Below are 143855 nucleotides of genomic sequence, written 5' to 3'. Positions count from 1 at the left end.
AAAACCCGCCTGGTACTGCCCCACGAACTCTCTTGCAATTGTTGTTAGTCGGCGGCATAAAATTTGGGAGAATACCTTGAAGGCGGTGTTCAGCAATGTGATGGCGCGGAAATTGCTACAATCCAGCTTATCGCCCTTTTTGTAGATGGGACACACGACATCTTCCATCCACTCCTGCGGCAGAACCTCATCCTCCCAAACCTTGGTAATCACCCAGTGCAGCGCTCTAGCCAGTGCCTCACCACAAACAAAACAGCTCTCCTGGTAGTTGGTCAACTCCAGGGGTTTTGTTGTTTTACAACCGGTCGATCTCCTCCTGGATTTCCTGGAGATTCGGAGCCGGAAGTCGCATGTGCTGCGCGCGTGCTCCTAGGTTCATTACCATACCGCCTCCGTTGTATGTCATATCGTCATTCAGGTGCTCTTCGTAGTGCTGCCGCCACCTTTGGATCACCTCACGCTCGTTTGTAATAAGGTGTAGAGTTTCGATGTAGAGTTTCGATAATGATGTTCGTGAAGTGATGATTTTCAGGTATTATCATTGGATGTTTCTGATCTCTCGGCAGATCAGAGTAATGAATCCGTCCGCCGACCCTCAACAATCGCTCTTCTTCGTCGAAAATCGGATTAAGATTCGTCAACTTTCCCTTGACACGTTCACCACGTTGAATTCTGCTTATCTCGTTTCGATACACAATTCTTTGCACAACGCGCACCATGCAATAAACAGAATCGCGGTAGTCGAGCAAACCAATACTTCCGGATCTTTTCTTCTTATCTGATTTATTCGCTCGACAATTGAAGATAAATCGACACACATATGCAAATATTCTTTGCAGCTTCCTGAAGCTGCTACACGCCAAAATTTCTTCGTATGGGTTATTTGTTTCATCTTTAACCACAGCTACTCCAGCAACAACACTGTTTTCAACACACTGTTCCTCATAATCTCCGAGCTCTCTGGACAGCGCATCGTACGGAACACGAAGGAAATCGGGTCCATTCCACAATAACTCACTGCACATTAGTTCATTCGGTTGCACTCCACGCGAAATTAGATCGGCGGGATTTTCCTTCGTGCTTACATACTTCTACTCGGAGTCTGGGTTCAAATTCTGTATCTCAGTGATACGATTTTTTACAAATATTGACTGCCACTAAGCAATAAAACTGCCACAAAGCAACCTCACTTCTCCAACGCCGTCAGCAGTTATGCTCTTCAGATACACACAACAGCCATACGCTTTAGTTGATGCGTCCGAAAATCCATGTAGTTCGAACGTTATTGGATTATCCACTGTCACAAGCCTTGGTATCTTCATATTGTTTACACTACATAATTCCGTTCTCAGTTTACTCCAAACCACAAACTCTTCGTCCGGAATCGGATCATCCCAATCCACATTTTTCCGCCAAAGCTGTTGTAGCACTATCTTGGCTAGCACTACGATTGGTCCCAAAACGCCAAGGGGATCGAACAATCTTGCAATCTCTTTGTCGGAATACCCATGTCCGTCATCGGTTTGGCACGAAACAAAAAGTGATCGGTAAAAGGGTCCCACAAAAGTCCTAGCGTCTTTATAACTCCGTTAACTTCATTGTCTTTGAAGCTGAGATGTTTATCACGATCCTCAATTGGCACTCCTTCCAGTAACTGCGGATTATTAGCGCACCACTTATGTAGCTTAAATCCTCCCTTGTTTCTGCAAATCTTCTCGCAATTCCTTCGCTTTTTCCAGTGTGTCAGCGCCAGAAAGTGCGTCGTCAACGTAGAATGCCTTCGTAAGTACCGCGCTTGCTTCAGGAAATCTTTCACCTTCATCTTCGGCCAACTGAAGAAGACAGCGAGTTGCTAGAAATCCTGCCGGGCCAATACCGTACGTCACCGTTAATAGTTCCAAATCCATTATTGGCTGCGCTCTGTCTCCTCTCCACAAACATCTCTGGTACTTCGTGTCGTTTTCATTTACCATTACTTGTCTATACATACGCTGAACATCCGCAGTAAAAACGTAATTATACAAACGCCAATTCAAAATTATATCAAATAGTGGTTTCTGTACTGTTGGAGCATCCATTAAGATATCATTCAATGACACATCGTTGGTTGTTTTTGCGGACGCGTCAAAAACCACCCGCAACTTAGTCGTTGAACTATCGGGTTTTAGTACGCAATGGTGTGGCAAGTAATATCCTTCTCCCAGCTTAGCTTCATCAGCATCCAAAACTCTTGCATGGCCCAAATCTACTCTGTACTCTGTACTCATTCACAAAATCCGAGTACATTTTCTTTACTTCAGGGCACTTCTCCAGTCTTTTCTCTAGAGCCTTGAATCTCTTCTCCGCTTGGTCTCTCGAATTCCCTAGTCTATTTGCATCTTCCTTGAATGGAAGCTGCACGATATATCTACCGTCCTTTCCTCTGGTATACGAAGCCCGGAAATGTCTTTCGCAAGCATCATTCAAGGGTTCGGTCATTTTGTCGTCAATCATCCAAAAACGTTCCAGTAACAAACTCAGATGATCATCCCTCCTATCGTTAACTTCCGCCTGGCAAATCTTGACGCTGGATACACCTCGATCAGCATTAAAAGATCCAGCCACCAGCCATCCCAGCAAACTTTCCTGCAGCAATGGAAGTTCGTCGGACATCATAATTTTCCCTGCTTGCATCAGCTCATAGAAAACATCTGCTCCAATAAGCATGTCCACGCGACTGGAGCGGAAGAACCCTGGATCTGCCAACTGAAGCTCATCTGGTATCGGCCAATTTGAAGTGTCCAACTGCATTCCTGGTAGTGCTCCTGTCACGCGTGGTACTATCAATAAGTCCAAGGAGATCACACAGTCCGAAGCTCTAGACCTTACGGTAGCATTGACTCTGAATTTCACTGTACTTCGAGTTCCGTTCACACCAACTACTGGTATGTCTACGCTTTCCTCGCGTAAACGCAGTAAATCGCTTATTCTTTGGGATACAAAATTCGCCATTGCTCCAGAGTTCAGTAATGCACGACATCTTTGTAGCACACCGCTACTATCGAAGACATCAACGATCGCTGTCGCCAATTACACCTGCTTCTGTACTGCATTCTGCAACACTGGAACCGCACACGTTGCTACAATTCTCGGTGATTCCTTCGTCGCTGCCGTACCAACAGCAGCCTGCTTCGCCGATGTATCACCTATTGCCGTCTCCACCTTCTCTGGTTTTTCGTCGATATGCATTAGGGGATGGTGTCTCTTCCGACATTCACACAACGTGCTGGTATCCATCTTGCAGTTGGCTGTTCGGTGTCCTCTCTTCAAGCATCCAAAACAAAGACCACACTGCTTTGTTTTCGCATAGCGACTGCTTACGCTCATCTTCTTGAAAGCCTCACATGCTTCCACTAGGTGATCGTTGTCACAAACCGGGCACTTGCTTTGGGGATCGTTCAACAATGATGTCACAGGTTTTAGGGGGGGAGGGGGTCTAAAATTTTGTGACAGTACATATACTACATATACAAAAAAGTGTGACAGAGGGGGGGGGGGTGATCTAGAAATCTCAAAAACTAGTGGACGTCATATTTGAATCGCCCCTTGCTGTACTGAAGCTACATGCGCCTTGACCGGAGCAGCAGCAGGAACACCACTCCTACACGGACAGATAAATCAACCCAAACTTTGAGTTCAATATACGCACTATTGAGAACATCGCTGAAAAAATTTACCCAAATTTGGGTAGTTTTCCCTTTCTTTCCCATGATTGCTATCAAAACTAGAGCAAGATGCAAACACCTCACCGAGGTTGCTCAGCCCAATAACCCAAATTTGAGTAAATTCAATATTCTCTATTTTGGGTGGATCAAGGTCCGCTTTGGATAAATTAAACTCAGCTTTGGGTAAATTGTTTACATGGGATCAAAGGCAAACTACCTAGTGCCAGAAAAGTCATTTTACTCAAATTTGGGTTATTGGGCCAAACCACGGTTTTGAGTGCAAACAACCCACTTTTGGGTAGTTTCGGTTTTCAGTGTAGCAGAACTGACATTTCCTCCTCTTGGCTTCCCCGACATAATAGAATCCTCACATCTTTCCAACATATAACAATAATTTCTCAGAAAATCCACTGTATCCGCGTATACCGGAAGGTCACCATGATCTACTGTGGCTTCCCATGCCTTTCTGGTATCAGGATCTAATTTCGATATCAGCAAGTTGACAACAATAGCTTCAGACAACTTATCCTTCATTTTCAAATCATGAAACGCCAGAGACTCGATACGTTTCTCCAGAACATCTAACAAGGATCGAAGTTCCCCATGTGTCCCTTTAGACATCTGCTTCAAGCTCAATAGTTGTGTGACATGCCCCTGAACAACCATCCGAAGATTTTCAAATCTCTTCGTCAAAATTCTCCATGCCCCATCATAATTATTATCTTGCAGTGTCTGTTGGTCGATAGCTCCTGCTGCTTTCCCAACTAGGGCCTTGTCCAAGTAGTGCAATTTAGTAGCTGGAGAATCCCCTACGCATTTATCAACGATATCTATGAACCTATCCTTGAATTTGTACCAATTTTCATACCGACCATCGAAGGTCGGCAGCGGAGTCTGCTGCATCAAAAGTGACGGTACTACTTGGAATGCAGCTCTAGAACTACCAAGCTGGTTGCTTGAACTTCCATAAACTTCCTATCGATTAAGTGTTGATCAGCAGTTGGCTGTTGTTCCTTTTCAAGCTGATCAATCATTTCTGCCAGCGAAATCCGTACAAACTCATACAATTCTTCAAAGTTTATCAATTTGTCCTCAAACTCCGTTCCCTTTGTAGCATCCGCAATGTAGATTCGGTTCAGGATCGAATTATATTCCGTATATGCATTTGTTAGTCTCCACATATAATTTAAGAGCGTATATAGTGAACTTACCAGCATCCTGGTTCGCAGCCTGTATGGCGCGTCTGATTCGTTCCACCTTACCTTGTGTTAACGAGAGACATCTGTCCAAGGAAGCTACTGTTTCCGCCATCTTCGTTTGATTACGACGGGCTTCTTGTTCTTCCTTTTGTTCACGAATATTACCAAAGGGTGTTCCTCTGCTGGTAAATGCTCCTGGTGTGTGGAAAACGGACGACGACAATGGAGAGGCAATGGAAGTTGAAAATAAAATCCGCTTCTGCTTCCCGGATCTCAACTGCATATCACTTCACTTCACTCAAAGAGTTTCACTTTTTTTCAATTTTGGACGAATTGTCACGAAGTGACATCACTATTCACGAAGTACTAGTTCATTTTCAAAATGGAGCCGCAAAAAACGCATCAACTAATCCATTTTCATTTATCATGCTTCCGACTTGGCTTCAAATCACTTCCACAAAATGGCGTCGCAAAGCATCCCAAAAAAATGCGATTCTTCTTCCACAAAATGGCGTCGCAAAGCATCCCAAAAAAATGCGATTCTTTTCAAAATGGCGTCGAAATCTTCACCGCAGATTTTCACTTTCACTTATTTTTTCTTCCAGCGGCAAATTTCTCGTCGAACTGTTGTCATCACTTTATTTCGGCGGTGCAATGCCAATTTCTTTGCCGCGAACCGCGAATCGAATTTCGACACACTTTATGCGCAACAAATCAATCATCAAATGACCCCAATCGCACCGGTTTCGCAACTACTCCCGGTCACACAAAATGGCTGCCACTTTTCAAACGCTTGATGATTCAATTTTCGTTTTCGCCTCCGTGGCTGGATTTTATTCTCCTTGCTTCTTCCAGAGCAAGGAATCACAAATTCACTTCACCAACACGCGAGCGCGATCAATAACCTTATCCACTGATTCCGCGTGATACATCCGGCTCGATATGGACCATGTTTCTTCGGAACTCAGCAGTGGAATCAAAAACTCGGTGGACTATAATTTCTATCACGTCTGTATTTCGCAAAAAACCGTTTACAAGTGAATTTTCTCTACAACACAGATTCTAATAAGCGTTCCAGTGTAAAAAATATGCACACTCAAACAAAATGAGATACACACTGAGAAAATAATTTAAGCAAATTAACGGTATCTTTAACAGGGGTACCTCTCGAGAAAAAGGTTGAGAACCGCTGCTATAGTTGAAGAATCGGCCTTTTATCCTCAGCTTGCACATCCTTGCGTTAATTGGCTGCCACTCAATCACGCGTTGGCGCATCTTTTCCAGCACTATGAAGCCGGTTCCCAGCACGTTGGTGGTGCCACAGCTTTGGTAGAAGGTAGCCGCTCGATGCCCGCTTTGTCACACTTTCTGTTCTGTCCAGCAGATTTACTGCAGCGCTACGACGTCGAAGTTTCGGAGATGTAATTCATCGTAGATTATCCTGTCGCAACCTGCGAAGCCTAGCGACTTGCAGTTCCATGTTCCAAGCTTCCGGAGTGGAAATTACTATGTCTGAAACTTCCACTTCCTTCGGTGGAGTTTGATCCCACGAAACCAGTACGCTAGACAGGTGCTTTCCCTACTAAGATACGAAGGACCTACGTCCTCCACAGCTCAGAAGGCTACTGATGAGATCAAATTTCCAACACCAGGCACATAGCCGAACTCTCGCAATATATTTTTAAAACCAACTCTTTCACACGCATTGTTTTTGTGCAATCCCAATCGATTAGGATGAGTATTTATTTATGTCCGGCATCCACACACAGCTTCATCAGCAATTGCGACCAGTTTGGTCGTCAGATCCCATTCCGACCACATAAACGAGGAAATTATTTACTATGTCTGAAACTCGATTTGTGCAATTGCACAAGCACAACATGTGAATTATTTGAAGCTAGATGGAACCATTAACGATGAAAAACTATGTTACTTTTTCAGTTCTTGTAGAATTAAATACAGATCGTTATGTTGAATGTAGTATCCGCCTCTAGCTACACCACTGGCTGTCTGGTACAGCAGTGGCAATCGAAGAAATAAAAGATCAGTTTTATTACTGACTGCACACCCGAGCAGACGCGCGTTTACCTATCACTCTAATATCATTAGTCTCGATAGTAATTAGTTTGAATATCGTTAAAGAACCCAATCTCCCACGAGTATATTACAGTGGCGACGAGGTGGAGACTTTGTTTTCGCGTCCCGAGAAGTGCTAATTAGTGCAAGTAGTCCGGTTCCCAGTGAAATTTTGGTGTTTTTCACTGCTGTTTGGACGAACCTGCGAGCGAGCCATTCATCCGTTCGGCGATTGATTGTTTATTGCCTACGGAAGAGCAACAGTTTGCGCTGCGCGGTAGCAGTACCTACACTGCAGGAGTTGGTTTGTTTTGCTGTTTCACACAGGTTTGCTGCAAAGTGTCGAATAGTGGAAATAAACAGAGAAAATCGTGTTTTACTTTGCATGCGTTAAAGTGTTGAAATCAGTTTATGAGCCATTTTCTTGTGCCTAGCAAGCAAAGAAATTGTGTTTCATTTTGTTTCCGTACAGTGATCCGGCTTTGTGCACATAAATAATAGCTAATTAGAACTTGTTTCGTCACAGCCGAAGAGTTTGTCACGTACGAGAGTTTGTTTCAACAACAGTGTAGTGCAACGCACAGTGTATATCAGTTTGTTTGCAACTTGTTTCGCAACGCTGATACTGTTGTATTGGTTTATGCTCATGTTTAATAGCAACTACAGTTTATGCTTGTGTTGAGCAACAACATCGTTTTGGTTTGTTTGTTTGGTTTCACGTTTGGTTTGTTTCGTTGATAAAGTTTGTCGTTGAATACGATTGATCCGAAACGGTTGAAGTTTGTTTGGTTTGACACAGAAAGCAGTTTATGTTTTGCACTGTGGAGCAAATCGTTTAAAAAGTTGAACAAAAAGGTTTACAAAATAGTTTTGAAAATTTTGTTATAAATTTGTCAACTGTTGGTTTCGATCAAGTTTATTGGATTATTACACTGAAAAAAGTTTTTAGTTTGGTTTTGTGTGAAAATTTAATAAATCGTTTTTCGCAGTTTTCGTCGTTTTCATCGCTGTCAGTATGCCGTTAGTGAATCACGTTGAGCCGTACATACCCGGTACGATTCCGTTTAGCCAGTATCTGGAGCAGATGGACTGGATTTTCATCGACAACAAAATGATAGATGCGAAAGAGCAGAAGCCATCGCTTCTGGTGGCATGCGGAAAGAACGTTTATAGCGAGTTGAAGCTTCTGTTTCCTGAAAAGGATTTGAAATTGGTGTCGTTTAAGGAGATTACCGATGCGTTGAAGAAGCGATACGACAAAACTGAAAGCGACATGATCCAGCGTTACAAGTTTTATCAACGAGTGCAAGGTTCTTCTGAAAGTGCGGAGGATTTCATTCTCGCGGTAAAGCTACAAGCTGAGATGTGTGAGTTTGGCGAATTTAAGGACATCGCAATCCACGACAAGCTTGCTTGTAGCATTCGCGACCCGGATGTTCAACAACGTTTGTTTGATGAGGAAGGTCTGACGCTAGCCAAGGCGGAGAAGATCATCATCAACAGGGAGCTAGCTGGAGTGAATCGAAAGCTGGTTTCTCGAGAGTCCGGTCGTGTGAGTGTGTTGAGCAGGCTTGGTAAGCGAGAAGAGAGTGTTGTCTCACTTAGTAGATCCCGTGGTAGAAGTCGTTGCTCAAATAAGTGTTTTAGGAGCCGTAGTCGTTCTGGTTCGTTTGATCGTGGACATCGTTCTTCATCCCGATCGCAGAAGTTTCACTGCAGTTACTGTGGCAGAGATGGTCACACACGTCGCTTCTGCTATGACTTGAAGGATAAGGTGAAGAAATCTGTGAAGTTTGTGGATGCTCCAGCAGCAAAGCCGAAGTTGACAGAGTACCAGAAGAGTTTGCGTCGTCGGCTTAACAGATCTATCTCGGATGATGAGGAGATGGATTGTATGTTGATCTCTTCCATCGGAAAAATCAACGAATCGTGTTTCCGTTTGGTTGAAGAAGTACGAGTAGATATGGAGATAGATTGTGGAGCTGCAGTTTCCGTCGTCAGTAGAGAGACGTACGAGGGGGAATTCGCCGATATTCCATTGCAGAAGTGTACGAAGAAGTTGGCAGTGATTAATGTAAATCGTTTGGTTGTTGAAGGACAGATTCCGGTAACGGTTGAGCTGAATGGACGACGTAAGGTCGTTAAACTGGTTGTTTTCAGTCTTCAAGGTGCAGCCCCGCGCAAATGTTTATCCGTGCTGCCGTACTCGAATGAACATTCGCTTCGGGCTCGAACGTGCACTCGTAAAAATGAGCATGAACCCGAGCGTAGGCTGGATGCTCATGTTTTGCACCGCGCTCACAGCGGCGCTCGAACATTGATGTTTTCAGCGCGGCTGTGAGCGCCGCTTTGAGCACGGTACAAAACATCGGTTACAATCAACAGACATTGCTTGGTTGGCTTGGCTTAGCATTTTGGTGTTGAAACTCTAGTTTTAACCCTTTCCCGCTCACGACTTTTTTCAAAGATTTCAATAGGAAGAAATTATCTTAAAAAAATCATTTGAGAAAAATGCTAGAACAAAAGTTATTTGACATAGCCAAAATTAGTGGAAAACGAAAAAAAAAGTTTTTGATTGTAAATCAATAATTAATTGATTGTTTTCAATAGTTTCACTATTTGTACTCAATTATATTTGCAGTCTAATGGAACCATAAAGATGTGACAAATATTCCTTTTTGTTGTTGAAACAATTCGATTAAGGTTAGAAGGTGCAAAACTCGATGGTGCTCCACAGACACCATGGGCGAGAGAGGGTTAATATAATTGAATTTCAATCGTTCGATGCTACTTTGTTCGTAATGTTAAAAAGGAACTTATTTATCATCTTATTATGCCCGTAGATATTTGAAATATCCTCAATGACAGAGTATAAGGACATTCTACGAAAAACATAAGCATAAGAAAAGTCCAACCCCGTACTTTTAACCATTTGTAATTGAATAGCCTTCAGACTTGTTGAGAAGAGTTTCAAAAATTCTTTCGGTTGCTTTCCTGTGCAATTTTTTTTTTGACTTTGAAAAAGGTGGGAACTTTAAGTTTTATGTAATTTCCTTTAAAAGTCGCACTACATACTTGCACTGACTTATCTTTACACAAGTGAAAAATTGTGTTATGAATGTGTATACTTGGGTTGCTTTTAAGCGGATTGCATAAATCACTTGATTTTTTTGGTGAATTTCGACATTTACGCCGTTTTTCTACGCGATTGTTTTCACAAAGTTGTTCTACACGGATGTACGTGGAACGTATTCCCCTAGCAAAGACCGACCTCATTAGATTCAAGCGAGTAGGAACGCGGTTATATTTTAAAATGCCGCTTACGATATTGGAGGACGGTTTTGTAATCCGTAATTTTTTTTATCTTCAGTCATTATCAAGGTACATCATCGGAAAACATGTTCAAATAATCAAATATGGATCGTATATTTTGTGTATGCAGGGTACCCGAATTTTATAGAATTTTACGTAATGTGACTTAGTTGTCCGGCACTGAGGGATTTCTCTCTACTTGAGATGGAAATGTGTGTTATATTTTGGCAATTTGACAATGCAATAATCAACAATCAGGAGTATTCATTATATAAGCCTCCATGTGAAATCGGAATTATTGAACAACTAATGCATAAATTTTAACTCACGTGCTTTACTATGTATCTACCTACCAAAGAAAAAAAAAACAATTCTATATGTTCAACACAATTTGTTGAGGGTTTGTGGAAAACAAAGTAAGTTGACACACAGTCTACAATATCGAAACATTTTTTTTTCTTCAATTGGTCTACATTTCAACTGCAACTTAACCTGTTTTCAACTAAGGGTTCCCCACAGACAAACAGACATAACACATTGAACATTTACCCATCAAATTCATCGTCGTTCAAACACTAACGACATCTGTTGATTTCAGTTAGTTGGGCAAATCACGAACCAGGTGGCGGTAGTGAGCAAACGTCAAACTCGAGCAAAAACGATGCGCGCGCCACAAGTGATCGATTGGCCAACTAATGATTATTTGAATTGACCAGTAAATCAGGGAACGATGGAAATTTGACGAGTGTTATGTCTGTTTGTCTGTGGGTTCCCTATTAGCATTTAAAGCAACCGTTATAATTGAGGCTTTTCTATGCCTGCCATTGTATACATGTGTTTTGTGTATCTTATGTAGCAAACACAATGAATATACTGGCAATCAATAAACTAATCCGTTTATTGTACACTTTTTATGCTTTTGTTTTTTAGGAAGATTTTATATTTCATTTTCCCCAATGCAATAATGCAGAAACAATAATGTTATGTACCATTTTTGCTTACAAACTAAATTTTCATTTTAAAGTTAGTTTGCTTCACGTTTTGGATTATTTTCAACTATAAAACATAACACGCTTGCTTTTCACATACTAAAGGGTCACGCAGAATGGGTACTTTTGCGAACGTTTTGATTCTTTTCCCGTTTGGACGCACGCAAATGCAAATGCTGAAACCATAACTTGTTTTCATCTACGAGCTCCGATTCTTATTTTTTGCTATGCCGCTCAACTATGGCGAATACGAAAGGTTCTCCCAAACACACGCGACGAGACAATAACGACGCGATTCTATCGCTTGGCGACTGCGATTCTGTCGCCATTGGTATGGAAGCCTACATGGAACATTTCCTGCAGCGACCCAGCGATAGAATCGCGGCGACTAATTGTCGCCGTCGCGGCGATGAAATCGCTTAGGTCTGGGGGAGCCTTAATAGTAAAGCATCGCGCCCGGCCCAAAACTTATTCTCACAGCCTCAGTTCTCAGTCTAAGCACACAGTCTGAGCACACAGCATGCTGGATGAGCACACAGCCTGAACACACAGCCCAAGTTTTGAACTTGAACTCGAGCCTGAGCTGAGCCGCACCGCGTTCATTTTTCGCACTCATGTTCGATGCTGATGGTGAACACGAGCTTGAAGGAGAACGCGCGCTCGGGATGAACATGAACTTGCAAAAACTGCACTCAAGCTCAGCGCCGCTCATGTTTTCGTGAAGACTGGTTGTTTTACGCTGTGGAAGCTCGTTTACACCGTTGTTAGGACGAGATTGGCTGGATATCTTTTTTCCTGAATGGAGGAAAACGTTTGGCAGTGGTGCAAACCTGAACCAGCTGTCTTTGCCGACTTCAGAGGAACGTGTCGTGGAAGATATTAAAAGTAAGTTTGCCAATGTGTTTTGTAAGTCTATGTTTACTCCCATCAAAGGTTTTGAGGCAGATCTAGTGTTGAAAAAAGGAGCAGCGCCGATTTTTAAGCGTGCCTATGACGTTCCATTACGTTTAAAAGACAAAGTAGTCGAACATTTAGAGAGTTTACAGAAAGATGGCGTCATAACACCGATCGATGCAAGTGAGTGGGCATCACCGGTGATTGTTGTAGTGAAGAAGGATGGCGGAATCAGGATGGTGATCGACTGTAAGGTTTCGATAAACAAGGTGATCATTCCAAACACCTATCCGCTGCCGTTGGCACAAGATATGTTTGCTTCACTAGCTGGTGCTAAAGTGTTTTGTTCCTTGGATCTGACCGGAGCGTATACACAGTTGTTGTTGTCGGAAAAATCTAGAAAGATTATGGTGATTAATACAATCAAAGGTTTGTTTTTGTATAATCGTTTACCACAAGGTGCTTCTTCAAGTGCTGCTATATTTCAGCGAGTCATGGATCAAGTTTTGAAAGGCATTGACGGAGTTTATTGCTACTTAGACGATGTTTTGCTAGCTGGTGAGCATTTTGAAGACTGTTTAAGAAAGCTTAATTTGGTTTTAGAGAGACTTTCTAAATTCAACATTAAAGTCAACTTGCAAAAATGCAAATGGTTTGTGACTAGTTTGCCATTTCTGGGTCACGTGTTGACTGATAAAGGTTTGTTGCCGTGTCCAGAAAAGTTGGAGACAATTCGTAGAGCCAAGGTTCCGAATAATGTCACCGAGTTGAAGGCGTTTTTGGGTTTGATAAATTAGTACGGTAAGTTTATACCCAATTTATCCTCACGTTTAAGCTGCTTATATTGTTTACTTAAAAAATACGTTAAGTGTGTCTGGACTGATGAGTGTTGTCGTGTGTTTGAAGAAAGTACGAAAATAAGTACTCGTTGTTGTCTTCAAAACTTTTGGAGTTTTTCTATCCACAAAACCTTGTCGTTGTTGTGACAGATGCTGGCAGTTATGGGAAATCAAAGGAGAAGAGAGGCATATCAGTTTCGCCTCATTCAGTATGACTAACTCGCAAAAATCCTACCCAATATTGCACTTGGAAGCGTTGGCCGTTGTGAGTACCATAAAGAAGTTCCACAAGTTTTTGTTTGGAAAGAAATTCACTGTGTATACCGACCACAAACCGTTGATAGGCATATTTAGTAAAGAAGGCAAGAATTCGTTGTTCGTGACGCGTCTGCAATGATATGTAATGGAACTGAACATTAGGGTGGCTCAAATTAGTATGGGAAAAACTTTTTTCAATTTTTTTGATGGGCCGCCCTCTTATTCGGTTCTATTTGATGCCCTGATGCTCTGGACAAAATTTCAGCCAAATCGGTCAACGTTTGGGTGGTGCTAAACTCGTTGGAAGTTTATATGCAAATATGTATGCAGAAACATCCCAAAACAGTGAATTGCAGTTGGACGGCACAACATACGATGAAGAACTATGATACTCATTCAGATCTTGAAGAATTTTATACAGAATGTTATGCAGAAAACCGCGAGAAGATAAGAGTTTGCTCGGCTAAGTTATTAGCATTTGTCTGATGTGGGGTTTGAGCAAATTTCGTTTCTTTTACCTTTGAAAAGAAATAAATTCACCCGTACAACACTCCAGTAAAATGCTAATATCTTTGCCTAAAAACTCTAATCTTCTCTCGGTTTTCAGCATAACATTCTGTATTTAATTCTACAAGAACTGAATGAGTATCATGCTTCTTGATTGTAAATTGTGCCGTCCAACTGCAAATCACTGTTTTTGGATGTTTCTGCATACATTTTTTCATATAAACTTCCAACGAGTTTAGCACCGCCCAAACGTTGACCGATTTGGCTGAAATTTTGTCCAGAGCATCAGGACATCAAATATAACCAATTAGGAGGGCGGCCCATCAAAAAATTTGAAAAGGTGTTTTTTGAGCCACCCTACTGAACATATACGACTTTGACATTGTTTATGGACCGTCATCAAAAATGGGCAATGCAGATTTTTGCTCAAAGTTTCCTTTGCCTGATGAAGTGCCAGTTTCGTTGCAACGGGAGTTTATCAAGAGTTTGAACGTTTACGATGAGTTTCCTTTGGACCATGTTTTGATTGCATCTGAGACAGAGCCAGATGAGTTTATTCAAAGAATCGTTTCCTACATGAAGCATGGTTGGCCAAAGAAGTTGGAACGTAGTTTGTTGGATGTTTATGCTCATCATCAAGATCTTGAACTGGTCGATGGTTGTTTATTGTACCAGGATCGTGTGTTTATTCCTGCTAGTTTACAAAAGCAGATGTTGAAGTTGTTGCACAGGAATCATTCAGGAATCACCAAGATAAAGCAAATGGCAAGGAGGACAGTTTACTGGTATGGCATGAACAGTGACATCGAGAGTTTCGTCAAGTCATGCAGTGTGTGTTGCCAGATGAATGCAGTTACGAAGCCAGTTTCAAATTCTAGTTGGATACCTACTACAAAACCGTTTACACGAATTCATGCAGACTTCTTCTACTTCGACAAGAAGGTTTTCCTGGTCATTGTGGACAGTTTTTCAAAATGGATTGAAGTTGAATACATGAAGTTTGGAACAGATGCTAGGAAAGTCAAGACCAAGTTTTTGAACGTTTTCGCAAGGTTTGGGTTACCTGACGTAGTTGTTACGGATGGCAAACCACCGTTTAGCTCGAAAGAGTTGGTTGATTTCTTCGAGAAACATGGAGTCAAGGTGATGAAGAGTCCACCGTATAATCCATCGAGCAACGGTCAAGCGGAACGTATGGTCAGAGTTGTGAAGGAAGGTTTGAAGAAATTTCTGTTAGATCCGGATTTGGCTGGTTTAAGTACTGAGGATATGGTGTCGTATTTCTTGTTTGGCTACCGGAATACTTGTTTGGAGGATGGATATACGTTTCCTTCCGAAAGGTTGTTTAGTTTTAAGCCGAAGACGCTGTTGGATTTACTCCATCCAAAAAATAGTTTTAAGCATCATTCGACGAAACCAAAGGAAGTGGATAAATGTATTGTAAATAGTCCTAGTCCCAAGAAACATGACTGGATTGACAAGTTGCGTCCTGGAGATATTGTTTCCTATAAGAATTTCAGACCTACGGATATTCGTAGATGGTTAGAAGCCAAATTTCTCAGACGTATCTCCTCACGTGTTTTTCAGGTTTCCGTTGGAGGGAGAGTTTACTCCGCTCATCGAAATCAGCTGAAGCTGGTGGGCACCCCAAAGCGCCGAGGTTTGTTCTTGGGGAGGAGCGAGAGGGTCCAGCGAAGAAAGCGTGCTAGAGAGGACGATGACGAAGACGTTAGGTTAAGCGACGACGAAGACGACTTTTATGGTTTTCCTTCGGATTCTTTCATCTACGGTGACGGGGATGGTCGTAACGGGGTCACGGGTCGTGGTCCTGAGGCGAGGTTTGGTGTTTCGCGCCGTCGAAGTGAGTCGTCAGTGGACGATGATCAGCGAGAGTCGTCGAGTTTGCCGCCTGAGCAGGTTAATCCGCAGGCTGGCCCATCGAAGCGAGTGAAGAACCGATCGTCACCATCGAAGAACCGTGTGGAAAGTGTCCGACGTTCGGAGCGACTAAAGCGTCTCAAGAAAGATGTCGAATTTAAATATTATTGAACTATTGTGTGTTTAAAAAAAGTTTAACTGCCACAGAGGCGGTCAAAAGTGGACTAGTTTATCGGTAGTCATGTTTTGCCGATTTCAGAGTTTGTTTAGCGGCAGTTATGTTTTGCCGCTTGTTGAAATGTTTACGGCAGTCGAGTTTTGCCGATTGTTTTATGTTTAAGCAGTAGGGAAGTTTTGCTGCAATCGATTGTAAATATGTTCAAACTAAAAGGGGGAGAACTGTAGTATCCGCTGTCTGGTACAGCAGTGGCAATCGAAGAAATAAAAGATCAGTTTTATTACTGACTGCACACCCGAGCAGACGCGCGTTTACCTATCACTCTAATATCACTAGTCTCGATAGTAATTAGTTTGAATATCGTTAAAGAACCCAATCTCTCACGAGTATATTACAGTTGAAAACCACGAGAAGATTAGAGTTTACCTGGCAAAGATATTAGCAATCATACGGCTATTATTTAATTATAGAGAGCGATCAAGATCTTGAGCCCGCAGGTGAGCAGCAATCAAAGTATGGAGACGGACACAACAGTTTCCATCCCGGTAGATCCTTGTTACTGAACCGGGAGCCGACACCACCGACACATTCTCTGCTTTCTATGCATAGTGTATCCATACGATTGATGGACATAGAAAAGCTTTCAAATAGGAAAGAACATGAATAACTATGAAAATACTAATAGAACACTAGCACATAAGCTCTAGTATGTAGTAATGTAGGAAGCAGTTGAAGAAGAAGAACAAGATTATCAAATGTTATTCTACATGATCCATAAATCTCTTTAAGTAGTATCTCATTTCCTGTTCCAAACGTTACTAGACCGTAATTCAATCAAATTACTTATTGTTTACATGGTTAGTATCTACAAATTTTACCTAGGTTTGTACAAGATTTTCTCTCTATATTACAACGAATGTAAATACGCTTAAGCATATGAAAAACTTGATGTTTGATCAATTAAAACGAGCGACCACTAATTATTGTCTATCTATGCAAAGCTCAGCTATCCGGTTTAAACTGGATTGAATTCAGAATATTAAAACAATCATCGACATGTACACTCAATTTAATTGATGATCGCAGAAACGAGATCGAGAATAGCTATTTGTGAATCAGTTTGCGATTGAACTGGTCGCGTGTAAGTTTCAACGTAGTTGCTCAGAGATTAGGAATACATTTCGTAAGTAACTAAGTTTTTTTTAAACTAACATCCAGATGAATCGCTGTTAGATGGTCGGGTTCGTTTACGAATATTTGGAATAAAGAACGATAACATCCCGCAAGTGAGCAACAGCACACTAGGGATCGCAAAAGTGAGTTCACATTGGCTCTCCAACAGGAAGCCAAACATATTCGACCCGATTACTCCTCCGAGACGTCCGAACATTGATGACATGCAAACTGCCATGGCTCTGAAATTTAAATATTCATCTCAATTATCGACATTTTATGGCAAAAGCAAGTGATCCTTACCTGACATTCGTGGGGAACAAGTCCACAGTTATCGCGCTAACAATACTACCCGAGAACCCACACATCACCAGTATCATGTAGCACCAGACCGACACCATGGGGATGTCGATGAATGTGATTATTAAACCCGCTATTCCACATCCACCGAAGACAAATACCAGAATCGACAATCTTCCAACAACGGTAATAATCACGCCAATGACAGCGAAGCCCAAGGCGTAGATGACTTCCAAGATGAATGACATTTCATAGGTGACAACGTCTAGAATTTGTTGGCACTCTCCATCCGCGGTGGTATCAGTATCTGTTGCATTTCCCCGAGCATACACTACTTCGCAAATACTGAATCGATCGGCACCGGCTTCTTGAACCTTGAAAACTTGGTTCAGTATACTTGGAAAGAACATGTAAGTCCCATGCGAAGTCAAATATGTTCCGAATTGCAGAAAACATACTATGGCAGTTTTCTTGAGAAACGATCCCATGAATAAAGGAGCGGTCTGTTTCCAGACCAACTGTACTAAACCAGCGATTCCTTTGGAACTATGCAGTTCAACTCGGCGTGCTTTGAATTGTTCATCGTCTTTTTCCCCATGGATCGACTCAATCGGCAGTGGTTCAACTTTTCTCCAACAATTGAAACGGTGAATCCACTGAATGGTGCCAATCGCTTTGTTCACATCGCCCTGCATGAGTACAAATTTTGGACTCTCCGGAAACCACAGCAAGATAATGGCGCATATCAAGCCGGGAACGCTACAGACTACCAAGAACAATCGCCACGGACGATAGACGACACCCAGAAACGATATCGGCAACTCCCATGTTTGATTGATTACGGCGAAGGCTATTCCTGGCAGCAATATGCAACCCAATCCGAACACGAACGATGCTCCCATGATAGCCCGGGATCCATTCTGATGGTTGTGAAACTCTCCAAGATAGGCATAGATCGTCGCTGACGAACCAGAAATACTACAATCAGGAAATATTGCTGTTATTGGAACAATTCTTTGGTGAACGTAATATCTCAGAACTCACAAGAACCCAGCAAGAAACCGACATATCGTCATCATCCAGAAGTTGGTCATCAAACTAGAAACGCCAGTGATCGCAAACGTCACGAATAACGTTGGAATGATCACCTTTCGGCGCCCTTGAGTGTCCGCAAGAAAGCCCCACAAATGCGAACTGACGATTACCCCCAGAAATCCTACTGCACTGAGCACACCTTTGTCACGGGTTGAAAGCTGCAGATCACATCCAGCCACAGCGATCACATAGCTTATGCCGATCGTTTCCAGCAGGAAAGCCGTTAATATCGTTCCGGAGATGGCCATCAGAACGATATTGCAAGCGCCAAATTCTAAAATTGGATATTGATCGATACATGTGGCGGTTTCGGTCACAAAGCACATAACGCTGACATTTTTTATCAACTCAATGATTTAGAATATGTGCGTTAAAACGCGTTTTCGTGCGTAATGTGCTTTGTGAAGCAATATATTTTGCTCTTTACTTACTGGCCATGGTGAGAGCATCGTCGAAGTTCACGCATCTTTCCGTTACTTTGGAGCTATGAGTATCGTCTTTGGCCATGATCGTTCCACAATAGTGAAGGCCTCTCAACTATCCAATTGCAGAAGCTGCAACACTTGCGCAATGTCGCATTGCCCTGATTATCCTAAAAATCATATAATCTACTGTTGTGACGCTGTATCAGCCGTCGCCGTTTAGTGCTTACAAGCTTATACATTGAGAAATTTACAACAACTGACAATCTTTGAAAATGGAGAAGCTTTATATGTTGACTCTCGTGTCTTATCTTCTCGTTGGGAGAAGGTAAATGGATTTTTTTAAAACAAGGTTGGATATAAGATGCATTCGCTATGGAAGGATGATGGAGGGAGAGTCCGTAAATATTTGGTAGATCCCGGCTAGACTAATGTTGCTTCCATTCACGAACAGTTGACAACAAGTCTAAACGAAATAATAAAGTTATTTCGCCCAATTGCGTCAGTCTTGAGTTAGATTAATAACAGCAGTTAATTATTGCGATTATAGCGTGTAAGTGAGGTAAGTTGGGACCTATTCTAGCCGTGCGGTAAGATGTGCAAGACCATGCTGAAGGTACGCTTCCCAGTCCAGTCTAGAATATTTTCGGGTTGGAAATATTCTCAACTTCCCTGGGCATAAAGTATCATCGTGTTCGCCTCATGAAATAGGAATGCAAAAATGTTAAGGGAAGATCCCCCTCCCCCTATGTTACACTTTTTGTATGAAGCATCTAAAACTTTTGTATGGATCGTCACACTTTCGACAAAACCTTCCCGCCCTATGCATTACGTAATTTTTGGATGATCCCTAACTGTGCTTACAAATCTCGCAGGTAATAAATGTAGAATTGCAGAATGAATACTAAGCGGCGAGGCGGCAATGTCCCAATGGGTGATGTAATTCCAATGAGAAGAAGAAGAAGAATGCGTGTAAGTCGGTTGACTCAAATCATTTTTGGATTTAAAACGCAGTACAGTTCACCCAAGCGGCGATTTTACTTTTCTCGTGTATTATAGAGCTGATGGCAATCAATACAATTGTGGAGATATGGACTTGTTTCAAAAAAACATCTGGCAAACATGCGCGTCAATATGGAAAAGGTTGCTGTCTGGGTGGTTTCCTTCCAGGTCAGCTTACAATTTATGATTATGATTTTCTGCTTTTAGAAAAAAAAATTAAACAGCTATTTATGACTGGAAGGACAATCTCATATGAAATATAGGAAATAGATGTGACTCAATGTTTTACGCAATGCCGTGCGGTAAGATGCGCGGCTACAAAGCAAGACCATGCTGAAGGTGGCTAGGTTCGATTCCCGATGCCGGTCAGGCAATTTTCGATTTGGAAGTTGTCTCAACTTCCCTGGGCATAAAAAAATCATCGTGTTATCCTCATGATATACGAATGCAAATATGGTGGGTGTCGACTCAAATTTGAGAATAAAATTCCTTGACTTTCCCTGATTTTCCAGACTATTTCTCGTAAAATTCCAGCTATGAAGAATTTGTTTTTCAATTCCTAGAAGCATATGAAAATCTTTGCATGTATGAGTCTCTTTTAGAAACAGAACGATAAGGATTTGTAGAACATCGTAGGTCATTCTGGTCGTTCACATAGATTCAAGTAAATGCACAGAACTCCTGAAAGGTTATCATAATTCAGCATTACTCGCATTACTTTTCAAAATTTGCTCCATTTAATGTTAAAATTTTAAAAAATTCTGGTGGCTTCATCCGCCATCGGTAATTCTCACAGACTCACTGGAATCACAATAGACCTCCAAAACGGACTTCTTCAAATCGTTGAAGTTTTCATTATCTTTCTGGGAATTTGTGAGAAATCTTGTTTTCTTGACACGACTTTTGAACTACTCTTTCTAAACAATCAAGGGAGCTTCTAGAAATCCTTCTATTTCCGTTAAAAAATCTTACGGATTAGCTATTTTCGTGGACATCGAGAAACCTTCATTGACTCTCAAGTATACTTGCGGAAAAAGAATTCTTATTCAAGATTGCAAGCTTCCAGATAATCTAGAATTCAATCCCTACGAGCTTACATAAACCCATTCAGCACTACCAGTAAGCCCAGGAAAATATTTTAACCCCTGCAATACTTTTAATATTTTGGTGTGAATACACTTAGGTCGTTTGTTTTTTTTGTCAATTTTGGCCTTCGGTTCAAATGAAACCATGGCCACATGGAAAAATATACCAAAAAATTAGGTCGTGTTTGTGAAGAAGTGACATAAACTAGTCTTAAACGCTAAGGGGAGCTAGACCTACTCCATTTATTTTATAGATTTCTAGTTGTTTGCCAAAAGTAAATCAATCGTCTAGAAATTCCACCATTGTTTTATTCATAGAAAATTCAACTACTGTCAACTCGATGTCAGACAATTACAACAAGCAATGCAAAGGAATTCGTGGAAACATGTTTGAAGATTCCTTGGCATATTTTAGTCCCTCCCCAAATACATTTCAATTCTTGTTTAACCGATTCAATACGGATGGGTCATATATGACCCAAGATGAAAATCAGCTGTCAGCAAAAATGTTCAAAATTAACTGCTCCAATCAGGAAAAATATTGCACAGGTTAGGTTACGGGCCATACGATGATGTAGAGCATCCAAACTATCCTTGAGTTGTAATTTTGAATTTTGAATAGGAATCAACACCATACTTTACCATATTCTTGTTGAATAATTGAAATTGAAACGCTTAATGATAAAATCCTGCGCCTGCCCAGTGGTATAACAGATCTTTTACAATATCTACGATACTCCAAACCATCCTTGAATTCAGATCTTAATATTCATATCGATCAACAAGAAGATCTACGATGTCCTCACTATTTTTATGAGTTGGAATAGCTCCACAGTACCTCGTAACACCATTACAAATACATTACAGACATCACTCGACATCTATCTACGACTCTTCAAACTGTCCTTGGGTATAGATCTTAATATTCAAATCGATCAACATGAAGATCTTCGATGTCTCAACTATTTTTATGATTTGAAATAGCTCCACAGGACTTCGTTACACCATTACAGACAAACTACAGAATTTGTTCGACATCTACGACACTCCAAACCTTCCTTGAGTACAAATCTTAATATTCAAATCGATCAACATGAAGTTCTTCAATGTCCCCACTAGTTTTATGAGTTGGAATAGCTCCAAGGTACCTCGTAACACCATTAGAGACAAATCACATAATTCGATCAATATCTACGACACTGCAAACTGTTCTTGGGTACAGATTTTAATATACTCAATCCAGTTGGAACCCGAAATTGGGTGCTAGCGAAGTTGGATTTTTCTCACAATCCATACGTTAAACCTAACTTCGGAAGTGGTGCGCTGAATAGCGCTTCGCGATATGAAAACAGCGCACCACTTCCGAAGTTAGGTTCAACGTACGGATTATGAGGAAAATCCAACTTCGCTATCCCCCAATTCCGGTTTTCAACTGGATTGAGAATATTTAAATCGATCCACATGAAGATCTTCGATGTCTCAACTATTTTTATGAGTTGGAATAGCTCCACGGGACTTTGTTACACAATTACAATCAAACTACAGAATTCGTTCGACATCTACGACACTCCAAACTATCCTTGAGTACAGATCTTAATCGATCTTCGATGTCCTCACTAGTTTTATGAGTTGGAATAGCTCCAAGGTACCTCGTAACACCATTACAGACACACCACAGAATTCTATCAATATCTACGACACTTCAAACTGTCTTTGAGTACAAATCCTAATATTCAAAACGATCAACATGAAGATCTTCGATGTCCCCACTAGTTTTATGAGTTGGAATAGCTCCAAACTGTCCTTCCTTGAGTACAGATCCTAATATTCAAAACGATATTCCAAACTATCAACAAGATCTTCGATGTCTCAACTATTTTTATGAGTTGGAATTACTCCACGGGACTTCGTTGCACCATTATAGACACATTACAGAATTCGTTGAACTTCTACGACACCCCAAATTGTCTTTGAGCTCAAATCCTACTATTTTTATGAGTTGGAATAGCTCCAAGGTACCTCGTAATACAATTACAGATATACTACATACTTCGCTCGAGATATATGACTTTCCAAACTATCATTGAGTACAGATCTCAATATTCAAATCAATCAACATGAAGATCTTCGTTGCCCCTACTAGTTTTACGAGTTGGAATAGCTCCACGGGACTTCTTTACATTATTACAGACAAACTACAGAATTCGTTCGACATCTACGACACTCCAAACTATCCTATAGTACAGATCTTAATATTCAAATCGACCAATATGAAGATCTTTGATGTCCTCACTAGTTTTATGAGTTGGAATAGCTCCACGGGACTTCATTACACCATTACAGACACACCACAGAATTCGTTAAATATCTACGACACTCCAAACTGTTCTTGAGTACAGATCTTAATATTCAAATCGATGAACACGAAGATCTTCGATGTCTCAACTATTTTTATGAGTTGGAATAGCTCCAAGATACCTCGTAACACCATTTTAGACACATAACAGAATTCGTTGAATTTCTACGACATTCCATACTGTCTTTGAGCTCAGATCCTAATACAGGCATACCTCGATAGTACGTACACCTCCGTAATTTTAGTGTACGTACTATCGAAGCAAAAAAATACCGAACAAAAAAAAAATTTTTGCCTTTCTATTTATTTGGGAGTGGTGTAATATTTATAAAACCGCTCGGAAGCCAAAATTTCGATAGAAGGCTCTGTATTCTAAGCAAATTTATATTTGATATAGTACACAACGGAGCTGCATGACTCAGATTTTTCTTGAAATGGTGCCTACATGTAGTATTGCGCAAGATGATCATCCTTGTAAATGTGAGGCTATTGTTTTTATGAAATATTGTATGTTAATGCGTCAAAACATCCATAAATTACGTGATATTCGTGACGTTTCAAAGATATGTTACACATCCTGCATAATTATGCATGTTACTACAAAAAGTGACGATTGGGGGTGGATCACAATTATAAATAGGTGGATTCTACCTATAAATTTTATGTAAATGTAAAGCTTTAAGGTTGTCCTGAACTGTCAATGTCGTTGCGATTCTATTGGCTCCATTGACGCTTCCTTACCAAAGCGATTTTAATTTTCTCATCTGTAGAATCGTTTATGCCTTTCTCGTACAATAATATGTAACGAAAAGGCTAGAAACTGCAAAAACGATTTTTTTATAGGAGGCCTGGAGGGCCGACTTTTATATACTTGATCGGTATCAGCTTGATGAATTGAGGTACCACTGGTGTCTGTCGATAAAGTATTTAAATCTAAATCTTTGAATGTTGATCTACTCACAAACTGCAACTAGCGTGGATCTCTGGCCAAAAAGTGCGACGTGGGATATTTTTTGGCAACATGGCAACTATTCAACACATTATCGGCCAAACATAAAGATATTTTTTCTAAAAATGTGGGTTTGTTCTTCAGGAAACTAAGGAATTACTCCAAGAACACCTTCTGAAATTCTATTAGAATTTTTTTCGTATTTTAATTTGAAATTATTTCAAAACTTTATTTGAAATTTGTTTTGACATTCATAAATATTTTCCTCTGAAAATTCCTTAGGAAATTCATTAAAAAAATTCTTCTAAGATTTTTTTTTTCGAGAAAATCTCCAGGAAATCCATAGGTAAATCCATCAAGATTTTTTGAAACTCAAACTCAAACCGAGAAAACCATCGTGATTTTTTTTCAAAAATTACTTTAGGAAATTCTTCAGGAAATCCTTTCGGATACCCCTATTCTTCCTGAAAAAAAGCTTTCCGGAGCAGTTCTTGAAGGAATTTTCTGCGGAATAATTTGAGAAAATTCTGTGGGAATTCCGACGAATTCCCGGATAATTCTTGAAGAACTTTTCGGGGGAACTTTAAAAGAGATTTCTGAAGGAGTTCTTCAAGTAATTTCCGGGGAAATTATTGGCGGATTTTTTGGGGATTACATGGAGGAATTTCTGGAATAAAAAGTGAGAGAGTTTCTCGAAGAATTTTCGGGGTTATTGTTTTATGATAATGCTGCGAATTTGGATGATTTTTTTATAGAAATTTTAAGCAAAGTACCGTAGATATTTTGAGAATGGCTGCAGGATTTTCCGGGAGAATGCTTTAAATATTTTCCAGAGGAATTTTTTGGGGAACTTTTGTAGGTAATTCCGAAAGAGTTTAGACCAGTGGTGGAAATCTGTGAACCTTGTTCATAAAACAGAAGTAGGCCATGCAACATACTCCCGAACACTTATTCTAGACCAACATTTGAAAAGGGCGTAACAGCCAAAATTTATTCCTTCTGATTCTTCGTCTACATATATAGCTATATATGTAGACGAAGAATCAGCAGGAATAAATTTTGGCTGTTACGCCCTTTTCAAATGTTGGTCTAGTATTTTGCGTTTTCTTGCCTACCTACGCAGAGAAAACAGAAAAGCGAACAACGAAAAATGTTCGTGGAGCTTTGCGAGTCATTCGGGCTAATTTGCAAAATGTCATAAACCAACCTCGGAACATGATTCTCACGGATGTTCGAGCAAGAACACATTTCTTCATTGTTTTTGTGTTTATGTTAAGTGAAATTTATCCATTTTAAGTAACCTCAAATACTCGCGATCGTGATTTTTTCTCGTGAAAAAAATACTGGCCGGCTTTTTGTATTTGCTCTGCACGTACACGCGAACAAATCAAGCGCTAGAAAAAATGCAGACAGTAGGTTCGCGCGAGTATGGCATGTCTGGTAAATTACACTATTTTTTTACTTCAATTCTTAATTTAATTTTTGTAGCCAGATGAATTTGCAGACGAATTTTGCATGGAAATTCCTAAGTGAATTGCTGAAGAAATTACCGAGAAAATAATGGAATTTAGAGGGTATATTTGGAAGGATTAACGGAGAAATATTTGGCTATAATTTAAGATGGATGTTCGGAGGAATTTCGTAAAAATTCGCGGAGAAATTCCTAGAGGAACTTCCGGAGGAATTTCTGAAGGAACTTCCAGAGGAATTCCTGGAGGAACTTTCAGAGAAATATCTGGAAAAACTCCCGTAGGAATTCCCGGAGAAACTTTCGGAGGAATTCCTAGAGGAACATCCAGATAAATTCCGGAAAACTTGTAATACACGAAATTGATTCACGCTGACTCACGCCGCCGCAAATCACCACCACGCCACTGTCACTAGGTGAAAATGGTCTATCACGCCTCATTGCCGATAAAATTTCAATCGGCGCGCAGGTGTAGATTGAATATTGAGTTAAATCATGTATGGAATTTTTGACCAAACTACCAAGGTATCCCAGGAAGAACCATTGGGAGAAACTACTGTTCCAGGATAAACTTCTTCGGAAATCCCAGTAAGACGTCTCAGAGGAAATTTTCGACCAAAAATTTTCATATGACGTGTTTGTACAATTCCATTTAATTCCACCACTTAATTGTACCTTGACAGATACGTATTTCGACCTCAACCGTAAGGTGGTCTTCAGTGTCTCGTACTTGACTCGAGTCAAGTACGAGACACTGAAGACGACCTTACTGTTGAGGTCGAAATACGTATCTGTCAATGTACAATTAAGTGGTGGAATTAAATGGGATTGTACAAACTCGTCTTATAACAAATGAAGACATTCCACTAAAAAGCTCAGAATAATTTTCTTAACAAAAATTTTCCTCATTTTAGTAACACTGCTAATTTGTTTCTCAAAAAAAAATTGTGGAACTAAACTTAATTTAACAGTAAAATATCTTGTTGAAAATTCAATTTTATGAATCACCATTCCCATGATGGAATTAATTTACTCCTCGGGGAAATATTTTCTGGTCTATCAGATGAACTAATGCTTGGGGAAGGGTTCTAGAACTGGAACTAATTTCCTTGATAGATTAAATATTTCATGAACATAATTGTTCAATTAAGTGGATAGCTAATCTGCTTGCTAAGAAAATCATACCCATAAAATTTCAATTATTGCTGACACTCTTATGCCGATGACATACTCACGCGAGTGCGTGTGCGAACGCGTCCAAGACAAAAGAATTCCTCTTGCTGATGTTCTGCTTAATGAGGGCTTGGACACGCTCCGCATCGTTCAGTTGTTTCAGATGTTCCTTCAATTGTTCAAAATGATAATATAATGTGTGTTAAGTAAGACTGGCAATTATTTATGACACGCTACTTTTTTCAAAGTTTTGCTACTAAATTCGTTATAACCTCACGATGGTGTTTAAATCAGTTGTGAAATTATTACGTAACATATGAAGGACCCCGTATGTGCCAGTGCCATGATCAAAGCATATTCAAATTTTTACTAAAATCGCACAAAAAATTGAACGAAAAAAAAATATATTTTTTTTGTACGTACTATCGAGGTAAAATGTACGTACAATCGAGGGTACGTACTATCGAGGGTACGCACTATCGAGGGTACGTACTATCGAGGTATGCCTGTATTCAAATGGATCACCATCACACACAAGCTCGGGAACCTTTTGAATTACTCTGTTGATCTTTTACACCTCCAAGATCTGAACTCAAGAATGGTTTGGAGCACCTTAGATATTCTGGGAATGTTGAATTTCTTATATACTGATGTAATAATGTCCCATGGGGCTTCACCAACTAACACACAAGCTCGGAAACCTATGAATCACTCTGTTGGTCCTATAGACCTCCAATATCTGAACTCAAGAATTATTTGGAGTACCGCAGGAACTTTGGGAATGTTGTGATTTGTATATACTGGTGTAATGATGTCCCATGGGGTTGCTCCAACTAACACACAAGCTCAGGGCCGTATGAATCCCTCTATTGGTGTTGTAGACCTTCAATATCTAAACTCAAGAATGGTTTGGAGTACCATAGCTATTCTGGGAATGTTGTTTTTTTTAAATACTGACGTACTGATGTTTCATGGGATTTCTACAACTAACACACAAGCTCAGTAACCTATCAAGCACTCTGTTGGTCTTGAAGATCTTCAAGATCTGAACTCAAGAATTGTTTGGAGTATCGTTGATATTCTGGGAATGATGTATTTTGTATATACTGGTGTAATGATGTCCCATGAGGCTTCTCCAACTAACACACAAGCTCGGGAACCTATGAATTACTCTGTTGATCTTGTAGACCTCCAAGATCTGAACTCAAGATTAGTTTGGAGTAACGTTGCTGTTCTGGTAACACTGCGATTTGATAAAAATAGTTCGATTATGTCTCAACTACCATTTCCAACTTCATATTAGGATTGAGGCCCCGTAAAACGCTTTGTTATTTATGTAGATGATCAAGATCTGAACTCAAGAAAAGTTTGGAAGCCCTAAAAAATCTCAAAAAAAAAAATTATTACCCCCCATATTTCAACTTTTTTATGGTTTGCATCCGTTTTTAAAGCAATATCTCCAAAATTTATGTTGAAATACGACGAAAAAAAAATCCGTATTTAATCGGTTAAGTAAAGTGAGTAAATACCGCACAAGTTACCAAGTTTTTGGAGTGGAGCTTTTGAAAAAATCTACTGAACATCCATTTAGGTGCTTCAGGATAAAAACTATCGAGAGAGCTTCAGGGAAAATTTTGAAGTAATTTGGGATATTTTCTGAAGGAAATAATTATCTTCAGAAGATATCCTAAAACATTTTCACTGATGTAATTTCTGGACAAAGTTTCCAAACATCAACCAGAATATTTCCTGATAAAATTGTATTATGAACATCAAAAGCAGCGAATGTAAAACTGATACATTGATAAGTGAGAACAACATTGTTCTCCTCTTGCGTCCAAGTATGGTTATGGACTGGGAGCTGCGGATAGAGTCAAAACGAGTGCCAAAAAATCTCCAAGGCAAGCTGTCAAAAAGTATCCATCGCATCGAGAGAGGTTTTGTGCATTTTGAGCGCAGCCGAGAGAGTACACGTATAAATCAACTCATACTAAATATAGCTCATTTTGAACAAATTTCAATTTTCTGGCGTCGTTTTAAATATATCGACGGATTCAAAAAAAGTGGAGGGTATGAATTAATTTAATATTCGACACGTTAATTTATGCGATGCAGTAAATTGACGAAATCTTTGTAATTAATTCTATAAAGATAAACACAATGATAATTCAATGTGAGAAAACCGTAACGTGTACATTGAACATCGAGAGGAAATTTACGAGTTTCAAGCAAAATATCTTGAAAATTGGATTCGATCGAGTCCGCAGCTCCCAGGTTATGGAATATCGAGTAATTTTTAATTGAGATCATTGCCACCTAGGTACATGAGGTAAACTATATGATGCTTTTATCCACTCCACTCTCGTTTGGAGACGATGTTATGGAGTGCCGTCATAGGTACACAATATTCACCATAGATAACATACGACGTTTTCTTAAAACACGCTTTCAAATATCTAGTTGTTGGTTGTAGGTTGTTGATAGCTTGTTAAACTATAGACCGTTTCTGAACTATGGCTCATTTCAGCCATTTGATACAGTTTCGACTGCTTTTATTAAGACTGACTCTCGCGATTGATGATTAAGTATTTAAACGAACTTTTAGAACTTCTTTTGTTAGGTACATGACTTTAACGCTACTGATAATGAAACTACAGCAAATTCAAAACGACTCTGACACAAAACCACTCAAACTAAATAATCTAAAATATTAAAAGGGACTTTTTATTTAAAAAAAACTATTTGGCGTAGGCCTTAACATTGACCATTTGAGCAACGTGGCAAAACCAACTCGATTACCATGGGGAACATGAAATGGGTTGATTTTCAGTCTAGAAACTTCTAACGGTAACACTAAAAAATAAGCTTCATAGCTTGAATGAAAAGAAAATCACTATAAATTTTCTAGATTGGGTTTTACTATTTGTTTCCCTGACCTCAATCAAAATTCCCTGACTTTTCAGGTAGTCGACACCCTGGGTAACTTGGCTTTTAAACCTCGCAGTTAACAAATGTGGAAGTGCTTAATGAAGGCTGTGAGGCGGCAATTTCCCAGTGGGGGATGTAATGCCAATAAGAAGAAGAAGAAGAATGGGGTTGCATTTATTATGCTACATCTCCCCTTTAAAAAAATCCCAAATTTCACATTTAAGAACTATCAGTAGCCTTTACCGACTGTTGATTCGCCGGAAAGAACTGTGTTTTAGATATTCAGCAGGCGCGATACACACGTGACAATTTGGAGTTAAAACACTTTCATTGTAATAAAAAATTTGATACTGTTTGAAAACGATGATTATCAATTTTTCGAAATAATTTTTGGGGTTTTACGGAATTTTCAGATTATTGAAATTATTTTTCAGCCAGATCTCGTCGTTAATGCGATAAGACATACATGATAGGCGTCTGTATCGAAAATTATATTGATCTAACGGTTATACGTTCTTTGCTAGGCAATTTACCAAAAAAAAAACACGTTCCAAAAATAACCCATTTTGTGCAAATATTTTTTTTTGTCAAAAATCAAAGAGTTCATGTTTTCTTAATTTCAAGCAAAAAATTCGGATCTAATACATCACGTGCAAGAGTAGGATGTAATCTATAAGAGGCATCGACATTTTCCTGGAATATCGAACGCAATTTCAATTGCCAACTTTTTCATAGTGTATTTAGAATTATCGGAACGGTCTATACATACAGTTTCCAACCCGAAACCATCCTAGACCGGACCGGACTCGTCATCTCCGGATTAGCCATCCTACACCTTCGCTCGCAAAGCTACTGGAGATACCCAATAAGCTTCTGTGCTCAATAAATCTTACATGTTCCCATTCCCTCCTTAGCCGTGAGGTAAGACGCGCGGCTACAAAGCAAGACCATGCTGAGAGTGGCTGGGTTCGATTCCCGGTGCCGGTCTAGGCAATTTTCGGATTGGCAATTGTCTCGACTTCCCTGGGCATAAAAATATCATCGTGCTAGCCTCAGGATATACGAATGCGAAAATGGTAACATGGCTTAGAAACCTCGCAGTTAATAACTGTGGAAGTGCTTAATGAACACTATGCTGCGATGCGGTTCTGTCCCAGTGTGAGGATGTAATGCCAATAAGAAGAAGAAGAAAAAAAATCTTCTCCGTTCAACAAATCTTTTATGACCTAGCTTCAAAACTTAGGCTTCAGCTGATTTCGGTCATGCAGTCATTGATGAAGCTTAACAAACCCAATATTGCATACAAATCAGAAAAGCGATTAATAATCTTTTCTGTTCATCAAATCTTCAAATCAAATCAAGTTCTAACTCAAAAACCAGGCTTACCAATCTTGCATCCATATAAGAAAAAACCCAGATTAATCCACCTACCGGCGAAGAGACCTTTCTCGTGCATTATGAAGTGTATTAAAAAAAAATAGTAGAACGTCAAAAAATCACTTTAGGGGTATAGTACACATGTTTTCTATCATTTTGCATGTTTTTGCATTAATTAGTACGCATTGCCACCGTTCCTGAAAAAAAATTGGTTTTGAAATCTTTTTCCAAGGGGAAAACAATGATTTTTCAATAATTCCAAAATTCAGAGTCCGGACGGGCCAATTTCCAATAGCAAACAATGGGACCGCATTCTCTGTCGAATGCAACTTGTTGCGAGTAAATCGGGTAATTCTATGTTTAAAAAAGTATGTCTACAAAATGAATACACATACACACACATGTATACACACATACAGACATCACCTCGATTCGTCGAACTGTGAGTCGATCGGTATATAACACTATGGGTCACCGGGCCTTCTATCAAAAGTTGTGTTTGGAGTAATCCTATAGCCTTTCAGTACAACTTTGTTGTACAAGAAAGGCAAAAAGATTAATAATCTTCTCCGCTCACCAAATTTTACATGTCTCAACTTCTTAAAAACAGGCTACGGCTGATTTCGGTCATGGAATTATTGATACCGCTTACCAGGCTCTACAGACCCAATTTTACATCCAGATCAGAGAAGCGATCGATCGCTCATAAAATCTTACATGTCCTAACTCCAAAACCCAGGCTTCATAACGCCATCCAAATCCAAATCAGAAAAGCGATTAATAATCTTCTCTGCTCAACAAATCTTACATGTTCCAACTCCAAAACTAGGCTCCACAACGCCAATCTTGCATCCATATCAGAAAAAGATGATCAATAATCTTTTCCGATCATCAAATCTTACATGTCCTTTCTCCGAAACCTACACGCAGATAAATGTTTTTTAAACTCAATGATGTTATGTATAAAAACAACAAAAATAATTATTGTTCCCCGGCTAATAATTTTATTTGTTGAATTCAACAAAAAATCAGATTTGATTAGACGAAAAATATTGTTGTTTCTACAATGTTCCAAAACAGCACTCAAAATAAAAATTGTTGAATTTACAATATATTTTTTTGTTTGTGCAAAAAATATTTTTAATCCAAAAAGAAAAATGTTTGCTTTCAACAATATTTTTCTTAAATTCAACAAAAATAAATATTGTAATCAAAAATTTATTTTGAATGTTATATAAAATGTCTTGTGATTATCAATTATTTTATTTTTGGGTAGGCTTCGTGTGGAAAATAAAACCACAATAATTATATTTGTAATTTTTTCAAATATTTACTCCACAAACTAGTTTATAATATACTGTACTAATGATTACTGGATTGCAGTAGAAACAACAATGAAATTTTTTGAATTAACTGTATTTCAGTTTTGATTTTAAAAATAAAATATTTGGGTTTAAAAAATATTTCAAAAATTTTATTTTTTAGTTCAAAAAGGTAGATTTTTTCTGAGGCTACGGCTGATTCCGGCCATGCAGTCATTGATAGAGCCTACCAGGCTCCACAGACGCTATATTGCATCAAGATCAGAAAAGCGATCAATAATCTTCTCGATCAATAAAAGCTCTGGTCCCCACAGGTTCCTATCTCACGCTTCCACGGGTCGTCCGATGACAAAAGACCACCAGCTTAGGGATGTGTACTTAACTGGTAGTGCAGCCTGGGCACTGTTGTCCTTCTCTCATCAGTCAGAGTGAGAAGGTACGCCTCGAGCGTTTGTTCACCAGGAGGTGCGGCTCAAACAGCGTCTGCCTGATACCCAGCAGCTGATTAACGAAATGCTGTATCGCGTTAGCTATACCTAAGGTGGCAGCCCCACCAGCGCGATGTAGGTAACGCGATCCCGGTAAGGTAGCTAATTGAAGCCTTTCAAATACCACGAAAAATGTAGATAGAAGAGAACGTTATTTTTGGCAACCGACCCGGCAACGAAATAACGAAGGTTCCCGACTAGAAGAGCATAACAAAAATTGAACACAATTTTAACATATTGTGATATTTATAACTTATTTTGATACAATTTTGTTCTCGGTAGCCACTATCTTTCAAATGTTGTAACAGGATTATATCATAATATGATTTGAAAAATGCTTAACGCTGAATTGCCCAACAGTAGGCAATTAAATGAATGTAGCAAAGTCTCCCAGCTATTTCATATTCTTGTTCAGACAAAAAAAAAACTATGATTGTTGATCACAATCTGGAGACCTATCACGACCTGTAAAATTTCCAACTGCACAGAAACAATATATTTTGTATCTGATTCTGTTATAAATTTCTAACAAAATATGTTATTTTTATGATAAAATTGTAACAAAATTTGATAGTTTTTTGTTTCCAGTAGTGTAGTCTTTGATAGAAATTTAGATATTTTAACAACATCCTGCACCATGTTTCTAACAAATTTTGTTTTAAAAATTTAGTATACCATAATAACATAGGATGATATAATTTTGATATGACCTTCTAGTCGTGTTGGAGTGAACGTGGCCGCTATTTAAGAAGTCCGATGGCCTAGATACGGAGAACGTGCATTCACGTGCAACACTGCATTCAAGTATAACATATATCACAGCAGCGGTGGAAAAGCAGAGCATGGAGTTGGAGATGAAGCGAGCGATGCGGTGGAAAACCATTAGCGAACGAATCTGTGTGTTGAGGTTACGGGGCAAATTCTTCAATTACAGCCTAATCAACGTTTACGCACCGACAAACGATAAATCCGACGACGTGAAGGACACGTTTTATGAATGTCTTGATAAAGCCCATGGAGAGTGCCCAAAGCATGACGTGAAAATTATTATCGGAGACGCTAACGCTCAGGTCGATAGAGAGGACATTCTCCGTCCGGGTAGGGAGAGACTTCACTCCGCTACCAATGACAACGGCCTACGGCTAGTAAATTTCGCTGCTGCCAGAGGGATGGCCAGCAGTAGCACCTACTTTGCACGAAAGAGCATTCGAAAGTAGGGACGTTCCGATACTTCCGATATATCGGAATATCAATATTTTTGTTTCGATATCCGATATTTTTGTATCGATAGTTTGCTTTCAATATATCGGTCATATCGATATTTTTGCTTTCGATATCGATATATTGAATCAGTAAGTAACAAAATAACACGAAAATAAAAATTTCATTGTATTTTGTGAAAGAAAACACTGATCTGATCTGAAATGCCGTATTTTAAATGGTTAAGATGATTAAGTTACCATTTTTGCATTCGTAGACCGGCACCGGGAACCCTCAGCATGGTCTTGCTTTATAGCGGCGCATCTTACCGCAGGAAGTTATTCCAGCCGGTAATTTACAGGAATCCAAAAATCACATTGGATCAATTTTCCCCAAACCTCAATTTCGTAAAGAACAATTCATATTTAGGCATATTTAGGTGCCCTTACACACTTCTAGTATATGTCAGACTACTAGCAATATAAACGAAAATTTGCCAGATGTGGTGCGTTTTCTCTTAGTATACAATCACGCAATAAAGGGCTAGAACACAGCGTTTGTTATCCGCACGATAATCTACAAACAAGCCAACCGGCGTTGTCCTGATAAGACATCGCGAACGAGAGCAAAACTCTTTGTGTTGAGCAAACCATCATAAGATCCGACGACGCTTCGAGATAAATTACGGTGTGTGTACTTTCAAAGTTTATGGCAAACATATGCCGATAAATGGCCATTGTAGAGTAGAATCACGTTTTTAGTGCACCACAGCTTTGCTAAATGGTATTTTTCCATCGACAGATGTTTTGGAGACATTCCGAGGACTCACTTCGTGCCACACCTGGCTAGGAATAACTTAGCGCACAGTGATGGAGGTCGTTGAAAGCAATGGAACGGGTGGTAAGTTCGTGGGATGATGTAATCTCTGATATTTTCAATAAGAATTTCTGTGAAATTCCAGTTACCAAATCCAAAGCGGTTCCAATGGACGATGCTCTGGCGATGGCAAGTAAGGAAAAATGATTAGGATACTTCACGGAATTAGGAAAATGTTCATTTCAGAGTTCGGAGTGTGCAATGTAGTCCTAGTTTTGATTTCGGGAACCATCCTGGCTTCGTTTTTGCTGGAAATCCTCGGTGTTAGCTACATCATTCCGGTCATAGACCAAGACTTAGATGTTACCACCAAGGAGAAGGGAGTGCTAAGTGCGGTGGGGTTCGCCGGGACAATTGTTAGCTCGCATCTTTGGGGATTTCTAGCGGACACGCACGGTCGGCGGAAGATCATCGTTCCAGCGCTGTTCATCACATTCGTCATCAGCATGATATCGAGCTTTACAGCCAATTTCTGGGTCATCGTATTTCTCCGTTTCATGGTCGGAGTGTTGTAAGTATGCGTGACTAGATAATATCGTAGATCACTAAGTTTCGGTTTGCTAGCGTTTCAGGACCATCTTCTGCTACTTATGCCTACTTGGGCGAATTCCACAACCGCAAAAATGCATCCCGGGCAATCATGGGAGCTTCTGTAGTATTTGGAACAGGCGGAATCTTACTACCGGGTCTTGCCTATATCGTGATAAATCAGGGTTGGGAGCTTGCCATCCCTTTTCTAGGTATTATCTATAGGCCGTGGCGGCTCTATCTTATTGTGTGCAGTCTACCGGGGCTGATTTGTGCCTTGATACTGCTCAGATTCCCGGAAAGTCCCAAGTTCTCGTTTTGTCAAGGTGACACACAAAAAGCGATCGATGCCATTCAATGGGTTCATCGTTCAAATGCATGCTGCCGAAAAATACCTCCACTCCAAATTGAATCCATCCAGGAAAGCGAGGAGGATAAATTGGAACGTGAGAAAAGGTCATTGTTGAGAAATACTAAGGGCTGTCCAGCCCTCATGAAGTTGGTGTGGAGTCAGACAGCACCGCTGTTTATGAAACCTCATCTACAGAAAACGGTGATCGTTTGTATACTCCAGTTTGGAACATACCTGGCTGCACATGGGATGTTCATGTTTTTCCCGGAAATCGTCAACCAGTTGGTGATCGTGAAGGAAACCGGAATTGGCACAGCAACGATGTGTCAGATACTGGAACAGTACGGGAACTTTAGTACCACTAAGGAGGCAGGCGAAGGCAGCCAGATGATGGAACCGGCTGCATTTCAACTATCATTCATTCTGGAGTTCATCTATGCCATAGGTTTTGCGGTGATCGGGGTGATCATCAACGCCGTTGGGAGATTGCCGCTATTGGTGTTTATTTTCATGACTTGTGGTATTGCGGGTTTGCTGCTGTTCGTCGTTAACTTACCAGTAGCTGTCATCTGGTTGTACATCGTCTTCTTGTGCAGCGGCTACACGGCGGTAATGGTAAATACGATCATTGTGGATCTTTATCCAACAAATTTGAGGCAAGTTGTGGAAAGGTATGCAATGGCGGAAACAATAAAACAGATACATATTATCTTTTGCAGAGCAATGGCCGTATGCATAGCACTGATGATTGGTCGCATGGGAAGCGTCGTTGGATCTAATATGTTGGGGATCTTATTGGAAAAACACTGCGAGTTAACGTTTGGTATAGCATCTGTACTCTTGATCATCTGCGGAGTTTTGTCGTTCTTCATTCCGAACATCAGACAACGGGTGCAGTCTAAGGCAACGGCGTGAAAGCGATGATTCACAACCAGAGTCGTATTTTTGTAATGCGAAAATAGCCTTACAAATTGTTTGAAATTGAAAGGCATTCTCAGTAGCACAATTTAATCCGATCGGTTATAGCAACGAGGAAGTGACTTGATTTAGTCAAAAATAAGTCACATAAACACGTCTGTGACAAGTTATTGCATGGGTTGCAACATGACTATTATAAATCTCTGATATAAAGAACTTGTTACAAAATAAAAAAAAGGAATAGTTATTTTGCGAAAATGATCATGATTAATTAATATTGAGCGTCTTAGGGAAAATGCTACAAAGTTAAAAGACTTCACTATTCCATTTACTTCCATTTTATTCACTTTGTATCAACAAAAACGTATTTCGTTTTCTACTTAAAAACTTCAACACTGAAGATGTTTTCTACTTCAGTCGACAACACTGTACCTGTTGATTTTTTTTAAATCTTGTGTTTATTTGGAAGGATCATTCGCCATTTGGCATTGCATTTTTTTTGTACAAATCATTTTACAATTTCTGCGAATCTTCTTATAACTAGAGTTAGTTTGCGTACCAACGTACACGCGGCTGACTCGAGGTTAGGGATTACAAATACATAATAGGAAACGGAAGATAAACTAAACGTAGAGGGTGGTATCAAAGATACGACAGCAGACTGAACGTAGATAAATTAGATAATTCTTTAGGAAATTCATTCAAAAAATCTTCCAGGCATTCTAGCAGGAATTCTTAAGGAATTAATTTTAAAACTCATCCGGAAACTCCTTCAGATATTATTCCAGAAATTACTTCGAAAATTCATTTACACCATGGCTGCCCAACGTACGGCCCGCGAGACGGATGCGGCCCTTGGCTCCATTTGTTGTGGCCCGTGGTGTATAAAAAATAAACTTCATAATCTGCCCGAAAGATTTATTATCTGGCTTGAGAAGCTCCTTTTTATTACCTACCTGGTACCTGGCTGACTACAGCGTCGATACACCTATGCCTGGCGTATTGTAGAGCTCCATAATCGTCGGTCTTGGGCGATGTTCCTCCAGTTTTCCCGAACGTTCAGTGTCCCCATGTCCGGTTCCACCGCGTGCAGTCAGCGTGTTCGTGGCCTTCCACGAAGTCGCCGGCCCCTATCTGGTTCGCTGTATAATACTGTTTTCGTTATTCTTTCTTCCGACACTCGCACTATGTGACCAGCCCACTGAAGTCTGCCATATTTTATAAGATTCACAATATTTTCTTCTTTGTATATTTGATACAGTTCATGATTTATGCGTCTGCGCCACACACCATTTTCTAGTTTTCCTCCGAGTATTGTACGCAGCACTTTTCGCTCGAAAACCCCAAAAGCTCTCCGGTCCGCCTTTTTTTAACGCCCATGCTTCATGTCTATAAAGGGCCACTGGCCAAGATGGCGCTACCATGCCGCCGACTGAGAGGCTTATGACCACCACCTACGACGCAAATTTGAACGAAACGCACCCACAACTCTTCCTGACTTCACCAAAACCGTTCTCGATACCGCCGTTGCCTGCATACCACAAATTAGCACTCGGCCAGGACGAAAGGCACTCCGTTGGTGGTCGGACGACACGCGCCTTGTGGTTAAGGCGAGAAGAAAGGCCCTTCGAGTGCTACGGAGACTATTCGCTGGTCTTCCTAACAAGGCAACTACCCTCCAAGACTATAAAGAAAAACACTACGAATGCAGGTCAGTAATTCTTGAACCAAAGAGAAACAGTGGGAGGATTTTCTCGACTCGGTCAACCCCGGCCAATCTGCGGCCGCCGAGCTATGGGGAAAAATTAACGCACTTAGCGGTAAACGAAGATCTTCCCACATCCATGTCGAAACACCGGATCGCACCATCGCCGATTCCCCTGAATTGTCCTATGCTCTCGAGGAATATTCTGCTGGTTTAGTTTTCCTCAACGAAAACCAGCTCATTTTCAGCGGACTATCGCCAGCAGATCTTCGTCTCTCTCCAACTTTCGAGTCCCCCAGGATTCACAAAATGCTGCTTTTAATTCTCCGTTTTCCGCTCCTGAGCTGTCGTTCGCCCTCTCAAGGAGTAACGGAAAATCATCAGGTCCCGATGGGATTGGTTATCCCATGATCAAAAACCTCCCTCCCTGCGCCAAAATCCGGTTGCTGGAGTTGATCAACCAAACATGGTCTGATCAAACCTTTCCGGACGAGTGGCGGAAAAGCCTCGTTGTACCCATCCCCAAGAATAACATTTCCTCCCGAGATGTCACAAATTACCGGCCTATCTCACTAACATCTTGTCACTAACATATCATCAAATTAGAGACAAACTGGTAGGTTCGGCTACCACGAACACGCATTCCGCCCGGGTTATGGCACGGGAACATATTTTGCATACCTGGGAGATGTGCTGCAGAACGCCTACAACGACGTCAAGCACGTAGATCTAGTTTCTTTGGATATCTCCAAGGCCTTCAACAGGACTTGGACTCCCTACGTCTTCCAGCAGTTTTCCAGCATCCTCCTTGCTTTTGTTGGGCATGCGAGGACACGTCTGCAAGTGGAGACATCAGCTGTCCGGGCCGAGTCTTAAGTTGGGTTGGTCACTCATCCCTTGCAAAAAAAAATGTGAAAGTTCTCGAAGTCTCCATTGACCGGAGCCTTTCATTCCTCCCGCACTTCCACGAGTCAAAGTAAGTTGTCGGACCAGAGTCAACCTGGTTCGGACCTTGTATAAGCCTCATCGAACCTAGAACAGGAGGTTCCGGTTTAAAGATCGTGCGCTGGCGGCCATCTGCCACAAAGCCGCCTCTTTTGGAGAATATAGGATCCCTCTCCTCACTGAAGGGGACCGGATTCTGCACACGATTACCGGCGTAGGTCTCCCCCCAGTGGCGCGAGTCCACTGGCATGGAGCGAGAAGCTGGCACTCCTCAACAGCCACTATAAACAGCTCCATAGCTTGCAACTTCCGCAGGGGTGACAATTCCATGGCTCTTAGAAGGTCGGTGGCCGAGCTCCTTAACAGAGATTTCCCCAACCACGAACACAGGTTTAGGAATGGGTTACGGTCTTCAAGAGCGTTATAAAACTTAAATTGTAATTTGGTTGGGACCGGTTTCGCTGTGTCAGACAGCCTTCCAGATATGTGCAGCACCTTTTTCGACCGAAGCAGCCGCTGCATTTATCGCAGCCACCTATCCATCCAGGAAACCAATCCTCGTCCTGTCTGACTCTGCCAGCGTCATTTCCGCACTTCATAGCGACGGATCCAAAACATCTTAGCAAGCATGCTCCCGGTCACGACCTTTGCCTGGATTCCGGGGCACTGCGAAGTGCCTGGAAACATCACGGCAGATCTCCTTGCTGGAGTCGAATATCAGGGCCAGCGGTTTAGGACATGGGAGCCGTAAAACTTGGATAAAAAAGCCATACAAGAAAACTAGGAAAGTTCCTGGTTTGCTACAACATCTGGATACCTTTGAAAAATTAAAGGGACCACATATCCAACCTGAAAGAACAGCAAATCATCTCCCGGCTCCGAACCGCACACACGCGGCTCACGCATAACTTCGATGGGACCCCTTTTCAAACAACCTGCGACGTCTGTGATGTTCGCAACACCGCTGTCTGATATCCAGCGTTCTGATCTTATTTATTTCATTTTCCTGCGTTCTGCATACTTTAAATTACGGTCGGATACATCTGAACATTTTCGGAATTTAATTTCCGTTCTGAATTTGGATGACCAGAGGGAATAAGAGGCTTGACCCCGACCATTGGGGTAAGTCTTCCGCCTCAAGCCATTTCAATTTTCGTAGAGCAGCGCACTCATCGTCACTTAGACTTATTTTATTACTACCAAGGATTATCTGAATAATTTAGTAGTTGGATGATTTGAACTTTATCGTTTGTTATGTTACGCCATAGTTTTCTTTTCGTCGAACATTTTTAGTCATTAACCATTTCTATTCATATTTTAAAGTGTTGAGCGTTAGTATTAAGGCTCTGTCTCATTTGGAGAATTAAGCTTAAAAGTGACAGTTCGCAAATTAGCAAATAACCCAGTCATAAGAATGGCTGGTGCTACCCAGCAATTCCAATAAGACATCTATGGAAAATGATTCGATATCTGTCAAAAGTAATCTTGCTCTGCCAGCAGGGTTATTCGATAATTATTGAAATGTCACTTTTAAGTTTAATTTCAGTTTAATTATCCAAATGAGACAGACCCTAAGTTTCAAAATGTTCATATATTAAGTTTATTTGTATTAAAATTTGTCAATGGAAGTTTCCACGATTGGACCTGAGGGTGGCAATCCTCCTTCCCCTGCCAAGTGCCCCAAGTTACACCCGATTCTTTTTTTACACGGGTGGGTTTTAGTTGATTACGACCTTCAGCGTTGATGAAACTATGAGTTAACCCCATGAAAAAATTCACAAAAAATCAAAGAAAATTCAGGTGGTATTTAAAAAGCTGTGAAGAATCAGGTTAACCGAGAAATTAAAGAAACCGTGTAAAAAATTCACATAACCAAAGAAAAAAAACAGACATTTCAATGACTTGAACATTAAGCTCAACACGTTGAACTTTTATTATCCAACAATTTGGCACAATTGATTGTCGAAAACTGATTTATTTCTCTAATCCGGTAGAAAACAGTTCCGGCAAATCTGTTGAATATGCTAGTAAACTCGAAGCCTTTCGATAGTAGTTTTCAAGCCTATTCGCTAATGTTTGAGAACACTGTTCCTCAACACCGTTTACTGATGTAAATAATGCACCTGGAATACTTAAAATGGAGATAATTGACCTCAAATGCAAAAAGCTAAAATCTAAATTTAAGAAACACCCATCTCTTGTAAGATGGATGTGATGGATGTTTTTCATTAATTCTTCCGGAAATTCCATCAAATACACTGAGCGAAATAAAAATAGTACCACCATGTTTTGCCTTTCTCGTACACCAAGGTGTAACGAAAAGACTATATATTCACTTCAAAGACGATTTTGTGATAGAAAGTCCGGAGACCCCTAGTGTTATATACCAATCGACTCAGCTCGACGAATTAAGCTGATGTCTGTGTGTGTGCGTGTGTGTATGTATGTGCGCAAAATAAAACTCACTCAACTTTTAGGCACTTCTTTTGATCCGTTGCATTCGACAGGTAATCCTATCTTATTGTTTCCTATTGAAAATTGGCCATATCGGACTATGGGATTAAAAGTTATGGCCAAAATACGATTTAGCATAGCATAGCATAGAATCTGTGATTGTACAAATCGTGGGTGACTATACAATGCTCAATCGAGCAACCTACTGAGTATTGTCGCAAATGCTTGGGATTACTACCTTTTCCTATACAGTAGCATTTGTATACTTGGCCACGTCCTTATAATCACGGAAACGAGGGAAGGAATGTATGTTTAACATCTACTAGTGAAGATGCAGGGAACCCATACTACCTTCATAGATGTCTCGGGAAGGACAATTTGTGTTAGTGGGTAAGATGAATGATAGGGAGCTCTATTCGACAATATAGAGCGTTTGTCAATAACAGTATATGCTGAAAAAATATTAAAATATATTCATCAATTTACTTACGAACCGTCCAAAGGAGGACAAAGTAACCTGGATTTTACAAATGTTTCGCATTATATACAAAACACGTTCAACCGCACACTTATTCACCGAACATTAAAATCAGAACCAAAAACTCGGATTTTACGAATGTTCTAAATCTTACCTGAAACACGTCCGATCACGCACCAATTGTTTAACACGCACTGAACTCAGTTATGGCCAAAATACGATTTATATACAAAAAACACCCTAAGAAATTCTCTCTCAATTTTTTTTAGTATATCTAAAATACGATTATTTATTTATTATCAGACTAAGGCCGGAGTGGCCTGTGCTGCAAATAAATGTCTTCTCCATTCAGCTCGGTCCATGGCTGTACTTCGCCAACCACGCAGTCTGCGGAGGGTCCGCAAATCGTCCTCCACCTGATCGATCCACCTTGCCCGCTGGGCACATCGCCTACTTATCGTCGGATCGCTGTCGAGAACCATTTTCACCGTATTACTATCCGACATTCTGGCTACGTGCCCGGCCCACCGCAGTCTTCCGATTTTCGCGGTATGAACGATGGATGGTTCTACCAACAGCTGATGCAACTCGTGGTTCATTCGCCTCCTCCACGTACCGTCCGCCATCTGCACCCCACCATAGATGGTACGCAACACTTTCCTTTCAAAAACTCCAGTGCGCGTTGGTCCTCCTCGTGTCCGTAGAGAACTACCGGTCTTATAAGCGTTTTGTAGATAGTCAGTTTGGTACGGCGGCGAATTCTATTCGATCGGAGTGTCTTACGGAGTCCAAAGTACGTACGATTTCCAGCCACTATGCGCCTCCGTATTTCTCTGCTGGTATCGTTATCGGCGGTCACCAGTGAGCCCAAGTACACGAATTCTTCAACCACCTCGATTTCGTCACCACTGATAGAAACTCGTGGTGGGTGGCTCACATTGATCTCTCTTGAGCCTCTTCCTATCATGTACTTCGTCTTCGACGTGTTGATGACTATTCCAATCCGTTTAGCTTCGCTTTTCAGTCTGATGTAGGCTTCCTCCATCCTCTCAAAGTTACGTGCCATGATATCAATGTCGTCGGCGAAACCAAATAACTGGACGGACTTCATGAAAATCGTACCACTCGTGTCAATCCCTGCCCTTCGTATTACTCCCTCCAAAGCGATGTTGAATAGCAGACACGAAAGACCATCACCTTGCCGAAAAACCTCTACGCGTTTCGAAGGGACTCGAGAATGCCCCTGAAACTCGAACTACGCACATCACCCGATCCATCGTCGCCTTGATCAACCGTATCAGTTTATTCGGAAATCCGTTTTCGTGCATTAGCTGCCATAGCTGGTCCCGATCGATTGTATCATATGCGGCTTTGAAGTCGATAAATAGATGATGTGTGGGCACGTTGTATTCGCGGCATTTCTGCAATACCTGACGTATGGCGAACACCTGGTCTGTGGTAGAGCGTTCACCCATAAATCCCGCCTGGTACTGCCCACGAACTCTCTTGCAATTGGTGCTAGTCGACGGCATAAAATTTGGGAGAGTACCTTGTAGGCGGCGTTCAGCAATGTGATTGCGCGGTAGTTGCTACAATCCAGCTTATCGCCCTTTTTGTAGATGGGACACACGACACCTTCCATCCACTCCTGCGGCAGAACCTCATCCTCCCAAACCTTGGTAATCACCCAGTGCAGCGCTCTAGCCAGTGCCTTACCACCGTGTTTAAATAGCTCTCCTGGTAGTTGGTCAACTCCAGGGGCTTTGTTGTTTTTCAGCCGGCCGATCTCCTCCTGGATTTCCTGGAGATTCGGAGCCGGAAGTCGCATGTCCTGCGCGCGTGCTCCTAGGTTCATTACCATACCGCCACCGTTTTCTGCCATATCGCCATTCAGGTGCTCTTCGTAGTGCTGCCGCCACCTTTGGATCACCTCACGCTCGTTTGTAAGAAGGTTTCCGTTTATGTCCTTACACATATCGGGCTGTGGCACGTGGCCCTTACGTGAACGGTTTAACTTCTCATAGAACTTTCGTGCGTTATTAGAGCGGTACAGTTCCTCCGTCTCTTCACGGTCTCGATCTTCCTGCTGGCGCTTTTTCCTCCGGAAAATCGAGTATTGTCTGTTCCGCGCCCGTTTGTATCGTGCCTCGTTCGCCCTCGTGCGGTGTTGCAGCAATCTCGCCCATGCTGCATTCTTCTACTCAACTAACTGCTCACATTCGCCGTCATACCAGTCGTTCCTCTGATCCGGAGCCACCGTGCCTAGTGCAGCGGTTGCGGTGCTTCCAATGGCGGATCGAATATCTCTCCAGCCATCTTCAAGAGATGCTGCGCCTAGCTGCTCTTCCGTTGGGAGTGCCACTTCCAGCTGCTGCGCGTAGTCTTGGGCTAGTCTACCGTCTTGTAGCCGCCCAATGTTTAGCCGCGGCGGACGACTCTGACGCGTGTTGATCACCGTCGAGAGTTTTGAGCGCAGACAGACAGCAACGAGGTAGTGGTCGGGTTCAATATTCGCACTGCGGTAAGTGCGGACGTTCGTGATGTCGGAGAAGAATTTACCGTCGATTAGAACGTGGTCGATTTGGTTTTCTGTTACTTGATTAGGTGATTTCCACGTGGCCTTGTGGATATTCTTGCGGGGGAAGAAAGTGCTACGGACTACCATTCCGCGGGAGGCTGCAAAGTTTATGCATCGTTGGCCGTTATCGTTCGATACGGTATGCAGACTATCCGGTCCGATGACCGGTCTATACATTTCCTCCCTTCTTACCTGAGCGTTCATGTCACCGATTACGATTTTGACGTCCCGCAGTGGGCATCCATCGTATGTCTGCTCCAGCTGCACATAGAACGCTTCTTTCTCGTCGTCGGATCTTCCTTCGTATAGGCAGTGCACGTTGATGATGCTATAGTTGAAGAATCGGCCTTTTATCCTCAGCTTGCACATCCTTGCGTTGATTGGCTGCCACCCAATCACGCGTTGGCGCATCTTTCCCAGCACTATGAAGCCGGTTCCCAGCTCGTTGGTGGTGCCACAGCTTTGGTAGAAGGTAGTTGCTCGATGCCCGCTTTTCCACACTTTCTGTCCTGTCCAGCAGATTTCGTGCAGCAACACGACATCGAAGTTGCGGGGATGTAATTCATCGTAGATTATCCTGTCGCAACCTGCGAACCTAGCGACTTGCAGTTCCATGTTCCAAGCTTCCAATCGTGATCCTTTATTCGTCGCCTACGTCGTTGCCGATTGTATCGAGTCGTATTATCTTCTATGTCGTTCGTAATAGTTGTTTTTAAAGGCAGCTTATTTGGCCTGGGCAAACCTCTTGTCTCGTCGGAGGGCCGTCGTGTCAGGGCTGTTTAGCGTCCCACCTAACACCAGGACTTGGGCTTTCTGTATCTAATGTACGAGAAAGGTACAAATACAGCAACAGTTCGCTAACTGGGCGCTTTTTAGGCTCGATGCCCACGTAGCGTCATTTCAACGCAGAGTGCACGTGGCGTCAAAAAGACGCAGGTGTGCACTGGGAAAAAGCGGTAACGCAGCGTCACCACGCCGATGCACACCAGCGTTATTTTAACGCTGCGTGCACGTGGCGTTGAAAAACCGCTACGTGGGCATCGGCCCTTAACTGGACTGCTTTTTAACTGGGCATTCGCTAACAGGGCCAAAGCTCAGTTAAAAAGCAGTTATCCGTCAAAAAACAAAAACAAACACTAGGCGGCGAGGGGAGTCTAAATGGTATATTATTATCGTTCCATGTAAAACATTGATCATAACATTGCATCGTAAATCCCCTTGACAGCCCAGTTAAAAAGCGGCGCTCGTTAATTGGACTGATGTTTTAGCCCAGTTAGCGAATGGATGCTGTACCTCGAGGTGGATCAATCAGGGTTTTTACTAATATTTTCTTAAATTAGAAACAGATTATGGTAATTTTAGTTCAGTATGTAAGTACATTCTGTTTCACAACTTAATGCGGACCATTCACATTTGAGCCGATAAATTCAGGAAAAAAGGGGCGAATTAAAAATAACATTACTTTGAAAAATATATATAATATTATAAATTTGACTGATTTTTATTTTGAGTTTCAGTCAGTTGATATCAACTAACATTGAAAGTGGAGTTGAATGCAAAAACTGCTCACTGATTCTACTCGAATATTCGTCGAAACTGTAGGAAAGATCCTTTGATTTCTGGACCACGCGGGAAAAGCTTCACAGTCCGGAAGCACATTATTATCGGCAAGCGTAAAGTGACATGTGCCGGGATGAGGTTGCAGTATTGACAGCTAAAGAAGCAACGGGAAATAAATTCCCAAGGCGAATACTAAGTAAAAATGGTGGCGTCATATTGTGTGTTTGGTGTTATAATGTTACTAGATGTAAGCTAAAAAAAATAAATGTTCGCATTCGCATGGTATAAGGCAAAATGAGATCTTTTGCTTTCTTGAAATACCGTGACCTGCCCTAATTCCGCGCATCGCCTAATACCGTGGTTTTCATCAAAAATCAAAACCTGGCTATCATGGACATCGTTTTATTTGGTGAAATGACATATTATGTTTGAACATTTCACCAAATAATGTGATATCCATGATAGCCAGGTTCTTATTTTTTATGAAAACCACGGTATTAGGCGATGCGCGGAATAAGGGCAGGTCACGGTATACGCATTTAGTGTGTTCGTGTTTTAAGAAATACAAACGCAAAAATTTCAGCAATATTCAGCTTCTAATTTTTTAGATTTTAATAGTCAATCGTACTTTGGGTATAATATTAACTTGTCAAAAAAAAAGAAAAAATAATGAAAAAATAAAAAAAATTAGATCAATGAACAATGATTTTCGGGTAAATAATTTTCAAATATGCTTAACCCTAAACAAAATTTACAAGACTTGCAGAGCACACCAAAAGCTTTCGTTTACAGATTGTTGCAATGATTTTCGGCCTCTGCAACTTGAAAATACATTACCCAAAAATACTAAATAGATTTGAAGCACCTTGAAATTTTATCCAAATTAACTGAAAATTTGACTGAAGGCTTATTTTAGGATAAGAATTGTGATTCTGGGCAGACCTAATTGGTGTCCATTGGTGTGCTTCGTCAACTTGCACGATTGTACCTACACTTGGACATGCATTTTGTTCAACGTAGTAAAATGGTTGGGGAATTGGTCGCACATTTAAAATATTTGTTCTGTTCAAACGTTGCTTTTTCGCTATCTTCGACCGTTTCAACGCTTGACTTCAGTTTTTTTCGTATATCTTAATACATATCTCGGATAACGCTGGAGAAGAGTTCAACGAACTTGTACGCTTATCAAAAGGTCCACACGGCATGGAAGTTCTTCAATGGACATTTTGATATTCGTGGAGACGGGAAAATTGTGCGAACGAATGATGAAAAACTTTGTCGAGAAAAAAATTGACACGAAAAACAAATCCTTATGTCACAATCTGGAAGTACCCACAATACAATACAATACAGTACTTACCATTCTACCATAAAATGTGATACATCACGACGGTTGTCATCGAATCTGCAAAAAAAAAAATGAAAGAATATACGCTTTATTTTAATTCTGTACTGAATTCATTGTTGCTTTATTTCTGTTACTTTTTTCTGTATTGATTCACCATCGCTCTGTGAAATGTTAACAATTTTTATACCGTAATTAGTCGGAAATCAAACTAATCAAACGTTATTTCAACACCGTAGCATGGGAAACGTGATTAAAGTTCTAGCTGCTTGAAGTTTGAGTGTGTTTTTATTAAACGGGTAAGAATTCGATAAAACGATGTCGTAAAAAAGTCTACCAATTCTACGTTCTTCCAATCGAGCACAAACTTGCGTTAAAGATTCCTATCAAAATTGTTTACAGTTTTAGCCTTTCCGTCGATTTTAAATGTCCATACCTACTAGCGGCACTTTAATAACAGCTGTCATATAATTACCTTTCACCACGTTTGCGATTAGTTTCAGAACAGCTCAAACTAAATAGTGTCAACATTTTTCTGTTTTTTTTTTGCGTTTAATATATTATTTGTAAGGTACACCGGATGCATGTGGAAGCATGAGTTTTTTCAATGTGAAATTCGACTTTTTAACGTTATTTATTAACTGCATACGAAGGAGTAGCATAGAATTGAAAGTTATTGGGCAAAAATGATGACAAGTTTTCAGTAATGTTCTTCAATCCTGCTGTACTACTTACCCCACATCCCCGGTATACCTTAGCAGCAGTTATCTATGAATACTTTGAATCAATTATAAAAACGATTACTTTCAGTTTAATAGGGGTTTTATTTTTCTCTATTCTATATATTAATAAATAACGATCGAGATAGGGAGGGACGTGAACGAACGGAAAACATTTGCGTTCGAGCAATAAATATAAATATTATAATATTTAAAGCAAAGAGAAGATTTCTGTCAGCCCATTTATAGGTCTGTCCTAATGATCTAGCCTACAATACTTTTTCAAATGAAGTAGTTTTTGGAGTGTGCTAGAATTTCCTTTAATCCATAATGTATTTTTGTTAAAGCTATCAACTAACTTAAATAATGTTATTTGTAACTTGCCAATTAGAATGTATAAAGATTTAAATAGAATACAACGAAACTTTAAAAAGTTTTAAAATCAAACATAAACAAGGCAAAAACAAGTTTTTATAAAGTTACTAAAGTAGGGTCAATAATTGTAAAAAAAATAAATGGACGCCATCATCTCTCACAATTGTTTTCGATAGTAGATTTTTTGATTAGATTACTCTGTGAGTGTCGTGTGAGTGTATAAGTCTATTTGTGTGGGTGTATTTTAAAGCTACCGCTAACCGGATTTCACTTGCCGCAGAAACAACCGGAAATACCAACCTTCTCCATGGCACCCCGCACCGGCTGGTACTGGTGGTGCTGTGAATGGAGCGAAGCCTGTGACCTCGGTTGCCGCTGATTCAGGTGATCCAGATTCGCATCTATGTGGTACAAGTCTTCCTCGCTACTGGTACTGGCCAGGAGCTACCACCAGTCTCATTTGAACTTGGTACGACCCGGTAGGGTGGGGCTGTCCGGAGGGGTGGCAGCGCTCGGGGGATAGTGGTGATGCGACATTGCGGGGGGAAGCCCCCCGGTTCCACCGGTGGGTACCGTTGTTACGGGCGACATCTTGGGCGGTTGCTTGGAAGAAGCGCTTGGTTTGAACGTGTGATGCAGTTTGCGGAGGGGCCGGGGCGAAGGCTGATCCAGCGAGGTGCCGCTCGAAGCCATTACCGTTTGTTGGGTCACTTCGCGGGCTGTCGCTACCATTTCCGGGTGGTGAATCCATGCTGTAGGAGAAAAAATAACCAAATGCGTTAGGCAAATGTCAATAAAGAAACTACCGCTACTATATTTTTCCGACCTCAACAAAACTTTCGCTATGATACCAACAGTTGAGATTTTGGTGAGATACAAAAGAAAATCGATACTTCTTTTATTCGGAAGTACTAAATTCTAGGGGCCCTCCTCCTTAGCCGTGGGGTAAAACGCGCGGCTACAAAGCAAGACCATGCTGAGGATGGCTGGGTTCGATTCCCGGTGCCGGTCTAGGCAATTTTCGGATTGGAAATTGTCTCGACTTCCCTGGGCATAAAAGTATCATCGTGCTAGCCTCATGATATACGAATGCAAAAATGGTAACCTGGCTTAGAAACCTCGCAGTTAATAACTGTGGAAGTGCTTAATGAACACTAAGCTGCGAGGCGGCTCTGTCCCAGTGTGGGGATGTAATGCCAATAAGAAGAAGAAGACTAAATTCTTTAACCAGACCTCAGTAAAATTTGCAAAGGTTCTAAAAAACATCGCCGAGAATTAAGCTATTAGATTCTTATTTAATTAATTAATAAATAATCAATTCAATAAGTGACACTTTAACATCCTGACGTCAAGGCTAGTGATTGAATGAAAAACGCTAGTTATAAGTCGAAGAACTGCATATGCAATAAAGAAGGGCAAATTACAGGAAGAGTGAATGAGAGCTATGCTATCAGGGCTTTCAACAAATGGCTGACGTTGAACCAAATGGACATCTACAACAGATATGAATTATGTCAAACGACCATTATGCTAAACGGCAATATGCCAAATGGTATAGTGCCGTATTTTCAAGTACGTACATCAAAAACGAGTTTACATTTATTTTATAGCAGCACTCCGGGATCAAAAGTAAAGCTTGTCACAGCCTGGGAAGAAACTGTAACACAATCTGAAAGCAATCCTTCGTTTTGAACTCATCTGTTTCAATACTTTGACAACAGTTTTTCAAAGCAAGACTGACGTAATAAAATCAAAACAATTCTAAATAAATGCTAACTATAACAACAATACCTCCCGAGTGAAGGTGATTACTTACTTTTCGAAGACGTTCGACTATGATCGATTAGTGCCGCCGCCAGCGGAGCATTCAGCGCGGCAGATCCACCTGTCGAACCGCCACTGCCAGTAACCGTGCCATTCGATGGTATCGGACTAAATATTCGCGCGGTAAAGTCTTCGAATGTGTTGTTTTCCTTGTGGCGCATGGCCACCGTATCCAGCGAACGGTTGCGCTCCTCATAACTGAAATAGAAACATCGACCACATAAGTATTCATGAACCGCATCGTGACAACCTCTTCAATACTTACTACTGCTGATACAGCGATAGGGAAGTCCTCTTGGCACGACTGGCGTTGATGGCCGATGCCCGGACCAAACTGGCTAAACAGGAACCACCGACCACAGCTTCATCGGAGAGCGGACCAAACCACGGAACATCCGGTTTCTTGTTCACCGTCACCCGAAATAGGCCACTCTTCAACGGATAAATTACGATCAATACGTCGCAGAATTCCGTCGGTAGGATGTCTCTTCGGTAGTCCCGATTATGTTCGCTCCACACAATGTGCACCTCGTCATTCCCCAGGTGTCGCGTTTTGTTCAGAATTGCTTCCGGAGTATCCATAGGCATCCGCGTCGATACGTGGAAAATCACTTCCAGGAATGGTGTCGCATAATACGGAGCCGTCTGACCACATCCCTGACGAGGCAGTCCTCCTAGGAAACCATTGTGCGACTCCAGTTCCACCTCCCAGCCCAGAGCGGACACAAACATCTCGTAAGTGCTACTACCGCAAGCGTTTCGCAAAATGCTGTTCTTGTCCTCCTGTCCATTGGCGACGTAGATCACGGCCATTTTGTGCGTTTCCCTACACTTTTGATTATCAAGATTGCGCAGTTCGCGGAGCAGCTTGTCTGTTCGTTGCAGCAGATGAGTTCGCTTTCGACGTTCCCATCCGGCAAGGCCTAGTTGGCTGAACAGGATTCGTCCGAACTGGAATGGTTTCGTATCAAGGCAGGAGTTACTGCTGATTGAAGCCGTCCGGTCGCTTCCGGACTGAGATGTGCTGAACCTATTTGCCGCCAGTGTTCCACTGGATCCGATTGCCGCCGGTGGAGCGTTGTCATCGATGAAAGATGTATACCCAACGGATCCTCCGAAGCAGTAAGCAGGAGATTCTCCAAGAAGCCCGATGGTGGCGTTCTGTCTGACGATGTACTCCGTTTCAAGAGCACGCTGGTTAAGAATGATGGAAATGGTTTGAGCTTCCAAGGGAGGTCCCAGAGGCGACGGTCCAGCAGTATTCAGAGGAGATCCGTTAGCATCCAAACACTCGGGGCTTGTATAACCGATGTACTGTAGAAGATCATCCAGTTGGTCAAGATCAGGTGCTAAATCCTTGGCAACGGGTAATTGATGAACAGGTCGGTGTCGAAGCGTATGCCGAAGTGGAGCCATCGGCAGCCCCACGGTGGATGTCATGGGATCAATTGAAGGAGCAACACCTGAGAACATTCGCATTGACCCAGTGCTACCCCGTAGTTGGAATGTAGAAATCTGCTTTTCAGCAGCTGGTGAATTGTCTTTTATGAGCCTGCTGGTGTCTTCCCCTGCAGGACTTGGTTCTTTGTACAATATTGAAGCATCCCAACAGGCTTTTCCATTCAAATCACGGAGCAACAGTCTGACCTGTCGGTTTGCGGTAATCAATCCGGCAGTTGCACCTCCGCCAGGCAATTTCAGAGCAGGCAACTCAATAAAGCTTGCCACCAACTCAGAGCTCAACATCAACAGCTGCAAGTTGGGCGATGCCAACACCTGGGACGCTCCCAAATCCATAGATTCTCGATTGCTCATGACGGAGTTCTCTCGCAGCAGCGTGGTTGTACTTCCACCGGCCAGATCATCCTGCTCGTCGACCAACGAGCTCAATCTTGTTGCTCCGATTCCCATAGGAAAATGTCCCAAATTGGTTATTAAATGCATTGCCACGGTTTTAGCACAGAGCCGAATTGCGGATTGGCAACTGGCAACGGACTCGGACGTTTGATAGGTTGGCTCATTCGAAGAGTTCTGTTCCCGTACGTCGTCCACTGTGATGGTCATATCAAAGTCTTCATCCGTTGTGAACAGTTTGATCCGTTCACCATTGTGTATACCCATTGCAATTTTGTACAGGACCTTGAACACTACCTGAATGAGTGGTTCGTCTGTTTCGGCTGCCTTCGGTCGCTGAAGGGTTTGCACGGAAAAAGACATACAGAATTCACCGAGCGTCAGCAGCAGAGATGTTAGTACGGTTTTGTCGGATTCCTTGGGATGAGGAACGTTCTGGATTTCGAGCGACAAGCAGATGGTGTCGATTATCAGCTGAGGAAGGCGCTCTATCCGTTCGATTCGGTGACCTTGTTCAGCGCAGAGTTTCAAAGTTTCGGATGCCAGTCGTGCGATTGTTCGGTGCTTAAACTGTAGGGCTTGGAGGATAACCTGAAAGGCTTCCCGAATGCGCGGGTTTACGGGAATGTCTTCCCGAGGTTGGTTGGAAGTGCCGGAATGATGTTGTGGGAACCGCTGTTTGAAGGTGCCCTCGGTGTTGGATGATTGAGAGTTTTGGTTGGACGGATTGGTAAGATTTTGAAGAATCCATTGACCGAGGGATGCAATGGCTATGGAGCGTGCTTTTGCAGTTGGTTCTCGACGGGCGCACCGCAGAACTATGTTCAGAACGTGCTCTTGAAGATCTGGACACTCCATGAGGTCGATATTGGGTTCAGAGGGTTGGAGAACCGGGCCGGGAAGAGAGGTTTTCGGAAAGCATAAAAGTGAACCAAGTAGACCTGCTACTTGTGCTCTTGGAGCATGAAGTCCTGTTTCAGAAGATGTGAGGACAATTGTAGAAGCGTGCACTAAGTCTAGAAGTAATAGCGTATGTCCGGGAAGAAGAAGACTAAGGAACCTGGGTCCGCCAAGATATCGCAGGGCAGTGTACGCCATGGCGCGATCCTCTCCGGAGAGCGCTTGATGGAGGGCATGATAGAACAAAGGAAACTGACAATTTCCCAAACACGCTCCGCTTTTAACGATTGTGCATAACAGCTGCATTGCATACAGTTTTCCTTGACTGTACTGTCCGTCCAAGGTTAAGGCCCCGTAGCACCACGGAGCTACTAATGCGATCGGTGGAACGAGATTCAATGGGACGGGGATTGGTTGGCCGTCAAGAGATATGCCTTGATTCATCCGAATTTTAATCAAGCTCTCGGTCATACTGACGAGATATTGAAAAACTTGCGCGTGAAGTTTTGGATTTAGTATCTTGTTAACGTCACCCAACGCCCCCAGCATTCTGCGCCACATTACTGCGGCTACATCTGGAAGCCAACCGCGAGCGGACCCTCCAGCTAGAATGGATCTTCTGTCGGCTGACACTGCACTATTTTCATCCTGTGTATCAATACTTGAACTGTCGGCCGTCAGTACGTCGATTTGCATTGGAGAATCCTTGATTGAACCACTTTCTATTCCACTGGAAGCAGTTGGCGATGGACTTCTAGAACCACATCGGTAACTGTCCGTGTCGTTTCCAACATTTCCTCGATTTTTTCCCGACGTAGGACGGATCGAATCCAGCGAAAGTGCTCTCCGTAGTGTTGGTACGCCCATCACCAGCGAGTCATCGCATTGGGAAAATCTGGAGATATCCAGGTTCTCATTACTTATGCTCAACATAGCGCCAGATGCGTTCGACAGCATCCGATTCAAAGAATGTTCAACATTCAAAGGAAGCGCAGCTACATGCTGTTGCGAATTCTGCGTCTGATGTTTGTTACGAATTCTCCGTCGGGCGCGAGACTTCCGGAAGGGAGCCAAACTGCCTTCGCTATAGCTTCGGTTCAGAGAAGGCGTTCCAGGAATCGATCTAACCGAGTGGCCTTGTCCATGAACCCGATTGTCATCCCCTGCTACCTCTTCGGTAGAGGTTTTCCCGTTGTTAATGCACTGCCCTATTATGTTATCCGGTTTATCGCTCGTCGTGGACGAATTTTGCGTCCAGCTAGAAGGAGTGCCACGTTTTCGTTTTCCTTTCTGCTCGGCAAGACGATCCAGTGGTAGGTCCGACAGATTTATGTTGTATACCTGACGGGCCAAGACCCGCGTGAGGGTTTGCATTGTTTTGTCCCATTCCACAATCAGTTCCTCACGGTGAGTAAGAGACGACAACACTTTGAGAAACTTGTCCCACAGGCCCGGATTGACGACGACGTTGGTGTGAGCGCGAATCCAGGTGACGATGAGGGTTTGGAAAATTGGTTGCGCGAGACGTCCTCCCAGGTTATTCTTTTTGGCGTTCGGTGGAGAATTCTGCAAAATCACAGAAGTTACCTGAAACGAAAGAATTTATGAGAAAGCGAAACTCGTACAACATAGGAAACTTTTACCTGTAGCAAAACGAGCAGAAGCTGCTCCCATGTCTTGGCCTCCATTCTAGTCTTCATAACCATTGTTCGGTAGATATTTAACACACGTTTGCAGATATCCGTCTGCTCGTCCAGTGGCGTTGCAAAACCATCGCTGTTGGTCTTCGATTGGAAGTGTATGTTCAAATGCGCAGTGTTAACCATGAACACATTGACCGCATTGGTCACGAAGACCTGCAGTACGTTCTGCAGACCGGCTCGAATGATGACATTTTCTTTGGATATTGCCCCCAGGTAAGAGTCGGTACGAAGTCGTTGGCTGTTTGGTCGCGTACCGGGCTGCTGGACATCGACAGAACTGCCAGACAATGATGCTTCGCTGGTGTCCGGTTCCAAGAGGAAAGCTGGTGGAGGAATCGTGCTCATCCAGTCCCTGTAAACCGATATCGCAATTCGCATTGCTTCGATTTGGCTCTTGGAAGTAAACGACATCAGGAAAGCCTGTCGGTATATTTCGTGAACAAAGTTGATTGTCTCCCTGCTGGAGTAAAGAACGTCGCGGACCAACTGCGTCTGAGTGTATCCCATGTGTCGCAGGTTGGACAACAGTGACGCACTTTCTCCAACGGATTCTTCGTCGATTTGGATGTTGTCCAATTTGGTGCTGATGTGCCGCTCGTGGGTATATTTAGCAATCCAGATCACTAGCACAACGATGCAGGAGCTCATCACTTCTTCGCGTTTAGAGATATTACGCATGGCCGGAAGGTCCAGTTTGGGTTCGTAGATAGATGTGGTGTAGTCGAAGTTGGGACAAAATACGGGAAGATAATGTTCTCGGAACTTCGTCAGCAGGAAGTTTAGGGTTCGGATGTGTTTCTGGGGGTTGTTGTCTCGCCATTTGAGACAACCACTGGACTGTACCATGCAATCCAACAGGATCTCTAAGCCATCCCTAGGATCTGGTGCTGCCGTTCGTTCGCTGGAGCTGGGCGGGATTAACGGTTGAATCTCCGGTGACTTGACGGGATGTGCACCGGTGTCGTGGAACACCGATCCACCAAGTTCGCCCTTCATGTTCGGATGATTCAGAATGTCCGTGGTTGCGATGTACTCCGAGTCGGAGGACAATGGTCCCGTTCTGCCTTTTTGGGGAACAGTTAACCCGGGGACCAGTTCGGTGAACATTCCATCAACGAAGGGCGGAGCATTGTCACCGAGCGCTTGATACCACAGAAGGAAATAGCGGACGCCTTCACGCCGCAATTTGACACTGTTGCCATAGTGGAGCAGTTTGGCTAGGATGCGACCTAACGAGTGGACCTGCCAACGCCGAGCGATCAACTCCGGTAGCAGGGTCAGGATTTTGCTCAGCAACCATAGAGAACCATCCAATTCCTCCCGGTGGGTTTTGTGCACTGAGTAGGAGAAGAAAATTTGCGTTTACGAGACGCCATAGAATTTTAAATTACTCCAAACAGACACTCATTTGACAGCCAGTTAGTATATTTTGAAGCAATTTCGAATCCAAAAAGGCATTTATGCAACTACATATTGATTAAACTCGTGACATGAGCATGCGTGATTCACAATGGGAGTGGTGTTCTGGTGAGTTCTTGTGCACAATCATGAAGGATGATGTATTCGCAAATGATAAAATTTTGAACAAAACGAGTATTAGCGTCACTCACGGCAGCACACTTACCGATGTGGAACGATAGTTCTGTGTGCGCGGTATGGTTTGACCGAAAGGTGTGAATTACATTTTGCGCGTTCGATCACCATCATTCATTCCGTTCCGTCACCAAAGTTAATACAGTTAAGCAGCCAGCAATGGGGTAGGAGTATAGAGAAAAGCAGGAGAAGACATATGTATTCTGTTTACCGACCGTCACCTTAAGCTGTGGAAAGTTGGGTATAAGGTTCTTTATATTGCGAAGTCGTCAGACATCAATCGTTCACTATTAGCGAGTGGGTTTAACATCGAGTGGGCGGTTCGATTATTTTCGTTTGAGCTTGACATTGAAAGCAGGCATATTTTTTTGGGGGGAAACAAAAGGAAGAAACAGCTTGCTTACCTCTCTGCCGTAGATTGGCTTCGGCTTGGACGAACGTGTCGTAAAGAATGTAGTAGACATGACTGTAGTTTGCTTCGAATAGATTCTTTGCCTCTTCGCTGTCGACGTGCTCTACAATGGAGAAAATTGAACAAGAAATATGCGTTAGATATTCAACTAATAAAAAAGAGGATTACGAGTTATTTAGGAAGCTATGATTTTACTAGTTTATAAAATAAAATAAAAAATCTCTGATGTTCCAAACCATTTCTCGTAAAATTTCAGGCATTGAAAAAATACAATTTTCAATAATCGTTTAAGTTTTTTTTGGTGATATGATTGTCAAAAGGTCAGTACATATCATAGGAAAGTGAAAAATAAACTAAGCTTATATTGGAGAGTGTTTTGTTCAACATTATTAAAAACGTTTGTAGATGCCTTATGTAAATTGAAATCGTCTGAAGTGATTTGTTAAATTTCGATCAAATTTGGAGGAAATTGGATACACTTAGGTCATATACGTTCGTGTTATTGAGCTTCAAATTGAAAACAATGAAAACAAAAAAATTATTTCTTCCCATTTTTGTTATGTCGCAATTGGATCGCAAGTAGTGAGTTGCCATGTGTCATGAGGCGCAGCACTTGTGATTAATTTACGACAACAGCATGAAAAGTTGTACAAAGAATTTTTTGATTACTCAATTTGCTTTTCAACTGCAAATTCATATGTTTGCAGAGCCGAAACATGGACACCCAGCGCTCTTGACGAAACCTTGATTGGGCGCTCTTTTCTTACTGAAGACATTTAAATTAACAATATTTTAGATTTTTTCTTCTATGGCTACATCCCAACTGGAACTTGGCCTGCTTTTCAACTTAGTTATTCTATTAGCATTTCCTCAGTCATTAATTGAAAGCTTTTCTATGCCCGCCATTGCACGCGTATGTATCTTATGTGACAATGGATATTGGATATACTATGCCCAGGGAGTTGAGAATGTGTCCAACCCAAAAACATCCTATACCGCCTGAAGCTCCTTCAATAATTCCGCTGAAAGTTACTTCAGAAATCCCGCCAGAATTTCTTTCAGGAATTCTTTCTCTAGAAATTCCTTCGTGATTTCTTCGAAAGCTCCTTCAAGAATTACTCCGGAAGTTTTTCTTAGGAATTCCTCTGGAAGTTCCTTCAGAAATTTTCTCTCAAGAATTCCTTCAGAAGTTCATTTAGAATTCCTTCTGAAGATCCGTCAGGGATCCCGCCGGAAGTTCTTTCAGAAATTCTTCCGGAAGTTCCATAAAGAAATATTTCGGAATCTCTTTCAGGAATTCCTTCAGAAGTTCCTTCAACAATTCCTCCTTAAGTTCCTTAAGAACTACTTCAGGAATTTTCCACAGAGATTTTTTCAAGAATTCCTCTGAAGGTTCCATCAGGACTTCCTCCAGAAGTTCCTTCAGAAATTCCTCCCGAAGTTCATTCGAGAATTTCTCCGGAAGTTCCTTCAGAAATTCCTTCGGAAGCTCCTTCAAAAATGCCTCCCGGTATCAAGAATTCCTTCGGAAGTTCCTTTAGGAATTCCCGCGTTCCTTCAGGAAGTCCTCCGAAGCTTCATTCTGGAATTCCTCCAGAAATTCATTTGGAAGATCTTTCAGGTATTCCTGCGGAAGTTCCTCTAAGAATTTCTCCAGAAGTTCCTTCAATAATTTCCCCAGAAGTTCCTTCAGTAATTTCTCCAGAAGTTCCTCAGAAATTTCTCCAGAGATTCCTCCATGAATTCCTCCAGAAGCTCTTCTTCTTCCTCCAGAAGTTCCTTCGGAAGATCTTTCAGGAATTCCTGCGGAAGTTCCTCCAGGAATTTCTTCAGAAGTTCCTTCTGTAATTTCTCCGGAAGTTCTCCAGGAATTCCTCCAGAAATTCCTCCATGAATTCGTCCAGAAATTCCATGAATGAATTTCTCCAGAAGCTCTTCATGAATTTCTCCAGAAGTTCCTTCAATAAATTCTCCGTAAGATCCTTTAGGAGTTCCTTCCGGAATTCTTCTGGGAGTACCTTCAGGAATTCCTCCGGGAGAGCCTTCAGGCATTCTTCTGCGAGTTCCTTCAGGAACTCCTTCGGAGGATTATTCAAGAGTTCCTCCGAAAATTCCTTCAAAAATTCCTGCAGAAATTCCTCCAGGAATTTCTCCAGAAGTTTCTTCAGGAATTCCACAAAAAGTTACTTCAAAAATTCTGCCAGTATTTCCTTCATGAATTCCTTCAAAAGGGTTTTTCAAGAATTCTTCCAGAAGTTTCTCCAGGAATTCCGCAGAAAGTTCCTTCAGAAATTTCGTCGGAAGCTCCTTCAGAAATTCTGCCGGAAGTTCCCTCAGGAGTTCCTCCAGAAGTTCCTTCAGGAATTCCTAAAGAAGTTCCTACAAGAATTTCTCCCGGAGGAATTCATGAAGGAATTCCCGGAAGAATTCCTGAAGGCTCTCCCGGAAGAATTCTTGAAGGTACTCCCGGAGGAATTCCTGAAGGAACTCCGTAGGATTTCCTGAAGATACTTACGGAGGAATTCCTAAACGATCTTACGGAGGTATTCTTGAAGGAACTTCTGAAGAAATTCCTGAAGGAGCTTCTGGAGGAACGCTTGGAAGAACTTCTGGAGGAATTCCTGATGAAACTTCTGTGGAAATTACTGAAGGAACTTCTGGAGAAATTCCGGGAATTCCTGATGGATCTTTCTAAGGCAGCGGTTCTCAACCTGGGGTACATGTACCCCTGGGGGTACCTTCACTGGCCCTAGGGGGTACCTCGAACAAAAAATAGTAATGGCGGACAAATTACAATTCCAATCGAAATGTATAGATAAAGTTTTGATAATTGTGTATTTTTTTTATTTCAAGACTTTGTTTTGTACATAATATGTATGATGATTAGTAAATCTAATAGAATCCTGCCCTCCACAACAAGCACAGCCTTTTTTCAAGCAGCTCGAAGGCCTCCATACAAGAGTTTCGGAGGACTTCTTTTAAGATGTTCAGAAGCCTTTTTTTCAAAAGGTTCGGAAGCTTGGAAGCCTTCTTTCAAGAAGCATGGAAGCCTCCTTTCAAGAGGCCAAGAAGTCTCCTTCCAAGAGGCCGGGAAGTCTCCTTTCAAGAAGCTCGGATCCTCCTTTCAAGATGCCTGGAAACCTCCTTTCAAGAGGCCGAGAAGACTCCTTCTAAGAGGCCGAGAAGTCTACTTTCAAGAGGCTCGGAACATTATATTCAAAAAGCTATTTTCAAGAGGCCTGAGCATTCTTTTAAGATGCAAAAGGAGGAGGCTTTTTTAAGTGGCTCGAGAGCTGTCATTGAAGAGGCTAGGAAGCCTTTCTACAAGAGGTTCAGAAGCCTCTTATCAAAAGGCCCGGAAGCCTGCTTTCGGAAGGCTCCTTTCAACACACTCGGAAGCCTGCTTTCAAGAAGCCCGAAAGCCTCGTTTTAAGAGGCCTGGAAGCCTCCTTCCAAGACGTTCGGAAGGCTCCTTTTAAGAGGGTCGGAAGCCTTCTTTCAAAAAGTTCGGAAGGCTCCTTTCATGAAATTTTGAAGCTTCTTTTCAAACGGCTCAGAACGCTATTTACAAAAGGCTTGGAAGCCTTCTTTCGAGCGGCTTGGAAGTCTTCTTTCAAGTGGTTCGGAAGCCTTCTTTTAAGAGGCCCGGAAGCCTCCTTTCAAGGGATCCGGAAGCATCGTTTTAAGAGGTCCGGAAGCCTACTTTTTAAAGGCTCGGAAGGCTCCTTTTAAGCAGGTTCGGAAGCCTACTTCCAAAAAGCTCGGAAGGCACCTTTCAAGCGGCTTAAAAGGTTCCTTTCAAAAAGCTCGGAGAGCTCCTTTCAAGAGGAACAGAGGCATCCCTTAAAGAAACTCGGAATTCTACCTTCAAGAGGCTTGGAAGCGTCCTTTCAATATGCAAAGCCTCTCTACAAGAAGCACAGAAGCCTCTTATCAAGAGGCGCAGAAGCCTACTTTCAAGGGATTCAGAATGTCCTTTCAAGAGGCGCGAAAGTCTCCCTTCATAGTACTTGGAATTATTCGTTTAAGGGCTTGGAATCCTACTTTCAAGAGGGGGTACCTCAATTAATGCAAAAGTTCGAAGGGGTACCTCTCAAGAAAAAGGTTGAGAACCGCTGTTCTAAGGAATTCCTGAAAGAACTTCTGGAGGAATTCCGGCATAAAGCTTCGGAGGAATTCTTGAAGGCAACTTCACGGGAACTCCTAAAGGAATTCCGGAGGAGTTCTTGAAGGAACTTCCGAAGAAATTTCTTAAGGAACTTCCGGAAGAATTCTCGAAGGAACTTCGGGAGGAATGGAGGAAAGGAAACGATTTTTTTTTTCGGAAGCTCCTTCAGGAATTCCTCTGAACATTCCTTCATGAATTCTTCCGGAAGCTCTTTCAGGAATTGCTCGAGAAGTTCCTTCAGAAGTTCACCTGGAAATTCCTTCAGAAGTTCATCCGGAAATTTCTTCAGGAATTCTACTGGAAGTTCCTTCAGGATTTCTTCGAAAGCTGCTTCAGAAATTCCTCCGGATGTTTTTTTTTTGAATTCCTGTGGAAATTCCTTCAGAAATTTCTCCGGAATTTCCCTCAAGAATTCCTCCAGAAGTTCCTACTGGAATTCCTCAAAAACTTTCTTTAAGAATTCCTCCGGAAGATTCTTTAAGTCTTTCCTCCAGAAGATCTTCCGGGAATTCATCAAGAATTTTCCCCAGCAATTGTTCAGGAAGTTTTTAAAGGGGTCATTTGAAAGTTGTTTCAAGGGTTATTTTGGAAGAATTCCTCCGAAAGTTTCTCCAGAATCTTTAAAGAATTCTTCAATGCACCTTTGCCCTACATTCTGGAGTTCTTCTGGAAATTCCTCTAGGATTTCCCCCGGAATTCAATTGCGAATTCAATAATGAAATCTAAACTAAATCTAACATAACACACATCCATCCAGAAATTCCTTCAAGTATTTCTCCTGAACTATCCAAGAATACCCTCTGGGTATGGTTCTGAAATTCTTTGGAAGTTCCTTCTCGAATTCTCCTAGAAATTCCTAGTCCAATCTAATCTCATACATGCGTCGCCAATACTTGGAACATCCTGGAAAATAACGGTATCTGAATTCCGTCATTTTTCTTTTCATATGGCCAGGCCAACTACGCAGTATGTACCGCAGAGATGACTCCTAGATATTGAGCGACTTCAGGAATACCTAAAGTCACTTAATAGCTTGGAATCGAGGGGAAAGGAAGAAAGCGTGGACCTCCCGTACCAAACGCTTCCAATAATATAGATACCTAATATATAATAAAAATAGTGTACGTGTTTTATGTATGATGTATATGAGCGTGTATGTGTATATCTGTATGTGTGTATATGTGTGTGTATGTGTGTTTATATGTCTACACTGCACATTGGTCCAGGGAGGAGACAAAGTGGTAATAAGTTTTTCAAGCCGAAAATAGCAGAGATAGAAAAAAACTTTGTTCTACAAAGTTGCTCCTAACGGTAAGGGGCTCATTGAGGTTTTCATAAAAATTAGGGTGGGCCACATTTGAAAAAAATGAAAAATAAAACTTTTTCATTTGCAGAGATACGGGTATACAATGTTCCACGAAGTTGTAGTTCAGCCAGGTTCCAAGAATTTTGCTCAAAAAATTATTTCTGTAGCTCTTAAATTGACTAAAAGAAATGTCTGGAAAAAATCGTTTGGTTTGATTCACTGAAGGAATTTTTGGATATATTCTTGACTGAATTTCTGATGCAGTTTTGGGTGATTTTTTTTAATTACCTTCTTGAAAAAAAAACTGAAAAAATACGCGAAGAGTAGTTAAATAAATACCAGGACAAATTTGGGAAGGTAATCCTTTGGTAAAACTTTGGGCTGGATTTCCCGATGGACTTTTAAGAAAACTTTCCGAAGGAAATCCACAAGCAATTGAATCATCCCTAGACTCAATATTTTGTAATGTCCAAGTACACGAAGGGATAGCTAAGCAATTGTTGAAATGGAGAAAGTCAGTTTGAAAACCGCTGAGATGTAGCTATCCAAAACTGTAGTTATAACGGTTTCTGATCGAACGAACGGCTTCTGAAAAAAATAAAAATGTGCCCCAATTCAATTCGATAATATGTAGTACTAAACAAATCTATCGTACACTGCATTTCCGATAAACCTTAATCCCACGAACATCTTCTTCTTCTTCTTCTTCTTCTTCTTATTGGCATTACATTCCCACTCTGGGACAGAGCCGCCTCGCAGCTTAGTGTTCATTAAGCACTTCCACAGTTATTAACCGCGAGGTTTCTAAGCCAGGTTACCATTTTTGCATTCGTATATCATGAAGCTAGCACGATGATACTTGTATGCCCAGGAAAGTCGAGACAATTTCCAATCCGAAAATTGCCTAGACCGGTACCGGGAATCGAACCCAGCCACCCTCAGCATGGTCTTGCTTTGTAGCCTCGTCTTACCGCACGACTAAGGAGCGCCCCATGAACATACATTGACGATTAAAAGAACTCGCATACACTTAAGTCACTCGCAAGAAATTGAAGACCATGTACCAATAAAGCATTATTTATTTATGATTGACCATCTTTAGAAAAATACTTAAATAAAGATCTAAAATAAAATATATTTATTTATTCATATATTTTATCAATTCTTTAATTACATACACTTTGATCTATTGTTACTAAAGCATAGCAACTTGCTCTAAGTTTACGCAACCCCCTTGGATTTCGAACGAATACAATGCATCTTCCTTTGAGGAAAGCTTGATGAATTTCCTACACGGTGTCCGAAGTGTTTTTGACCCTTCCTTCGGAAGTGTCTATAATTTCACTTTGTATGCGTTACGCAGGCGTGTTATGTATTAATCTATAAATAAATCTCTTGAATTATGGAATAAAATGTATAGTATTTAAACAAAATCACTTCAATATTAAAAATATAATTTTTATAAATGATATGATATGAAAATATGCTTAATTTGCTTATTTGTTTCAAAGAAACAAATGATTTTATTTGAGGAACATATAGAAGCATGTAACAAAAAATCTTCTCAGAAAAGCAAAAACGTAAAAATTTAAAGGGATTTCAAAAATTTCTTCAGTTAAAGCTTATATTATTATACACATGTGGAAGTATTGGCTTGAGAAATGGATTGCGAGTGATTTGACTATGCGTCCAATATGGGAATCTCGAGCTCGTTCAGTAGCCGCTAGGTTGCGAAGGCCGACGGAGGTCCTTCGTAGCTTAGTTGGTTAAAGCACCAGTCTAGCGTACTGTAGGGTCATGGGTTCGAGTCCCATCGAAGGGAAAGTGGTTACCTCCAATACATTTTCCAAATCAATATCTTCCACATAACTGATTGTTAATTTAACTAAAATGTTGGCTGAATGGACAAATCTGTCAAATTAAGGAGGTAACAATCACATGTGGTTGGATCAACAAACATTTTGGGTTGAATTCAACAAAAATGTTTGTAAGCCCGGAGTTAACAAAATTGTTTGTTGAGATCAACCCAAAATTTTGTTAAATTTACAATATATTTTTCTGCGTGTATGATAGTTTATACTATGTTCGCACTACGACCTGCATAAAATCACAGATAAAATGTTGTTCAAATTATCGACAAAAGAAAGCTTATCAAAATAGCCGAATAACATGTTACAAGGTGCTAGTGGGAACATAGTATTAGCACAGATATTTTATTATGTATATTTTATTATAATATAAGTATCTAATACCACATATTATCTGTGGTATTAGATACTTATTAAAATAATCAGTTTATTTCAAGCAACCATACTATAATTTCCAGAAGCCTTGAATAAACGCCACTGATAAAGAATTGCATTAATTATATATTTGTAATTCTTCACTATCAGCGTATAATAACACTAAAGCGATAAGCATTGGCGTAAATAAGGGGGGTCGGGGGGGGGGCCTGGCCCCCTCCAGACTTACTTGTGCCCCCCCCCAGAAAATTTTGAAAAGTAATTCCAACTTAATCAGTTTTTATTTCATTTACATATTTCCTACATATTTCTTAATTTTGATTATGAATTCTATAAACATATTTTTGTTGCGTTATCACATCTATGACCATTTGTTCAGCAAAGCATCGAAATATTTAAGTTGGACCCCCGGGAACATTTTCTCGATTTTTAAGCTAAAATCAATGCCGCTTCTAATTCAGTTGCTAGCTTAAAATAATAAATTTGTTCTGCATTTGTTTGACTAATATCCTGGTCGCAGAAACATAAAAACATAATTGTATTAGGATATAAATATTTCTGTTCTATTAAACTACCATCCGCTTCAAAAAAGACTGAAGCAACTACATCAAAATGAGAACATGTACACAAATCCGGTCAATGAAGTTTCGAACGACCATTCTTTCGAAAATCTTCGAGTAATCGCAAGGTATGCCGCAAAACAGTTGATCAAATTCCTATGGAGCTTTTTGCTCTCGCTATATAATTCTGGCACAGAAAGTTATAAAATTATAAAACTTAAGAATCTTTGTTACAATGACAGAAAAATCAACAACGCATTCCATTGAAAGTATTAGGACAAAACTTAGGCAACCTTCGCACTCACAACAGAGATTGCATTAAAGAAATATTTTTATAATCCTCAAAAGATCTTGTTCCATTTAATTTTTTGGCGATTTCATAAGGATCATCGGAAAATTCTTTTGTGCCTGCTTTAGTTAGAATTTGTTTTTTAGGATAAAAAAAAATTTGATTTAGAAACCAATTCAAATTAGAAAACATTTCTTTTGCAACACAATCCAGATCGATTTGGTTGCTTCTCAAGTCTCTTTGAATTTTGCAGAGAAATCTCTCACCTATTCAGAAAACCCTAATAAAGCCTCTTCCTAACGTCAGTAACTACAAAAACCCTATGTTATTCTGGAATTTGATTTATGACTCATAATTTTATGACTCATGGAATTTGACTCATAAAAAACTCTTTAGGATTCCAAATTTGTGTTCATCGGTACTTAACTATTTCAGCACATGGCATACATTTTGGAATTGCATGAATACTTATATTGATTATGACAAAAATTCGTGGAATTTATTCCACATCTAAAGAGTTTCAAAAATTCAAGTTTCAAAAAACTTGAAAACTTTCAGAAATATACTCATATCGAATTTCATTTATAGATAATTCGAAGAAGATTCTTGAATCTTAGATTACACACTTATCCACATTTAGTAACATGGAGAAGACAAGTTGACACAGACACAGCGTTTTGAAGCAATCACAGCATCATTGGAAATCAATTGTATTATTCGCGATTTTTTTATGTTAGTTCTAGGACGAATGAGCGATAAACTTAGTCAAACAATTTCTATTGCAATCCATGCGCACAGTGCTTTAAATCGCCTTTGAAAAATTACATCCCACCAGCTGGTGCCATGGCCCCCCCTAGACCGAGACTCTAGTTACGCCTATGGCGATAAGCATATCAAATTCCGCTATTTGGTTAGACAACTCTTCTTAGAAATCATATCCAATAGATCCCAATATTTGTCAATTTACTACTTTCAATACCGATGTAGAGTAAGAACAATACATATCGCATTTTTTTTTTCTTTAGTTAACCTTTTTCAGGTCATTTACCCAGGTGCACCCTACAAGTCGATCAAAGCTGTTTTTCAATTGGACCGATATAGGCCAAACCGCTTTCATTGCAGCATAGCATACAATGGACCCATTTACATATCCTAGCACGTTGAATTTCTGAAGCGCACCACACCACCACCGCCCGTTCGTAGAGAAGTGATGCATGATCGTCGTAAACGAAGCCGCTTGCCGTGCAGCTCTTTGCAACGATTGTTTACATATTTTGTGCAACGTTCGACGGGGCGAGATAAAATCCATGTTGTCGTTCGTATCTTCTCTGCATTTCAGCATCAATGTCATTGATTCTGGTGTGGAGCCAGAATCCGTAATCAAGGGTTTGTTTTGTTTTTGCGTTTTTTGCTTATCGATGGAGCAATGATTTAGCCTTGCTTTGATGTCAGAGTTCAGCTCGCAAGAAAAAACAACAGAAAATAACTCCACCTAGGTAGGATATTAAATAAATTTGAGATACTTATTAACACATTTTATAATAGCTTTGAATTGAATCGACCATTCTTTTGAAAAAATTCCTTTGTCTCTATCACTAATTCGCCTAGTCGAGAGATAAAAGATTTATGCAGATTATGGTAAGAGCTCCTTATCAAATACCCGATTTTTGAGTAAGATTTGAGCCTTTTGATACAATTTTGTTGAACGAGAAAGACAGAAAAGTCTAATTAAAAGCAATCACATAGACAAGAAAGCAAAAAATATTATAACAAAATATTCAAAGTAAATTGCTTCCATACACAATTACTATGTGCTGAAGAACCGGTTTCTCGTTGATGCGTTGTACACGTCGTCCAATATGGATGAGCGAAGAAAAGTGATATTCTTTTTAAAATTCCGCTCAGGAAGACACATATTCGGAATAATATTTAGTCGCACAGGTTTCACACGGTCCACCACACCACCACAATTGCGTTGGATTAGATTTCCAACGTGCGCTTGATTGATTGATTGCCAACATGGAAGAAGGTAAACAAAGCGAAAAAGCACTCGCCAGCTTGGTAGGCTATGGATGTGATATGAAATTGCGGAAAAGCAAATATTTGAATAGCGTTGCTGATTGACAAAAGTGATTTTATAAGTAGGCAGTGACTTAGTGCAGGTAATAAGTGCAGTCGACGGCGTATGACAAATTAGGGTCAACTGATTTTGATGACTTATTATGTTTTAAGCATCTAAGGGCCGATTTCTTCACCCTTGCTAAACCATGTTTAAGCGTTATAAGATTTTACAATTTTGTCCATTTACTTCCACTATTTTAAACTTGTTTGTATCAACAAATACGTATTTAGTTTTCTACTTGAACACTTCTACAGCATTTTGTTATCGACCAACATAAGAATGTAGAGCTTTTTGAGTAGAAAACGAAATACGTAGGGGAACTGTTCCGATCTCCATCTCACTGTACATATATCCATCTCATCGCTAAACAAAGAAATACGGGACCAAATTCGTCGCTTCTTTTTGTCAACATGCGTGCTCACTGCTGAAAAAAATCACAAAAATAATAAACAAACCAAATTCCTTTCCATTGCTTTGTTTTTTATGGGATGGAAATAGGAGCTATGAGATGAAGTGGCAAACCGTTCCCCTATCTGTTGATATAAACAAGCTCGAAATAGTGGAAGTAAATGGAAGAATTGTAAAATCTTATAATTGCATTTTGCGTAATATTTTTGCCATGAGTGTTATGGTAAAGTTGGTGCTCTTCCAAATTGATTTAATATAGAACGGATCGAATGTTATATTCCTCTTCTGCACCAGTTGTGTCCGCACTACTATGGTCTGGAACATTACTATGCCCCGAATTCCAGTTTCCAAATGATACTTATGGGATAACTGCCAGCGGCAGGAACACGCTTTCGGACGATACAGCCAGCATCTTGTAAATGCTTCCATCGCAAACTTCAAAGAAGTTCTCCAGTTGCATTAAAGCGTACTGTTTTTCTATTGTTTCCATTTGTTACTCGACGTTCAGTCTAGTTAACTGTCAGATAACACAACGTTGAATTTTAGGAAAAGTGTCTCCTAAGTCTTTTTTTTTCGACCAGAGGGAATTAAAGTTTAGTTTAGGGACTTCTGGAGTAAACATTCTCTTCACCTTAAGAAAATTTTAACATCTCTGGAGAGCAGCGCATTCAACGACAGCAGATCCTATTTCAAGACCACGAATGGATACTTGGATCTCCACTTTACTTCACTGCATTGAAATTATATTAAGTTCAAACCAAATTCAATTTGAATTTAAAAAACCGCCGTCTCAGGCAAGTATTCGTACCACAAGAACGACCTTCTTCCATTAAAATCTATTGGTTCCAGTTATCAGGTGCCAAATATTCTCGCCTCAAGCTCTCAGGAATGCACTATGCACGCAGTACACACTTTCAATCAATCATCGTCAAACAACAAATTATCGTTAGAGACACTCCCGCAACCAGGATGCATGCCTGAAAGTTCCATGAAAGCCCTCAATCCTCACAACACGGTCGAGCCCTTCCTGTCATCGTTTTGCAGTCATCCCGGTCCTGTGTTTGAGAACGGAGAGGAGGGCTTCCAACACTCTGTAACAGGCAAGTATGAACGCAATAGGAACAAATTCCCTTCGATAAAATTCATCGATTACAGCAACTCATCAGTCCATCACATGTGAATGCCTGTTCGACCGCACACCATTTACTGAGTATATCGAACGACATAAAATCATCAACATCATCATCATGGAAGCCTTCAAGCTGTTACACGCCGCCAGGATGCACGCCTACATGCCCTATGGAAGCCCCCAAACCTCTCGTCACAGTCGAGCCACTCCCGCCAGCGTCCTGCAGTCATCCTGGTCCTGTATGTGAGTTCGGTGAAGGGGGCTTCCAACCCTCCATAGCAGGCAAGTATTCAAGCCCAATGACCAGACCCCTTCCGTTAAAATCCACTGATTCCAACAGGCAAACTTTACTCGATCCCTGTTCTTCATCACGCTGCGCCCAGATCAAGTGAACCTGCTCGTATGTCCACCAAAGTAGGCCCTGAAGGAATTGACGATCATCGCAATCTGTTGGTTTACTACCAAAACGTGAGAGGCTTGCGCACGAAAATTGCTAATCTTCGCTTGCTTCTAACTAGTAGTGATTACGATGTGCTCGTCTTTACGGAAACTTGGCTCCGTGAAGATATTAAAAGTGACGAAATATCCGATAAGTATGCCTTTTTCCGCTGTGACCGTAACCCAAAAAGTAGCCAGCTTTCTCGGGGAGGAGGCGTGTTAGTTGCTGTAAAACGACAATTTCACTGTGAGGAAATTCCACTTTCCGACTGTGATCGAATAGAGCAAATAGTAGTTCGTGTGAAATTGCAGCTCCGCTCGCTTTATATTATCGCTATTTATCTTCCTCCCAACTCTCACTCTGAGTTATATTCCACTCATGCCAACGCAATGCAGCATCTAATGGCCTGCACATCCGAAGACGATCTGGTTTTATCCTTGGGCGATTTCAACCTCCCGAATTTGCGGTGGAAGTTTGATGACGAGGTGAATGGTTACATTCCGTACAACATCGCCTCTGACAACGAGCAATCTCTCATCGAGACCATGTTTGCCAACAGGCCTACGTCCAATTAAGGTGACTCGGGGAGGCACTGTACACCGTGTTATTTTTTCTATCTTTTGTCTCTTTCTAGCATTGCCACCTCGTAACTTTGGAGCGGCGTATTTCGGTTTTCAGTTGTTCGATGTAACTGTAAATGTATCAGCATATAGATTGCGAGTAAGCACTCGCTGGTAATACTTTTTCAAAATCATATTCGTTGCAGGAAAAAAATTAAGCATTCAATGATGAAATGATGACGATTTGATGATTGTTTGTGCTTCCCGTGTCACCTTAACATTGTGTTGAACATGAATGGAAGGCTGCTTGATCTTGCGTTTGAAAGTTTACCAGAGTACCTAGATTTAGTCGAACCAGAGTCTATTATATAGAGTTGCGCAAAGAGGATCTTCTTACTCTTATTCTGAATGATGCTCTTGTTATTATGTTGAAAACTTTCATTTTTGTTCAACCCTTCAAGTGACTTCACGGGAGTGATCACTTCTAAAGCTTTTTAATTCGATAACCAAAGTCACCTACAGAGTGCAAACACGTGAGTTTCTTGTTGCAACTTTATTGGGGGGTGTATTGAAGTTTTTTGAAGCTGTTTCTAGAACAAATCTAATACATTTCAATTCATGAGTTTTAATTCGCCATAATAATCAACAGGCGATAACAATACTTCCGCCTTACCAACAATCATTTGTTTACTTTGCTCGATAGGTAGACGGTTTGACAGTTCAATAGGTAGATTTGGCTTCACTCTTTGCGTAACTCTATATATAATAGACTCTGAGTCGAACCACCCTCATCACCCATTGATACACACCACAAGCCATTCGTTTTGCTTTTTGATGCAAGCGTCCGCAGTTTTTTCGTACGAAATGTCAATGACGGCAGCGCAGGATACGATTTCAACACGTGTGATTACACTGAGCTGAGAACAGCATTCGCCAGCATTGAATCGGATTCTCTTTAAGACTTTGGATCAATCGATGACGCCTTATCAGCATTTTACGACAAACTGTTTGCAATTTGCAACGACCTCGTACCACATAAGAGACGAAAAACTAATTCGACATACATGGTGGACCTCTGAGTTACGATGTCTTCGCAACAGGCTTGGGAAGGCTCGGTGCCGATTCTTCCTCTCGAAATCCGAAAGAGACAGTAATATTCTTCGTGATATGGAATCAACGTACAAAGCAACTCTTCTATCAACGTATGAGGAGTACCTATCTAGCATCCAAGCTAATGTGAAGGAAAATTCTTCAAGGTTTTGGGATTTCATCAGTGGCGTTTCCCTAACATCAATCTACCTGTGCACTGGACCTAAATTTTAGTAATTGGTCTGCGGAAATGCAAAGAATAACTAGATGTTGATTAGTTTAAACGACTCTGATAATTTTATTTTCCATTTGGGCTGCCAAAATATCAAAATTTTCATTTTTTGGGTCAGTGCACAGGTAAAAAGTGAGGTTACGCGACGCCACTGGATTTCATAAAAAAGCGAAAATCATCTGGTCGTCTCCCGTACAACGTAAGCTACAACGAAACTCGAGGAAGTTCCAATGAAGAAGCTGCTAATCTTTTCGCTACGTTCTTTGAGAGTGTGTTTAGCAAGGTATCACCCACACCTCGTTACAATTGCTTCAGTCATATCTGCGCGCACAGCATTGACTTGCCTATTATTCAGTTTTCTTCCGAAGAGGTACTGAGAGCCATCGATGAACTTGACACCACTAAGGGACCTGGGACGGACAATATACCACCATCATTCCTCAAAAACTGCTCCATGGAACTATCAAAGCCCATTGCTATGTTGTTCAATAGGTCGTTACGTGAAAAAACCTTTCCGCTGGCATGGAAAACAGCTTCAGTTGTTCCAATTCACAAATTCGGTAATTAAAACCAAGTGTCTAACTATCGTGGTGTTTCCATCCTGTGCTGCCTAAGCAAAGTGTTTGAGAAACTGATACATAATGTGCTATACACTGTTGCATCGCCTATTATATCTGATTCTCAACATGGGTTCATGAAGAATCGATCAACAACGACGAACCTGATGTGTTACGTTTCGGCATTGTCACGTGAGATGAAGAAGGGAAGGCAAATTGATGCGATATATGTGGATTTCGCTAAAGCTTTTGATACCGTACCGCACAATCTTGTCAGCATATTGGCTTCCCGAGATGGATAACGGAGTGGATAGCTTCATACTTATCTAGTCGAGGTTGAGGTTGTTCGCCCCAATTAGCAGCTGCGGCTGTCCACCGTAGGACTCGATCGGCAATCCTTGTGGCCGTACTGCGCAGCAAGTTCGTCATGGTCCAGCTTTTTATGCGGCAATATCAGCTTTCCAACTGTATGGACCATATGCAGCAACAACTTGTCGCCGGCCACTGGACGACGCCCACAAACTCATTCTCCGGGACTCTTCCACACGCGAGACATTTCCCGTCCATTTGATGGTCAGCCGCTCTCGTACACCGACTGCGCCCAGGCGATCAGCGAGCCTTTTCTCCACCAACGTGACCGAAGCACCTTCGTCCAGGAACGCCAACACCGTCGCCGACTTTCTGCAGTGTAGCTGGACTGGAATAATCCGGAACATGACTGTGCAGTTTGTCTTTATGTGCGCATTCAACCCGACCACATTACCCACCGGATGCATTAGTGGATTGTGGAACGCCCTGCATTCGCCAATATTGCAGCGGATGTCGAATTTACACTGCCCTTTGTGCTCGTTGAGGCAGACGTGGCACAGCTTCTCCCGGTTCACCAGCTTCAGTCGATCAGCATACCGCAGCTTCTTAAACTCTGCGCAGTGCCACAGACGATAATCGGTGGCTCGGCATTGTTAGCACGGTTTGAGCCTCCTTTCTTCGCTTGAGTTTAACGCCGGACTGCTGACCTCGCCGTGACAGTACAGCGAACCCTTCTCTTTCGGCTTGCTCTTCCCGGTTGGGAAAACTCTCCTCGACTGATGCGACGGCTGGAACAAAACTACTAAGATTGTCCAATTTTGGAGGCTCCAAACGATCCACTTTGTCCAGTAGACTTTGTAGTAGCTGCTCTGCTTTCTCGATAACCCTCGGAATCGATGCTGGCAGAAGTAGTTGTCCCGACACTAGCTCGAGTGCATCCCCTACGAGCGCTTCCTGCAACCTCATAGGGTTTTCGTGGTTCATGTAACCACAGGCACCGTTTGAGGCTTTGTAGGCCGCGTAAAACAATGCCCACTGTGCCGGCCTGCCCGAGAATTTGTGAAATTTGTAGGTCAATCCCTTTCTTGCTACCAACTGGGCCTTTGTCGGTTTGACCTGCAGTTGCCCCGTCTTGGCTCACGTTGGCAACATTGTTCCAGCGCTCGCACTTTCGCATCTACGCTAGACGTCCCGGTGCGGAAGTCGAGCTGTATTTGTCGGATTCGTCCTATTGCTCCCTGGGACGAACCGACTTTTTGGCGTCCTTCTGCTTCTGATACTCCTGAGCCTTCTCCCTACAGGCTTCTTTTTGGCAGTACCACATTTTCGGTAGTCCCACGCAGCGTGTGTGGAACCACGCGGAACATCCATCACAACCGACCATCTTTTCGTCGCATGTTGATGGACCACACATCCCACAAGGAGTTCCCGTGAGGTGCAACTGGGTTTTATCGACGGTTTCGGGATCGGAAGCCATTTTGTGGACGGACTTCTCACAAGCGACGTTTTTGTCACTACTTTTCTGAGAATGTTCCCGAAGGGAATCCAAATTTTGGCAATGCTCAAAACTGTAAATATTTATTTTTACTCAATACGAATACGAAATACGAAAAACTTAATCTACTGTCATAAGACGAGTTTAGCACAATTCCATTTAATTCCACCACCTTATTTACATATACGTATTTCGACCTCGAAAGGTCGCAATATACACTGCACAGCTTCCCAAAAAAATCGGTCACATTTGCAGCATGCAGAATGGCCTCCCATACCAGTCACACCAAATGAAATATCATCCTCCTCAGTACCGGCTTTGTTATCACAAAAAAAAGATGTAAACAACCGCAAACCAGTATCACAAATGCCGCTACCATAGCTTCAAATGAATCTGCAACATCCTCCACCCCTTCGTACTCCAGTCCCGTATTCCACACACCAGCTCAAAAAACAGATCCTTGCCGTTCCGCAAAAGACAATTCCGCCTCACTCAGAACTAGAAGATCTCCATTTGCCTTGCAGTGGAATATTAATGGTTACTATAATTACCTGCCAGATTTTGAGAATTTCGCTTGCAACTACAAACCTACTATTCCGGCAATTCAAGAAATCCACCGAACTTATATCAACGGACTAAACCGTACTTTGGGAGGACAATACAAGTGGGAAGAAAGTATATTTCATTCGCGCTCGTACTATTCTCAGTCCGCTTCATCTTATTTCCAACGGGGCCGCTAAACTTCCACAGGAGGGGAGTGTTGGTGGAGATCTGCATCGGGTAGTGGTTACTACCATAGAGATCGGTGCCGGTTTTCCAAGAGAAATGCGGCAAAACGGACCTACTTACCGCGGATACATCGATGACAGTTGCGGAGTGTCCGTTGAAGTAGGTGGGAGCCCCGTCATTAAGGGTGACGAGACGGCTAGGACGGAGCCGCGAGGGTCGGCCCTTGACCCTCCCCACATGGGGTGGTGAGCGTTCATGTCCCCGAGAAGGAACAGGGCGGTGTAGCAGCTTCAATCAAGCTTTTTACCTTTCTTCTGACAGCGGGGAAGGCGCCGTAGGGGATGTACACGTTGATGATCGTGATTGGCATAGCTCCATGTAGCCGGACACTGGCAGGCGGCAACTCTTCCTCGATGTCGAGGGGATCAAAGGGAATGTTCTGCAATATCCCGATGGCTACGGAGTGCCTGAAGTTAGTCCCAACCTTGCTAATCCAACGATATTTGCCTCCAAGGGTCCGATCCATGAGGGTGTTGGATACACGGTTGACCTCTTGGAGAGCAATGATCTATGGTAAGCTGTGGTGATGATGCCGACGAGGAGGAACTGGAACCACTGGGCGTTACGTTGCGCGACTGAGAGGGGCATGTACTGCTAGAGCCTCCGGAAGTGGGAGAGGAACGGTGGGTGTGGGACTTATTGCCCGGGTTGGAGTGCACTGGGAGCCCAGGACGCTGAAACGGTTGGGACTTATGGCCCGGGTGGAGGTCCCTGAGTGGCCCGGAACGCGGCCTTGGTGAGATGGAAAGTTTCAAACTGACTTGGAGGTTTCTGCTTTGCGCTTGATCATTGCCTTGCAGCTTGCATCCCAGGTCGTCTGTCGACGGAAAGAATCGCGGTCCGAGAACGCTATCTGGTTTTCGCTTGCTTCCTACGAGGTCCACCGGAGAAACAGCGGCGTGATATTTTGCGCTTGACAAGCTTGCAGATGGATAATGCGTCCCTCTTCCATCTATCCGATGGGGCCGCAGGTTGTTGCCCAGTTCCGGTGTGGGAAAGACGTCCGCACTGGGAGTGGGGCGACTACCAAGGGATCTTGACAAGCTCTTCTTCGTCCACTGGATGCCGAGGTCGGTTCGGTCGTTCCGGTTGGGTCTTGACGTCCGGTCTACCGGCGCCCCGATCCAGGGCACTGCACTTTATTTCTTCGTACTCGGTCTTTACCAGGTGCCGGGGTCGGTCAGAAGGTTCCGGTAGGGGTATAGCTTCCGGTCGAAAGGTGCCTCGACTGCCTGGGTCGGACGTTGGCTCACAGGTGTCGGTGTTGTTGGGTATTTGAGGCACGTTGGAGGCTATGATTATCGGGTTGAAGGTTCTAACTATTTGGCGGAAGGACCGCCATTCTTAGAGTTTAATCGCTGCGCCTTCGATGTATTTGGGAGTCCAGTGACGGGATCAGGAGATGTACTGGCTATGCTCCTTTTGCCTCTGAAACCAGAGGTATGAGGGGAGACTTTAACCTTGGTGATGCTGGTTGGAATTCAGTTTCCGATTGAAACGGTGTTCACCGTCTCTGGGAGTAATGTCTCCTGATGTTCTTCTCTCCCGTCTCTTTCAGCGAGGGCGGCAAAAAGTGTAGCGATTGTCGGTTGGTCCGGTCCACTTGACTGAGAGCGCTCTTCAGACACCCTCCGCGTAGAGTTCCTCGTAGAGGCTTGACCTGCGTTGACGACATCGGCTTACGATGACTCTCCACTCTTTTCCAGCTGCAGGATGCGACAAGTCACACCTTTTGTCCTCCGCTATCGGGTGAGAACCCGAGCAATTCCCACATGTGGCGTTGGAGGATTTGCATCTGGTTTTAGTATTTCCGAGGGAAAACTGGGGAGAAGGGTGGAATCTTCCCCAGAAAAAATGGGGAGGGAGGATAAAGTGTCTCACAAAAAAATGGGAGGGCGATGAGAGGGGTGGATAAAAGTGTATTGGGGGTACGCTTGGATCGGCATTTATCCTTCAACGAAGTAAAGGAAAAATACCACTCTAGACTCAATCTACTACGAACTATCGCCAGAAGACATCATGCAACGAATCGATCGGTACGGATGCGCGTTAGCAAGGCAGTGATTCATTCCCGACTATCACATGGCATCGAATTGACCTGTCTGGCATCCGACAAATTGATAAGCAAGCTGGTCCCCGTTTACCACTAGGTTATTAGAATCACATCAGGTCTGCTTCTCTCTACCCCGGGAATGGCAACCTGCGGAAGACTACCCTTCGATAAGTTTATCACTTTCATTGTATGGAAAAGAGCCGTTGGCTTCGTTGAAAAAACTACTGAATCACTGGAAGGAATTTCCCTTCTGGAGAAGGCGAACAGACTCCTGAGAATTTCTAGATTTCTAGATCTCTGGATTTCCCCTAGACTGCTTGTCGACATGACAATTAAAAGCAAGTTCAAGGCCAATCCAACTCTTCGGCGCTAGTGAGATCCGTACTGGAGTTACAACATTCAATATATGACAATCATCCGTTACGCTGGGATATGGATACTCTGAAGTAGTGCGTATCGGTGTAAATCCGGTCATATCGCCAGGTTCGGTACAACATTGAAGCTGACAATATGACCTCCCTAACCTCGAATCCCAAGGTGTCAGGCGACCCATGCCGAGGGGATGAATGGCCTGGGGGTGAAATAATTAGCCAGGCTGTTAACGGAGCCTGTAATGCTAGGTAGACACCTTTTTGGAGTTTTTTCAGACTCCGTCCTGATCGCTCTACTCTCCGAAACATCTAAACATCCAGGCAATTCAGAAGTTGGCACATAGCGGAAAAGCTTTCATTTTCATCCCAGGACACTGCGGAGTGAAAGGCAACGAAAACGCAGATACATACAACACTGGCAATTAAATGTGTGGTAATGCCATATACTTCTACACGAAAGCAATAAATTTTGGACAAATTTAGAGTTGTGATGGAATCGGTTGCTGGAAAATTGAATTCAAACTAAATTAAATGTTAATTATATAAATATCATAAGTTTAATAATTATTAATGGAAAATATATTCTAGCTTTGAAGCTGTGCAAAATGATCACTGCTTTAAAAACAGTTTATTTCGAGCCAGAGAAAAACCGTCAGAACAATGAATCAACAAATTCTCCTGACAATTCAGAAGAACTTTCTCAGAAAATTGAAAGAAAAAATGAAATTGAAGCTTTAATCCACCTAGCGGTGATGATGCCTTTCTCGTGTATTATAAAACAAGAAAATACATAAATAAGAGTTACAAGAAAAGCAGGTCAAAATTGCACTTTAGGGAGATAGATTCAGCTATTTTCATTAATTCACATTTATTTGGGTTCATTATTTGAATGTACTGCAGCAGTTTGTGAAAAAAAAATTGATTTTGATTTTTTTCCAAGGGGGGCCCTTGGAAAAAATGCCGATAAAAAATGTTTTTCTAATAACTCCGAAACACAATGGGCGACTGGGCCAATTTTCAATGGCGAAAAATTAGGAAGGATTCCGCGTCGAATGCAACCTGTTGCAAGCAAATTGGAAAAAGCTAAGTACAAAAAAGTGTGTCGCATATTTTGTTTGTACACACACACACATACAGACATCATCTCAATTCGTCGAGCTGAGTCGATTGGTATATAACACTATGGGTCTCCGAGCCTTCTATCAAAAGTTCGGTTTTGGAGTAATTCTATAGCCTTTACGTATAATTGGTGTACGCGAAAGGCAAAAAGTTTCTTAGATATTCAAGAAAATTTACCCATAAAAATAAGAAAAAAATCCAAGTAAATATAGAAGATTTTGTTGCTTAACGTTACAAAGAATGCCGAGAAAATTTAAAAGATTTTCTCCTGGATACGGAAAAGCTTTCAATTAATAACTGAGAAAATGCTAATAGAATAATAAGTTGAAAAGCAAGCCAAGTTCCAGTTAAAATGTAGAGCCATCGAAGAAGAAGAAGACAACTAGCTAACCTCATCAAAAACTCTTCATCTAAAACATTCCTTAATCCTATGCGGTTTGTAATTAAATTTGGAACTCGATGTGCGATTGGCATGGCGATGTGCACATGAACATTTGATCCCAACCTCCCCAAGATAAACAACACAACATGACACCGTCATCGACTATCATCACCATCATCGCGCTGATTTACGGTGAAAGAAATCGAGCGACGTGTGACGGAAGAAGCAATGTCCACAATATGTAAATTTTGGATCACTAATATTTTGCACGAATATTACGCACGTAATTTTCTCCATCAGGACAATAATTAACAAAATCATTGCATTTTTTCTGTAAAGAACACAGTTGGGCAGTGGTACTTACCAAGTATTGTTTTTAGATGTCGCAAACGTGCCGTGGAGTCTTTTTTGCTATCCTGGATCTTGGCTGTAGACTTTTTCAGATCGATGTTCGACTTCTTGGTAAACATTTTCTTTTTACTAGCTGCGCTTTCCTTATGAAACAGATTCTATCGATTCTCAGAGAATTTCATCGTTCTTAGATACAAATGCACAAATTGCACAAAAAGCTAATCAAAAATACGTATGTTGATTCGTACGGTTTTGTTTTCAACATTTTCACTGCACTGAACACATTCCCCAACATCGACTTGCTGACTGCCACCCCACACAAAGACAGTAAACGGGTCTTGCGGAGCCCGAGGAAGGAGCCGTTTCACACCAAATATTACGGGATTTTCACTCCCCACACCTTGAAGGGAAAAAATGAGACACGCACTTTTTAAACTACGATTATTCCATTCAAATCGATCATCCCATGCTTTGGAAGGTTGATAATCACGGCATTTTGATCCACTGGCGCACTAAACCGAAGGAATTATTCGCGGAGGAAGCACTTAAAACACCATTTGAACGGGAAAAAGTTTCACTTTGCGTTTTCGTTCACCCAATACTTTTTGGAGATGACGATGATGACGAACGCGAAGATCGTTCCTCGGTAGTCGTGTCTCTGTTGCTGCTCGGTCGCGAAAAAACTGACTTTTTTCCGTTTCGCGGTTTTGACAGCTGATGGCAAACGCGCCTCATATACTCAGTCACAGGGGCGCGCACAGTCGATTGGTCGAAAATGTAGTTGGTCGAATAAAGGGTCGAATTGACCCAGAAAAGTCGACATTGTTGTTTCAAAAGGGCGAATAAGTCGCAAACGTAAACGGTAAACATTGACTTCTTCTGCTGATTTCAGGAAGATTAGAGACTTCTGGCAGTGTTTTCCACTTCCGTTTGATAAAAGGCGTGGAGCGCCATCAGTTCCAAGTGGTTGTTAGCTGGGAACGGTCCTACACGTAAAAAAATTTAATGTTATTTATTATTAAGATTTCTAATACTTTTTTGTCAAAGCAGGCGCTGAATGGTATGTATAAGAAAAAACTTATACATCGCATTAGCCACATACATTCCAAAACTTATACTTTTCATTAACTTATGAATGTTATTAGCTTTTTGATATGGGATCATTCATTAGGTGACATAATGAAGAGTATACACTACTAAAAATCCACACATATTTATTGGCAAAAATCCATAGATTTGACTTATGATGTATATCAGCGCACACATAACCATTCTCCACGCGAACTACTAATAAAATATATATCCAAATAAATTTTATGTGTGGTCTCGTATTAGCAATTATTTAATTTATGTGTGGTTCTATATCGATTATATTAGGGTGAAGCTATTGCAAAAATTTATAACGGCGACACATATATCTTATATAGATATTTTTGGCAGTGTAAGTATTTTCGAATGGTTTTTTGCCATAACATATAAGGTTATTTTTTTACGTGTAGTTGTTGAGGAATTTGCAGGTAAAGGCATTGTTTACGTTTGCGACATTGGCCCTTATGAAACAACCATGTCGAAGTGACCTTTTACCAGGAACTAAAAATAATAATATTAGTCCCTGCACTACTAAAAATCCACACATATTTATTGGCAAAAATCTATAGATTTAGCTTATGATGTATATCAGCGCACATATAACCATTCTCCACGCGAACTACTTATAAAATATATATTCAAATAAACTTTATGTGTGGTCTCGAATTAGCAATTATTTAATTTATGTGTGGTTCTATATCGATTATATTAGGGTGGAGCTATTGCAAAAATCTATAACGGCGACACATATATCTCATATAAATATTTTTGGCAGTGTGCTTTTACCGTCATTATTTGATTTGCACAATCAATAATTATTCTTCAATAATAAATAAAATACAGTCGCGATTCGCTGGTTGGGCTACGACCTCGGCCCAACTAACGAATTCGGTTTTTTAGTTGGGCCAACTGACAGCCATTTGAACACGTGTATTTCGACTTGAACATCACAAATGATGTCCAGTGACGCCCAATCCCGTTTTCCGTGTTTTTACATTGAATTTTGACGTACGGTTGCTTTTTAGTTGGGCCATGGCCCAACCAGCGGAGGCCCAACTAAAAAGTGACCCAAGTATTAAAATCCCAACCAGCGAATCCCGACTGTAGGGGGAATGACGGCTTTGGCAGGTTTTGTTCTATTATTGGCAGGGGTTTTTTTTATGACTGACTATGCTCTAATTTGGCCAAAACATTCTTTGCATATCAAAGAATATTGTATGGCCAAATTTCATAAAATTTGGTCGACAAAAACCCCCCTGCCAATAGGGTGACCATATGGTATCCTAAAGGAGGACATGTCCTCCTTTTTCGATAAAAATCGGATGTCCTCCTTTTGGGCTGAAATGTCCTCCTTTTTGTACATTTTGAGGAAACAATTAACAATGCTAGACATTAATTTCTGGAGAGTTTTCGCCTCTCGTACAACAAAGTTGTACCAGAAGGCTATAATTTCACTCCAAACGCGTTTCATAATCTGTTAAACGCGTTTCATATAGAAGGGCTTGACAGATTCGAGTGCAACTGGTTTCATTCGACGGAGCAAATTTCCTAGTTGGACACTATTGTTTTTGTTTTTTAGTAAATCAAGCAGTTTGAATTATATTTTTATTTTTTAATCAACAAACACACAAATGCACATTGAATCATTAATCATTTTAGCCGTGGCGTAACCCACGGTAACCCACGGTAAGTAATTTTTAAGCAACGTACTAGAATTGCACCAAATCTTTTTATCTCCGAAATGTAGGCAATAAGCACTGCATTTACAACATTAATTCGAATTCAACATATTGAATCGAGAAAGGCATCATCACCACCGGTGGATAAATTTGGGTTTTTTTTTTATCGCTGAAGAAAATATTATACCAAAGATCCATTCACAAGTAGAACATACGGTTGTAAATATACACTTGCGTTAATAGAGGTAATAAACTATAGAGGACGATTGTCGCTGCGGTTCCCTTTGTTATCGTCCCCAAACATGTTGGGTACCTATCTGTCAAAACGTTCTGATTTTTCCTTCGTTGACATTTAGTGCCATATCCTCGCCAGCAAAAGATGTTTCGCCAGTGACGACAGCGACAATCTCCCTCTATAGTTTATTACCTCTATTCTTGCGTTTGATTCCTTTCCTACTTGGAACCCTTTGCAAATCAATGTTAATATACCAATCATTAGATGAGTGTATTAGAAGATGTTTTGAAATGTTTTGAAATAATAGTTTGATAATTTCACGAAATTGTAAATAATGGGCTATGAATAAAATTATTCAAATGCTTCTCAAGGTGTCCTGCGAGAAAGCATACATTGAGTGATTAAATCTGATTTCGATCGAAACACATGGTACGTGTCCTCAAAATAAGTCTAAAGAAATCTAAAAATGATCACCTGTCATAAGTCGAGTTAAGTACTATTCCATTTAATTCCACCGCAACGGTCCCATAACAGGTAAAGACATTCCACTAAAAGAGCTTGATAAAATGTGTTGGAGGAAACATGGGACTCAAACTTATGACCCCATTGCAAAAATGGATACAAAAATATATTCCCTAATCAACGATGTTCTCTAATCAAACATAAAGTTCCAAAATTTATTTATAATACCCCGCAAATTTTCAAAATCGTCATGAAAATCTCCGTAGTTGTATCCAGCCTGAAAACATTTTTGAATTTCTACGAACAACTATTGAAAGCATCGTGGTCATGGTGTACGCCGTGCATTAGGTGCATTCGCATGCCATGAATATGTTGGTATTCAAGGAATAATCTCCGCTGGACTTTTGGCTGTCTTAAGTAATGTACAATCAGTTGTTTATTGCCCAACGTTGCGATGGTTAAGTCATTCGAAAAATAATAATATTTCAGATTTTCACCAAACAGATACACCAAACATTTGTGTACCATTATTCAGATAGGATGAAGCTTGTTTAATAGAATCTCACTATAAAGATGATGAGTTCGTTCTTTATTTTTTAAATAAATTTGTCGTATTTGTAAAATTTGTCGTTGCCCCGAAAAATCAGTAAATATAATATCAAATACAGGAAATGATCGGTTTGGTAATTTCTTTCACATGTCCTCCTTTTTCAACCAAATGTCCTCCTTTTTGGCACGATTTGAAGGAATTGTCCTCCTTTGGAAAATTTTCATATGGTCACCCTACCTGCCAATAATAGAACAAAACCTGCCAAAGCCGTCTTTCCCCGTAATTAATAACAATTTATTCATACAAAACTGAGGAAATGGACGTATGATTTTCAATCAAACGCCTTATGAAAATTTCCCACAAGGTATCTGTTGGGTTTTCTCCTGCTTAAGGCCACACGCCCGTTCCAAATCACTCAGAGACTGAGTGAAATTGTATTGCCGTCTCTTTTTTTCCCACGGAAATGTTATTATGCATCTCGAGATAAAATAGAATACTGCGGCTTCCTGCCGGTTGCTTCTCAGATAATCGCAACAGTCACTAAACACAACAGAGTCAATGAAAACCTCACCAACCGTATGCACTTGCCATATGTACTCTCTATGTACTCAGTGACTCCGGTTTCCTCTCACTAATACAATCGAACACTACTGTCATTTCGCGAAAAGCACGTGGTTTTGTTTTGAGCGGGAAAATTCTGCCTATCTCTCAACACGGCGGCTATCTTGACGTTTACCTTCGCAGTCGAGCCTGCGAGTGTAAGACCGCCGCAGCATTCTAGAAAAAGATAAGCGCGACAACACTCAATTTTCGTAAAAATTGGAACTAATCAAAATTTGAAAATTTTCCGCCGGATTTTTGTCCCTGGGGCCGGGATTTTGATTTTCCGTGCCCAAATCCCGAAAACATCGCATATGCAAAAATACATGGGGAAAAAATCCGCCTACCAAAATTCCCGAGGTGTGAGGCTACCTTTAAGGAGGAAGTAAAATTGGCAATCAACAACCACGTGTTTCAAGTGCGTGTTTGTGCTATTGCTCGGTAGTGCACTATACCGATGGTGGTTCAATCGGAAACCTCTTTCGTTTGTCCAATTGTTTCTTGAATGAAGCCCGTGGTGAATTAAAAATTTACCACACGTTTGTCTGCATACACAGAGAGTGACGGAGTGACAGGAAACTCAAGCATTGGTTGTTTTTGTGAGGGGGTTCGCTTGTTTTTCAACAGGTTATGGGCCCAGAAACGGTTCCATATCTACATCTTAGTGGGATGGATTGGCCGCCGACGTTACTGCAGGCGGAAAAGGCGCGGCAGAAGATGTGTTGGAAGCAAACGCCAGTTAGTTGTATTTTGCTCTTTAGCGCAGATTAAGGAAGGAAGTTTGTAATTGATGATTGTATATGTATTGAAATGAAAACTGCTGGCAGAAGTATCGGCCTGCCGTTAAGCGAGTGACAAGGAACTCAAGCATTTGTTGTTCTTTGTGAGGGGTTGCCCTTGTTTACACCAACACAGGAATTTGGAGACGCATGATGTCAGGAAAATCGTATGTACGTTGGACTCAGCAAAATGCTCTGATCGAATAGAGTTCGCTGCCTTGCCAAATTGACTATCTACAAAACGCTCATTAGACCAGTAGTCCTCTACGGTCGCGAGACCTGTACACGAGTGCGCCCTTGGAGATTTTGGAAGAAAAGCGTAAAAGCGGGGGGTGCAGATGGAAGACGGTACATTAAGGAGGCGAATGAACCACGCTGTTGGGAGAATCATCCATTGTTCACATCGCGAAAATCGATCGATTGCGGTGTACCGGCCACGTAGCCAGAATGTCGGACAATAACCCGGTGAAAATGGTTCTGGATAGCGATCCGAGTAGCACAAGAAACTGAGGTGCGCAACGAGCAAAGTAGATCAATCAGGTAGAATACGAATTTAATAAGTAAAGAATAATAGTGAAATATTAACGTTTTCGAGTGTTTTATCGAAATAATTTGATTAGATATTCCAACGGTCTGCTAAGTTTTTTTAATAACAGAATCATCGTCTTCGTCTAGAGGTCGTACAGAGTAAACACCTAACGGCTATACTGCCTATGATCGCATATTAGTCCCATTAAAAAAAAAATCAAATGGAGAAAATAAGGAATTCTAACTAGAAAACGACGAAAATTTATATGGGACTAATATGCGATTAGAGGCAATATAGCATTAAGACAACGGACAGAACATTTACACAACACCCAGTGGATCTGTGAGGTACATTCAGAGAAGTTCGAAGAATACATAAACATATTTTTGTACTTGGGTATCAAAATGAAGCCGTTTTATTTGAACCATCGGGCTCATCTAAACTGTCTACTGTCTACGATAGCGTTGTGTTGGCCCACGATTAGCGTTTGCAGTTCTATCCAATTCCATTGTGCTTGGCATAGGTCTCTTATCGAGAACATCCGAAATATTGATACATCCTAATTTGTTGTCCTCTTCCCTAACGGAAACTATCTGTTTCAGTTGGTGGTGTGAACAATTCTTGTGATATGCATTCAGTTGAACACACTCATTACCGAAAGGCACCAAATTTTCATTTCGTTTATAGCAATCATTCACAACACATTGCGGATGTTTGGCGTCCGGTTCCAGTGTGACCATGTATCGCTCGTCGCAGTACGCCTGGGTGAACAGCTGGTAACACTGTCTGGTTGGTGGATGGTACACGTATGCTGTGAAAAGAAGACAAAAGATTTTCAATGTAAGATATATTTTAAATAGATAAATGGTAAACTGTTTTGGATGCACACTGTCTCCGGCGACATAAAAGTATCATCGTGTTGGCCCCAATTGCTTACAATAACAATTCGATACAACTAGGGTAAAAACAAACAAACAAGCTAGTTTTTAAGCTGAGGAAGACAAACCAATTACGGCGAAATAGTTTCCAAGCTGAGGGTTAATAGAACGGAGCACAGTAAATTCCTTGATAAAGGCATGTGTACATGTATCCGAAACGTCGGATGAAAACATAAAGCTTCGTTTTCGATCCTGAAATTTCTTTAGCAGATCCAAAGTCGTTCTCACTGGCCTGCTAAGAAATTCTTCTGTTGGAAGCATGATGTGGGGTGAATTTCTGTTGGGCATCGATGTCTATAGACGGAAAGGAATGTTTGGAGATGTTCGAGAGTTGAAGGCGTTTCACCCTCACCCAATTTCTTCAGTCCACACTTTGACAAATCACTAAGTCTGCCCATTGGATTGTGGTTGATATACTCGAAGATGTGCTCCGTGGCTACGATAGAACTGCTGAAAATCCTCGCTGGTGAATTGTGTTCCATTGTCCGACACTAGTTTTGCAGAACATCTCTTGAAGTTATTTTATTGTGGCACCGGGCGTCCTTCAGCTCTTCCATCTGTTTGACAAACCGGCCGTAGTAGTTCACTGCACCAAGGTAGGATCGGAGCTGCGGAACGTCTTGAGGAGGTGGAATTTGAGAGATGGCTTTCGTCTTCATTGAAGCGGGGCGGATGCCATCTTTTACACAATGTATCCGAGAAATTGGATCTCGAACATGGCAAAACGACACTTTTCGAACTTCAAGCACCTTCAAGTAAAAAACCATACTCACAAACTCATACCAGAACTGAAAAATTTGGTCGTGTTCGTCTTGGTTTCGACCAGCGCAGCGTAGGGTTTCCCTCGTCTGGGTCACGACAATAGTCTTACAAATATTTAAAGGTACCGCCTGATCTTATCTACTACAAATACCGATTATGCGCTGAAACGTGCCTGGCGCCAACTGTACTGTACTGCACTCGTTAAACTCTACTTGTCGGTAGCCGTCTGACAAATTGAGGTGTGTGAAGTAAAGGAAACAGGTACAACTGGGTACGCTTCATTAAGAACCGATAAATAGTCTCTACAAATAAGCACCGAAATTGTTCGATTTCCGTTCGACGATTATCGGTGCTGCCCAGTCGGAAAAACGAACAGAAGAAATTATGCCGTTGTCTTGTAGTCGTTGAAGTTCCGTTTCTACTTACGAGACTTCAGTTCTACTTCAGGCCACGGGTTACTTCGGACAGTACACTGTTTCAGCTTTGACGTGGTCGATTCTTGCTTGAGTCGCTCCACAGTTCCTTCGGTCGTGCACGGGGCTAAGGTCGAACAGCCCGTTCAAATCGGGGTTTTATGCAACGAAGAATCGTCCTTCCTAGGTAACGTTAGATACTAATTGTGATGTCTGTCCAGAACTCTGAAATGATGTTGAGACCATCACCGAAAGCTGTGAATGCTTGCTCTTCAGTAGCTCGAGTGGCGAATCTTTCGATGATGTCCTATGTCTGCTATACGAGATGACGGTGAATCTTGATGATGACGAACTAATTTTTGCTTGCTACAGAATGTTCATACCGTGACTTCTTCTGGTTGCTGGTTGTAGCAGTCGCAGTCTCGTCTCGCGGTCGCGGACGTAGTCTTGTTTGCTCCATGCTTGAAAATCAACATGGTACAGATACCTGCGTTCCGGGATAAGATAATTGAAGTCCACAGATAAATCGCAAGGCCTTGAGTTGATCGCTTTAGAGCGTCGAAGGTTGGAATGCTTCGCAATGCATGTTAACCATCGCAGCGAAATAGATTTCGGCAGGCCGAACAGCTTCAGCTTGGAAACCTTTTCATCTAACTTGAAATCATGACGATACTTGGGAAGTCTACCGAAGTTGACGTATTTTCCATGGAACGAAGTGTTCAGCTTGCTTAGGAGCAGTCGAACCTTTGCCGCGTCTTCGAGGCGCCGTCCGGTGTTAAACCGAATATCAACAATTAAAAAAAAAACAGATTAATCCACCTAGCGGTGATGGTGCCTTTCTCGTTTTTTTCGAGTGAGTAATTTCTACGCACTTTTGGTATGAAAAAAAGTATTTTGGTCATAACTTCTGAGCCCATAGTCCTATCCGGCCAATTTTCAATAGGAAACAATTTTGGCCATAACTCCGAATCCCATAGCCCGATTACGCCAAATTTCAATACGAAACAATGGGACAAGATTCTGCGTCGTATACAACTTGTTGTGAGCAAATCCGTTAAAGATAAGTGCCTGAAAAATGAGTGAGTTCTTGTGTAAAAAAATGAATTTTGGCCATAACTTCGAAATTCATAGTCCGTTCTGTCCAATTTTCAATACGAAACAATGGGACAAGATTCTGCGTCGAATGAAACTTGTTGCGAGTAAATTAGCTAAGAGTAAGTACCTAAAAAGTGAGTGAGAATTTTTCTTGTAAAAAATTATATTTTGGCCATAGTCCGATTGGGCCAATTTTCAATACGAAACAATTGGACAAGATTCCGCGTCGAATGCAACTTGTTGCGAGCAAATCGGTTAAGGATAAGTGCCTGAAAAATGAGTGAGATTATTTTGCGCACACACATACACACACACATACACACACGCACACACAGACATCACCTCATGGGAGCTCTTGTTCCCGAGCGCCAATGAAAAACCACCAATCGGCGTTTCTCTCGGGAGATGACCGGGCCCTGGTACCAGTTCACTGGTTCCCAGCCAGCCCAAGCGGAATCTGCCTAGGGGACGTGGCGGAGGTTTGACAGTGGGCTCTGTTGAATCTCTGCAAAAAACCACATGTCTACAAGCAGCTCTGTACAAGCGACCCGTTCCGCTTCCAAAGCACTTCAGCCCCATCAACAGGAGTGCCAACCGGCACATTAGGATCGATACCAGTAAGGTCCTAATTACGATATACTGGTCACGGCTTACGACAACGGACAGAATCTGGATAGTGGATTGGAAACGACGACATTGGGCTGACGGTCGTGCTGTTCTACTCCCTGAGTAAGGATGGGTGACACCGGCTTGAAATGGCGAGTGGGCCAACAGTACGGCCACCTCCGTCCCGGTAAAAAACTAGCATTCCTCCGAATACGTTCAATACTCGTCCACCAAGTTTCTTGGTACTAGGCTCGGTTGAGATTTTCCCGATTGCGCGATTAGCTCTGCTCACTGCTTGCAAAGATAATCCATGGATCATAAGCGACTACAGGGCTGCGAAATGGTGAGTTGACATCCGGGAAGGGGCGCCTAACATAGCTCTGGTCCTCACAAGTTCCAATACTCACGCTTCCACGGGTCTTCCGATGACAATTGACCGCCAGCTAAGGGTTGCGTACTTAGCTGGTAGTGCAGCCTGGGCACTGTTGTCCTTCTGACATCAGCTAGAGTGAGAGGGTGCGTACTGTGGGGTCTGCCTAGGATGTGGTGGGGTTCGACAGTGGGCTCTGTTGAACTTCTATAAAAGCTGCATGTGTCCCCAAGCAGGCCCTATCAAAGCGACCGTGTGCCGCTCAAAGCGCACTAGCCTAGTCCTGGTGTTGGGTGGGACTTTAAACAAATATGACCTGACTGATCGAGCGTCTGTCCACCAAGGAGGTGCGGCTCCAACAGCGTCTGTTCTGGCATCCAGCGGCTGAGTATGAAATGCTATTCCCCGGAAGCTATACCTAAGATGGCAGCCCCATCCCGGTGGATAGGGAACCTTGGGCCAACAACCTACTGTTCCCGAAACATCAATTTGTTCGAGAATCCGATAATGAAAGAATACGGACTGATTTTACGGCGACGACTCTTAGCGCGAAACAACGGACACGAATAGGAACATGGAACGTTTTAACCCTAGCCCAGCAGGGTAAATTGGCACAACTTGCCAATGAGGCACGCCGCATGAAGCTTGAGATCCTGGGACTGAGTGAAGTCCGTTGGCCAAACTTTGGAGAACACAGAACGCCGTCGGGACAAGTTCTGCTATACTCTGGCTTACGAGGTGAACACGCTCCCCGGCATCGCGGAGTTGGCTTCCTACTAAGCGCTCAGGCACACTCTGCGCTTATGAAGTGGGAACCTATAAGTGAAAGGATAATCGTTGCCAGATTTAGAACACGGGTCCGAAACCTTACTATAATCCAATGTTATGCGCCAACCGATGCTGCCGATCTGCAAGACAAAGAGAACTTCTACAGTCAACTCAATGCCGTCGTAGATAGAATTCCGAAGGGTGATATCAAGATCTGTTTGGGCGACTTCAATGCGAAGATCGGATCCGACAACTCGAACCATGAGCGCATTATGGGACGCCATGGTCTCGGAGAAATGAGCGAAAACGGAGAGCTGTTCGCAGAATTTTGTGGTAATAACGACATGGTGATCGGGGATCGCTCTTCCCTCATCGACCGGTTCACAAGGTCACGTGGGTCTCCCGTGACGGCTTTACAGAAAATCAAATCGACCACATCTGCATCAGCCGAAAATGGAAACGGAGCCTTCTTGATGTACGGAATAAACGTAGTGCCGATATCGCGTCTGATCATCACCTCCTCATCGGCGAAATACGCCTGCGCATTGCGCGGATTCGTCGGCAAGAGGAAAAAGTTGGACGACGATTCAACACACGCCGACTGGAAGATGCCACGGTGAAACGGTCCTTCGTTGAAGAACTGGAGACGCGTGCTGCAGATATTCCGGAAGGTGGCAGCGTGGAAGACCAATGGACCGCCATCAAGAATGCCTTCATCACCACCAGCGAGAACAATCTGGGCGAACTACGCACCCAGAGAAAACAATGGATCACCGATGAGACCTGGAGAAAGATAGAGGAGCGAAGAGAAGCCAAAGCCGCGATAGAGCGATCGAAAACCAGAGGAGCCAAAGTCTTAGCCCGTCAACGATACGCGGCTCTTGAGAAGGAAGTAAAACGCTCATGTCGACGGGACAAGCGAGCGTGGGCAGACTCTCTGGCCGACGAAGGAGAGAGAGCCGCCGCAACCGGGGACATTCGCCTCCTCTACGATATCTCACGACGCTTAAGCGGGGCGAAGATGAATGCAACGATGCCTGTGAAAGACGCGAATGATCAGTTATTAACCGACCCAACTGACCAGCTGAAACGCTGGTTCGAGCACTTCGAACAACTTTTTCAAGTGCCAGCCAGGCCATCACCACCTCGGCATGACCTGCCTAGGATCCGACGTATAACACGCGTCAATACCGAAGCTCCATCACTGCTAGAGATTCAAACAGCCATCCAAAGCATGAAATCGAATAAAGCCCCAGGGGTCGACCGCATATCAGCCGAGATGCTCAAAGCTGACCCCATGACATCCGCTCAACTACTGCATCGTTTATTTCGTAATATCTGGGACACCGCAACTTTCCCGGTCGACTGGATGCAAGGTATCTTAGTGAAGGTGCCCAAAAGGGTGACCTGACTGTATGCGATAACTGGCGAGGCATTATGTTGCTGTGTACCGTTCTCAAAGTTCTGTGCAAAATTATCCTAGCCCGGATTCAGGAGAAGATCGATGCGACTCTCCGGCGGCAGCAAGCCGGATTCCGTGCCGGAAGATCCTGTGTGGACCATATTGTCACGCTCCGCATCATTTTGGAGCAGGTCAACGAATTCCAAGAGTCCCTTTACTTGGTATTCATTGACTACGAAAAGCTTTCGACCGTCTCAATCACGAGAATATGTGGGGCGCCCTGAGACGCAAGGGGTTCCTGAGAAAATCATCGGCCTCATCGAAGCACAGTACGAGGCCTTTTCGTGTAGAGTGCTGCACAATGGGGTCCTGTCCGACCCTATCCGGGTCGTAGCTGGTGTGAGGCAAGGATGTATTCTATCACCGTTACTGTTCCTCATCGTAATCGATGAGATTCTGGTAGATGCGATTGACCGTGAACCAAACCGCGGGCTGTTATGGCAGCCTATAACCATGGAGCACCTAAACGACTTCGAATTGGCGGATGACGTTGCACTACTCGCGCAACGGCGCTCTGATATGCAGAGTAAGCTCAACGACCTTGCCGATCGCTCCTCCTCGGCAGGTTTAGTCATCAACGTCAACAAAACCAAATCGTTGGATGTAAACACGGTGACTCCTTCCAGTTTCACAGTAGCCGGGCAACCAGTGGAGAATGTTGAAAGCTTCCAATATCTTGGTAGCCAAATGGCGTCAGACGGCGGTACCAAGATCGACATAGGCGCACGGATCAAGAAAGCAAGGGCTGCCTTTGCGAGTTTAAGAAATATCTGGAAAAACAGGCAGATAAGTGAACGCACCAAAATACGAATTTTCAACTCTAACGTGAAATCTGTGCTGTTATACGCTAGCGAAACATGGTGTGTATCAGTGGAGAACACTCAACGGCTGCAGGTGTTCATTAACAGATGCCTGCGGTATATAATTCGGGCCTGGTGGCCTCACAACTGGATCTCAAACAACGAGCTCCATCGTCGTTGTCACCAGAGGCCGATAACAACAGAAATTCGGGATCGGAAGTGGGGCTGGGTCGGCCACACTCTACGTAGGGGCGGAAACGAAATCTGTAAGCAAGCATTAGACTGGAACCCAGCGGGACATCGCAGCAGAGGCAGACCCAGAGGCTCATGGCGGCGAAGCCTCAATAAAGAAATAAAAGAAGTCGACCGAAATCTAACCTGGCAACAGGTTAAAGCGATAGCCGGGCATCGCTCAGGATGGAGATCTTTCAAGTCGGCCCTTTGCACCACCGGAGGTGTATAGGATCCATAAGTAAGTAAGTAAGTAAGCGACTACGTACGACGGGTGGAGATAACGGTTTGGAGGGAGGACCATATAGAATGAATGATTCAACAAATCACGCAGAAGCAGATGCAGGAGCGGCGAACCCGTTCGCCAGTAGTGGGATGGTGAGATCACCTCCGTCAGTGGCAGTAGTGCCACAGCAAAAACAGCGGCAGAAGCAGGAGCAAAAGGAACAGAAGAAGCAGGAATAACTGCAGCTGCAAGAGCAACGGCCAGGGCAGAGCAAGCTGGACAAGCCCCCACAAAAGCCGAAAATAGTGGCCGCGAAGAGATTGGTGGAGGAACTCCACAATTTCGTGGATGGGAGGAACAACGTCCATAAGGAGATTAAGGACATGGTTCACAGGATCCGGAAGGCGTAAAACTAGAACCGAGAAGCAATCGGTGTCCAGCTTACTGGTCCAGCTTACTTACTTACGACAGGCTCAGTACGCTACGCGCTGCTTGCCTCAAAGCTCGGAGGCGGGCACAGAGAGCAAGGACGGAACCAGAGAGAGAGGAACGCAAAGCGGTGTTCCGGGAAACTAGGACCGCATTGAAACGGGCTATCCAACTTAGCAAGTCAGACTGCTACAAGGAGCTGTGCCGAGAAGCTGACGCCAACCCCTGGGGGGACGCGTATCGGGTCGTGATGGCGAAAATCAAAGGCCCATCGACGCCAGCTGAAATGTGCCCGGACAAGTTGAAGGCAATTGTGGAGGGTCTTTTCCCGAAACATAATCCGACCATGTGGCCGCCAACACCGTACGACGAAGAAGGAGAAGCAAACCCCGTAGATCGACAAGTGTCCAATAGTGAGCTTGCAGAAGCGACTAAACGCCTGAAAGCGAAGAAAGCACCGGGTCCGGATGGAATACCGAACGTTGCGTTAAAAGCTGCAATCCTGGCATACCCGGACATGTTCAGGAAGGCGCTGCAAAAGTGCCTGGACGAAGGCAATTTTCCAGAAATGTGGAAGATCCAGAAGCTGGTGTTGCTGCCTGTTGTCGCACCCACTGTGCGAAACGATCAGTCGGATGGTGTAGTGAAACAACTGGTCACTCGCGCGCGTATCTATTGATTACCTACGGCCGAGGGGCAAGAAGCACAAGGCAGGATTGTTTAGTGATACATATAACAAAGGCCGTCAGAGTAGTTCGTTTTCGCTGATGACTATAGAGCAGAGTGAATGGAAATCAATTTATTTGAGTTTGAGCTAGTAGTCGCAGTTGTTATTCTAACATATTAAAATAATTGTAATAATACAACACCATAGAATTAGTGGTTGAATTAGAACCCGTGGGGTGAGTCGTGATTAGAAATAACTTATCAAACTGTTTACCAAATGTTTCCTTTAGTTTTATCTAGACGGTGTATTGATCGGCATATCAGTAAGGTGGCAGTGGTTATCAACTGACTTGGGAATCTAGTACGTAAATGCACTTTATATGAAAGTATGTGAACTCGAATTGAAATTTATTATAGAATTGAACTAGGGCGGTTGTCGACGTAAGAAGGAGTAGGAAAGTTTCAAAAGTACCGAAACACAGAAATGTGAGTAAAATTAATTATCCGTATATCCCCGAAGTATAATTTAAAATATAATTGCAGCTATGAAGTTGCCCAGTACAGCAGCTATCTGGATCGTGTTTGTATAATCACGCTTTCCCCAACATTCTTCATAGATTTCTTATCCAGAGTTGGAAAGAAGTCTAAGTTCGGATCGAAGCCTTCCAGTCAAGGAAAACCGGAGTTTGATGACGCTACAAAGAAAGCTGCATCCACCGTTTTAAAGATAAGATCCCAAACCTGTATCATAGCTTCTTAGCCAATTCCGCGTGTAGCCGGCGCGTAATCAAATTTATCATATGTGCCGGGTCGAAACAGTCGAGTGCTGTGTTTTTTGAAGTTCAGTGTAGTAGTGAATCGCCGTAGTTTGGTGATAATCAGCCGTAGTATGGCTGATAACCGATCAGACAAGCATCGATGCAAAAAGTGCGATAGGGATGACACGGATGAGATGATCATTTGCGAATTGTGCGGGAGAAAGGAACATCTAGTGTGTGCTGGAGCCCCCGATGCAACTGGCGCAGGAAACGCCACCTGGTGCTGCCAGCAGTGCAATGATGAACAAGATGCTGTAAATACTGCGAAGTCAGCGAGGAGCTCTACATCAAGTAGGCGTTCACTACGGTTGAAATTGGCCTTGGAAGAGCTGGAGGTCCAAAACCGTCTTCGCATGAAGGAGATTGAGGCTGAAAAGGAATTTTTTAAGCAGAAGTACGAACTGTTGAAGCAGATAGAGGACGAAGACGATCGAGGCAGTCGGCGAAGTGTTGTCAGTGAAAAAACGAAGCGGGAAAGATTAGAAAGGTGGTTGGCCAAAAATCCAAATGGCGTCGAAACGATCGGTGGAATGCAGTCTGAAGAAACTCTGGCTAAGTCAGTGCAACACGATGTGACAAACGCGCAGCTGGAGCTTCCTCCCCAAAATTCATCAACACCGAGCAGTCAGAAGACCATGAAAGAACCAGTACCACCCATAGCTACGAAGACGATCCAACAATCGGGACCAGCAATGAACGAGCAGCGGATGTGTAGTTCGCTATTAGGAGGAACGATCCTTACGCCTGTCGATATGGATATTTCTTTAAGTAAAACTGTAATTTGTTCGTCAGTTCCACCAACGGTGCCAGTCGCGTCAGTTGCAGTACCTCGCTCGAGTACTGCGATCGATTTTGGTACTTCAGTTGCGTTTACATCGAGTAATCTGGCTGAATCAATGGGTGTAGCTCCACAGGCAGTAATTACCTCACTCGACCGTCCTATATTATCCAATTTCAATTCTGTTCAGCAGCCGGCGTCACACGTGATGCACAAAGCAAGTAAATCACTGCCGTATTCCACACGGTGGGATACAATCCATGGGACAACTGGAGAGGGAGCGTACTCTGTGGCCTGTGGCGGTGCAACACAACAACAATTGGGAAATTCCATAACTGCCGTGAAAAATGTAATGCAAACACCAACATTGCCGATGTATACAGAGCTTCATCAAACTGACCACGATATCCATCCCTCAGCTCGGGAAACTACAACTACAGTGCACTCTAGCGAACAAGCTCGTCAGTGGATTCCGCATAGAAACATCGCCCAACCAAATGTGCTATTCGGTTGTGAGCAACCCGTAGGAATGTATTCTACGGCGTCTGCACTACCTCAGTTTAATAACACTTGCTTCAGATCTGAGTTCTATCATGATCTTGAAAATGCACTTCCAACGTCAGTAGGACAAACGTTACCCACTCACTCGGCGACAGGACAGTTCTCAGCGAGGCAGCTCGTTTCCCCTTACACGCATCCACAGGCATCTACGACTTGGACAACACAACAGCTGGGATCAATATCTCAACCCGTAGTCAGGTTTAGATTACCAATAGCAGCGAAATCTGTGCCCGTTAATTCTAGCAGTACTCGGATGAATGCCATATCGAGCATTGGTAGCGCAGCGGAAGGACATACACCGATACCAACATCGGCACGAGTTGACTCTCCACTCCCAGTGCAGTCATTTTCAGGACACACTGCACCTCCATGTACTTCACAAGCCAACAGTTTCCAACAACGACACACAGGTCCCACGCCGTCCCAGATTGCAGCCCGACAGGTTATCTCGCGTGACTTGCCAACATTTTCGGGTAACCCGGAAGATTGGCCCATATTCTACAGTTCCTTCCAAAACTCGACGGATACGTGCGGGTACAGTGACGCGGAGAATTTAGCACGCCTGCAGCGCTGCTTGAAGGGTTCAGCATTGGAGGCAGTAAGAAGTCGCCTGTTACTACCAGCTTCAGTACCCCACGTGATCGGAACACTTCACAAGTTGTACGGAAAGCCTGAAAATCTCATCAACTCATTGCTGAAGAAAGTGCGCAGCGCAGTTCCGCCGAAATCTGATAACTTGCAAACTATCATAGCGTTCGGGTTAGCGGTACAAAACCTAGTTGACCATATCATCATCTCGGAACAGCGTGCACATCTTGCCAACCCCATGCTCCTACAAGAGCTCGTTGAAAAGCTGCCCACATTGTTGAAGTTACAGTGGGGGGCTTTCAAACGCTCTCACGACGAAGTGAATCTCAAGACGTTCAATGAGTTCATGGTGGATCTTGTGGATCTTGCATCCGACCTCACCTTGAATGTTGATGTAACAAGTGGACAGAAACAACAACGGCAAGAGAGAGACAGGCTAAAGAAAAAATTGTTTGTCCATTCTGAGGAAGTAAGCCGAGCTGAAGAGAAGCATGTCGTGAAACAAAGTGAACGGCCCAAGCTTTGTTCGTACTGCGAATCAAGCGGACATCAAATCTTGAATTGCATGAGTTTTAAATCATTGAACTTGGAAGGACGGTGGAAGGCAGTTCGACAGAAGAACCTTTGTCGTAGTTGCCTTATTCCACATCGCAAGTGGCCTTGTCGATCCAAGAAGGAATGTGGTAAAAACAATTGTACTAGCAAACATCACTGGCTGCTCCACGAAACACAAAAGACCCAGCAACAACAAGCATCCACCACAACTACAAATACTGGTAGCAGCAGTCAAGTAGTCCACCAAAATCACCACTTCGAACAGTCGTATTCACTTTTCCGCTACATTCCGGTTACTGTTTCTGGAAATGGGAAACAGGTGAACATTTTCGCCTTTTAGACGAAGGTTCCAGCACAACAATCATTGAGACAGGCGTAACGGATCTACTGGGAGTCGCGGGCCCAACCGAACCTCTCCGGTTGACTTGGACGGGAAAGATCATGAGCGAAGAAACGGAATCCCGGATTATCAGTATCACGATCGCAGGATTGGGAATGAAGATGAAGTTTACGATTGGCAACGTGCGTACAGTGCAGGAACTGAAGCTTCCCGAGCAGTCGTTCTGCTATGAAACCATGGCTGAACAGTATCCTCACCTAAAGGGACTGCCCATCAAAGGCTATGAAAACGTGACTCCACGCATGATCATAGGCATAGAGCATGTTCGTCTGTTAACATCACAGAAGCTGCGCGAGGGAAACGGTGATGGACCTGTAGCAGATAAAACACGGCTGGGATGGAGCGTGTTCGGAAGACAGACAGAGGCGGAGCGTACTATTGAGCGTGTTAATTTTCACCACACTGATATGTTCAGTAACCGTGCTCTACATGACGCGATGAAACAGTTCTTCCAAGTAGAAGAGAGTGCGGTCACGAAAAAAATAGAAGCTGAAGCTGATGTAAGAGCACTGAAGTTGTTGGAAGAAACGACGGTACTAAAAGAGGGTCGGTTTGAAACCAGCCTTATGTGGAAGGTCGACAATCCTTCGCTTCCAAATAGTTACCCCATGGCGCTGCAACGACTTAAATCATTGGAACGAAAGCTAGAGCGTGATCCTGGTCTGCGTCAACGAGTAAAACAACAAGTGGATGGCTATATCGAAAAAAAATACGCTCACAAAGCATCCAAAGAGGAACTGGAGACAACCAAACCGAATCACACCTGGTACCTTCTTCTGGGTGTCGTGGAAAACCCGAAAAAGCCAGGAAAAACACGCCTGATATGGGACGCTGCCGCAAAAGTTCAAGGTGTGGCACTTAACGATTTGCTGATGAAAGGACCTGATCTTCTTGTACCTCTGTTGGCTGTATTGTTGAGATTTAGGCAGTACAACATCGCCATTTGCGGTGATATAGCTGAAATGTTTCATCAAATTCGGATACAAGAAAAGGACAAACAGTTTCAGCGGTTCCTTTGGCGAGACAATCAGAGAGATGAAGTGCAAGTGTACGTCATGGATGTCGCAACGTTTGGGGCGACCTGCTCCCCATGTATAGCGCAATACATAAAAAACCGGAACGCACTCCGGTTCACCGAATCCCATCCACGAGCGGTTGAAGGCATAGTCAAAAATCACTACGTCGATGATTTTCTAGATAGTGTGGAGACCGAAGAAGAGGCGGTTGAACTTATAAGTACGGTGAAAATGATTCACGCAGCCGCGGGGTTTCAGATTGGAAAGTTCCACTCGAACTCTCCGACAGTACTATCGCTCCTGGGGGAATCAGCAAAATCCGCTATCAAGTCGATGAATTTGGACAAGCAGGGAGAAACTGAGCGCGTTCTAGGCATGGTGTGGTCGACAACGGAGGATGTGTTTACTTTTGATACGGCGGCCCTACTGAATATACAGCAACTAGTAAAGAGCAGTACCGTGCCAACAAAGCGTCAAGTTTTGCGAGCAGTGATGACCCTATTTGATCCCCTCGGATTAATTGCTCATTACGTAGTACATGGAAAGATACTCATGCAGGAGATTTGGAGGTCCGGAACCGATTGGGATGAACCAATAGCTGATTATCTTCATGATATGTGGTACCGCTGGATCGAGTTACTCAGCCAATTATGTAACGTGAAGGTTCCTAGATGTTTCTTCAGTGGAGTGAGACCTCATGCACTTCAGCTCCATGTATTCGTTGACGCCAGCGAAATGGCATACGCTGCAGTAGCATATTTGCGACTGGATAAAGGAACTGGCCGAAGATGCGCATTAGTAGCAGCGAAAACCAAAGTTTCACCATTGAAGCCATTGTCAGTTCCTCGACTTGAGCTACAGGCTGCCATGCTTGGAACGCGACTCACGCAAAGCGTCATCTCTTCATTGACACTACCAATCGAAAGCCGCTATTTCTGGTCAGATTCTTCTACAGTCCTGTCATGGCTACGGTCGGAGCATCGGCGATACCATCAATTCGTGGAATTCCGCGTCGCTGAGATTCTTTCTCTAACGAGCGTTGACGAATGGAGGTATGTTCCTACAAAGCTGAACGTTGCCGATGATGCAACTAAGTGGGGAAGCGGGCCAAGGTTTCAACCTGATCAGCGATGGTTTCAAGGTCCGGCGTTTCTGTACGATTCCGAAAATTACTGGCCATCGAACAACAGGGTAATTAGCGCAACACCACAGGAGCTGCGACCTATGTTTCTGCACCAAGCGAATGCAATGCATAGTTTGTTTGATCTAACACGTTTTTCCGACTGGAACCGACTACTAAGGACTGCGGCGTATGTGTTTCGAGCAGTATCAAAGTTCAAAAATCAACGAACTACGGGTGGCCACTACAGAATACTACAGAAAGAAGAATTCGCGATGGCAGAAACAGCGTTGTTGCGACAAATTCAGGCTGAAGCATTCCCGGATGAAGTTGCTCTATTGAGTAACAACACTGAGAAACAAATTGTGACGAAGTCCAGTCACATATACACACTGACTCCGTTCTTAGACGACGCAGGTGTTATACGAATGGGCAGCCGCACAGAGAAAGCACCGAACCTAGCTTATGAAACAAAATATCCCGTTATCCTTCCTAAAAACCATACTGGAACTACACTTCTAGTGAATATCTTTCATCGAAAATATCTTCACGCAAATGGAGAAACGGTACACAATGAAATTCGTCAGCGGTACTACATACCCGGCCTTCGAACAGTAATTCGCCGAGTTACACGTAATTGCCAGATGTGTAAAGTAAAAAAAGCAGTTCCACGTCCTCCGATGATGGCACCGCTCCCCAGAGCTCGACTCACACCATTCATCCGACCATTTACCTTCTTGGGAGTCGATTACTTTGGGCCTCTGGAAGTCAAAGTGGGAAGAGCAACAGATAAAAGGTGGGTGGCACTCTTCACATGCCTGACTGTCAGAGCCATTCACCTCGAAGTCGTAAACAGCCTGTCTACTGATTCCTGCGTGATGGCGTTTCGAAGATTTGTGGCAAGAAGGGGTGCACCAGCGGAGGTGTACTCCGATAATGCAACAAATTTCATTGGGGCAAGCCGTCAGTTGGCCAACGAAATCCGTGCCATCAACGAAGAATGTGCATCTACCTTCACCAATGCTCAAACAACATGGAGATTCAACGTTCCCGTTGCACCTCATATGGGCGGACCATGGGAGCGAATGGTCAGATCCGTAAAAACTGGAATGAAAGCCATCACAGAGTCAACACGACACCCGAGCGACGAGGTTCTACAGACAATACTGCTGGAAGTTGAAGCCGTAGTTAACAGTCGTCCGTTAACATATATTCCTTTGGGATCGGCGGATCACGAAGCTCTCACGCCAAATCATTTCCTGTTGTATGGATCTAGTGGTATAAAACAACCAGCTACGCTGCCAACTGACGACGGAGCTGCATTACGAAGTGGACATAAGTTTGCTCAGCGATTAGTGGATGGATTTTGGCAGCGATGGATTCGGGAATATCTCCCGATGCTGAGCCGACGATCGAAATGGTTCGACACGGTAAAACCGTTACAGGTAGGAGACATTGTGGTCGTAATGGACGACAAGGTAAGGAGTTCGTGGTTAAAAGGTCGCATCCTGGAGGTAGTCAAAGGTAGAGGAGGTCATGTAAGGAGCGCTAAGGTCCAGACAATCAAAGGAGTATTCACGAGAGCTGCGGTCAAACTGGCAGTTTTGGACATAAAGAAGGAATCCGAAGAAGCCACTAAAGACAGCGCTGCAGTAGACCCGTTAGTTCACGGGGAAGGGGATGTTGTCGCACCCACTGTGCGAAACGATCAGTCGGATGGTGTAGTGAAACAACTGGTCACTCGCGCGCGTATCTATTGATTACCTACGGCCGAGGGGCAAGAAGCACAAGGCAGGATTGTTTAGTGATACATATAACAAAGGCCGTCAGAGTAGTTCGTTTTCGCTGATGACTATAGAGCAGAGTGAATGGAAATCAATTTATTTGAGTTTGAGCTAGTAGTCGCAGTTGTTATTCTAACATATTAAAATAATTGTAATAATACAACACCATAGAATTAGTGGTTGAATTAGAACCCGTGGGGTGAGTCGTGATTAGAAATAACTTATCAAACTGTTTACCAAATGTTTCCTTTAGTTTTATCTAGACGGTGTATTGATCGGCATATCAGTAAGGTGGCAGTGGTTATCAACTGACTTGGGAATCTAGTACGTAAATGCACTTTATATGAAAGTATGTGAACTCGAATTGAAATTTATTATAGAATTGAACTAGGGCGGTTGTCGACGTAAGAAGGAGTAGGAAAGTTTCAAAAGTACCGAAACACAGAAATGTGAGTAAAATTAATTATCCGTATATCCCCGAAGTATAATTTGAAATATAATTGCAGCTATGAAGTTGCCCAGTACAGCAGCTATCTGGATCGTGTTTGTATAATCACGCTTTCCCCAACACTGCCTAAGTCAGGAAAGTCACCCGGCAATCCGGCCGCGTACAGGCCTATATGCTTGTTAGACACGCTCAGGAAGCTCCTTGAGAGAATCATCCTCAATAGGCTGACGAAATGTACAGAGGGAGAACGCGGGTTGTCGAATATGCAGTTCGGATTCCGTAGAGCAGTATCGACGGTGGATGCAATTCGAACAGTGCTCAAGAGTGCTGAGAAGCCGTCCAAGCAGAAGAGATAAGGAGATCGGTACTGCGCAGTGGTCACGATAGACATGAAGAACGCGTTCAACAGCGCCAGCTTTGAAGCCATCGCGGCGGCGCTGCACAGAATGCGGGTCCCCAACTATCTGTGCAATATCCTGAAAAGTTATTTTCAGGGTAGAGTTCTGATGTACGATACGAACGAAGGACATAAATCGATGCGCGTTACAGCGGGTGTTCCCCAGGGCTCCATACTTGGTCCAACTATTTGGAACGGGATGTACGACGGAGTGTTGACTTTGCAGCTACCCAGGAAAGTGAAAATTGTGGGTTTTGCGGACGACGTGTCACTAGCGGTGATGGAGACGATAGCCATGATCGAGCGCTGGATGAGCGGTGTTAAGCTGCAGCTAGCTCACCACAAAACGGAGGTGCTATTAGTCAGCAACTGCAAAGCGATCCAGCGGATGGAGATCGTCATCGGAGGCCATGCGATTGCTTCGAAGCGATCACTGAAGCACTTGGGAGTGATGATCGACGATCGGCTAAATTTCAACAGCCACGTTGACTACGCCTGTGAAAAGTCGGCAATGAACGTAATAGCGAGGATCATGCCAAACGTAGGTGGTCCAAGAAGCAGCACGAGGCGTCTGCTAGCTAGTGTCTCGTCATCGATACTGCGATATGGGGTTCCTGCTTGGGGCAATGCACTGCAAACCAAGCGGAACCGGGGAAAGCTGAAAAGTGTGTTCCGGCTGATGGCCATTCGAGTCGCGAGCGCATATAGAACGATATCGTCAGAGGCTGTATGCGTTATTGCTGGGATGCTACCCATCTGCATCACCCTGGAGGAAGACATCGAGTGTTATCGGCGAAGAGACACCAGAAACGTAAGGAAGGAGGTGAGAATCCGATCGATGGCGAGATGGCAACAAGAGTGGGACAGTACGGAGAAAGGGAGGTGGACCCACCGGCTCATCCCAAACCTGTCGGTGTGGATGAACAGAAAGCATGGTGAAGTGAAGTTTCACCTGACGCAGTTTCTGTCGGGTCACGGATGCTTCCGGAAGTACTTACATCGGTTTGGACATACTAATTCACCGTTACGTACAGAGTGTGAGAATGTCAACCCAAGCAACCAGAAGTTCAGATTTTACTTAAATTTACTCCTAACCGAACTAATTGGTTCACTATGGTTCGCATCAAGTTCCAAGCATCCTTAACGGAACTTTAAAGTTCACTTTTACGCTCCCACCATACAAAAAATTACTTAAAATGAGAGCTGATTAAGCCAAAATAGCCCTTCTTATCCGAACTTCTGATTGCTTGGGAAAGAGACTCCAGAACACGTGGTATTCGATTGCCCAAGATTTGCGGAAGTACGTAGAGGAATGCCTGCCCTACGGGCGGACAACATCGCAGAGCGAATGTGTCACGAAGAAGGCACGTAGAATGTGGTCAGCAGAGTCGTGACGCAAATACTGTCAGAGCTGCAGCGTAGATGGAGAAGTGACCAGCGAACAAGAGTTCCATCTGAAATACACATTTTGATCATTTTCCCGCGGAAACTATGAAGAAAATTTGCTGTAAAGTTTCCGTAGATTTTTTCGTAGAAATTCCTACAAATACTCATTGGATATTCCGAATGACTTCTCGTTTAAATACTGAATAAATCATCTGTAGAAATTTGGAACAAATTCCCCTGAAAATTCTGAAGATGTTTTTCAATGGAAATTCCGAAGAATATTTCACGGAAATTCCAATTAATTTCCCTTAAAATTCCAAACAATTTACCTTGGGAATTTCAAAGAACTTCCCATAGAAAATTCAAACTATTTCCCGTGGAAGATCTGAATGAATGTTTTGGAAAAACTTGGAAGAATTTCTTGTGAAATCCATTAGACTTTTCCGGCGAAATTTGAAGGATTCCTTCATTAATGCTTTAACCAGTCCCACGTTGGGCGCCAATGTAGCATTTTTTTTATACAAACATAAAGATAAATAATCAACATGTAAAAACTAACAAATTAAAATAATGCAAGTTCTTTCTTGGTGCCATGCGAGAGACGTCAAGGTTGTGCCCATTGCGAGATTTGATGAGGTTTCATGTGAGATTTTGGTCCTGACTGATGGACCCGCAAATATACTTTCATTGCGTATTATGCTTTTTGTCTACAGCAATTAGTTTGCTGTATTCAAAGCTGACTTTTGACGTGAACTACGTTTAAGGGGCAGGTTTGGATTGAGGCTTTGATACAGGGTGTGAAATGAAAATTTTCTTATTCTAAACCGTCACGAAATTAGGAGAAATTTCGACCGCTAATAGCTCCTTTATCTTTTGATGGATTTCAGAGATTTTCTTATCAATCGATTCGGATTGCAATTTCCAAATGCATTGAAACTATTGATTAAGAATGATAATTGATCATTTTTATTTTCAAAACCCAGTAAAAAATTCAGGATCAAAAATACCCTTCATGCATCCACTACTTAGCGCGATTTAACCATAGGTAATTCCAAGGGTAATACCAACTTTTGGGGTATTATCTTTTATTTAATTGTGTGTGAGCTAGTGTGTATGAACAGGAGCTGTTTCTTTATCAGTGCTGCCCATAGCAAAATACACAGGAAAAGCAGAAGCTTGGAAATTTTATAGAGCATGATAAGAAGTAGAATGTCCTACACACTTAGTTCAGCTCGGCATTTTTTGATTCTTTTGCCCTGATCCGCACAGCCGAGCGCTCGGTTCGTGACTTTCTGCTGATATCTCAGCTGAAAAAGTAATTTGTTTACTGCGGCACTCAAAGGTGCCACCGTAATCATACGTTCATTCAGCCGTTATTTCAGCTAACGAACTTTAACCGAGATTTGCACAGCCGAGATCGGTGGAAAATTTTAAGTGTGTATAGTGGACTCCCTAGTAACGGAATTTGAAACTTGCTGCCATAAAACGAGGGAATTTTTAACATGTGAAATTCGCATAGTATCTAAGAACATCTTCTGCGTCTCCCCTGTTTTCCCAAACCAAATGTAGGCTTCAAATTTGTACGTAGTTTACGTCGTGCGGTCGTGGCTTGTACATAGCCCTTCTGATTTCTGTATAGGATTCCTATCCTATTTGGACCACGACCAATTAATGCCATTTAGTATCAATGATTCGATGTCTGTGTCTGTCACTAATTAACATATAGTTTCCTACTTTAGGGTTTTTTACTTAAATCCGGACAAACATACAACAAACAATCAGATTATAGAATAGGAAAAATAGTGCCTCGCGTTGGGCGCCATTGTTACAAGCCGTTTTGTCGAGTCGCACGTTGCATGCAATTTCTACATTTTTTTTAAATCACAAACATAAAGATACACCATAAACATGTAACAAAATGAAATAATGCACGAAGTAAGTCTTGTCGAACATATATGTTATAAGAGAGGTTAAAAACTACAGATAAAGATTGTTGCTACGGTTCCTTTTGTTTCTCATCCCAAACATAACGTTATATATGTTTGTGTAGGGCAAACGAATCGAGCAAGTCGCTTAAAATGAACGTCTAAACATTTTCGCTCAACTCACTCACTCAACTCAACTTCACTTAACATGTTCAACTTTCAGCAAATCGCATGAATTCAACTGAGTTGATCAACCCACTTGCCCTATCGAAACGTATTGATTTAGCGTTGACATTTCGCTTTAACCCTAACCTCGTTTCGACCAGTGACGACAGCGACCGCTTTTTTCCTCTGTAGTCACCACTTTTTATAGAACCTTCGGAACAATGCACTCCACTTCCGGCATAAAAGCTTTGCAAAGCATCTACTAGTTCAGATTCGAATAATCCGTTAAATAAGATTATAGAAGGAAGTATACGAGAACTCAAATCAAACTTAATGGAAATCGTCTCGTCTATGTGTATGCAAAGATTGAGTAAATGGCACACGATTAATCATTACCGACCGATGTCAGTAAGAAAAACCCCCGTCTGTCCCGAAATTTGATAAAGACTTGAACGTTCATTCCGGTCGTAAAATAGCCGGCAACGCAATGTTACTTCGGTGTTATACTTACTTGGTTTGCAATCGCACACCCAATCACTTTCCTGATCTCCCGGATAGAGAATCTCGTTCTTTTGACACCGGTTTGGGATATACACCGGGGTTCGATTCTGAAAGCATTAGAAACTGCAATTGATGAATGCTTTCAGCCGGCAAATTGACGACTCACCCTGGCGTTTTGCTTCGACTCGATCGCGGACGGATCCTCAGGATATCCAAAAAGTTCGCTGGTTCCGTTCTGACCATTGCGGCTGTTGTTTTTATAAACCGAAGGTTTATCACCAATGGATACTGAAATAGATTTAAGTTTAAAAATAGCACCACAGGACTGCACAAACAGACATTTCAAGGATAACTTCTTTGAATCGCATTCAATTCTGCACTATCATCACTATCATTTACGTCTGAAGATCATTCTGACGATCTGTGTCACTAATTTCTAATCAAGTGATTCTAACTCACCAGGATTGTTACCGGGAGGTTGCTGAAAGATTGGTAGCTGTGGAGCACTGTAGACAATCGCGATCAGACTCAACGCGATCACGCCGCTGAATATCCTTTTCTCCATTTCTGCGCAAAACAATATTTTTCACCAGAGGTTCGACGACACTGGCGCCTCAGCTTAGCTTGTGCGACTGATAAACTTCGCGATCGTTTGGGAATTCCCAAAGCTTGAGAACTTGTGTAGCTCACTACGTCGCGCGGCTACTTTTATGCAGTAATAATCAGAAACTGGTATGGCTCACGCGAACCTTTTCATTGAAACAAGCACAAAACTTGATTAGAGAGAACACTACGGTATGTTCTGTTGGTATTACTATTCTTCTCTTCTGTGATGTTTTTTTTTACGCAAACACAAACGACGTCATCCGTTGTCGCCGTCCCATAGTCTTGAGAAGCCAGTCCTCCAGTGACTAGATCCGAAACTCGACTGACTGAGCCCTGCAGAACCGGGGACCGGAGAGAAGCAAATGCTTATCAATGAATCGAATCGGCGAGCATTCTGGTGCTCAGCTATACAACATCTCTATACTAATACGAACATGTACGTAAGAGGTGATCGTTTGCTAAGGATTCCCTTCGATCTCTCTCACATTGAAATGTGATCGTCATACGGGAAAGTCTCGACACATCGGTGTTACAGCGGAAATGTGGAACAATGTTGAAAGTTTGCTGTAAATAAATAGAATAAATAATTACCCAAGATTGAACATTCTTGGGTAATTACATATTGGCTTTTGTTCTAAAATAACTGCTTCTTGGAAAACTCGACTGTGCAGGAAATCAAACTTAGTTATTCGGCATGGTCTGTGTAATACTGCTAAAACCACATGAAAGTGAAATAGGAGGAGGCAGGCATGTTATGGTCATTTAGACATCGACTCATTTACAAACAGCTCGTTTCAGAAGCTTCTTTTTTTAATGTGATCAATGCTTGAAAGCTAAAGCTTGAAGATTTTGAATGAAGATGTTTAAAATAACATATGCATTAAAAATTAAGTAATTTGGAATGGTGACGTAAAAAAATACAAAACATAACTCAATATAACTAATTTTTCGTTAATTGGGCATTGAGTGAAGCCTTGGCGTTTTTGATACAAGCTTGTTCCTTCTAAGGATGGTTGAAACTCGGGGCAAATGGTGTACGATTGATCCATTGCTTTGGTAACCAGACAGTTTATCGACCAATATGTTATAATATTCAGCAGATACAAGCCGGCGATACATCTCAATTCTAAATAACATAAATAACTCCTTAGAAAAGACTGCTGAGATGATTGCATTTAGGGGAAGGGCTCTTTCAAGCTTTCCACTAAGAATGTGACTGTGGCTCACTAATGGGATTAATTCTTTCCAAAGCGCTCTATACAAAGTGGTGGCCGAATTTTTTTTGTTTTCCACATTTTTTGATAGTGTTCTAGTAATTGCACTCATCTTCTTCTTCAGCTAACATGTCAAGAGTAGCCGGTGAATGGATTATTATGCTTTATGTACTGTTGCTGAAATTTTATACCAATCATACAAATTAATATATCGCTTGGCAATTGAGCAACTTTTAAAATATTATGAAACCTAACAAGAAGTTAGGGGGCTCTCCTTAGCCTAGCGGTAAGACGCGCGGCTACAAAGCAAGACCATGCTGAGGGTGCCTGGGTACGATTCCCGGTGCCGATCCAGGCAATGTTCGGATTGGAAATTGTCTCGAGTTCTTTGGGCATAAAAGTATCATCGTGTTAGCCTCATGGTATACGAATGCAAAAATGGTGCCTTGTCTTAGAAACCTCGCAGTTAATAACAGTGGTGTAAGATCTGACCTGCCAAGAAACGCCATTACTTGTTCGAGATTGATAATAAAACTGTCATCCTTGTAATTAAGACTACTATGTCGATTTTGCTGTTCATTTCCGTAGCACCTGTCAGGAAGTGTTGAACATTAATTATTCTTTTCCTAGTTTCATCCTGAGAGGAACATCATAATTTCATAGAGAACCCTACAGTGGAAGTGCTAAATGAACACTAAGCTGCGAGGCGGCGATGTCCCAGTGGGATCCCAGAAGAAGAAGAACAATAAGCTCTTCGTCGATGTCCAAAACTGAAAAGTAATTTAACATTCGAAATGCGTTCCGACACACGTTTCCTGTTGTGTTGGTCCCTGCTCTGCCTGCTCTGCTTCGTACATTTTTTCAGTTTTTTTCCAATCAAAAATGTTGGCCTTTGAATCCTTTGTGATCTTCCATTTCTTAATTTTCATTCTGTAGGAAATATGTAATAAACACTCAAAAAATCCCATCCAAGCGTGCAGGGGCGATGTGTTCGTTCTATAGATAGTGGAATATATAGATGAGCGAAGATAAATCCTCTGTCTCCAAACGAACTGTCAAACGTGTCTCCAAACGAGCATGACGTCACGATTTCAATGGAAACGTTAAGGGCTGTGACGTCATATGCGCGTATGCACGGGCAAAAAAATCGACTCAGCCATGCTTTCGCTCATCTATAGATTCTACTATCTATAGTTCGTTCGATTCGTATCCTGCTTCAAGCTCCTGTAAAGTAAATTTTTTTGGGGTGTTAAATTATGCCACAAAATGCTTTTCTCGTTGTTCTGATAAAAAGTTGTATAGGAGTTGTTGTCACTAAAAAGACGTCACTCTCATCCTTTTGATTTGGTTTTGATAGCTGTAGAGTAATCATACCTCAGCTGCTTAAAAGCACTAGCTCTGTGTGATCGTTGGAATTCATTTGTTGGTTCGATGATTTTTAAATTAATCCAATAATGAGTACTTGTAATTTAACCTGAAAAGAAAAAAAAAATTAAAATTGGTTTGCTGGAAAAACATGTGGATATAAAAACATAAATGTCTACCTGATTTTTTGATGATGACTGGTGAGCAAACTTTTTTCATGCTCTTGATTACATGGTAGCTCGGATGGGTTCTTTTTCACCGTTCGCTCATATGCATATTTAGTAAAATCGCAGTCTAAAAAAATATTCGAATCCCTCTTCAGGTGACATCATTCCATGTGAATCTTTGAGAGTCGTAAACATTTTAGTTGCACTTTTACGATTTTTGAGAACCAATGGAATACACCATTTTGAATCGCCAAGCCCTATATGCATTTTTTTTCTTGTGGCTAAAAGAACCTTTCCTCAGCTTACTTCTATCACTATAAGTTTATCAAATTGTTTTTGAGGACGTCCACGGCCAGTCGACGTTGAAGGTGTTTCTGCGATGTACTCAGCAAGTTCCGAAAGACCGTCGAGACAAACCGTATTGTATTGCTCAAAGCACTCTTGTTTGCGGTGAGCCGTATGGCACGCATACTAAAAACGACATGCAACGAACTTCAACTTTTTAAGACGAAGTCGTTCTTGTCAGGCAAGATGAATATAACATTTTACCTCGATATATTCAAATGCTTTTGTTGCACTCCAGAAACAGGAGATGTACACCTTCTGTGTAGCTCCGAGACGATTTGGACGATAGCCGATAAAACGGCGTTCCAGCCAACTTCATTCTTTACACATCCTACGGACTAGGTTGTCCCGGGTAGTGTCCAGACCACATGTGGCAAGCATGTGGTCACGCATTGTGCGAAAACGTGGGCACACGAACAACACGTGATCCGCCGTTTTCTCTAAACCTACGCACACTGGACACTCGAGCGAGGCCGAGTGTCCGAACCGATGTAGATACTGTCTGAAGCAACCATGGCCTGTAAGGACCTGGGTCAGGTGGAAAGTGATTTCCCCATGGCGCCTCTTGACCCACGTACCTATCTCCGGTATCAACCTATGTGTCCATCTACCCTTAGTGGAACTGTCCCACGCACGCTGCTATTTGACCATTTAGGCCAACCTGACAGTCCTACGGATGTCTCTCGTGCCGCGCATTTCGAAGCACTCTATGTCTTCACCGATAACGATGTCAATAGGCATCATACCGGTGATGACGCAAAGTGCATCGTGCGACACGGTACGGTACGCGCTCGCAACTCTTAGGCACATGAGCTTATACGTACTTTCCAACTTCGTTCTGCAGCAGTTGATACGCAAGGCCGTGCCCCAAGCTGGCCCCCCACACCTCAGTATGGACAGAGCGACACTAGCATAAATCGCAGAGCTATTGCACATCGTCCGGGACAATGCCACTATAGCTGTGGAGGCACGCTTGCATGCGTAATTGACGTGGCTACCAAAGGTGAGCTTATCGTCGATCCTTACCCCCAAGAGTTTGATGGAGCGTTCAGAGGTGACCACGCAGTTGCCTGCCCTTATCACCGCTTGTTGCTCCGACTTTCGGTTGTTAACAACAGCCACCTCATTCTTGTGGTGAGCCAGTTCTAACTTCCTGGAACTCATCCACTCCTCCACAATTGCGATCAAGTGGGCTGCAGTCAACTCCACCTCTTCGATCGATTCGCCGTAGACCTCCAGCGTAATATCATCAGCGAAGCCGACGATTATCACGCCCACCGGGAACTTCAACCTCAAGACACCGTCGTACATGACGTTCCATAACGCCGGACCCAGTATGGAACCTTGCGGAGCCCCTAAGGTTATGTCAACGCACTTCCGACCCGCCTCCACATCGTATACCAGTACTTGATTCTGGAAGTAGCTTCCGAGAATCTTGTACAGGTATTCGGGAAATCCAAAACGCAGGAGCGCATCTGCAATAGCTGCCCAACTGGCACTATTGAATGCACTCCACACGTCGAGTCACTACTGCACAATAGCGAACTCCCCTCCTCTTACGCTGGATAGCTATCTCCGCGGATTTGGTAACCGACAAGATAGCGGTCGACTTACCCTTTCGGAAGCCAAACTGGTTACTCGATAGACCATCCGCACCCTCCGTGCATATCAACAACCTGTTGAGGATGATCTTCTCGAGCACCTTCCCCGCCGTATCAAGCAGGCATATTGGTCTATATGTCGACGGATCCCCCGGTGGTTTTCCCGCTTTTGGCAATAGGACCAAGCTCTGCCTTTTCCATGCTTCAGGGAAGACTCCCTCGTCCAGGCATCTCTGCATGACAGATCAGAACATCTCAGGAGCCTTGGCAATGGCCGCTTTGATGGCCAGGTTCGGAATACCATCCGGTCCTGGCGCCTTACCTACACTAAGGGACTGTGCAATCCCCGCAAGTTCCGCCACCATTACTCTTCCCTCGTCGGCCACCCTGGCCCGTGGCAGCTCCACAAAGGGAGGCCAGGGACTTGGGTCGTGACGTGGGAAGAGCCCCCGCGATGATCCTCTCCAGCATCTCTGGAGACTGGTCTGTAGGGGCCATTACGACCCTATAGGCGTCATCCCATGGATTCGCGTTGGCACTTTGACACAGGCCCTGGAAGCAGGCTTTTTTGCTTGATCTAATCTCAGTCTTCAGAGCGGCTCTAGCAGCCACGAACGCCACCCGTCGTTCAACACGCTCCTCTTCTGTGCGTGCTCGCTGCATCCGCCTCCGTGCCCGTAGGCAGGCACCATTCCTAGGGTGGACTTTCCTAGGCATGGTGGCATCGCATGCACGCGAGAGTACTGTTACCAGCTGCTCGCCACTCAGACCGAGAGTATTGTGCTCGCGGCGGAGCGCTTCCTTAAACACCTCGTCGTCGAAGTATGATGTCTTCCACATACGAGGACTAGGCCTCGCCCCTTCTTCCGTCCGCTGAATGCTGGTCGTATAGTCGATACTGTAGCGAACCGCCAGGTGGTCGCTGTGAGTGTAGCCATCATCTACCCTCCAGTTCGAACTACTCGTTTGGCCAGGGCTCCAGAACGTAACGTCGATAATCGACTCGGCGCCGTTCCAGCTGTAGGTACTTTTGGTACCGACATTAGCCAAGTCCACATCCAACAAGGCCAGTGATTCCAGCAGGATCTGCCCCCGTTGATTCGTGGATCGGCTTCCCCATTCCACGGCCCAAGCGTTGAAGTCCCCCGCTATCACCACCGGCCTACGCCCCATCACGTTAGCCATCAAACAATCTAGCATTCGACTGAACTGCTCGATCGACCATCGAGGAGGTGCATAGCAGCTGCAGAAGAAGACCCCGTTGATTTTGGCAATGACGAAGCCCTCGTGTGTCGAAGACACCAACTCTTGAACTGGGTATTTCCCCGTTGTCCATATCGCTGCCATTTGAGACCCATCGGTGACCCAATTACCGTTCCTGGCGGGTACCCGGTAAGGATCTGCTATGATGGCGATATCCGTCCCCCATTCAGCAACTGTCTGACACAGCAGTTGCTGGGCTGCATCACAGTGGTTCAGGTTTAGCTGCGTTACCTGCACTGTGATTTTGCAACACGCTTTAACGCCGGGCACTTCGAATCCCCCAGCAAGCACCCTGTTCGCAGCTTTGCTGGAATAGATCAAACAGTCGGGAGGGTTCGTGCAGCATTGTGCCTTATGTCCCTCCAATCCGCAGCGTCGACAGAGCTTGCTTCTGTCAGGGCCTTTGCAGTCCCATTGCTTGTGCCCCGGTTCCAGGCACTTGAAGCAAACTTCGGGTTGCTCGTATATGCCCACAGGGCATACCGACCACCCCACCTTGACGCTCCCTAACTTGACTACCTTAGAGGCGTCAGCTGCAAGTAGCCGAACCAATGCTACCTGTGTCCCTGCTGGACCTTTCCGTAGCCGAACGGCTGCGGTGGACGCCTCCACTTCACACTGTCGCCGCAGTGCCGTGACGAGCTCTTCGACTTCGGTGATCTCGTCCAGGTCTTTAACCCTTAGATTCACCTCCGTCGTGAGTGCCCTCACCTTGACCGTTCTGCCTAGGACTTCCTCCGCCAACTTCTTGTAGGCGGCGCCCTTTTGCGAGACGCCCTGCTTCAGCTCGAGGATCATCTCGCCCATCCGGGTACGTTTTATTCGACGTACGTCGGCGCCGAGTTCACCGAGCTTGACGTCACTCCTCATCGTTTTCAAGACGTCCGAGTACTTAGCCTCGTCCGTTTTGATGACTAGGGCATCGCCCTGGAGCGATTGGCGCCTACCCTAGACTTTCTGCTACCCTCATTCGCCTGGGCCTTCATTTCGACCCTTGACGTCTTCGGTTTCCTTTTGTTCTTGACCAGGGTCTAGGAGGCGTCATCCCTCTATTTCCCTGGTCTGGGGCGGCTGAGAGCTCTCAGCCTGCCGTAACCCCTTACCACCGTCTTTCCTGGGTGGACGGACCTTTCCAGGTTCTTCCTCCCCGGTTTTGGAGGTACCTGGCCGGGGTTCGGCTTCCCAGCCCCACTACCCTTGTTCGGGGTAGTAACCCTCCGCGTTTTGGGGCGGCCCCAGGGAGCTCATCCCTGGAGACTGTCTCCCTGTTTTTGTGTCTGCTCCGTTGGAGCAGCCACCCCGACTTGCCCGCGAATACTTGAGCCTCGGTCTGGGCAGACTTTGGCACCACCGTCTTCGCTGGCACGTCCTCGGTCGATTCGACCTTGCCCAAATCCGCGAATTCTTGGGCCTCAGTCTGGGTAGACCTTGACTCCATGGATTTCACGGCTTCGCACTTGGCCGTCCCGACCGCCTTTTCCAGCTTGGCGTCCAACATCGACTTTCGAAGTTTCTGCAAGCTCCTCTTGAGGTCCTTACTGATATTATGCTTCGATGACGCAAAGTCGATGATGGCGTCCAGCTGTTCCGTCGCCACCTCGAAGGCCGAAAGCCCATCGCGTTTGCGGTTCATCGCCTCCACAAGCCATGGGCCGTCAATAACCTCTACCGGCGTTTTTTTAGCCGAGAGGAAGGTTAAGTGACCCACGCTGGCGCTGCGCACTGAGCTGCCGACTATTGCCTCTGGCCTCCTAGGCGGAGACCTGAACAACCCACCTCTTGCGAAGGGGTTGTCGCCTACACTACTACCACTAGTTGAAGAATTGCCTTGGTTTTCCATTTTGGTCCCATTAGGGGATTAGGGGTTAGGGACAATTGTCCCGGTCTGACTCGCAGTGGCCATGGGGAGGGGTCGTCAAGCCCTTGGACAAAGTCCCTGCTGCCCCCTGGTGTGTGTGTGTGTGAGAGAGAGAGAGAGAAAGAGAGAGAGAGAGAGAGAGAGAGAGAGAGAAAGAAAGAAAGAAAGAAAGAAAGAAAGAAAGAGAGAAAGAAAGAGAGAGAGAGAGAGAGAGAGAGAGAGAGAGAGAGAGAGAGAGAGAGAGAGAGAGAGAGAGAGAGAGAGAATCAAAAAAGAGAAATAAAGTCAATTAGAAAAGAAAGATAGATAAAGTAAATCAGAAAAGAAAGAGAAATGAAGTCAATCAGAAAAAAAATATAGTCGAGCAGAAAAGAAAAAGAGGTAAAATCAATCAGAAAAAAAGAGATAAAGTCGATCAGAATAAAAAGAGAGATAAAGTCAATCAGAAAAGAAAGAGAGATAAAGTTAATCAGAAAAGAAAGAGAGATAAAGTCAATCAGTAAAGAAAGAGACATAAAACCACCTAGGAGAGCAAAAGGGGGGAGGGTGATATCGAGAAAATAAAGAGAGATAAAGTCAATCAGAAAATGAAGAAAGAGAGATGAAGTCAATCAGAAAAGAAAGAGAGATAAAGTCAATCGGAAAAGAAAAAAGAGATAAAGTCAATCAGAAAAGAAAGAGAGATAAAGTCAATCAGAAAAGAAAGAGAGATAAAATCACCTAGGAGGACAAAAAAGGGAGGGGGATAAATTTTATCACTGCTTTTGTTGCACCTATTTAATCCGGCCCCGTTTAGTGTTACGCCAAAGGAATAGCAAACTCCCTAAATACAATTTTGAAAAATTCTACCTACAAGACAGATGGTGAACACGCTGCCGGCCCGGTGTTGATGAGCGCGATGGGGTCCATGTGCAGTGCAGTCTTCTTCATGGCGTCGGTGGAAAAAGGCCAACCGACAAAAAAAATTAAAAAAGATGATGCAATTTTCTGAATTTTGGTACATATTCCTAGTGAATCTTTTCATAAAAAGGTAGGCTTTTATACCCTTTTGTAAATATGTAGTATATTCTTCCTTTCAACGCAAACCATGTTTACTACCGACATGTACTACAAACTTCCACGGATCGCTGAAAATCCCCGAATCCAAAACACATGAAGGGGCTTAGCACGCCTGTTTGAACAGCGGTATACCCATCTATCCGGTTTTCCTTTTTGCAAATCGAGCACGCTTCTCTTGAAAGTGGAAGCTTCATAACAAAACACTATTCAGTCATGATCAGTATGCGGTCTAATCTTCCAATCGGTAATCACTATACATAAGTAAACAGAAACTTGGACAAAATATTCTCAAATTTTGTAATCTCAAACATTGTACATTGCATTTAAAATTGCAGCACCCAAATCGAAAAAAAAACATCATTATGTACAATCATTAAGTTAATGACGTCACACAACTGGTTCGCGTGGAAATCACAAACGATGGCCTATTAGCGAACGAGATCTGCAGGTTCTCTTCGGTGGACAACAACCAATCTCTCTCTCTCAGCTTCCCAAAAAAAAGCTGCGAGCGCGCATAATGAGCAGAGAAACTCATACGCTCGCTATCTGCATCGAAATATAAAACGGAAAAGATCCGTTAGTACCAAGAGATGGGTCGAACGAACAAGATGATGATAACTATGTTCCATTACGGAGCGATCACTGTGTTATTGTTGGCGTTGGTAGTTACCTTAACGAAAGCAGATGATCTGTTTGGATACAACGAAGAGCCAGAAAACATTCCTGGACGACAGAACGCGAGGGTAAGTGATGATGATATCATAGTTTTGCAGCAAAGGATGCCAGGAAGATCAACGATCGAGGAGATCAAGGTCACTGTTGATAACGTGTGAACTTTAGTTCGTGTGTGGAATGTGTGTCGCAACGAGAGAAATGTTTTGTTATGTAAACTATAGTTACTCGATGTGGGGTTTTTACAGTTTTGCGTTTAAACGATCATATGATGGAAGGAAAGGAAAGTTGATGACAAACATTGAACCAACTAATATTCGTTTCATCTCGTAGAATCGAACCCCAGTTTACATTCCGGGGAAATGCGGCCATAATGAAATCTTGTACCCCGGTGATCAGGCGACCGATTGGGTGTGCGATTGTCGTCCCGGTAAGGTCACTTAACTCATCTTTTATATGATCGCTTTTACGAAACAATAAATTTTCCAGCACACGTCTACCATCCTGGATCGGCTGGATGTTTTCCTTTGTACACCCGAGCGTACTGCAATGAAGATGAATACGTAGAAATCAAGCCGGGGTCCAAACTGCCTCAATGCACGAAGAACACATGTAAGGACAAGCTAATTCCATTCAATGGAACTTGCGTTAAACTACACAACAACAATGAAGGAGTCTGTCCGATGGTAAATCGTATCAAGTATGTGGTCGGAGTGAATGAAGAAACGCTTCAGTTAGAATGCATCTCGACGGCGCCGGTCAATTTGGCGAATCGGCTTATAGGAAATCGTTACAACAGCCAGGATCCGAATATCATAGTGAAGGAAGATGGAAGTGTGGAATTTATGCATGCCATGCGATGTGCTCCCGGATCTGCGGCTGAATACAATGGAACCTGTACAGATAAATTGGCTGCACCGATACCAACGCAAATTAAGGCACGAAGGCGGAAGTTCAATACCCAATCCTCAGTGGACTCAGTGGACGATCAGTGATGACTTGTACTTTAAATAGATCCCGGCATTGTATTTTTTATATGGTGAATTAAATGCCTCGATTGAACATTTTTTGCCTTTCCCGACCCGTACAGCAAGATGTTTTTATGATGTTGTATGAAATGATTTTTTGATAGAGGTTCAAAGGTCACATATCAATCGGTTCGGTTAGACGAGTTGTGTCTGCGTGTACACCTGTCACATAAGTGGTCCTCCCTCTTCCAGTAACTTCTTACTGCCTAAACGAGCCTGCCATTAACTGCGATCTATAGGCACCTTCGGTGCTTTCACATTGGCGACACCAAATTGGCTGGCGGCCTTCCGGATAAACATTTCTCCGTTCCTGTTCTTCGTTATCCGAAATCACCGCTCCAAGCGACGTCAACTCTTCTTTTGCAGAATCGTGCCGTCGACATATATCAGTAACAAGATCTCCTCTTCTTGCGACGTTGTTTTTGTATACTTGAGGGTCAGCTTGCACTTGTACGGAACTCTTAAAATCATGTGAATTGTGTATAACGTATGATGCCATCGTGATTGCTTGCTTCGTTTCAATACTTTAGTGGCAGTCAAGCATAATGCAAGTGGTCATCTCCAGGAGCGTGCGGTTTTTCCGCTCGTCCATATTGAGATTTCTGTTCCAATGGAATTGAAATTATGTTCAACAGGAATGATTTGATGAAACTAGGAATAATTTGACTTACTTATAATTTTTACTTACGAAAAACAGTTTTTACACAGCGAGAGCACATTTGAATTTGAATGGCTCCTTCTTGCACAAAGGCACTTTCTTGCTGACGTTTCCTGTGTTGCTACTACTGACGTGCTTGCAGGGGTACACATTATGAAGGGTGGCACAACAATAGTAACGCCAACACTCCCTTTGCTGCCATCACTTATAGACAATCCCATCATCTTTGAGAACTTCCTCTGCTTAACCGTACCAGAGACTTAGTCAAAATATCTGCAGCAATATCTTCAGTCGGACAATACTTCAACTCATGCACTCCACCTTGGCATAACTCTCGAACATAATTCTCCCACGTCTCAATATGCTTCGATCGTCGGCTCACACGTTCAGACCTGGCAAATGTTATACAACTCTGGTTGCCATCCGAGTTTTTCCCAACACTGCACTGCATGGAATTTCTCTGGTTTTATGCTGGAAACGAAGAAATTATTCAGACATCACCTCAGTTCGTCGAGTCAGTATATAACACTATGGGTTCTCGGGCCTTCTATCAAAATTTTTTTTTGGAGAAATCAACACAACTTTGTTGTACGAGAAAGGCAAAACATCTCAGATTGGTTCGGTTACACTCGTGGTTGAGGTGGGCAGTATAGTTCGCTTCCGCGTGGTTCCCACTGGAAACGATGGTTGGTCAACACTAGTTGACATGACCAGTCGGCTAAATGTGCTACAAACGAGGGAGCGCTGTAGCGCATATTGAGGCTGACGCCAGTAAGGTCTCAATTATGGTTCTGGCAGGCACGTCAAGGCTATGTGTATAGTATATTGTAATATTTTTGAAGCGAGGGCTGTCAGTCTGACATTCTACTCTCTTAGTAGAGCCGGGTGACACCGACTAGAAACGGCGAGTGGACTAATGGCTAGGCTGTCTTCCGTCCCATAAAACCGTGGCGGGCCTTGTAGCACCTGCTATCCTGCCATCCAGTTTTGCCTACTGGGTGGGAGTAGGCTCAGATGCCCTTTCCGGACTTGCGCTGATCTGGCCCTGAACATGCAAGTGTCAACCCTCGCATGGTCTCCCTGCTTGCCGCAAGGCAGGCATAGATAACCATGGGATCACTAAAGGCAACTACTCCAGCAGGATTCGGCGGTGTAATAGGTTGTTCAGATTACTTATGGATCAAAACTCTTCGTATTATCACCGATTTAATTACACCACGTTTATTTCCACACTTCCCGATTTCACACACGCTCACCTACTCCCCTCACAAGTCCTCCTGCTCCTCAAGGTACTCACAAATCTCTCCCTTGTCTGTAGTAGAACCCTACATCCCACCTTATCTTTAATTTTTTTTAATACGGCACGTAGTCTACAAACTTCTTAGGCACCAATCGTCTTCTTTTATCTGATCCGAAAGCAGTTCGTTCTCCTCTTGATGTCTTCTCTTCCTCTTCTTCCCGTTGACGGCCTACTGGTTGACGTTCAACAACTCGGTCATCGTTTTGACTGAAATCTTGGTCTTGTCCTGTTGCTCTTAATGTTTCTTCAGCTTCCTGTGATTGAATTTCTGATTTTTTCAAGTGCGACACGTAGCGTTTGTACTCCTTGCCTGACCTTAGTGATTTAACGGTTACTTCCGCGCCCAATCGCTTGACAACTCTAAACAATTCTGATGAAAAATCGCAGTTCAATTTGTGATCCTTTCTCTGGCGTTTAACGTACACATAATCTCCTTCTTTGATTTCATTGCTAGAGGCCCTTCTTTTATTGTCGGCGTATTCCTTCCCTTTCTCTTTAACGAGTTTATCACGATCCCGAACTTCTTCATCTGCTTTGAATTCCGGAATTGATGGCAATTTATTTTTAATTCTCCTTCCGAACATCAACTCTGATGGGGATTTTCCTGTTGTTGAGTGGTTTGTAGAGTGATATGCCAATAAAAATTCGGTAGCAGTGATATTGTTCATTTCCACCACTTCTACGAATCGGCTGTAATAGTCCACTACCACGAAAAGCCACTGACCCTCAGGCAATGGGCCCAGAAAATCGACAGCTATTTCTTGCCACGGTCCAGCCGGCATATGTTTTCTTATCATCGGTTCTGGGGCATCTGGCGCTGATACTAATATACATCCCCTGCAATTCTTCACGAAGGTTTCTACCTCTCTGTCCATTTTGGCCACCATACTGATGAACGCAACGTAGTTTTCATCATAGAGCAACCCAAATGACCCTCATGAGCTATTTGAAGAATCCGGTAGCGCAAAACTTCTGGAATCACTATACGGTCTCCACGAAGTAGAATGTCACCTACTTTTCACAGTTCATTTGCAAAGATTCGGAATTCAATAGGTAATTCTTTATGGCTATCTTGCTCAATCAGCTGCAGAACACTTTGTATTACCGGATCCAATTGCGTAGCAACAACTATTTCTTCCCATGTAATAGACACAGCATTCGCGGCAAAGTAAATAATTTCCTTAATCATTATTTCTTCGTGTGGGTCAAAAGGCACTGCTCTAAGTGTTGACAGTCTGGATAATACGTCAGCTTTGTTTTCATCTCCTGGTATATGTGTTATCGAGTAATCAAAACCCTGAAGACGGAGCACCCACCTTTCTATTCTGGCACAAGGCCGTGACCGAGGCGTAAATAAGTAGATCAAAGCTTTACAATCTGTCAAAATCTCGAATTCTATAGCATACAGATAAATGTAGAACTTTTCAACGCACCACACCAGAGCGAGTGCCTCCTTCTCCGTATGACAATATCGCTTTTCCGTATCAGTTAGTGACTTTGAAGCAAAACTTATCACTCGATGTTTGCCCTGTTTATTTACTTGAATGAGCAAGCCCCCCAGACCCACTGGACTAGCGTCAGCCATGACCAAGGTCCTATCTCCTTTCTGATAGAAACCCAGAATTGCCGAGTTTGATAATGATGCCTTGATTTCAATGAACGCCTTTTCGTGTCTGGATATCCATTGAAATGTGTTTCCTTTGCGTATCAAGTCTCTTAGTGGAGCATCTACAGTCGCCAAGTTGGGAATAAACCGGTTTAAATAGTTCGCTAACCCTAAGAAGCTGCGAACTTCGTTTGAATTTTCCGGTCTTCGGAACGAAACAAGCGCTTCAACTTTTGTATCCGATGGTATTATGCCTGATTTAGCAATTTTATGACCAAGGAACTCTAGCTCTGAGCTGTACATTCCACTCTTTCAATCTTGTTAGGACCTGGATGAAATGAGACATGAAAAAAAACAAATCTTAACTTAACTTCTCGGAACAATTTTATTAATTCAAGCCCATCGCAGCATGGTTTAGAAAACAGTAATTTACATTCGTTACATAAGCCGTTATCAACAGTTTCTATTTACTGTATAGTTTACCTTGGTCAACCGCTCATCGTGCTCCTCCTTATCTTTCCCTTCAATATACACATCATCGATATACCACCAAGCACCCTCACAGCCAGCCAGAATCGCATCCATTGTTTTCTGGAACACCTCAGGTGCCGACACCAGACCGAATGGCATACGCTTGAATCTATACAATCCGCGCGTAGTAAGAAAAACCATCGCATCTCTCGATCCCTCGTCTAATTCGAGTTGTAAGAAGGAATCTTTAACGTCCAGTTTGCTACGAAACATATTCGGACCAATTCTGGCAAGGAAGTCATCGATCACTGGCATTGGGTGCCTTTCTCTCAGTATAGCCTCATTGACTCTTCGAAGATCAAGGCAAATCCTAGGTTCACCGTTCGCCTTGCCAACCACGACCAATGGAGATACCCATGTAACTGGGCCCTTCTTCTCTTCGATGATATCCTTCACTATTAGTTCCTTCAGCTTGCTGTTAACGGCTTCTTCTAACGCCACTGGAACTCTTCTCATCGGCTGAAAGATTGGCTTCGCGTTTGGATCCAGGTGAATGTGTACCGAAACATCTTTGATCTTAGAAAATGGTTCCGATTTCTGCAAAACCCGATCAATTTCCAAACCAATTTTCAAAATATTCAACTGCTTAGATGTAGCATCTCCCAAAAGGCAACGCTGTCCTCCTTTGATCACGAAGAACTCGGCTTCTACAGATTTTGCTCCCACTGTGACAGTTGCTTTGAATGTGCCTAGCACGGTCAACGGAATATTGTTGGCATAACTCTTTAAGATACGGTCACTTCCTCTTACACAGCTGATCACTTCGATCCCAGCACGCTTCAACTTCTCCCATGCTACTTCGGTAATCAAGTTCGCCTCCGCTCCGGAATCGACCAACAGTTGGTGGGGTACTCCACCAATCACACAGGATACCATATTCGACTCGTTTCCTGAATAGAAGGCATAGTAAGTTTTCGGCGTTAGACTCATTGAAGGGATGTCAGCTTCAATGGCGTTCGATTCTTGAACAACTTGGCTATCCTGTTCCGCAACACGTTCCACTATTCGAATTTTCTTAGCACCGGTACTTTCCTCTTTGGAGAGCAGAGGATATTTACCTTGCATCCGGCATCGGGCTTCGAAATGTCCTATTTTTTTACAGCGGTTGCATATTTTTCCTCGGGCCGGGCATCGAGTGTCCGTCGAAATATGACCAAAAAGTCCACACTTGAAACATTTCGCATCTGGATGTTTGAACTTTGTTTGAAAGACCCCTGCGCGGTTTTCTACTACTCTTGGTTTTAGAGGAGGATACCGTCGTTTTGCTTGGATACCGTACACCTGTCCATGTTTTGATTCATCATGCATCCTACCGAAATCTCTCAGTTGCTTCTGCACTCCTTCCAGTGACTTGCCAATTTCTTCTATCTCTTCCACCGACCGATCCTTCTGGAGAATTTGCTTCCGCAGCTCGTCTGACAAACAGCCCTCAACTATAGTGTCTGTTAGCATGATGTTCGTGAGAATTTTACAAACGCTTGGTTCATACTTGTCTACGCCACACTCTGTTATTTGTTGTCTAATTCGGATAACAAACTCAGCAAACCTTTCCCCTTGACTTTGTTTCATGCGGCGTAAGTTATGACGTTCCAAGACGTCCTGTCGTCCTGGTTGAAAAAACTCATCGAACGCTTGAATAGCCACATCATAATATGCTTTCTCCAAAGATACTACCGCAAATTTCTCACTATTCGGTAATGATTGAAACAGCGCCTGTAGCTGGGCCCCACCCAGGTGCAAAAGTTTTGCTCGCTTCCGTTTTTGGTCAGTTATATCTTCCGCGTCAAAATAGTATTCCAAGGATCGTTTCCAAATTTGCCATTCCTTATGCAGTTTTGTCTTTTCAATCTCATTGCATCGAAATGGTGGTATAGCACGTGATAAATCCATCTATAATCCAAATAAACACGATCGAAAGAAAAAAACATTGGATTTTGACATTCATGGTACCAGTCATAATCGTTTATTAAACTACATTATGTAATGCTGTATGTATGTTATTATTTACTCTGTTCCCACAAAACAAAAAAAGTGCAGTTGCGTTAGTTTTAAACGACCTTCTTGCCTCAACGTTTCAATGAGAAATGAGTGAGTATATGTGCGTATATTGAAGCATGTTATTTACTTCTTGAAGCTCATATTACACAGCTGTTCAAACAAAGCGCAAAAATAACAACAAACATCTTGTACCGTTATTCACAACGTCACCATAAACATCATCTGGAACTGATTGATGACACCAAATATTGCTTGTCATTTCCATGGACATTTATTTCCAATTGGATTATCGTAATGCTGTTCACGACAGTTTCTCAAACCCTCTCTCCATAACTTTTCACCACGCTGATTTCCCACATCTGATTCCCTAATCAGATAGTATTTTCTCACCACCAATCAACCAAGTCTACGTCGGCTTCCCAAAACCGGATTCAACTTTTCATCGAATTCCCACCATCTTGCATGGCAATATCACCCTATAATTGTCACCGGTGATTCCCTAATCACACATGTATCGTTCTGAACAGTTCCCAAACTGATCATCTGTCATTCTGCCACCATCACCATGGAATGTAAATTTAGGACTTACCGCTCATATTTATCCTCATACCTTAAAAGTTCCACCCCAGTTCCACATTCCGTTTGCTTTATCACCTTCGCCGTCTGAGCGAGATGTACAAAATCCATTGATCAAATCTATTTTCTCTATTTCGATTTAAATTCCGTTACACCTTTATTTATCTTTTCTTCCGAACAATTCACACACATATAGACACTCACTCTCATGGAAGGCTCTCAAATATGCTCTTTTAATCGCCTCATATCTCTTCTACTTTGGTACATTTTGTACAGTTCTACTGTTCGCTTTGGGATTCGCCATTTTGGAATTTTCACCCAGTCAGAAGTCCGAAAAACAATATTTATTTATTTTTATCCAAATCACACTTAATGACTCGGACTTTCTACATACCGTAAAGCTTCACCTCGTCGCCAATTGTAATAGTTTGTGCAGATTACTTATGGATTAAAACTCTTCGTATTATCACCGATTTAATTACACCACGTTTATTTCCACACTTCCCGATTTCGCACACGCTCACCTTCTCCCCTCACAAGTCCTCCTGCTCCTCAAGGTACTCACAAATCTCTCCCTTGTCTGTAGTAGAACCCTACAGGCGGCAGCTGCAAGAGGGGCCCATATAGCAATTAGTCTTGAACGTCAAAAACCGTTAGAGATGGAGGTGATGGACCCCGTTGCCAAAGGTGGTCTAGCGAGGTCCCCTACTAGAGAGGAGGAGAACGGAATGACGATTACTGCAACTGGCAATACCGAAGACTCTCCAGTGGTGGTAGAGAGTAGCCCTGTCGGCACACCCGGCGAGTCACTACCAGGGATACGGGTGGTGACCGAGAAACTGGATGGCATTATCGAGTTCATAAGCGGTAAGCAGAACACCAACAAGGAGCTTAAACAGAGCCTGTTGGTGCTTCGGCAAGCTGTTCGAGTCGCAAGACAAGAACAGGACGCTTTTATTAGGCTTTAGCGGGAACAGAGAAGGTAGCCAAAAGTACCCAGACTAAGGCCCTCTCCTCCCCCACCGGTGTTCTTCTTCTTCTTCTTATTGGCATTATTATGCATCTCGAGATAAAATAGAATACTGCGGCTTCGTGCTGGTTACTTCTCAGGTGATCGCAACGGTCACTAAACACGACAGAGTCAATGAAAATCTTACCCACCGTATGCACTTGCCATGATAAACACTCTCCATGTACTCAGTGACTCCGGTTGCCTCTCACTAATACAATCGAACACTGCTGTCATTTCGCGAAAAGCACGTGGTTTTGTTTTGAGCGGGAAAATTCTGCCTATCTTTTAACACGGCGGCTATCTTGACGTTTACCTTCGCAGTCGAGCCTGCGAGTGTAAGACCGCCGCAGCACTCTAAAAAAAGATAAGCGCGACAATACATCCCCACACTGGGACAGAGCCGCCTCGCAGCTTAGTGTTCATTAAGCACTTCCACAGTTATTAACTGCGAGGTTTCTAAGCCAAGTTACCATTTTTGCATTCGTATATCATGAGGCTAATACGATGATACTTTTATGCCCAGGGAAGTCGAGACAATTTCCAATCCGAAAATTGCCTAGACCGGCACCGGGAATTGAACCCAGCCACCCTCAGCATGGTCTTGCTTTGTAGCCGCGCGTCTTACCGCACGGCTAAGGAGGGCCCTCCCCTACCGGTGTTACTACGGCCAAAGAGGCGACCGACTCGGCCCTTACGGCCAGCGAGGGCAAGATAACGCCCAACTCGAAACGACCCATAAAGACGCTACCATAAAGGCACCGGAGCCCGAAGGGCGTGTGCCCAAGAAGGTGAAAGGCACCAAACAGGCGCAAGTTGCTGAGCCACAAGCTGGCCCCAGCCGGCCATTGGTATCCGCACAAGAGGATGCAAACCCCTGGCAGCTGGTCCGATAGCCTATCGGCCCTGGGTCAGGATGTGCGCAGCGTCAGACGTACCAAGAACGGTGAAATGATCTTGATACTGACGGCGCTCAGATCAGGTCGTTGGATGCGGAAGTGACCCTCCAGTGTAAGCAACTGAACGAGGTCACGACCACTGAAGACGTCGTCTCTGCCGTCAAAGAGCAGTGCGGCACATAGGTTGAGCGGTCCTCTGCACGTTTAAGATGGGGACTCTTTGGTACGCAGGTAGCCTATCTCAGACTACCGGTGGCGGAAGCCAAAAAAGTCACTGAGAAAGGGAAGCTGAAGATCGGCTGGTCAGTATGCCCAGTAAGCGTGCTCCAGCCACCTTTAGCACAAGTCTTATGACTGCAAGGGCCCAGACCGAAGCAAGATGTGCCGTCACTGTGGCGAGGAGGGACACAAGGCGCAGGAATGTGACAAGGCACCTAAGTGCCTCATCTGCGCCAATAAGAATCAGGCCCGGAACCATGCTATGAGCGGGCCTGCGTATCCCTTCGAAAATGCCAATAGGAAAAAGCCGTGCGAGTAACACAGCTGAACCTGAATCACAGTGCATCTGCCCAGCAACTGCTGTGGCAGTCGGTCTCGGAGTCAAGGACCGATGTCGCCCTCCTGTCCGACCCGTACAATGTCCCTGACGACAATGGCAACTGGGAGGCGGACGGGTTTAGGTCGGCGGCAATCTGCACAACAGGAAGATACCCGGTTCAACAGGTTGTACACTCCTCCGCGGAGGGTGTCGCGATAGCCAAGATCAATGATGTATTCTATTGTAGCTGCTATGCCCCACCAAGGTGGCCAATAGAACAATTCAACCAGATGATCGTAGGTCGGAGACCATTCGTTGTAGCGGGAGATTTTAATGCTTGGGCAGTGGAATGGGGCAGCCGCAGCACATTCCGCAGGAATGGGGCCGAGTCATGGAAAGATGTAACGTTTGTCAGCCCCGGTCTGGTCTCTGACCTGGACTGGAGGGTAGACGAGGGCTACACCCATAGTGATCACTTAGCAATTCGCTTCAAGATCAACTATGGTGTGCAGCATCCGAGGGCGGGTGATTTCTGTCAGGTCCGTGGATGGAAGTCCAATCACTTCGACAGCGAAGTTTTCACCGCGGCCCTGGGACTGGAGGCCAACACCGACAGTCTAAACAGGGATGCGCTGGTAGATGTCCTATCACGCGCGTGCGACGCTACTATCCCGAGGAAAGCCCTGCCAAGAAATGGCAGACGCCCGGCATACTGATGGAGTGCCGAAATTGCAGCCCTACGATTAGCCTGCCTCAAGGCTAGACGTAGGACGCAACGAGCTGGCACCGAGGAGGTAAGAGCGGTCCACCGTGAAGTGTTTCGAGCTGCGAGACTGGCCCTAAACACGTACGTCCCCAACCCCCATTTTACGACAAAACTCAAAATTCAAAACCACGTAGCTCAGCCAATTTCTAACGGATTTTCAAGCAATCTTCTGGAATCGATCACAAAATTTAGGAAGTTTTAGGAACCGAGGTCAATTTTCGTGCAATGACCATGGTTTCGGATATATTCCGGGTAGTACTGGGGTTACCTCTCTCCCGGAAAAAATTGTCACTTGAAGATCGGCTTCGTAATCCATCTTGCGACATGTCAAACTTCATGATTTTGCAAAACAAGTACACTGGAGTACATTTCGACAATTTTCGATCGAATTGGCCACCCTCCGGGTACTTCCAGGGCCTGGTTCCCTTGGAGAAGTGGCCAATTTTCGTTCAATCTTGGAACCCATCTTGCGACATGTCAAACTTCATGATTTTGTAAACCAAGTACACTGGAGTATATTTCGGCGATTTTAGATCGAACTGACCAACCTCCGGGAACTTCCAGGGCCTGGTTCCCTTGGGGAAGCGGCCAATTTTCGTTCAATCTTGGATTCCATCTTGCGACATGTCAAACTTCATGATTTTGCAAAACAAGTACACTGGAGTTCATTTCGGCGATTTTCGATCGAATTGGCCACCCTCCGGATAATTCCAGGGCCTGGTTCCCTTGAGGATGTGGCCAATTTTCGTTCAATCTTGGAACCCATCTTGCGACATTTCTCCGAGACCATGGCGTCCCATAATGCGTTGTCGGATCCGATCTTCGCATTGAAGTCGCCCAAACAGATCTTGATATCACCCTTCGGAATTCTATCTACGACGGCATTGAGTTGACTGTAGAAGTTCTCTTTGTCTTGTAGATCGGCAGCATCGGTTGGCGCATAACATTGGATTATAGTAAGGTTTTGGACCCGTGTTCTAAATCTGGCAACGATTATCCTTTCACTTATAGGTTCCCACTTTATAAGCGCAGAGTGTACCTGAGCGCTTAGTAGGAAGCCAACTCCGCGATGCCTGGGAGCGTGTTCACCTCGTAAACCAGAGTATAGCAGAACTTGTCCCGACGGCCTTCTGTGTTCTCCAAAGTTTGGCCAACGGACTTCACTCAGTCCCAGGATCTCAAGCTTCATGCGGCGTGCCTCATTGGCAAGTTGTGCAAATTTACCCTGCTGGGCTAGGGTTAAAACGTTCCATGTTCCTATTCGTGTCCGTTGTTTTGCGCTAAGAGTCGTCGCCGTAGAATCAGTCCGTATTTTTTCATTATAGGATTCTCGAACAAATTGATGTTTCGGGAACAGTAGGTTGTTGGCCCAAGGTTCCCTATCCACCGGGATGGGGCTGCCATCTTAGGTATAGCTTCCGGGGAATAGCATTTCATACTCAGCCGCTGGATGCCAGAACAGACGCTGTTGGAGCCGCACCTCCTTGGTGGAAAGACGCTCGATCAGTCGGGTCAAATTTGTTTAAAGTCCCACCCAACACCAGGACTAGGCTAGTGCGCTTTGAGCAGCACACGGTCGCTTTGATAGGGCCTGCTTGGGGACACATGCAGCTTTTTATAGAAGTTCAGAAGAAGTTCTACAGAGCCCACTGTCGAACCCCACCACATCCAAGGCAGACCCCACAGGACGCACCCTCTCACTCTAGCTGATGTCAGAAGGACAACAGTGCCCAGGCTGCACTACCAGCTAAGTATGCAACCCTTAGCTAGCGGCCAATTGTCATCGGAAGACCCGTGGAAGCGTGAGTATTGGAACTTGTGAGGACCAGAGCTATGTTAGGCGCGGTTGTATGTCAATGCCCAGAATAGCAATGCCCAGAATAGCAATGCCCAGAATAGCAATCCCCAGAACCAGTTCCCCAGAATGGTATTTCCCAGAATTCCATTTTCCAGAACGACCAATTCTCCAGAATTATATTCCCCAGAATGCACAATTTCTCCGAAAAGAAATCCCCAGAATGACCCATTCACCAGAAAAAAAACCCCGAATGACCCATTCCCCAGAAACCAAAAACCCAGAATGACCCGTTCCCCAGAAAAAGGCATCAGTCTAAGAAACTATGTTTTTCGCTGTCATTTCTATAAATTAAAAATACTAGATACTATATTTCTATGCAAAAATACTTATATTGAAGTACGCATTTGCCCGGGATTAAGCAAAAGAGTAGATGACTCCTTTAAAAGTATGCATTTGTCCGAAATAAGGCAAAAGAGTGGACGATTCCTGTAAAAGTATGCATTTGCCCGGGATGAAGCAAAAGAGTAGATGACTCCTTCTTTCAAAGTATGCATTTGCCCTAAAAAAGGCAAAAGAGTAGATGACTCCTTTAAAAGTATGCATTTGCCCGGAAAAGGGCAAAAGAGTAAATAACCCTTTCAAAAGTACGCCTTTTTTCGAAAGAAGGCAGAAGACTAGATGATCCATTTTTTTAAAGATCGCAAAAGTCGAAACGTACATGATTTCTTTTCTACGCATACGAACGGAATAAGATAAATGACCTGATGATTCCATCTTTTAATGCTCACGATTTCTCCTTATAACGAGAAAGCATGCACGCATTTGGTTGGAAGAAATCTAATGAGTAGATCATTCCTCCATTCAAAGAACGCATTTGAAAAAAAAAACTTTAAACAATCACAATTTTTCAGGAATAAGGCAAATTAGCACATCATTTCTTCATTTAAAAAAGTTAAATTTAAATTTACCCGGTATTAGCTTCTGCCTAGAGTTTTTATGATTCTTTTAATTTGTATGCCAAATGGTCGTTATGCCAAATGCCCTAAAATCATTATGACTGTTTTTCTTGCCAAACGGTCGTTATGTCAAATGGTCTTTATGCCAAATGGCCCCTGGCCATTCAACTCGGTATGCCAAATGGCATTATGCCAAACGGACTTATGCCAAACGGCATTATGCCAAACGACATCGTATTTAGTATTCATACGAACTTTTTGTGTGGTATTTAGTCAAATCTAGGAAATGTTGCATTCTGGGGTATGGTATTCTGGGGATTAGGACATTCTGGGGAATGTCTTTCGGGGGATGAGGGTATTCTGGGGAATGTCTTTCGGGCGATGGGGGCATTCTGGGGAATGTCTTTCTGGGGATTGTGGTATTCTGGGGAATGGTTTTCTGGGGAGTAGTGCATTCAGGGGAATTAATTTCTGGGGAATCACTTTCTGGGCAATGGGTTTTTGGGGTATGACATACAATCGTTAGGCGCCCCTTCCCGGATGTCAACTCACCATTTCACAGCCCAAGCAGAAGCTGGTCACCCGAAAAGACGAGGAGTGTTTTGAGGTACGTGGCACATACTATTCGTATGTCCTCGCTTCGACGTCGAAAGAAGAGCAATGCTAGACGTTTGCGGCCGGGACACAACTCCGGATAACCTTATCCAGAGGATGTGTCAAGCGGTGGAGAGGAGTCTCGACTGCAACCACTCAGATTCCCTGCAGCTTGCAGAGTTTGCCCATGCAGAGGTAATGGCGCAGCGGGTGGTAACCGAGATCGTCACCTCGAAGCATGTCAGAAGTGTGAATGATTAGGTGTATGCATGGACTGCACACGCCGTGCTGGGAGACGTCGCGTGATCAATTCTTCAACCTGTGCACTATGTATATTACTTATTTCGAAAAAAAAAAACACATGACAAGGACCTGAAATAATAAACACGTTTCGAAATACACTGAAGTTTTTTTTTACGCTGTTTTTTTTGCGCGGTTTTTTTTACGCGGATATTTTTACGCGGTACCGACGTAAAAAATGTAGGAATAATAGCTGCAACAGTAATTTGAATTTATTAATAAGATAAAATGAACAGAATGAAAAAAATAAAATAATCGAGTATCATTGCATACCCACCTCAATGCTAAGCGGAATGAAAAAAAAGAACGTGTGTCTGACGAAAAAAAAACAAGAGATCGAAGCGAACGTATGTCTGAGTCCCAAGTAAACGTATGTTTCCCCTATCGCTATAGCACCTTGTTCGGTATGTGCATAAAGAGTCGTGTATGGACCGAAGATAGCTTCAGTTTATTGACGGATGCGGATGGACTCGGATCGGAGAACCAGTATCAGGGTTGAAGGCTTGGACGGAGCCCGCTTGGTGGCTCGGACGGAGCACGATTGGTGGCTCGGACGGAGCCCGCTTGATGGCTTGGACGGAGCCCATTTGGTGGCTCGGACGGAGCCCGCTTGATGGCTTGGACGGAGTCCGTTTGATGGCTCGGACGGAGCCCGATAGGTGGCTCGGATGCAGCCCGCTGGTTGGCTCGGACGGAGCCCGCTTGTTGACTCGGACGGAGCCCGCTTGTTGGCTCGGATGGAGCCTGGTTGAACACTCGGACCGAGTACTCATTTCGGAACACCCTGGCCGTTGGTGACTGCAGAAAGGTTTTTATGGAGTTACCCTCGCTGCGGCCAACAGGGTGATGTCAGGTAACCGGATTGAAAACAGGCCGGTCGCGACAAAAAAAAACCGTGTTATTTCAAAAAAACGACGTAAAATAAAACCGTAAAAAAATGCTCTGTGTGACTCATAGAATTGATTGTGTTCAAAGCCTAAGTTATTGGTCATCCAAAAAAATCCCAAAGCAAGGCCTTTAGATCTACACTCGTAACCAAAGATCCGTCCGCCTGTTTCAAATATGGTACATGCTCTGTGTTACTCACAGAATAGATTGTGTTCAAAGCCTAAGTTATTGATCATCCGAAAAATTCCTGAAGCAAGGCCTTTAGATCTGCACGCGTAACCAAAGATCTGTCCGCCTGTTTCAAATATGGTACATGCTCTGTGTGACTCATAGAATAGATTGTGTTCAAAGCCTAAGTTATTGGTCATCCAAAAAAATCCCGAAGTAAGGCCTTTAGATCTACACGCGTAACCAAAGATCTGTCCGCCTGTTACAAATATGGTACATGCTCTGCGTAACTCATAGAATAGATTGTGTCAAAACCTAAGTTATTGGTCATCCAAAAACATCCCGAAGCAAGGCCTTTAGATCTACACGCGTAACCAAAGATCTGTCCGCCTATTTCAAATATGGTACATGCTCTGTGTGACTCATAGAATAGATTGTGTTCAAAGCCTAAGTTATTGGTCATCCAAAAAAATCCCGAAGCAAGGCCTTTAGATCTACACGCGTAACCAAAGATCTGTCCGCCTGTTTCAAATATGGTACATGCTCTGTGTGACTCATAGAAAAGATTGTGTTCAAAGCATAACTTCTTGATCATCCATAAAACTTCCGAAGTAAGGCCTTTAGATCTCCACGCGTAACCAGAGATCTATCCGCATGTTTAAAATATGGTGCATGCTCTGTGTGGTTCATAGAATAGACTGTGTTCAAAGCATAAATTATTGGCCATCCAATAAAGTACCGAAGTAAGGCCTTGACATCTACATGCGTAACCAAAGATCTATCAGCACGTTTAATGTATGGTACATGCTCTTAGTGGTGTAGTATTAGCTTTATTATTAGCATTAGCATTTGTATTGAGCAATTCGGACAAATTCGTAGGTGGTATAAGCCTGGACTATTGTATAAGAGTAGCACTTTCACATTCATTCGTTACCACGGATATTGTTTTGGGGCTGATCACTATCTCTTATATGGAAGCAATGCACTCTCCAATAGTCGAGATCTGTCTTGGCCACGTCCTTGCGAATGCTGAGGAAGGGGAAGGATGGTATGTTGAACACCTACTTAAGAAAGATTCAGCGACGACCTCCCATGTGTGTCACTTGAGGTTTTTTTTATTCCTTTCTTTATTTGGTAGGCACTCTGTGTTACTTAACCGCTACTATGCCGAGATCTACTGTGGCATTCTGCTGCCAGAATCCACACATAATCTATTTTTAGATTATCATTTCCATTATCATTATTGTTGTCGTTGCTTGTCCATCTCATCGTGAGTCCATTGTGTCCGTTGGTCCATGTCGACTATCCAATAAGCATTATTCGGTTGCCATTTATCCGGGTAACGTTGAAGAAATGCCTCCGAGAAGAACAAGTTGTGAGTCGTCATCAGGCAGCCGTGACGGTAAGGCGTGCACCCTAAAACGACACCGTATTGGCTGCGGATCCGGCGACTGACGAGGGTTTGGTGGAGGGGCTGGGAATCGAACCCATGACCATTCGCTTGTAAGGCGAACGTGTAGCCAACTACGCTACGGGACCCTCCTACTTGAGGTTTCTGGAATTGTTAATGTGGAAGATTATAACAGTACGAATCGTTATGGTAAAAAGTGAAACAGCTAAGATAGAAATACAGTCGGAAATGAAGGAACCTGGAAATGAACCCATGATGTCCTGCTTATAAGGCAGAAGCGGTAGCCACAAGGCCACCCAACTCGTCTTTTTTGTGGTTCACAAAGTATTGTATGTATGTACATAAAATCCATCTACATGCAGTTCGATCAGTAGATGCACGTCGCCAGCCTTACAGTTCACGGAGGGTCGTCAAATTATCTTCAACTGATCGATTTATTTTGCTTGCTGCGTACCTCGCCTTCTTGTCCACATAGTGATGGGCGATATTCAAAGGCACGATCTGGTGGTGACCGATTCATGAAAGATGTTGCAGGTTGAGGATCAAAGACCGATTCTTCAGCTTTAGCATAATCAACTACACGCCGGAAGCACTGATGATGAAAAGGATCCATTCTGCCCCTACCCTGAGGGAAGCTAAGGATGCTATCAGACAGCTAAAGACCAATAAAGCAGCTGGCGAGCATGCTGTAGGAGCTGAGCTCATCAAAATGGGTTCCAGAATCCAGATATCCAAAGGTCTTACTTCGGAAATTTTTGAATGACCAAGAACTTATGCTTTGAACAGAATCTATTCTATGAGTTACGTAGAGCATGTACCACATTTGAAACAAGCGGACAGATCTTTGGTTACGCATGTAGATCTAAAGGTCTTACATCGGAAATTTTTTGGATGACCAATAACTTAGGCTTTGAACACAATCTATTCTATGAGTCACACAGAGCATGTACCATATTTGAAACAGGCGGACAGATCTTTGGTTACGCGTGTAGATCTAAAGGCCTTGCTTCGGGAATTTTTTGGATGACCAATAACTTAGGCTTTGAACACAATCTATTCTATGAGTAACACAGAGCATGTACCATATTTGAAACAGGCGGACGGATCTTTGGTTACGCGTGTAGATCTCAAGGCCTTGCTTCGGGATTTTTTTGGATGACCAATAACTTAGGCTTTGAACACAATCTATTCTATGAGTCACACAGAGCATGTACCATATTTGAAACAGGCGGACAGATCTTTGGTTACGCGTGTAGATCTAAAGGCCTTGCTTCGGTACTTTTTTGGATGACCAATAACTTAGGCTTTGAACACAATCTATTCTATGAGTCACACAGAGCATGTACCATATTTGAAACAGGCGGACAGATCTTTGGTTACGCGTGTAGATCTAAAGGCCTTGCTTCGGGAATTTTTTGGATGACCAATAACTTAGGCTTTGAACACAATCTATTCTACGAGTAACACAGAGCATGTACCATATTTGAAACAGGCGGACGGATCTTTGGTTACGCGTGTAGATCTCAAGGCCTTGCTTCGGGATGTTTTTGGATGACCAATAACTTAGGCTTTGAACACAATCTATTCTATGAGTCACACAGAGCATGTACCATATTTGAAACAAGAGGACAGACCTTTATAAATCTCAAGGCCTTATTTCATAGATCTCAAGGCCTTATTTCAGGAGATTCTTGGATGAGTTTGAGCATAGATCGGAACACATTCCTGGTTTCATATCACAAAAACCATGTACCATATCACGATCCATACTAGCGTACTATGACCTACAAACAACACGAATTTCGCGCCAACTCGACCAGCGGTTGGCAGCACCATCTCAGAATCTTATGAAACTTGGTGGGCATAAAGATATGGCATTTCTAAGCCACTCTGCATACTTGGTTTTTCAAAAATTGTCAAGAGTAACATTTGATGAGGGCCTAATTTTTTTTCATGGATTTTTTATAAATCGATGTAACTCTAAAATGACAAGACCTACAAAAAAGTGTTGTATGGCGGACTGTCGTGAAATTCCCAGAAGTTTTTTGATAAAATATCCAAAATATAAAATACCGATTTCTACACTAAAAAAAATTGTTTTAAAAATTAAAATCGATTTTACAAAAAAACCTCATCTCAGAAATCGATGAAATTTTTTCTGCAGATAGGTATTTTAATTATCTAACTTTTCTGGGAATAATGTTTCTGTGACATATTTAAGGAAAAAAAGTTTTTCTAACAAAAACTTTTTTCATGTCCATATTGAGTGAAATTTTATCAGCGTGTTTTATGCCTACAGCGCCAATTATAGGTTCTGCAGCCTATCATCAACCAACGACACATTTTGGAAGTATAACAAATTGTTTAGGAAGCAATTTAGCATAATCTTACATTAATGTGGACCAACATTTGGAAAGAACGTATATTTTCCTAGATTGCTTATATCAATGTTACACACAAATGACCAGATTTACAAAATTGTGATGTTTGATGGGCTATTGTAAATTTGTGTGACCTATGAAGTCTGGAACATAAAAGAGCGTTTCGTTCACCGAGAAAATAAATTAATGAATGTAAAGATTAAAATTGGTTTTGCAAAAAAAATGGAGGTCAATTTTTTTTATCAGATAAACATTTTGATTCCATACGATGAAGCTCGCTAGTTATTTTCATTAGGGGGATTTCCGGTAAACGCACATTTAAAGAATAATAAATTTTCCGCATTTTTTTAATTTTTTCTTCAATTTTATTTGTTACTACATTTAATTCTTATTTCTACTTGAAAACTCATTAATTTGTAAACTTAGTCGAACAATTCAAAGATTTTTGGGTCTTCATCTGAGTTGGAATATTTTTAGCCAGGATTTAATTATGAGCGATTGGTATAAAAGAATAAAGCTTTTGTGTGCCAATTATAGTTTTTGCTTTTTTGAAAAGTTCATCAAACTCTTGTTGAGTACCGTCGTCGGGGGTGACAATGGGTCAAATGGGGGTGAGAATGGGTCACTGTTTCAACTACTTAGAATGCTTGTAGAATGGATGTATCTGAGGACAAAAAGACAAAAATATAAGAGACCTTTTTGAACGATTTTGCTCTACGCCTTCCATGCTCGCGGTGAGAGCGATGACCCATTCTTACCCCCAGACCCATTGCCACCCCCGATGGCGATATTGCTCATTCGTGATATAACAGAAATGTAATACAGTGATATTTTTGTTTGCTTGAAAATGTGCCCATTCGTACAACTCCTGAGGAGTCTTGATAGTATTTCCATAATCTTTGGCAAGAGTTGCTCGTTTTGCCATTCGTTTGAGAGTGCCACCAATAGCTTCGCAAGGGCCTTTTCCGTGCGATGTTGTGAAAAACATGTGTAGATAAGGAGTCTAACATGTAGTTTTTCAAAATTCTAGCCCTGTGTATTTTAAAGTTTTCAACATATCACTGTTAATAACATTTTAAAAGCATTCTAAAATATACTTCCTATACTTCACCATGTTTAAAAACAGTGATTTCACGCACACGTCCGTCGCCGCTAGATGGCAACAGCGCGGCTGCGTCAAAGCGAATAGGCACCAAACCGTGCAGTGTCAGCGAAGAACGCTTTGACTACTTATACATCGCCGACTGCGGTTACAGCAGATGATCTACACATACAAAATAATGCGTGTATGATGCATGACAAAGCGTTCTCAACTGAAAGTTCCGTGTTGATACAACATAAGGTGTCGGTGGGTCGGTTCAGTATTATAGAGAAAAATATAACGCGCCCCCATCTCAGCATTTGGTTGCCTCACATCACATGCCACCTATAAAAAAAATCATGCCGTTTTTCCGTTTATGTATCTAATAGTCAAATTTGCATAAAACTCTAAGCATTTGTCTATCAAATACACAGTTCAAATATATGTTTGGATTAGAAAGACTATAAATCTATCGAGAGTTCAAATGTTGGGGATGAAATTGCCACATGTGCAGTGCACAGGTTGCACATGCGGACGCGACGCCTCTAGTTCCTATGACTACTGATACCCCGCGGCGTGGCAGAGGAGTGTGGGTGAGCATCCAAGTCAGCCTCACATGGTATGATCGAGGTGAGCTAGTCTCAGATGGTATGATCGAGGTGAGCATCCAAGTCAGACTTACATGGTATAACAGAGCGTGTAGAGTGTGTTAGAGGGTGTGATAGAGCGAGCACCCAAGTAAGACATGGGACGGGTGCTTGTGTGAGCAAGAATAAGCGAGTACGTTAAGTACTGCCAACCCCTAGAAGTAATGCTGGGAGGTAGTCCCTGGGGGAAACGATGGCGGAGTCCAAGGGAGTTTAGTCGGTATTACCGGGCCGAGTCCGACACTCCAGTACACTTCCGTGTGGTAGCTTGGCAACTGCTAAGCACGTGTGCTGGGCTAGTGTGTAAATGCATTCTTCCTTGTAAAAAAGACACTCGTGGTTGAGCACGACGTAAAGCGATCAGAGCGATCAGTGCCTTCGAAATTTATGCAAGGCAGCTCGTTTATCTGATTCCAATTTGCGTTCGAAATATTTTTTATTCCTATCGAACATGTAGTTTTCTCTACAAGCGTTCAGTTTTTCTACTTTTTATTCATACGACCCAATACCTCATCTATACTTCCCTTATAAGCTCTAGAGAAATTGGAAATTTGGACACTTCTGAAGCATTGAAATCGTGCGCCACATTATGAGCGAACACCGTAAGCAATGGAGGATGATGAGAAACCAGGAGGAGCAGGAGCTTGAACTACGGATGAAGCATGATCTTGATCACTGGCAAAACATAGATCTAAAATTAATATGGCTGTTTTCATTGATAGTTCCGCCATTTTACTACAAATGAATCATGTTTTGTATCCTGTCGAGTAGTCTCCACACCACACAAATAAAAGTATGCACTATCATGTCATATAGCTCATAATCTAAATAGGCTTTAAGGAATTTCTCATAATTGAACTTGCTACATTATAGATTATATTTTCCATACTGTATTTTATACAGCATAACTTACCTTTCCAAAACTAGCCTCATATCAGCTCTTTATCCGCCGGGTTTCCGATGGATCTGCTATTCCACTTGCTTCCTCCTCTTCCATCAAATCTTCTTTATCGCTACTTACTCCCATTGTACTGCCTTCCACACTTCCTTCGGCAGTCGCCGTTGCCACATCCTGCTTACTGCTGTGCACTTGCTTAGTATAGTATTGTTCCGAATGCTGCAGAAAGGGCGATTGCTGATACTCGGGCCAGCTGATGAATTCGTTGAACATAGTCAGGATCTGTGACGGTGTCAACTCACCGAATTCCGTAAAAATAGTCAACGGATTTGGAAAATCATACTCCCGCAGAGGTGACGAATTGTGTCCTATCATGGACGAATCATTGTGGTTTTCGACAAGCTGCTTAGAAGATGCAACATAGTTCTGATTTAGGATAAGTCGAGCGCCAGAGTACGGGATCCAGCGCCTGGAATGTAAAATTTATGTAAAATAAATATCCAGGATGTATTTAATTTGTGTCAACAAATTTTCAATAACAAATTTGTCCAATGATACTTACTCCAACGCGGGTATAATGCGATTTTTCCGGCTGATCATATTCTGCGAAACAAAAAACATCAGCAACTTCAAGTTGTCGGGCAGGCAAAAATCAAACAAATTCCTCCGGGGAACGACCCGCATCAAGTAAAGTTCATCTAATCCCATCATATTGAGCCGGAGCTGCTGCGTTTGAATCTTTCCCTTGCCGCTGACATTAACGGGCCAGGGTAAAAAATCCTTTCGGGGAATTTTTGCAATCAGTTCATGTTCAAAAAATATTTGAAACAGAACACTATTCCTGCTATACAGTTTGTAGCCGGCTTCCGTTCGACAGGTCAATTGCTGAAACAAATACGTAAGGTTCTTTTTAGACTCTGGTTCTTGTTAAAAAAAAATGCTCCCATTCTAATGAAAATCGAAAATAATTCTCACAATACTCTATTGTTAGTTCAGTTTATTTAGCATTGCATATCTTACCATATATATAAGCGGCGGAACCGCGAGATACATCTCACACCTGCCAAGTTGAAACAGTCCTTTTTGCATACCGACGGAATGGACCATCGTCTTAAAGAACCTCAACGATCCAATAACCGAAAACAACCTGAAATTCACCTCTTCGTCTTTCCACCGTACTCGCCGCAGACCTTCAAGCATCTTCTCCATGCGTCTACTTTGTTCGATTTTGTCCATGAAGTCATACTTCCAATGACAGTTGAAATCATTATATCGAATTTCCACATTCCGGTTTTCAGTCTTCAGCATTTCTTCCAGTTCCGGTGCGAAACTTTCATCGGTCTCGTACAGCAGAAGGTTGTTTGTTTTCTTGAGTAGCTCCTTCGTCAACAATCCTACGCCCGGGTTGACCTCCACTAGGAGTTGGTCCGGACCCATCCCGTCCGTCACCCATTTCGCAATATTTTTTGCAAGCTTTGGCGCTGCCAGGTAGAACTGTTCTGAGACTTGCGTGCGCCTTAACAAACTGGCGGGGAATTTATTCATTACCATGTCGAACTGGTCCGAGTCGAAATAGTCTTTCATTTCCCGGGCTACTCGAGCGGAGACATTACTTTGCTTGGTAGATTCATCTTTTGACGAATTTTGTTTATTGTGCTTTGGCGTTGCGGCGGTGGAAGTAGCATACGTGCTCCGAATAATCCGTAGATCGAGATATATGGAGGGTTTTACAATTACCGGTAGCCTGGCCAACATATTTTATAAGAAATTCGAAACAAACTTTCACAGAACCGAGGACGATGAACAAATTCAAAACACTTGCTGCCACTTTTGCTTTCTGTTTTTGTTTTGATGTCACGATCAGGGTTCTCACGAGAGCTATACTAAAGGTGAGGATGAAGATGAATTGTAATCGGATTAGTGGATGAAGGAAAACGTAAACAAAATAATTGTGACGTCCACCAATAAAAATCCACACATTATTTATAGGCATAAATCTAAAAAAAAAAGCAAATAAATTTTATGTTCGCGTTAATAACCACCCACTATGGCAGAATACACATAAAGGTCATTAGTAAATAAGGGTTATGTGTGTTTCCACATATGTACATATGCTATGCGGATTCACATAGCCGTCAAAATTTATGTGTGCCACACATAATATACGGGGAGTAGGGTCTATGTCCAAGGGCTTGACGATCCCTCCCCAGGCTATCTGTGGCTTGCCTAAGATGTGGTGACAGTGGGCCTTGTTAAACTCCTATAAAAAGCTGCATGCGTATCCGCAAGTAGGCCCCACCTCCGACCCTCCGACGAGACAGGAGGTTTGCACAGGCCCAATAAGCCGCCTGGAAAACCAATAATTACGAGCAATATAAGAGATAATACGACTCGATATAATCGGCAAAGACCTAGGCGACGAATAAAGGATCACGATTGGAAGCTTGGAACATGGAACTGTAAGTCGCTATACTTTGACGGCGGAGTCAGGATCACGAAGTGGAATTCAGTATTCAGTACGGTTCAAATACGTTTATTATTAGGAATAAGAAAGAAACACAACTTGTCGCGGGAAGCGCTTGGTTTGAATGAATGAATTATTGGCAGTGGCTGATTTTCTACCCGCCACTGTCACATCCAGGCGCTATAGTATATGCGCAAAATAGCCAGCATGAGTTAACCGCCAGAAATTTGTATGGCGAAAGACATCTAACGCGGGTTTTCTCAAATCTAGAAACTTTTTATGAAACACTATTTGCTACCGGTTATATAGGAAGGTGTCCGCTCCTACGCCTACCACATATGTTTTCGTAGAAGGTGCTTGATTTTGAGAAATCGAGCCTTAGATGCCTTTCGCCAGAGTGAATGTAAATAAGAGTGGCGACACTGTCAGAATTGGAACAGAATTCATCTGTCATTCCCATACAAAATCGTGTTCCAAACGAGCAGGAGACCTGTCAAATGCGGCACATGTCGCCACTCTTAATGAATTATTGGCAGTGGCTGATTTTCTACTCGCCGCAGCCACATCCAGGCGCTATAGTATATGCACAAAATAGCCAGCAAGAGTTAACCGCCAGAAATTTGTATGGCGAAAGACATCTAACGCTGGTTTTCTCAAAATTAGGAACTTTTAATGAAAAACTATTTGGTACCGGTTATGAGGGATGGTATCCGCTACTACGCCAACCAAATATTTTCTCGATTAAAGTGCTTAATTTTGAGAAATCGAACCTTAGATGCCTTTCGCCATACTGATTTCAGAAAGTTAACTCCTAGTGTGCCGCTGTAAGCACGCTCAAAGCAGTCGATTCATTACATACACTCTGCCTTTCGCCATACTGATTTCAGAAAGTTAACTCCTAGTGTGCCGCTGTAAGCACGCTCAAAGCAGGTGATTCATTATTGGCAGTGGCTGATTTTCTACCCGCCGCAGCCACATCCAGGCGCTATAGTATATGCACAAAATAGCCAGCAAGAGTTAACCGCCAGAAATTTGTATGGCGAAAGACATCTGGTTTTCTCAAAATTAGGAACTTTTCATGAAAAACTATTTGGTACCGGTTATGAGGGATGGTGTCCGCTACTACGCCTACCAAATATTTTTTCGATTAAAGTGCTTAATTTTGAGAAATCGAACCTTAGATGCCTTTCGCCATACTGATTTCAGAAAGTTAACTCCCAGAGTGCCGCTGTAAGCACGCTCAAAGCAGTCGATTCATTGGAAAAATGTTTCACACACTCTCTCTCGCTCTCATTGCGTTGGCGCAAGGTAGGATGCGTATGAAGGTACGCACTGTTGCTTACGATGTGTGTTGTGGTAGCATTGCACATTTCCACACTCCTCCTCAACTGGTACACGCTTCACACGTCGTTCGACAATCCTAACATCTGGAAAAACTGCTTGTGCTTTTGAGGACCCAAAGGCTTAGTCATGATGTCTGCCACCATAACTTCCGTTGAACAGTACTCCAACATGATCTCCTTTTTCTCACAAAGACCTTGAATGAACTTCTCCTTTGTGTCGATGTGTTTCGATCGTCAACTTGATCTCTCAGTCCTAACGAAAACCAGACATCCCTGATTCTCTTCCTTTATCACGGTTGGTTCGATCTGAGTTTCTCCAAAGTCACGTAAAAGCTGCCGCAACCAGATGGTCTCTTGGCAAGCTTCCGAAAGCGCAACATATTCCGCCTCCATTGAGGAAAGTGTTACACATGGTTGTCTTCTGCTAGTCCAAGATATCGCTGCTCCGCCAAAGTAGAACACTGCGCCAGAAGTTGATCGCCGACTTTCGGCATCCCCAGCCCAATCTGCGTCCGAGTATCCTGCTAATGGTTCACTTATATTTCCACCCAATTGAAGGTAGCTATTCTTCGTTGCTTTCAAGTAACGCAAAACGCGCTTGGCAGCTGTCCAATCTGCCTCTTTCGGGGTAGAAAACTTCCTTCCTAGAATCGCTGTCACTGCCGCTATATCTGGTCGAGCGATGACTAATAGATAAAGTAATCCACCAACCAAACTCCTGTATTCATGTGCATTATCAAGTGGCTTGCTGGTTTGCAGCGACTTCATGTACCCCAAGTCCATTGGGAACTTTGCTGGTTTTGCTTGGTCCATCCCGTGTCTGTTCAGTAGCTTGTCGATGTATTGCTTCAATCTGACTTGATACATTTCGTTTTCGCGACGCATCTCCATCCCAAGGAAGTGCCGAATCTCTCCCAGGCTTGTAATTTCGAATTCCTTGGCTACATCCTGATAAATCAGCTCCAATTCCGCTTCATTCGTCGATGCAAGCAGCATGTCGTTAATAGACTAACAAAAACACCGTTTCGTCACCAGTTTTTCTCACGTAAAGACACGGATCTGCCGACGACGCCTTGAACCCCAAATTAGTCACTACTTCGTTAAGCTTCTTGTTCCAGCATCGTGCAGATTGCCGTAATCCATAAATGCTCCGCTTCAGCTGGCACACAAGCTCCTCCTGTCCTGCTGACGAAAAACCTGGCGGTTGCCGCATATATATCACTTCATCTAGAGTACCGTTGAGGTATGCCGTCTTTACATCTAGGTGGCGGACCACCAAATTCCGGTTTGCAGCTATTGTCAGAAATGTCCGTAACGTTGACTGACGAGTAACTGGCGCAAACACCTGATCATAATCAATGCCAAACTGTTGGCTATACCCCTGCGCCACTACTCTTGCCTTGAACTTAATCACTTCATCAGCCTCATTCCGCTTGAGCTTAAAAACCCATTTGGAGCCAACTAACTTTCGCCC

General features: G+C 42.9%; 9 protein-coding genes across 12 annotated transcripts; 2 read left to right on the top strand and 7 right to left on the bottom strand.

The window, feature by feature from the left end:
- Positions 1–2214: 2214 nt before the first annotated feature.
- Positions 2215–2991, bottom strand: LOC134206249 (uncharacterized). Its single transcript, XM_062681946.1, has one exon. The coding sequence runs from the start codon at positions 2989–2991 to the stop codon at positions 2215–2217; it is 777 nt and encodes a 258-aa protein (XP_062537930.1).
- Positions 2992–16644: 13653 nt separating this feature from the next.
- On the top strand, positions 16645–37710 carry LOC134226948 (uncharacterized). 2 transcript variants are annotated; one of them, XM_062708085.1, is made up of 6 exons: positions 16645–17017; positions 34974–35072; positions 35134–35181; positions 35235–35559; positions 35613–36584; positions 36648–37710. In XM_062708085.1, the coding sequence occupies exons 2-6, from the start codon at positions 35042–35044 to the stop codon at positions 36841–36843; spliced, it is 1572 nt and encodes a 523-aa protein (XP_062564069.1). In that variant the 5' UTR covers positions 16645–17017; positions 34974–35041; the 3' UTR covers positions 36844–37710. The 2 variants fall into 2 exon arrangements, with proteins under 2 accessions (XP_062564069.1, XP_062564078.1); XM_062708094.1 differs by lacking the exon at positions 16645–17017 and adding an exon at positions 34835–34859.
- On the bottom strand, positions 17011–19093 carry LOC134226940 (synaptic vesicle glycoprotein 2B-like). The gene is made up of 4 exons (XM_062708076.1): positions 18834–19093; positions 18352–18676; positions 17311–18285; positions 17011–17249 (listed from the first exon to the last, which is right to left on the bottom strand). Exons 1-4 carry the CDS (start codon positions 18907–18909, stop codon positions 17042–17044), a joined length of 1584 nt encoding a protein of 527 aa, XP_062564060.1. The 5' UTR covers positions 18910–19093; the 3' UTR covers positions 17011–17041.
- A 10160-nt stretch (positions 37711–47870) lies between the features above and the next one.
- On the bottom strand, positions 47871–79934 carry LOC134226928 (probable Rho GTPase-activating protein CG5521). 3 transcript variants are annotated; one of them, XR_009983583.1, is made up of 8 exons: positions 79276–79934; positions 57284–57394; positions 56911–56928; positions 55227–56623; positions 51095–55170; positions 50822–51027; positions 49306–49757; positions 47871–47971 (listed from the first exon to the last, which is right to left on the bottom strand). XR_009983583.1 is itself a non-coding variant. In XM_062708050.1 (7 exons), exons 1-7 carry the CDS (start codon positions 79379–79381, stop codon positions 49462–49464), a joined length of 6210 nt encoding a protein of 2069 aa, XP_062564034.1. In that variant the 5' UTR covers positions 79382–79934; the 3' UTR covers positions 48002–49461. The 3 variants fall into 3 exon arrangements, 2 of the variants coding, with proteins under 2 accessions (XP_062564034.1, XP_062564047.1); XM_062708050.1 differs by lacking the exon at positions 47871–47971 and having other exon boundaries at positions 48002–49757; XM_062708063.1 differs by lacking the exons at positions 47871–47971; positions 56911–56928 and having other exon boundaries at positions 48002–49757.
- A 5634-nt stretch (positions 79935–85568) lies between these two features.
- LOC134227012 (uncharacterized) lies at positions 85569–107339 on the bottom strand. The gene is made up of 4 exons (XM_062708196.1): positions 106853–107339; positions 106560–106681; positions 106404–106500; positions 85569–85996 (listed from the first exon to the last, which is right to left on the bottom strand). The coding sequence occupies exons 1-4, from the start codon at positions 106956–106958 to the stop codon at positions 85632–85634; spliced, it is 690 nt and encodes a 229-aa protein (XP_062564180.1). The 5' UTR covers positions 106959–107339; the 3' UTR covers positions 85569–85631.
- Positions 107340–116430: 9091 nt separating this feature from the next.
- Positions 116431–117605, top strand: LOC134226987 (uncharacterized). The gene is made up of 3 exons (XM_062708152.1): positions 116431–116614; positions 116877–116973; positions 117033–117605. The coding sequence occupies exons 1-3, from the start codon at positions 116462–116464 to the stop codon at positions 117536–117538; spliced, it is 756 nt and encodes a 251-aa protein (XP_062564136.1). The 5' UTR covers positions 116431–116461; the 3' UTR covers positions 117539–117605.
- A 3983-nt stretch (positions 117606–121588) lies between these two features.
- LOC134206248 (uncharacterized protein K02A2.6-like) lies at positions 121589–123118 on the bottom strand. Its single transcript, XM_062681945.1, has one exon. The coding sequence runs from the start codon at positions 123116–123118 to the stop codon at positions 121589–121591; it is 1530 nt and encodes a 509-aa protein (XP_062537929.1).
- Positions 123119–138529: 15411 nt separating this feature from the next.
- Positions 138530–140427, bottom strand: LOC134226972 (dimethyladenosine transferase 2, mitochondrial). Its single transcript, XM_062708132.1, has 3 exons — positions 139595–140427; positions 139137–139459; positions 138530–139043 (listed from the first exon to the last, which is right to left on the bottom strand). The coding sequence occupies exons 1-3, from the start codon at positions 140327–140329 to the stop codon at positions 138611–138613; spliced, it is 1491 nt and encodes a 496-aa protein (XP_062564116.1). The 5' UTR covers positions 140330–140427; the 3' UTR covers positions 138530–138610.
- Positions 140428–142615: 2188 nt separating this feature from the next.
- On the bottom strand, positions 142616–143377 carry LOC134206247 (uncharacterized). The gene has a single exon (XM_062681944.1). The coding sequence runs from the start codon at positions 143375–143377 to the stop codon at positions 142616–142618; it is 762 nt and encodes a 253-aa protein (XP_062537928.1).
- Positions 143378–143855: the final 478 nt, after the last annotated feature.

Source organism: Armigeres subalbatus, chromosome 1 (assembly GCF_024139115.2).
Source record: "Armigeres subalbatus isolate Guangzhou_Male chromosome 1, GZ_Asu_2, whole genome shotgun sequence".
Lineage (NCBI taxonomy): Eukaryota > Metazoa > Arthropoda > Insecta > Diptera > Culicidae > Armigeres > Armigeres subalbatus.
Note: the sequence above shows the minus strand (reverse complement) of the source record. Positions and strands in the feature narration are given on the sequence as shown.

What these genes read in the sequence shown, in the direction of transcription:
- LOC134206249 (XM_062681946.1), bottom strand. Translation starts at nt 2,991, where the DNA reads ATGGCGAATTTTGTATCCCAAAGAATAAGCGATTTACTGCGTTTACGC.
- LOC134226940 (XM_062708076.1), bottom strand. Translation starts at nt 18,909, where the DNA reads ATGGCCAAAGACGATACTCATAGCTCCAAAGTAACGGAAAGATGCGTG. An exon ending in CGATGCTCTCACCATGGCCA is followed by an intron (nt 18,677 to 18,833) that starts GTAAGTAAAGAG and finishes ATCCAATTTTAG; the next exon opens with AATTTGGCGCTTGCAATATC. An exon ending in CGGTTTCTTGCTGGGTTCTT is followed by an intron (nt 18,286 to 18,351) that starts GTGAGTTCTGAG and finishes TCCTGATTGTAG; the next exon opens with TATTTCTGGTTCGTCAGCGA.
- LOC134226948 (XM_062708085.1), top strand. Translation starts at nt 35,042, where the DNA reads ATGGAGGTCGTTGAAAGCAATGGAACGGGTG. An exon ending in TGAAAGCAATGGAACGGGTG is followed by an intron (nt 35,073 to 35,133) that starts GTAAGTTCGTGG and finishes GTGAAATTCCAG; the next exon opens with TTACCAAATCCAAAGCGGTT. An exon ending in CGATGCTCTGGCGATGGCAA is followed by an intron (nt 35,182 to 35,234) that starts GTAAGGAAAAAT and finishes TGTTCATTTCAG; the next exon opens with AGTTCGGAGTGTGCAATGTA.
- LOC134226928 (XM_062708050.1), bottom strand. Translation starts at nt 79,381, where the DNA reads ATGTTTACCAAGAAGTCGAACATCGATCTGAAAAAGTCTACAGCCAAG. An exon ending in ACATCTAAAAACAATACTTG is followed by an intron (nt 57,395 to 79,275) that starts GTAAGTACCACT and finishes TCTCCATTGTAG; the next exon opens with AGCACGTCGACAGCGAAGAG. An exon ending in CTATCGCTGTATCAGCAGTA is followed by an intron (nt 51,028 to 51,094) that starts GTAAGTATTGAA and finishes TTTCTATTTCAG; the next exon opens with TTATGAGGAGCGCAACCGTT.
- LOC134227012 (XM_062708196.1), bottom strand. Translation starts at nt 106,958, where the DNA reads ATGGAGAAAAGGATATTCAGCGGCGTGATCGCGTTGAGTCTGATCGCG. An exon ending in AGTCGAAGCAAAACGCCAGG is followed by an intron (nt 106,501 to 106,559) that starts GTGAGTCGTCAA and finishes TAATGCTTTCAG; the next exon opens with AATCGAACCCCGGTGTATAT. An exon ending in GGTGTGCGATTGCAAACCAA is followed by an intron (nt 85,997 to 106,403) that starts GTAAGTATAACA and finishes TTCTTTTCACAG; the next exon opens with CATACGTGTACCATCCACCA.
- LOC134226987 (XM_062708152.1), top strand. Translation starts at nt 116,462, where the DNA reads ATGGGTCGAACGAACAAGATGATGATAACTATGTTCCATTACGGAGCG. An exon ending in CTGGACGACAGAACGCGAGG is followed by an intron (nt 116,615 to 116,876) that starts GTAAGTGATGAT and finishes TTCATCTCGTAG; the next exon opens with AATCGAACCCCAGTTTACAT. An exon ending in GGTGTGCGATTGTCGTCCCG is followed by an intron (nt 116,974 to 117,032) that starts GTAAGGTCACTT and finishes TAAATTTTCCAG; the next exon opens with CACACGTCTACCATCCTGGA.
- LOC134206248 (XM_062681945.1), bottom strand. Translation starts at nt 123,118, where the DNA reads ATGCTAACAGACACTATAGTTGAGGGCTGTTTGTCAGACGAGCTGCGG.
- LOC134226972 (XM_062708132.1), bottom strand. Translation starts at nt 140,329, where the DNA reads ATGTTGGCCAGGCTACCGGTAATTGTAAAACCCTCCATATATCTCGAT. An exon ending in TTCCGCCGCTTATATATATG is followed by an intron (nt 139,460 to 139,594) that starts GTAAGATATGCA and finishes TATTTGTTTCAG; the next exon opens with CAATTGACCTGTCGAACGGA. An exon ending in CGCATTATACCCGCGTTGGA is followed by an intron (nt 139,044 to 139,136) that starts GTAAGTATCATT and finishes TTTACATTCCAG; the next exon opens with GCGCTGGATCCCGTACTCTG.
- LOC134206247 (XM_062681944.1), bottom strand. Translation starts at nt 143,377, where the DNA reads ATGCTGCTTGCATCGACGAATGAAGCGGAATTGGAGCTGATTTATCAG.